This window comes from Salmo salar, chromosome ssa24 (genome assembly GCF_905237065.1).
Source record: "Salmo salar chromosome ssa24, Ssal_v3.1, whole genome shotgun sequence".
Lineage (NCBI taxonomy): Eukaryota > Metazoa > Chordata > Actinopteri > Salmoniformes > Salmonidae > Salmo > Salmo salar.
Window position 1 is genome coordinate 37,945,001 of NC_059465.1, and position 140,000 is coordinate 38,085,000.

The following is a 140,000-nucleotide window of genomic DNA, read 5'->3' on the forward strand; positions in this document are numbered from 1 at the left end:
AAAGATTCCTTGATGCCCTTCCAGACTGCCTCTGCCTACCCAAGGACGTCAGAGGACAAAAATCAGTTAACCACCTAACCGAGGAACTCAATTTAACCTTGCGCAATACCCTAGATGCAGTTGCACCCCTAAAAACTAAAAACATCTGTCATAAGAAACTAGCTCCCTGGTATACAGAAAATACACGAGCTCTGAAGCAAGCTTCCAGAAAATTGGAACGGAAATGGCGCCACACCAAACTGGAAGTCTTCCGACTAGCTTGGAAAGACAGTACCGTGCAGTATCGAAGAGCCCTTACTGCTGCTCGATCATCCTATTTTTCCAACTTAATTGAGGAAAATAAGAACAATCCGAAATTTCTTTTTGATACTGTCGCAAAGCTAACTAAAAAGCAGCCTTCGCAAATGGAGGATGGCTTTCACTTCAGCAGTAATAAATTTATGAACTTCTTTGAGGAAAAGATCATGATCATTAGAAAGCAAATTACAGACTCCTCTTTAAATCTGGGTATTCCTCCAAAGCTCCATTGTCCTGAGTCTGCACAACTCTGCCAGGACCTAGGATCAAGGGAGATACTAAAGTGTTTTAGTACTATATCTCTTGACGCAATGATGAAAATAATCATGGCCTCCAAACCCTCAAGCTGCATACTGGACCCTATTCCAACTAAACTACTGAAAGAGCTGCTTCCTGTGCTTGGCCCTCCTATGTTGAACATAATAAACGGCTCTCTATCCACCGGATGTGTACCAAGCTCACTAAAAGTGGCAGTAATAAAGCCTCTCTTGAAAAAGCCGAATCTTGATCCAGAAATTATAAAAAACTATCGGCCTATATCGAATCTTCCATTCCTCTCCAAAATTTTAGAAAAAGCTGTTGCACAGCAACTGACTGCCTTCCTGAAGACAAACAATGTATACGAAACGCTTCAGTCTGGTTTTAGACCCCATCATAGCACTGAGACTGCACTTGTGAAGGTGGTAAATGACCTTTTAATGACGTCAGACCGAGGCTCTGCATCTGTCCTCGTGCTCCTAGATCTTAGTGCCGCTTTTGATACCATCGATCACCACATTCTTTTGGAGAGATTGGAAACCCAAATTGGTCTACATGGACAAGTTCTGGCCTGGTTTAGATCTTATCTGTCGGAAAGATATCAGTTTGTCTCTGTGAATGGTTTGTCCTCTGACAAATCAATTGTAAATTTCGGTGTTCCTCAAGGTTCCGTTTTAGGACCACTATTGTTTTCACTATATATTTTACCTCTTGGGGATGTCATTCGAAAACATAATGTTAAATTTCACTGCTATGCAGACGACACACAGCTGTACATTTCAATGAAACATGGTGAAGCCCCAAAATTGCCCTCGCTAGAAGCCTGTGTTTCAGACATAAAGAAGTGGATGGCTGCAAACTTTCTACTTTTAAACTCGGACAAAACAGAGATGCTTGTTCTAGGTCCCAAGAAACAAAGAGATCTTCTGTTGAATCTGACAATTAATCTGGATGGTTGTACAGTCGTCTCAAATAAAACTGTGAAGGACCTCGGCGTTACTCTGGACCCTGATCTCTCTTTTGAAGAACATATCAAGACTGTTTCAAGGACAGCTTTTTTCCATCTACGTAACATTGCAAAAATCAGAAATTTTCTGTCCAAAAATGACGCGAAAAATTAATCCATGCTTTTGTTACTTCTAGGCTGGACTACTGCAATGCTCTACTTTCCGGCTACCCGGATAAAGCACTAAATAAACTTCAGTTAGTGCTAAATACGGCTGCTAGAATCCTGACTAGAACCAAAAAATTTGATCATATTACTCCAGTGTTAGCCTCCCTACACTGGCTTCCTGTTAAGGCAAGGGCTGATTTCAAGGTTTTACTGCTAACCTACAAAGCATTACATGGGCTTGCTCCTACCTATCTTTCCGATTTGGTCCTGCCGTACATACCTACACGTACGCTACGGTCACAAGACGCAGGCCTCCTAATTGTCCCTAGAATTTCTAAGCAAACGGCTGGAGGTAGGGCTTTCTCCTATAGAGCTCCATTTTTATGGAATGGTCTGCCTACCAATGTGAGAGACGCAGACTCAGTCTCAACCTTTAAGTCTTTACTGAAGACTTATCTCTTCAGTAGGTCCTATGATTAAGTATAGTCTGGCCCAGGAGTGTGAAGGTGAACGGAAAGGCTGGAGCAACGAACCGCCCTTGCTGTCTCTGCCTTGCCGGTTCCCCTCTTTCCACTGGGATTCTCTGCCTCTAACCCTTTTACAGAGGCTGAGTCACTGGCCTACTGGTGTTCTTCCATGCCGTCCATGGGAGGGGTGCGTCACTTGAGTGGGTTGAGTCACTGACGTGGTCTTCCTGTCTGGGTTGGCGCCCCCCCCTTGGGTTGTGCCATGGCGGAGATCGTTGTGGGCTATACTCGGCCTTGTCTTAGGACGGTAAGTTGGTGGTTGGAGACATCCCTCTAGTGGTGTGGGGGCTGTGCTTTGGCAAAGTGGGTGGGGTTATATCCTGCCTGTTTGGCCCTGTCCGGGGTATCATCGGATGGGGCCACAGTGTCTTCTGATCCCTCCTGTCTCAGCCTCCAGTATTTATGCTGCAGTAGTTTATGTGTCGGGGGGCTAGGGTCAGTCTGTTACATCTGGAGTATTTCTCTTGTCTTATCCGGTGTCCTGTGTGTATTTAAATATGCTCTCTCTAATTCTCTCTTTCTCTCTTTCTGTCTTTCTCTCGGAGGACCTGAGCCCTAGGACCATGCCTCAGGACTACCTGGTATGATGACTCCTTGCTGTCCCCAGTCCACCTGGCCGTGCTGCTGCTCCAGTTTCAACTGTTCTGCCTGCGGCTATGGAACCCTGACCTGTTCACCGGACGTGCTTGTTGCACCCTCGACAACTACTATGATTATTATTATTTGACCATGCTGGTCATTTATGAACATTTTAACATTTTAACATTTTGACCATGTTCTGTTTTAATATCCACCCTGCACAGCCAGAAGAGGACTGGCCACCCCTCATAGCCTGGTTCCTCTCTAGGTTTCTTCCTAGGTTTTTGGCCTTTCTAGGGAGTTTTTCCTAGGGAGTTTTTCCTAGCCACCGTGCTTCTTTCACATGCTTTGCTTGCTGTTTGGGGTTTTAGGCTGGGTTTCTGTACAGCACTTTGAGAATATCAGCTGATGTACGAAGGGCTATATAAAAATAAATTTGATTTGATTTGATATAATAGAAACGGTCACATGAGCCAATGAAGGCGTGAATAATGCATTGACTTCTGAAGAACACCAGGTCTTTTGTCTGTTGTTATCAATGCAAACTCCATGTTTCCCAAATATCTCAGGGCTGCACTTTGCAGGTGATTATTATTAGATCATGGAAATGTCTCTATGATTGTCTAAGATGCAACATATAAGGAGAGAGGTGGTCAGAGGGTCTTAAAGCCACGGCATTGCAGATAAAAATATGGATGTACCTATCACAGATTACCTCTTTAAATATATATATATATATTAAATGGGTGAGCTATTTTAATATATACTGCTCAAAAAAATAAAGGGAACACTTAAACAACACAATGTAACTCCAAGTCAATCACACTTCTGTGAAATCAAACTGACCACTTTGGAAGCAACACTGATTGACAATACATTTCACATGCTGTTGTGCAAATGGAATAGACAACAGGTGGAAATTATAGGCAATAAGCAAGACACCCCCAATAAAGGAGTGGTTCTGCAGGTGGAGACCACAGACCACTTCTCAGTTCCTATGCTTCTTGGCTGATGTTTTGGTCACTTTTGAATGCTGGCGGTGCTTTCACTCTAGTGGTAGCATGAGACGGAGTCTACAACCCACACAAGTAGCTCAGGTAGTGCAGCTCATCCAGGATGGCACATCAATGCGAGCTGTGGCAAGAAGGTTTGCTGTGTCTGTCAGCGTAGTGTCCAGAGCATGGAGGCACTACCAGGAGACAGGCCAGTACATCAGGAAACGTGGAGGAGGCTGTAGGAGGGCAACAACCCAGCAGCAGGACCGCTACCTCCGCCTTTGTGCAAGGTGGAGCAGGAGGAGCACTGCCAGAGCCCTGCAAAATGACCTCCAGCAGGCCAGAAATGTGCATGTGTCTGCTCAAACGGTCAGAAACAGACTCCATGAGGGCGGTATGAGGGCCCGATGTCCACAGGTGGGGGTTGTGCTTACAGCCCAACATCGTGCAGGACGTTTGGCATTTGCCAGAGAACACCAAGATTGGCAAATTCGCCACTGGCGCCCTGTGCTCTTCACAGATGAAAGTAGGTTCACACAGAGCACGTGATAGACGTGACAGAGTCTGGAGACGCCGTGGAGAACGTTCTTCTGCCTGCAACATCCTCCAGCATGACCGGTTTGGCGGTGGGTCAGTCATGGTGTGGGGTGGCATTTCTTTGGGGGGCCGCACAGCCCTCCATGTGCTCGCCAGAGGTAGCCTGACTGCCATTAGGTACCGAGATGAGATCCTCAGACCCCTTGTGAGACCATATGCTGGTGCGGTTGGCCCTGGGTTCCTCCTAATGCAAACAATGCTAGACCTCATGTGGCTGTAGTGTGTCAGCAGTTCCTGCAAGAGGAAGGCATTGATGCTATGGACTGGCCTGCCCGTTCCCCAGACCTGAATCCAATTGAGCACATCTGGGACATCATGTCTCGCTCCATCCACCAACGCCACGTTGCACCACAGACTGTCCAGGAGTTGGCGGATGCTTTAGTCCAGGTCTGGGAGGAGATACCTCAGGAGACCATCCGCCACCTCATCAGGAGCATGCCCAGGCATTGTAGGAGGTCATACAGGCACGTGGAGGCCACACACACTACTGAGCCTCATTTTGACTTGTTTTAAGGACATTACAACATAGTTGGATCAGCCTGTAGTGTGATTTTCCACTTTAATTTTGAGTGTGACTCCAAATCCAGACCTCCATGGGTTGATAAATTGGATTTCCTTTGATTATTTTTGTGTGATTTTGTTGTCAGCACATTCAACTATGTAAAGAAAAAAGTTTTTAATAAGATGATTTCTTTCATTCAGATCTAGGATGTGTTGTTTAAGTGTTCCCTTTATTTTTTGGAGCAGTGTATATTTGTGAATGATGTCCTGTTGTTGCCATTATAAAGTAGCCCAGGCCAAAGTCCCAAACACACTTCCTGTCGTTTCTGGATGCAGATGTCACTGATGTCCGTTTGTCTCTGTGCATGAGCATAAAATACACTAGTGGGTAAACCGGTGTCTCTCAGGCTCTGTTCTTACTGGGGTTGTATTTTTCTGTCTGCCACCTTCAAAGCAAATGTACATGGACTAACATGAGGCTTCTTGGGTAACCGTCCAATTCAAAGCACACAATGGTGAGCCCAATTATCCCCATGCTCAATGCTCGGTGAGCATGAGTTACATGTTTTGTCTGTGTTGATGTGTCTGTATGTTTGTATGTATGTGCGGGTGTGTGTGTACCGATCCGATCCATATAGGAAACAGCTCCACTGTACGGGTATTTAATCTTTTGACACATTTTGACCTCCACAGGGGTTGGGTTACGTCCAGCGTGCAGCTCCCCTTCAGAAATGTATGGAGTGCAGTTTGACTGCAGAGAAGTGAAAAGGGAGCGCATCAATTTGGAAGTGACTGTTAAAGGCCCTTTTCCAATCCCATACTTCTGAACGTGACCGAGCACCTTCTCAGCAGGAAATGAATGGTCTGACCTGGGTGAGGACTTCACCCACACACCCACACTTCTGAACATGAGCGAGCACCTTCTCAGCAGGAAATGAATGGTCTGACCTGGGTGAGGACTTCACCCACACACCCACACTTCTGAACATGAGCGAGCACCTTCTCAGCAGGAAATGAATGGTCTGACCTGGGTGAGGACTTCACCCACACACCCACACTTCTGAACATGAGCGAGCACCTTCTCAGTAGGAAATGAATGGTCTGACCTGGGTGAGGACTTCACCCACACACCCACACTTCTGAACATGAGCGAGCACCTTCTCAGTAGGAAATGAATGGTCTGACCTGAGTGAGGACTTCACCCACACACCCACACTTCTGAACATGAGCGAGCACCTTCTCAGCAGGAAATGAATGGTCTGACCTGGGTGAGGACTTCACCCACACACCCACACTTCTGAACATGAGCGAGCACCTTCTCAGTAGGAAATGAATGGTCTGACCTGGGTGAGGACTTCACCCACACACCCACACTTCTGAACATGAGCGAGCACCTTCTCAGCAGGAAATGAATGGTCTGACCTGGGTGAGGACTTCACCCACACACCCATACTTCTGAACATGAGCGAGCACCTTCTCAGCAGGAAATGAATGGTCTGACCTGGGTGAGGACTTCACCCACACACCCATACTTCTGAACATGAGCGAGCACCTTCTCAGCAGGAAATGAATGGTCTGACCTGGGTGAGGACTTCACCCACACACCCATACTTCTGAACATGAGCGAGCACCTTCTCAGCAGGAAATGAATGGTCTGACCTGGGTGAGGACTTCACCCACACACCCACACTTCTGAACATGAGCGAGCACCTTCTCAGTAGGAAATGAATGGTCTGACCTGGGTGAGGACTTCACCCACACACCCACACTTCTGAACATGAGCGAGCACCTTCTCAGCAGGAAATGAATGATCTGACCTGGGTGAGGACTTCGGCGTTGTGTTTTAAACAGGACAGCCTCCGCACCCACCCATCCACCCACACACTTGGCACCGAAGCCCAGCAATGTTCACCACGCCTAACATCTACTGGATAGCTGCCAAGTAGACCCATGTACAGTACATACATGCACATGCAAATCTGGGGAGTAACCCGTACGTGGTGGGTGACGAAGACCTCACTGATAAAGACTATGTTGTTGACACATCGCTAGCTACTCTGTAGGAATCTCCATCGCCATATCCATCCCAAAAGTCACATAAACTGTCTGATAATGTTGAATCAATGATGTAGCACACTCAGTCAAACAGGAACTAAAAGTAGATTGGGATCGTATCATTTTCAATGCGTCCTAACTGTGTGATGCTCCCACCTTACAAAATTGCAATCAGAGCACAGAGGATTGTTCACCATACAAAAGTGTACAGCAGACGATCCAAAGAGAGAACGCAGCTGAATGACCCCGTATTCAATCTGTTGGAGAGTTCCTCTTTAAAGTCCCAAGAAGGACCTCCTGATTCCCTGGATATAATACCTACAATACCAATGATGAGGTTGAGAGCAGAGCAGTGCCTGTCCCTCCCACTCACTGTAAAGACCCGCTCTGTATATTAAGGGCTCTGTCCTTCCCCATTGTACAGTGGCTGTACAGATAATATTTCATCAGGCCGCCCTGCTCTGGGGAGGGGTACTGTATATTGTAGGAGTTTTCTTGTGTTTGATTCCTGTCCCTTTCATGGCCGTTGAAAGTCCTTAGTGGATTTCCCAGGAGACCCCCACTCTCAGGTATCCTCAGGATGGAGCAGGCCGGAGTGGAGCAGGCTGGAGTGGGTAAGGCTCGAACAGACAAGGGTATCACTTTCAGCTCTGTGCACAGAGCACCCTGCCCCCCCGACCCTCCTCTTTCCATCCTATTTCCAATTAGAGATACATGTCCTAGCCCTTTCATTTCTCTCTTCAAGATCTCCCATTCACCTCTAAAAGAAAAAGGCCACCTCACAATAGGGGGGAGTTGGGGAAAGCGAGGCTAGACGTAGACGGAGGGTATAGTCTCGACTCCCGAGTCACATGGGCACAGAGACACAGGCCACTGGCCAGTTGCATAAATGCCCTGATGTGTTGAATAACTTCTGTTACAGCATCAATCCTCAACCAGAGTGTCACTGTCAGGGCGTTCGACTGCCTTGTGTATGATATTGGAACTGAAGAGAGGTGGCACTTATCTGCGCCATCTAAGACAGAGCTGTCTACAAGGTCAAGGCTAAGGCAGGTCATCCTGACCAGGGAAGCTAAGAGGTACCTTGAGGTCTTAAACAAGTGCAATACTGGTATGCTTACTAGAACAGTATAGAGTTGCATATAAATACAGAAGTGACCTTTACAGAACTACTCTTATACAACATGCCTCTCTAGTCAGACACAAGATATCAATAAGATAACAGCAGCTACACCAATCCACTTCTTCAAGGTATTAGATTTAGCATGGCCCGCAGGGATACAAAGAATGGAAAACTCATCTAATTAGCTTTACTTAGTAAGAGTATTCTCAATATTCTCAGATTCCAGCTGTTTGCTCAACTGAAATGACTTTGTTAACACCTCTTATCCATCTATTTCTCGCAGCCTGCAAGCTATGTTGCTCTTTATCTTAGATAATACAAATAATAATAATAACAATAGATAGTTCTATGAAGAAACAATGTTGTAACTATAATTATATTTCATCAATGCTTAAATATTTATGTGAGAGAACGTCATGTAGTTTATGGATGTGTATTTTTAAATTGGATTAAAAAGGTTGAATCTCATCAATAACCAATGATCATTTTCCATCCCTCCTTATATGAACATATAAGACGAAACGTTGAGAGTGAGACAAATTCCAAAATGGTTCTTCAGGCATACTTTGCTGGTTTGATGGAGATTCCTTGATAAAGAATCAACATTTTTAACATGAGAAATGTAAAAGCTCAATGACTCTCCTGCTTGAAGTTCATTAGGCTTCTTTATCTCCCCCATTCTCCCAGATTAGTGCCACGGTCCTCATGTTTTCACATCATTGGATTATTTCACCTCTTGCTCCCGTAGAGATCAGTACCACCTCACGTCAATCATGTCAGTCAATCATTGTCATTTTACGTTTAAATTTAGTCATTTAGCAGACACTCTTATCCAGAGCGACTTACAAGTAGTGCATTCATCTTAAGATACTGTAGCTGGGTGAGACAACCACATATCACAGGCATAGTAAGTGCATTTTCCCTCAATAAAGTAGTTATCAGCAAAGTCACTGCTAGTAGGAAAATGTACATTTATTTATTATTATTATTATTTATTTGTTTTTTAGTGGGTGGGGGCAGTGGGGAGGGGCACTGTGAGATTAATTTAAGATACTCTTTGAAGAGGTAAGGTTTCAGACATTTCTGGAAGATGGGCAGGGACTATACTGTCCTAGCTTCAAGGGGAAGCTGGTTCTACCATTGGGGTGACAGGACAGAGAAGAGTTTTGACTGGGCTGAGAGGAAGCTGACCCTTCATGGGGGTGGGAGGGCTAAGAGACCAGAGGTGGCCGAATGGAGTGCTTGGGTTGGGGTGTAGGTTTTGAGCATAGCCAGAAGGTAGGGAGGGGTAGTTCCCTTTGCTGTTCCGTAGGCAAGTAACATGGTCTTAAAGTGGATGCGAGCGTGTAAGGGAGGATGCTGACATGGGAGAACTTGGCAAGGTTGAACACCAGGTGGGCTGCGGCGTTCTGGATAAGTTGCAGGGGTTTGATGGCACAAGCAGGGAGTACCGCCAACAGAGAGTTGCAGTAGTCTAGACAGAAGATGACAAGAGCCTGCATTAGGACCTGCGCCACTTCCTGTGTGAGGTAGATGTTGTAAATCATGAACCTGCAGGACCGAGTCACTGCTTTGATGTTTGCAGAGAATGACAGGATGTTGTCCAAGGTCACGTCAAGGTTCTTTGCACTCTGGAAGGGGGACACTGTGGAATTGTCAACCGTGATGGAGCGGTCTTGGAGTAGGCAGCCCTTCCCTGGGAGGAAGATCAGCTCCGTCTTGTCGAGGTTGAGCTTGAGGTGGTGGGCCAACATCCAAGCTGAGATATCTGCCAGGCACATAGAAATGTGTGTTGCCACCTGGGTGTCAGATGGGGGAAGGAGAAAAGTAGTTGAGTGTCATCCACATAGCAATGATAGGAGAGACCATGTGAGCATATGACGGAGGTGAGTGACTTGGTGTATAGAGAGGAGAGGGCCTAGAACCGAGCCCTGGGGGACACTAGTAGTGAGAGTATGTGGTGCAGACTAAGATCCTCTCCACATCACCTGGTAGGAGTGACCTGCCAGGTAGGATGCAATCCTAGAGTGTGCAGAGCCTGAGACGCCCAGCCCTGAGTGGGTGGAGAGGAGGATCTGATGGTTCACAGTGTTGAAGGCAGCGGATAGATCTCGGAGGATGAAAACAGAGGAGATAAAGTCAGCTTTGGCTGAGCGGAGAGCCTCCATGACGCAGAGGAGAGCGGTCTCAGTTGTGTCTTGAAGCCTGACTGCTTATGGTCAAGAAGATCTTTCTGAGAGAGATAATGAGAGTTGGTCATAGACAGCACGCTTAAGTGTTTAGGAAATAAAATAAAAAAGGGATACTGGTCTGTAGGTTGACGTCAGAGAGGTCAAGTGTTGGTTTCTTGAGGAGGGGAGCGACTAGGGCCATTTTGAAGTCAGAGTGGATGCAGCCAGTGGTCAGGGATGAGTTGATGAGGGAAGTGAGGAATGGGAGAATGTCTCCAGAGATGGTCGGGAGGAGGGGATGGGGTTGAGCAGGCAGGTTGTCAGGCGGCCGGACCTCACTAGTCACAGGATTTCATCTGGAGAGAGAGGTCAAAGCGTAGGATAGTTTTGCCAGAATGGGACCAGTGGACTCAATAAGCTGAGTAAATGAGGAGCGGATATCGTCGACCTTCTTTGGTTGACAAAGTTGTCTGAGTAGAGGGAGGATGGAAGGTTGAGGAAGGAGGAGGGAAGGGAGGAGAGGAGGGAGGGTGAGGAGGTGGAGGATTAAGGGGGAGTGGAAGGTGTGAAAAAAGTTTTCACAAGAGGCAAAAGCTTGAAATTTAGAGTGATAGAAAGCGGCTTTAGCAGCGGATAGTAGTGATGTGCGGGCCGACTCATAACCCGTGGGGGTGTTAGGGTCAATTGTGTGGATGAAGGGCGGGTGGGTGGCGGGTTGAATAAAGAGAAAACAATACCTTAATAAATCCATGAATGTATTATTCTTGTGCAATTTATAAGCTACATTGAGTTTTTTTTTAATTATTTGAGGCTGTTGCATTAGTTTGTAAGCCTAAGTTTTAGGGCCTAACTGTACGCCCGCCAAATAGCCTACACACCAATCGTCAAATGATTTTGGGAACAAGCAGAAAAAGTAAAAGGTAAAAAGGACAACGTCTGAGTTTAATTCAATAAGAGAAAAGCTGTGAAATGGAGAGTTGAAAATAAAGAGAAGGGAGGGCCAGAAAAGTAATGTTTGGGAAAGATTTGTTGAATTGGTAAAAGAGGATAGCAGTGCCGGCTATGTTATGTGTGATGATTGTGAGGCGTTATACAAATTCCACAGTCACAAGCCGGGGATTTCAAGTAGGCCTATAGCAGGTCAAGGAAACTGTAGTTCAGATGGGTTAATTGTCACTGATTGTAGGTTTATAACCTCTCACATAGCTTTAATAGCCTGAATATTAACTCCTGTAGAATTAAGAATTTCTTGCAGTAAAATCATACAGCAAATGAAGGCAAAATATTGACTCGGGAACAGGAGTGGAGAAATATGATTTATTTATTTCAGTGTCTTGAGAGAATGCGAATGTGCAGTTAGATACCATGTGTAGAGGTGCTGATAGTATTTCAACCACATAAAATATGCATTCAAGTTGAACTGAAATCTTATCAGAAACATGTGGGTCGTTTTCACAACTTTCTATTTCCTTACAACCGGTTAAACTGATGTCATTTGGAAATTTTGCACAGAAAATCTTTCCCTTTTTTTTATTTTTCTATAACACTTTTTCTCCCCAGTCCCTAAACATCTTTGCTCCGCGTAAGAAGCAGAGATTATAGAGAAAACCTTACTGATGTCAACAAGTTTGAAGCATTCATCCTATCGATTTATGACATTATTCTGGTGAGCAAGGTATAATTTAGTTTTCTAGGGCAACATATAATGACAAAAGAGAAGCTGCATGTATCTAATTCTAGACAAGTTGACTAACAAATAGCCTATACCAAAATGTCAGAAACATATCTAAATCAGGCAAAAGAAAATCCTGCACCCACTGTCAAAAAACCTTTCCGCTGTCTCTGAATGTAGCGCACAGCGCATTTTCTATTTTAGCAGGTTAGGGTCGGGTGTGGGCCTCAAATTTTCACATATAGTCGGGCGGTTGTTATTTGCAATTGCAGTTGGGTGCGGGTAAACAAACAGCGTACCCGCACACCACTAGCGAATGCAGAAGAGAAGGTAGAGAGGAAGGAGTGAAAGGATGATAGGTCCTCCGGAAGTTTCGTTTTCCTCAATTTCCGCTCAAATGCCCGCAGCCCTATGCTGTTAGCTCACTCAGCCACGGAGCAGAGGGGGACAGTGAGAGTCATAGGATGCAGAAAGGGAGGAGAGTAGGGTTGAAGAGGCAGAATCAGGAGAGAGAATGATTTAGCAGAAGGAATATAGGATAGAAGAGGAGAGACTAGTGGGAGGAAGAGTGAAGATTGCAATGGCTCATAACCATCTGGGAACGTCTGTAAAACCTACAGGGAGAAAAAGCGAACAGGGATAGAAAACACACACGGTTGAAAACGCTACAAGTTTCGGCGATAGTCTTAGTTTTGGCTACGGAACGCCTCTGGAAAGCAGCAGAGACTGTAGTACTAACATTAATTGCTGCTTTCCTAGCAGAGGTGAAGGACACACCTCCCGGCACTAATTGCTGATTGGAGGAGAGTTGAAACCACTCCCCGTCCAACACAGGCACTGATAACGAAGGTTACGTATGTAACCACGGTTATGTGACCTATTTGGATTACTCCAATATATTGGTATCATTCCGTGGCGGAGGGATACATCCGAGGTAAGGATTTACAGATTCACTCCCATGTACACCTGTGTCACGGCTGGGGTCCACCCCTATATATAGACCCCATGGCCGTGACATACGTTCTCTACATCATTTTTGAGGCGCCTCTAGCACCGTAGAGGATTGGAGTGATCCATATAGCTCACATAACCGTGGTTACATACGTAACCTTTGTTATGATTCACTATATTGGATCACTCCAATATATTGGTATACCCATACCATATTAGTCGGTGCTAGAGGGACCTGGCCAGCCAGCGGCAAAGTCCCAGCGCGGGACCGAGACACAGGGGCCATCAATGTGGAAGGGGGGTCCCGGCACACTCCCCGGAAGGGGAGGTGACACCCAGGACCGCTGAACCAACCGCAGAGGGAGGTGCCACATTTACCCAATAGTACCTAGCAGAGGTGCAAGAGGAAGCCCAGCTGGCTGCAGCACAGATATCAGCGAGGGGCATTCCTCTCAGTAGAGCCCAGGATGGAGCCAGACCCCGTGTTGAATGTGCCACCACAGATCCCAGCCCTGGCCTGCTAGACAGGCACTATGCTGTCGTAATTGTTTCCACGATCCAGTGAGAGAGCCTCTGCTTTGATAGCCCAGCCCCAGGACTCTCTCACCATAGCAGACAAAGAGCTGGTCTGGTGTTCTCACTGACCGTGTCCCCTCCACATAGACAGCCAGTGACCTCACAGGGCACAGCATGCCAGAGGGAGGCCCAAACTCCCCCGCCACTGCCGGGGGGTTGTAAGCAGACAGGAAAAAAAGGGATGTTCACATGCCTGTCTGACAGAGCCTTCGGGAGGAATGAAGGATTGGGGCGGAGACATATACTCCTCCCACCGGGGTCCATCCGGTAGCACTCAGAACTTACCGAAAGAGCATGGAGCTCACTCACCCTCTTCATGGAAGTAATCGCTACCAAAAAAGCCACCTTCATAAAGAGGTGTTTCAGGGAGGCAGACTCCAACGGTTTGAAAGGCTGCTCTGCCAAAGCCGCCAAGACCACATCCAGATCCCAGCTCGCCATTGATCGGGTCATAGCTGGACGCAGGCGACGAACCCCCTTCATGAACCTGGAGACCAAGGGATGACGCCCCACTGGCCTGTCCATCCACCCCACATGGCAGGCAGATATAGCAGCCAAATACCCTCTCAGTGTAGAGGCTGTCAAGCCCTCATCCAAGCGAGACTGCAGGTATTGGAGGACATACCTCAATACCAGTGCACCAAAAACAGAACAACCGCCAGTGCAACTGGTATGCCGCGGTTGTTGCCGGCGCCCTTGCGTTCTGCATGGTGTTCATTTCACCCTTCTGTACCCTCCATGGACCATTTGTGGCGTTCAGTGGTCAAGCCCACAGACTGATGCGGTGTGGCCTCGGATGCCACAGAGTTCCCCCGGCCTGAGACAGCAGGTCCAGTCTCAGAGGAAGTAGCCAAGATGTCCCAGACAACAGCGACAGGAGAAGGCTGAACCAGGGTCGTCTGGGCCTGTATGGGGCCACCAGAAGCAGACGATGCTCTGCCAATCTGGTCCTGTCCAGCACAACCTGGATCAGTGGAAAAGAGGGGAATGCGTAAAGCTCCAGCCCCGGCCAATCGTGAGCCAGAGCATCCAAGCCCAGAGGCCCTGGTGTCTCCGACATGGAGTACCACAGGGGGCAGTGTGCATTGTCCAGGGAGGCAAACAGGTCCACCTGCGCCCTCCTGAACTGTTCCCACAGGTGCTGCACTACCTGGGCATGTAGGCTCCAATTGTAAGGTGGCGGGCCCTCCCTCGAGGGCATCTGCTGCCACATTCAGGACGCTAGACGTCCCTGAGCCCAGAGATGGAGCTCCCGTGCCATAAGATGGAGGCAGTGCGACCTCGGTCCACCCTGATGGTTGATGTAAGCCACCACTGTGGTGTTGTCCATTCTCACCAGGACATGTCTTCCCTTCAGATGTGGAAGGAAAGACTGCAGGGCCAGCAGTACAGCTCCAAGGGGGTAGCCAACAGCCGCTGGCCAACCTGCCCTTGGTCACACACCCCCAGCCAAACTAGGAGGCATCTGTGAAGACCAGCACCCTCAGCATCTCCACCCCACCTGAGAGAACGGTGTGACAGCGCCACCTCAACAATGCCCTGAGGCACTGTGCGGTCACCAGCAGCTGGCGGTTACGGTGTCGCTTCGGGTGCAGTCGGTGGGAGTTGAACCACCGTTGAAGAGGCCGGAGATGTAGCAGGCCCAGAGGAATCAACAACAAGGCTGTCGTCAGCAAGCCCAACAGGTGTTGGCAGGTTAGGACGGATACCATCCACCCCTGTCCGAAAGTGGTCGAGGCAAGATAAGATAAGATCGCCGGTACCCGGTGAGGGATACATACCCAGTACCTCTGCAAAAGCGGGGAAGACCTGTGTGTGAGAAACAGGCAGACAAAAAACAGCAGCAAGATAATGGATTTGATGTATGTGTTTTACGCCAACAGCAATATTACCTAGCTGGTTTAATATCCAAGCAGTAAAAACAGTCATATGATGGAGTAACTCCATTAAGGAACTCCAAAGTTAATGTCTCAACGTAGTGGAAGCCCACCACGATACTCTTACACTCTGCAGGGGAAAGAACAAGAAAATAACCTTGTTTGGTAATTAGCAGAGAATCCGCGCAGCATGTTAAACAATTCACAACACACACAGAACTAGCCAGTCGGTAAGTTGTGTAAGGTAAATACAGTTTGCGGCAGCAAGAACCACCAATATATAAAGGATGCACAAGGAGTCGTAGTGTAACGCTAACGAAACACATGCACGACAAATCACGGGCGGAAGATACAGATCAACCGTTTGCAGCGAGTGGAGCACTCAAGAGGAGGGGCTGGCCAGCTGCTCCAGGCTGCAAACAGCCAGTGAGTGTACTTCCACGCAAGATATTACACTTACCAGTGACTTACAAAGCGAACTTCAGAAGGTTTGTACCTCAAACCATACGGACATCCACAGAGAAAATGAAAGAGAATGTGTGTCGCGGCCATGGGGTCTATATATAGGGGCGACCCCAGCCGTGACACAGGTGTACACGGGAGTGAATCTGTAAATCCTCACCTCGGATGTATCCCTCCGCCGCAGAGTTATACCAATATATTGGAGTGATCCAATATAGTGAAACATGACCAGAGATTACTACAACAAACTGAAACGTATCCATGTCAGATTGTCAACACCACAAGTGGTGAACAATTAGCAGTTTAGACAGCAATGGTTAATTAGGTAACTAAGAGAGACAGCACTTTACTTCGATTGACCAAGCAAGACTATATCAACAAGTTATTAAAACAAAAATGATACTGAGCTATTCTTGTAGAAACAGTAGTCTCTTCCCAGCCATAAATGGAGCACAATAATACATTTAATTTGTATAGCGCTTTTCATTACAGAGTTGTCTCAAACCTCTACTGAGGAAAAAAATAAGAAATTATATATAATAAAAACAACATACATTTAGAATCAAGGCAATAGTGGGCTAGGTGCTAAATACATTATATATTGGGACTAGGACTATGAAAAATACTTTCTGTAGAAGTGAATTTTAAGGCCCGTTTTAAAAGTTCTGAGTGATGGAGAGGCTCTCAGATGGTCAGGGAGAGCATTCCATAGGCGAGGGGCAAGGGAGCAGAAGGCTCGGTACCCTATATTTCGGAGACCTGTCTTGGGGATTTAAAGCAGTAGAGAGTGGCTGAAGCGGAGAATCTGATGTAGGTGGGAATCAATCTTTTCAAGGCTTTAAATACACTAAGTATGTGGACACCTGCTCGTCCAACATCTCATTACAAAATCATGGGCATTAATATGGATTTGGTCCCCGCTTTGCTGCTATAACAGACTCACCTCTTCTGGGAAGGCTTTCCACTAGATGTTTGAACATTGCTGTGGGGACTTGCTTCAATTCAGCAACATGAGCATTAGTGAGGTTGGGCACTGATGTTGGGCAATTTGGCTTGGCTTGCAGTCGGCGTTCCAATTCATCCCAAAGATGTTTGGTTGGGTTGAGGTCAGGGCTCTGTGCAGGCCAGTCAAGTTCTTCCACACCAATCTCAACAAACCATTTCTGTATTGACTTCGCTTTGTGCACGGGGCATTGTCATGCTGAAACAGGAAAAGGACTTCCCCAAACTGTTGCCACAAAGTTGGAAGCACAGAATCGTCTAGAATGTCATTGTATCCTGCAGGGTCTAGCCCGAACCATGAAAAACAGCCCCAGATCATTATTCCTCCTCCACCAAAATGTACAGTTGGCACTATGCATTAGGGCAGGTAGCGTTCTCCTTACATCCCCCAAACCCATATTCGTCCAAAGGCTTCTTAACAGCTTCTACCCCCAAGCCATAAGACTCCTGAACAGCTATTCAAAGGGCTACGCAGACCCCTCTTTTACGCTGCTGCTACTCTCTGTTTATTATCTATGCATAATCACTTTAACTCTACCTACATGTACATATTACCTCAATTACCTCAACTAACCGGTGCCCCTGCACATTGACTCTGTAATGGTGCCCCCTGTATATAGCCTCGCCATTGTTATTTTACTGCTGCCGTTGAATTACTTGTTACTTTTATTTAAAACATTTTACTTACCTATTTTTTTACTTAACTTTCTTAAAACTTCTTAAAGCATTGTTGGTTAAGTGCTTGTAAGTCAGCATTTCACTGTAAGGTCTACACCTGTTGTATTCGGTGCATGTGACAAATACAATTTGATTTGATTTGAAGCATGATTCATCACTCCAGAAAACTAATTTCCACTGCTCCAGAATGAAATGGCAGCGACCTTTTACACCACTCTAGCCAACGCTTGGCATTGCGGATGGTGATCATAGGCTTGTGTGCGGCTGCTCGGCCATGGAAACCCATTTTGTGAATCTCCCGATGAACAGTTCTTGTGCTGACTTTGCTTCCAGAGGTAGTTTGGAACTCAGTAGTGAGTGTTGCATCCGAGGATAGATGATTTTTATGCGCTTCAGCACTTCAGGACTCGCCGGTCCCGTTCTGTGAGCTTGTGTAGCCTTCCACTTCGCGGCTGAGCCGCTGTTGTTCTACTTCACAATAACATCTCTCACAATGGACCGGGGTAGCTCTAGCAGGTCAGAAATTTGACAAACTGGCTTTTAGAAAGGATGTTGTGGTCTACAGTGTCAAAAGCAGAACTGAGATCTAAGAGGAGGATGATTCTAGGACATCCAGAACCAGCAGCCATCAGTAGGTTGTTGGTAACTTTAACCAGAGCTGTCTCGTGCTGTGCAAGGGCCTAGTAATAGGACTAGGGCCTATGGGACAGAGAGGTCAAGGTCACCCACTATTAACCAGAAATTACTACACCAATTTCCCTGAAGCTTATCTAAGTCAGTCTGTCAACACCAACCACAGAACAAGTGGTTAGCAAGAAACTGTTCAGACAGCAATGGTTAACTAGGTACTTAGAGAGACAGTACTTTTTAAATTCAATTGACCAACCAAGACTATGCCAACAACAAGTTATTAAAACAACAATTATACTAAGCTATTCTAGTAGAAACAGTAGAGGTCCCTTCCCAGCTATAGGGAGGTCCCTTCTCCCAGGGACTGCCTCTTTTTCTCCTAGATTCAGTCAAATCAAGCGTTAAACGGTGATAGCCGACACCCACATAGCTGTTGTTTTGGCGGTGTCGGAGGTATAACTGCGTTGCAGCTGTCAAATCGGTGAACAGCTGCTCTTCTGATCATTGTCACGAAGCCACACCCATCCCACTGGTGTTAGAAGTCCAGAAGGAGAAAGTGTAGCCTATGTACAGTTGAAGTCGGAAGTTTCCATACACCTTAGCCAAATACATTTAAACTCAGTTTTTCACAATTCCTGACATTTAATTCTAGTAAAAATTCCCTGTCTTAGGTCAGTTAGGATCACCACTTTATTTTAAGAATGTGAAATGTCAGAATAATAGTAGAGAGAGTGATTTATTTCAGCTTTTATTTCTTGCATCACATTCCCAGTGGGTCAGAAGTTGACATTCACTCAATTAGTATTTGGTAGCATTGCCTTTAAATTGTTTAACTTGGGTCAAACGTTCCGGGTATCCTTCCACAAGCTTCCTACAATAAGTTGGGTGAATTTTGGCCCATTCCTCCTGACAGCGCTGGTGTAACTGAGTCAGGTTTGTAGGATCCTTGCTCGCACACGCTTTTACAGTTCGCCCACAAATGTTCTATAGGATTGAGGTCAGGGCTTTGTGATGGCCACTCCAATACCTTGACTTTGTTGTCCTTAAGCCATTTTCCACAACTTTGGAAGTATGCTTGGGGTCATTGTTCATTTGGAAGACCCATTTGCGACCAAGCTTTAACTTCTTGACTGATTTCTTGAGATGTTGCTCCTCCCTGTGGCTCAGTTGGTAGAGCATGGTGTTTGCAATGGTGTTTGCAACGCCAGGGTTGTGGGTTCGATTCCCACGGGGGGCCAGTACGGAGAAAAAAAAATGTATGAATTGAAATGTATGTAATGTATGCATTCACTACTGTAAGTCACTCTGCATAAGAGTGTCTGCTAAATGACTAAAATATAAATGCAATATATCTACATAATTTTCCTGCCTCATGAAGCCATCTATTTTGTGAAGTGCAGCAGTCCCTCCTGCAGCAAAGCACCCCCACAACATGATGCTGCCACCTCCGTACTTCACGGTTGGGATGGTGTTCTTCGGCTTGCAAGCCTCCCCCTTTTTCCTCCAAACATAACGATGGTCATTATGGCCAAACAGTTCTATTTTTGTTTCATCAGACCAGAGTAAATTTCTCGCAAAAGTACGATCTTTGTCCCCATGTGCAGTTGCAAACCATAGTCTGGCTTTTTTGTGGCGGTTTTGTAGCGGTGGCTTCTTCCTTGCTAAGTGGCCTTTCAGGTTATGTCGATATAGGACTCGTTTTACTGTGGATATAGATACTTTTGTACCCGTTTCCTCCAGCATCTTCACAAGGTCCTTTGCTCTTGTTCTGGGATTGATTTGCACTTTTCGCACCAAAGTACGTGCATCTCTAGGAGACAGAACGTGTCTCCTTCCTGAGTGGTATGACGGCTGCGTGGTCCCATGGTGTTAATACTTGCGTACTATTGTTTGTACAGATTAACATGGTACCTTCAGGCGTTTGGAAATTGCTCCCAAGGATGAACCAGACTTGTGCAGGTCTTGGCTGATTTCTTTTGATTTTCCCATGATGTCAAGCAAAGAGGTACTGAGTTTGAAGGTAGGTCTTGAAATACATCCACAGGTACACCTCCAATTGACTCAAATTATGTCATTTAGCCTATCAGAAGCTTCTAAAGCCATGACATCATTTTCTGGAATTTTCCAAGCTGTTTAAAGGCACAGTCAACTTAGTGTATGTAAACTTCTGACCCACTGGAATTGTGATACAGTGAATTATAAGTGAAATAACCTGTCTGTAAACAATTGTTGGAAAAATTACTTGTGTCATGCACAAAGTAGATGTCCTAACCGACTTGCCAAAACTCTAGTTTGTTAACAAGAAATTAGTGGAGTGGTTGAAAAACTAGTTTTAATGACTCCAACCTAAGTGTATATAAACTTCTGACTTCAACTGTAAACATGTAGAAATAATGACTCTCAAATAGAAAATCATTCAACTAAATAATGTGGATTTCAACCAGTCTAATCGAGGTGTAGATTACATCTCACGTTCCAGTGTCCGAACTTGTAATCAAAGCTGCATAGTCGGGAAAGCCAATGGCAATGTCCGCTTTAGGTATAATGCCAGGAGCCGCTTGTGCATTTGACAGCTCTAATGCAGTTCCACCTGTGACACTGCCAAAACAACCGCTATGCGGATGTTGGCTAAAGCAGATCTGATTTAATCAAGCCTTTGTCTGTCTGTCCTTCTCGCTCATGCTCTTTCATATTGCTCTCCTCCCACAGTCCCACACATTTTTATTCTCTTTTATTTTATCAGGGAGTCATACTGAGAACAAGGTTTCTTTTACAGATAAGCCCTGAATTACATAAATTACAGAAAATACACACATCAATATATAAATACAAAATGCATGCAGAATGAAAAACACGGTCATAAAAAACAAACGCATTGATTAGTTATCACTATCGACACTATTAGTTATCACTATCAACACTATCAGTTATCACTATCAACACTATCGGTTATCACTATCAACACTATCGGTTATCACTATCGACACTACTGGTTATCGTTATCGACTCTATCAGTTATCACTATCGACACTATTAGTTATCACTATCAACACTATCAGTCAACACTATCAACACTATCAGTCATCACTATCAACACTATCAGTCATCACTATCAACACTATCAGTCATCACTATCAACACTATCAGTTATCACTATCAACACTATTAGTCATCACTATCAACACTATCAGTTATCACTATCGACACTACTGGTTATCGCTATCGACTCTATCAGTTATCACTATCGACACTATTAGTTATCGCTATCAACATTATTAGTTATCACTATCAACACTATTAGTCATCACTATCAACACTATCAGTCATCACTATCAACACTATCAGTCATCACTATCATCACTATCAGTCATCACTATCAACACTATCAGTTATCACTATCGACACTATCAGTCATCACTATCGACACTATCAGTCATCACTATCAACACTACTGGTTATTGCTATCGACACTATCGGTTATCACTATCAACACTATCAGTTATCACTATCAACACTATTAGTCATCACTATCAACACTATTAGTCATCACTATCAACACTATCAGTTATCACTATCGACACTACTGGTTATCGCTATCGACTCTATCAGTTATCACTATCGACACTATTAGTTATCGCTATCAACATTATTAGTTATCACTATCAACACTATTAGTCATCACTATCAACACTATCAGTCATCACTATCAACACTATCAGTCATCACTATCATCACTATCAGTCATCACTATCAACACTATCAGTTATCATTATCGACGCTATCGGTTATCATTGTCGACACTATTAGTTATCAATATCAACACTATTGGTTATCATTATCGACGCTATCGGTTATCATTATCAACGCTATCGGTTATCATTATCAACACTATTAGTTTTCACTATCAACACTATTAGTTATCAATATCAACGCTATCGGTTATCATTATCGACGCTATCGGTTATCATTATCAACACTATTAGTTATCAATATCAACACTATTAGTTATCATTATCAACGCTATCGGTTATCAATATCAACGCTATCGGTTATCATTATCAACGCTGTCGGTTATCATTATCGACGCTGTCGGTTATCATTATCAACACTGTTAGTTATCAATATCAACACTATTAGTTATCATTATCAACGCTATCGGTTATCCTTATCAACACTATTAGTTATCATTATCGACACTATCAGTTATCAATATCAACACTATCAGTTAACCCTACATTTCTTTTGTTTTTGTTTTTAAAGCGTATTTGAGAATCCTTTGTAATGAAAGCGCTTTATAAAATAAATATATTATTATAATAATTAATCCAAGAAAAGGAAGTTAAAAGAAATGACGGTGTCACAATGAAAAGCCAATGGGATCAGATGAACTAAAGCCTCTTGGGTTTTTGATCATATAGTGTCTTCTTGGGAGGTCATGGACCCTGAGTCAGATGGAAATCTCTACAGTTCCTGTGCAATCATAGACTTCTTTACTTGGCCATGATGACCCATTTTGAGGACATTGATTTATTGGGATATAGGGCTCTATTCAGTGTGTATCGCTGAAGCGTTACAGATCGCGTAGTATAATTTTAAAGGTAATTTTCAGATTGAGCCGACATATGCAGCGTTTACAGTGAATGCAGTCTCCGCTAAATGCGGAACATTGCCTTTACATTTCAATCACGCTGTAACTTTTATTTATGAGAGGTATTGACATGTTGAATGCACCGAGCTGTCTGTCTAAACTACTGGCACAGACACCCATGCATACCCCACAAGACATGCCACAAGAGGTCTCTTCACAGTCCCCAAGTCCAGAATAGACTATGGAAGGCACACAGTACTACATAGAGCCATGACTACATGGAACTCTATTCCACATCAAGTAACTGACGTAAGCAGTAAGATTTGATTTAAAAAAAAGATTAAAAAACACCTTATTGAACAGCGGGGTCTGTGAAGCAACAAACATTGGCACAGACACATGCATACACACGCACACACACGCACACACACACACACACACACACACACACACACACACACACACACACACACACACACACACACACACACACACACACACACGATAACATACGCACTATACATACACATTAATTTACTAATGTAGATATGTGGTAGTGGTGGAGTAGGGGCCTGAGGGCACACAGTATGTTGTGAAAGGCTGGCTTTTTTATGGCGGTTTTGGAGCAGTGGCTTCTTCCTTGCTGAGCGGCCTTTCAGGTTATGTTGATATAGGACTCGTTTTACAGTGGATATAGATACTTTTGTACCCGTTTCCTCCAGCATCTTCACAAGGTCCTTTGCTGTTGTTCTGGGATTGATTTGCACCTTTCGCACCAAAGTACGTTCATCTCTAGGAGACAGAACGCGTCTCCTTCCTGAGCGGTATGACGGCTGCGTGGTCCCATGGTGTTTATACTTGCGTACTGTTGTTTGTACAGATGAATGTGGTACCTTCAGGCGTTTGGAAATTGCTCCCAAGGATGAACCAGACTTGTGGAGGTCTACAATTTATGTCTGAGGTCTTGGCTGATTTCTTTTGATTTTCCCATGATGTCAAGCAAAGAGACACTGAGTTTGAAGGTAGGTCTTGAAATACATCCACAGGTACACCTCCAATTGACTCAAATTATGTCAATTAGCCTATCAGAAGTTTCTAAAGCCATGACATCATTTTCTGGAATTTTCCAAGCTGTTTAAAGGCACAGTCAACTTAGTTTATGTAAACTTTTGACCCCCTGGAATTTGATACAGTGAATTATAAGTGAAATAATCTATCTGTAAACAATTGTTGGTAAAATGACTTGTGTCATGCACAAAGTAGATGTCCTAACCGACTTGCCAAAACTCTAGTTTGTTAACAAGAAATTTGTGGAGTGGTTGAAAAACTAGTTTTAATGACTCCAACCTAAGTGTATGTAAACTTCCGAATTCAACTGTATCTACACATTACAGTCAATTTGCAGATGCTCTTATCCAGAGAAATTAGGGTTAAGTGCTTTGATCAAGGGCACATCAACAGATTTTTCAACTAGTCAGGTCAGGGATTCAAACCAGCAACCTTTCAGTTATTTGCCCAATGCTCTAAGCGCTAGGCTACCTGCTGCCTCTTAATAATGATTACTGCACTGTTGGGTAAAGCTTGCAAGTTAAGCATGTCAATGTACTTGTGCATGTGACAGTAAAACATGAAGTTGATGCCTGGTGTGCCCCCTATGAATGAAATACAATGGTGGAGAATTAGCCTACAATGGGGAAGAGGAATAGAGATTACAAAAACCAACCACTCCAAAGAAAATCACTATTGAAAATGTCTAAAAGTACCCAGACTTTTCATGCTGGTACATTTCCCCATGTATGCAGACAGACAGACAGACAGACAGACAGACAGACAGACAGACAGACAGACAGACAGACAGACAGACAGACAGACAGACAGACAGACAGACAGACAGACAGACACCCAGTCTGTGTCCCTCCCCTGCCGTCCTCTGCTCATCATCCCCCTGCCCCTCCAGTGAACGGGCTAAGTACTTTGGGGAAGACCATGTGATGTGAGGGTCTTTAGCTGCCAGGGAGACAGGGCAACACAAATGGCCCCATTAATAAAGGCCCTGTATCCAGGCCGGGGCCAGCCATTGTCCTGCCCAGGGCCTGCCACTGAATGTGAGACGGCCAGGTCCCCCCTCCACACAAGGAACCTAATAGGAAATCAAAGTTCTCTGGGAGAATGGACCAGGCTCAGAGTTACCCTCCCTTGGGTCCTGCTGAAAGAGGAGTGCAGAAAGGCTCTGGCAGTGGTGGGGAAGGTTAATGTAGCAGATAGTCTTTCCCTGCCTGCACCCCTGGCCCCCTTTCGTCTCTGTACCCCCAGCACACACCCCTGCTCCCCGATGCACAGGTTATGTGTCCACGCTTGACATCCTGGCTTTTATAGTGCTTGTGTGCTGCTGTGTTGTCAAACATACAGCCATGATTATTCAACTTTGCTATTTACACATTGAATGTGTGGGTGTGTACAGTACAGTGCAGTACATAGATTTTGGTGGATGTCAGAGGTCAAGGGACCTGCTGAGTGGAACATATGAAAACCCAGTATTAGGTGGTGCTAAGGCAGTGTTAAGCTGCTTAAGCTCCAGGCACTCTGGAGGGAGAAGGATCATCACCAAGGTGAAGTTAGCTGGGACTGACTGATCCTGCTGCTGATGCACTGTCTCAGGCCTCCGCTCCCTCCACAGCTCCTTTCTGGGTTACCTGCAGGAGAGAATAAGAGCTTTTTACAGTTCAGATACTTGGAAGGTGTTGGATGTCTGCAGTGTAACAACTAACAAAACCATTTGAAAACAAAGTGGTCCGGTGAATGCCCCGGTGCAATCCGATCCGTCGATCTTTGTGCTGCTAGAGAAAACGTCCCTCGGAATCAAGGAGCGACACCATTTAAATCCACAGATTTCCTCCCTTTTAAGTGCATTCTTCAAAGGTGAACATGCTATCTGAAACAGAGCTGTGTTACAGCCAAGGATCAGATCCTCTCTCCAATTCTCTTTGAAATCGGTATAGATTTTGTTGCGGTGTTCCGACTGCAAAATCAATAGAGAGAATTGCTGAAAAGGAGTTGCACCAAGAAGAGCAAAGATTCAGGTAGACTTGTACTGGGAAATGTGCATTGTGTTAGAATTCTGGGGTTCAGCACCAACCCTGTTTAGAGATTTCTGTGAAATAGTGTTCAACAAAAGTAGTGAGTTGAAGGAACAGTGACAATCAGAGACAGCAGTTTATATTTGTGTACTAGAAATCTAGCTCATTAGTCAGTTATGAAATTTAGTACTCAAAGGTATGGAGAGGCTTCTGTCTCTACAACGATATAATAGCTCTATAGTGGAGTTGAAGACTATAAAGCCAGTGTTGATATTTTGTGCTGATTCTATCGTGGTGTTGAAAACAGTAATGTCCATTCAAGTAATTTACAAATCAATCATGTTTTGATTTGTCAAAACATGGTGATCAAAGTTTTAAGTCATTCCATGCCTATAAGTTAAACTATTGTACATCCCAGATAGGCCTTCCTCAACTCTTTTGTCCTCTCTCCTCCGGTCAAAGTTCATCGAAGAGAGGAGGCGAGGAGAGGGAAAGTGTGCTTGTAATGGGCTTGTATGAAATTACTCTCCTACTCCAATCGCACATCATCAGTCAAGTGACGTTTACAAGGTGGAATCCCAAAATAAATGTATAAAGTGCTAAAAACAAATTTAGCTAGTTGTACAAGATATTTTACAGATAAAAGGATAAGTTTCATATCATATCATAAGTAGCATATGGTTTTTAAATGTTTGCATGCTTTTCTCCTTTAAGAAACCAATAGCTGATTTAAAGGGTGTGTGGCAAATTTCAAAACTCTTCCGTGAAGGACTCAGGTAGGATACATTTGTGTTTCCTCGCCAAAAGGAGGCTATCGAAGAGGGGAGGACCGTCTTCCATTTGCCTATTAACAAATTGACACACTCCTCGACCACTCAACCACTTATCGGTTTCCGGGTCACAGAGGAGAGAAGACGGAGAACTTTTGCCCAAATGAGAAAATCCCACGACTGATTGACTCCAGACTTGAATCCCAGAAGAATCCATGGTCTTACGATACTGCGAATGCCGTTGTTATGTTACCCCATGTGATCCATCGGTACGACATTGAAAACTTGTGATGGGAAAGACAAGCCCTCTCTCCAAGTCCCAACGTGGCTGGGTGTGTGACTGTGGGACAAACAGACAGCTCCTTCACCTCTCCTCTGAGAGATGAACTGGCTGTCAATCAGGCCCCCAGTTAATTACCACTGAGTGTGAGACTGTGTCAGGAACTCTGACCCGGTGGGCGGAGTTCCTCTCCCAGGAGCCCACTGGGGTCCACCCTGCCTGCCTTCCTGCCCCATCAGAGCATTCGGACCAGGCCCTCCTCTCTTTGTGCACTGGGATGATGAGTGAGAGGACGATGACACATACGTGAGTATGAGAGAACACACTACACAGTATGTGGGTTGGTTTGGGAGAGTTAACTCACACAGAGTGGACATAGACCTGTATTGGGCTTCAGTGTTTTGGCTTGTGAACAGAGAGTGTGTGTGTGTGTGTGTGTGTGTGTGTGTGTGTGTGTGTGTGTGTGTGTGTGTGTGTGTGTGTGTGTGTGTGTGTGTGTGTGTGTGTGTGTGTGTGTGTGTGTGTGTGTGTGTGTGTGTGTGTGTGTGTGTGTGCTTGACTGTGTGTGAGGAGTGTGAGGACCCTGTCTGAGGGAGACAGTGATGGATGGAGACGGACCCCCTGGGACTTCAACTAATCCAGTGGGCCAACAATGGGCCCCGGGCGGCAGGGGGCCTTACACTGGGTCTGGTTGAGGCAAGGGGTGGGGGCAGGAAAATAACACAGTGACATGTTTCATTAGCTTGTTAAGGCTGTGTCTGCCCCTGTCTCTGTGCCTGCCACCAGTGTAGCTCTGGTAGCACCATCTCTCCTGGCTCCACTCACCACACACCGCTGGGAACCAGAGTGTATCTTCTGTTGTTCTATTATCCCCTCTTAACAATATCAAATCTATCTTGAAGTATGCTACAGTTACTTGGTAATGGTTTGTTGAGTACTTCTGACACTTGATTTGTTAGACATGTAATATAACACATATATAGGCCTGACGTATAGGAATATCACATGCCTTTTGTTTCATTTGTTTCATTTGACCTCATTTATCTTTCTATTTATGGAGCATCCCAGTACTATACTTTTGATGTTGTTGTTTCCTCTAAGTATGAGCTAGGGTTGAGATGTTGCAGCCTGTAGCCAACCCAATACCTTTGATGTTGTTGTTTCCTCTAAGTATGATCTAGGGTTGAGATGTTGCAGCCTGTAGCCAACCCAATACCTTTGATGTTGTTGTTTCCTCTAAGTATGAGCTAGGGTTGAGATGTTGCAGCCTGTAGCCAACCCAATACCTTTGATGTTGTTGTTTCCTCTAAGTATGAGCTAGGGTTGAGATGTTGCAGCCTGTAGCCAACCCAATACCTTTGATGTTGTTGTTTCCTCTAAGTATGAGCTAGGGTTGAGATGTTGCAGCCTGTAGCCAACCCAATACCTTTGATGTTGTTGTTTCCTCTAAGTATGATCTAGGGTTGAGATGTTGCATCCTGTAGCCAACCCAATACCTTTGATGTTGTTGTTTCCTCTAAGTATGAGCTAGGGTTGAGATGTTGCAGCCTGTAGCCAACCCAATACCTTTGATGTTGTTGTTTCCTCTAAGTATGATCTAGGGTTGAGATGTTGCATCCTGTAGCCAACCCAATACCTTTGATGTTGTTGTTTCCTCTAAGTATGAGCTAGGGTTGAGATGTTGCAGCCTGTAGCCAACCCAATACCTTTGATGTTGTTGTTTCCTCTAAGTATGAGCTAGGGTTGAGATGTTGCAGCCTGTAGCCAACCCAATACCTTTGATGTTGTTGTTTCCTCTAAGTATGAGCTAGGGTTGAGATGTTGCAGCCTATATAACCAACCCAAGAATACTGTACCATTGACCATCAATAAAAAAAAGCGATGACCGCACTGACATCAATAAATGTAGTTTCTTTCCATCAGGGGACCACCACATCATGACAAAATAGACCACAAATATTACTCAATCAGCAGGGAAACCACAAGTAAACCATAGTGATTGGTCCCCTTATCAAATCTGAACCCCAACAGCAGCCCTTAGAATTCTAGGACAGAAATAAACTCAATTTCAATGACCAATACCTACATGTGTCTCAGTTCATAAACACCAAAAAAAAGCTTGGTAAATAGATCAAGAGAAATACAAGAATGAAAATGAAAATGCCATCACCTTGTTGTAAGATGAAACATTGAGAATAAAAGTAAGGCTTTCGTAAACCTATTGGGTTAGGGCCACTGAAATCACATCGCTAAAGATTTGCCTCTCCACTGCAAATTTGATCTTGAGCAATAACCCGTTGATTAGGAGCTGAGATGGGCAGGTCTGAATAGAGTCTCTGGTCATGGGTGACACTATGCTGGGACTACTGGGATTTGATTAGGGCTGATGTGAGTAGCCCAGCGGTGGGGGAGAATACTGATTAGGATAGGTGTGGGGACTGGAGGAAACAAACACATGTCCATGGAAGTGAGTTTCTGTTTCCTCCTCTTTCAACAGACCCAAGTGTTAACACAAATGTACAACGAAATCTTGAAATGTAGCAATTTGTCAACTTTTAGTGATGTAGAAAAAAAGCCTTGGATTCATAAAATAAAGGCCAGCAGAAGACACATAGCTCCGTCTCATATGGATTAATAACTCTTCTTCTTCTTCATAGCCCCCCCACGGAGTCAAAGCTAGAGAGCTGCAGCCTCACATGATCTCAACTCACCCTGTAACCTCAGTCACCTCAGGTTACCTGCATCCTACCAATGAACTCGGATGGCCACAGCCCTCTCTGATTTCTCCTGACAAATTGTCTTATCAGACTGCAGCCGATTGGGCGAATAAAAACATGACCTTTGCCTGGGCTCCCTGACATTCCCCCAGCAGCCATCTTTGAGTACACTGATGGGGAGATAAGGAGGATGGGTGGAGCCACTGAAGTGGCTAACAAGGACCATTATAGTCTCTTTCATGCATGCTGCTGGGGGCTTTTGGGTGGCGCTGGACGGACTGGGGGCGTGGAACTGGGGTGGGGGGTGGGGGGTTGGGGGGGTGTAGCATAAGTAGCCATAATGGTGATGGTGGTAGTGGGGGGGGGGGGGTGTTAGAGCACATGGCAGGTTAACTTTCAGATCGGCGGTGTCATTGTCTGACATTAAAAGCAGGCAGCCATTGTGCAGGAAAGGTTCTCTGAGTGGAGGGTTAGGTAAGAGGAGGAGGGGAGGAGGAGGAGGAGGACGTAGAGAAGGACGAGGAAGGACGAGGAGGAGGACGAGGAGGATGAGGGGGAGGAGAAGGAGGAGCACATGGAGAAGGACAAGGAGGACGAGGAGGAAGATGAGGAGGGGGAGGAGGAGGAGGAGGGGGAAGAGAAGGAGGAGGATGAGGAGGAGGGGGAGGGGTGTAGAGATAAGTGAGTCCTCTTTTCGGCCTCACGCTCGGCTGCTCCATGAGGAGCCGGGGACAGGCCAGGGACACAGTGGGGGCTTTGTGGCGACTTATCAGGAGTGAGACCAGTGAATAGGGAAGGAGAGAGGGATGGATGGAGGGTGGAAGGGAGGGAGGGTGGCAGGGAACTACAGACAGAATGAGAAAGGAGAGGGGTGCAGAGGGGAGAGTCTGCTGGACAAGCAGGAGAAGAAGAAAAATGCTCCCCAAGTTCACATTCCTATCCCGAGACAGAGAGGAAGAGGGAGAGAGAAGCAGACGTGGTGGAAATAGAGAACGAGGGAGAAGGTGAAGAGGAGATACACAATTTGGATAGGGTGACTGTGTGAGCTTTGATTACACAAAAGCTGTCATGTCTGTCAAGCATTTTTTTGGGGGTGGGGGGGATTGGAGTGGAACAGAGATAATAGGGGGAATGTGTCTGTGCTACTTTCTCAATGTGATCTACTGGCATGACACAATCACACCCAGAAACAAGGACAATATCAAGGAGCAGTCACATGCGCATACTCCAAAGAGCAGTGCAGTCCTTCAATGTAAGTAGAGGAACTTCACATGACTCAGTTATTTTTTTCTGTAGACAATGTGACCCCCAAAAAATAAATACAGATAAGGACGTTTTATTGTCACATACAGTGGCTTGCAAAAGTATTCATCCCCCTTGGCATTTTTCCTATTTTGTTGCCTTACAACCTGGAATAATTTTTTTGGGGGGGGGTTGTATAATTTTTTTACTTTTAAACTCAGACAAAACAGAGTTGCTAGTTCTAGGTCCCAAGAAACAAAGAGATCTTCTGTTGGATCTGACAATTAATCTTGATGGCTGTGGAGTCGTCTCAAATAAAACTGTGAAGGACCTCAGCGTTACTCTGAACCCTGATCTCTCTTTTGACGAACATATCAAGACTGTTTCAGGGACAGCTTTTTTCCATCTACGCAACATCGCAAAAATCAGGAACTTTCTGTCCAAAAATGATGCAGAAAAAGTAATCCATGCTTTTGTCACTTTTAGGTTAGACTACTGCAATACTCTACTCTCTGGCTACACGGATAAAGCAATAAATAACTTCAGTTAGTGCTAAACACGGCTGCTAGAATCTTGACTAGAACCAAAAAATTGGATCATATTCCTCCAGTGCTAGCCTCTCTACACTGTCTTCCTGTCAAGACTAGGGCTGATTTCAAGGTTTTACTGCTAACCTACAAAGCATTACATGGGCTTGCTCCTACCTATCTCTCCGATTTGGTTCTGCCGTACATACCTACACGTACACTACGGTCACAAGAAGCAGGCCTCCTTATTGTCGCTAGAATTTCTAAGCAAACAGATGAAGGCAGGGCTTTCGCCTATAAAGCTAAATTTTTATGGAATGGTCTGCCTATCCATGTGAGAGACGCACACTGGGTCTCGATCTTTAAGACTTTATTGAAGACTCATCTCTTCAGTAGGTCCTATGATTGAGTGTAGTCTGGCCCAGGAGTGTGAAGGTGAACGGAAAGGCACTGGAGCAATGAACCGCCCTTGCTGTCTCTGTCTGGCCGGTTCGCCTCTCTCCACTGGGATTCTCTGCCTCAAACCCTATTACAGAGGCTGAGTCACTGGCTTACTGGTGCTCGTCCATGCCATCCCAAGGAGGGGTGCGTCACTTGAGTGGGTTGAGTCACTGAGGGGGTCTTCCTGTCCGGGTTGGCGCCCCCCTTGGGTTGTGCCGTGGGGGAGATCTTTGTGGGCTATACTCGGCCTTGTCTCAGGATGGTAAGTTGGTGGTTGAAGATATCCCTCTAGTGGTGTGGGGGATGTGCTTTGGCAAAGTGGGTGGGGTTATATCCTGCCTGGTTGGCCCTGTCCGGGTGTCGTCGGACGTGGCCACAGTGTCTCCCGACCCCTCCTGTCTCAGCCTCCAGTATTTATGCTGCAATAGTTTATGTGTCGGGGGGCTAGGGTCAGTGTGTTATATCTGGAGAATTTCTCCTGTCAGTGTCCTGTGTAAATTTAAGTATGCTCTCTCTAATTCTCTCTCGCTTTTTCTCTCTTTCTTTCTCTCTCTCTCTTCTTTCTTTCTTTCTCTCCCTCGGAGGACCTGAGCCCTAGGACCATGCCTCAGGACTACCTGGCCTGATGACTCCTTGCTGTCCCCAGTCCACCTGGTCGTGCTGCTGCTCCAGTTTCAACTGTTCTGCCTGCGGCTATGGAATCCTGACCTGTTCACCGGACATGCTACCTGTCCCAGACCTGCTGTTTTCAACTCTCCAGAGACAGAGTGGTAGAGATACTCTGAAAGATTGGCTATGAAAAGCCAACTGACATTTACTCCTGAGGTGCTGACCTGTTGCACCCTCTATAACCACTGTGATTATTATTATTTGACCCAGCTGGTCATCTATGAACCTTTGAACATCTTGGCCATGTCCTGTTATAATCTCCACCCGGCACAGCCAGAAGAGGACTGGCCACCCCTCAGAGCCTGGTTCCTCTCTAGGTTCTTCCTAGGTTCTGGCCTTTCTAGGAAGTTTTTCCCTAGCCACCGTGCTTCTACATGTGCATTGGGTTTTAGGCTGGGTTTCTGTATAACACTTTGTAACATCAGCTGATGTAAGAAGGGCTTTATAAATACATTTTATTGAAATTTGATTGATTTAATTTACACAACATGCCTACCACTTTGAGAATGCTAAATATTTTTTAAACAAGAAATAAGACGAAAAAACAGGACACTTGAGCGTGCACAACTATTCACTCCCCCCCCCCCAAAAAGTCAATACTCTGTAGATCCACCTTTGCAGCAATTACAGCTGCAAGTCTCTTGGGGTATGTCTCTATAAGCTTGGCACATCTAGCCACTAGGATTTTTAACCATTGTTCAAGGCAAAACTGCTCCAGCTCCTTCAAGTTGGATGGGTTCCGCTGGTGTCCAGCAATCTTTAAGTCCTTCCACAGATTCTCAATTGGATTGAGGTCTGGGCTTTTACTAAACCATTCCAAGACATTTAAATGTTTCCCCTTAAACCCCTTGAGTGTTGCTTTAGCAGTATGCTTAGGGTTATTGTCCTGCTGGAAGGTGAACCTCCGTCCCAGTTTCAAATCTCTGGAAGATTGAAACAGGTTTCCCTCAGGAATTTCCCTGTATTTAGCGCCATCCATCATTCCTTCAATTCTGACCAGTTTCCCAGTCCCTGCCGATGAAAAACATGGTGTTCTTGGGGTGATGAGAGGTGTTGGGTTTGCACCAGACATAGCGTTTTCCTTGATGGCCAAAAATCAAAAATGTTGTCTCATCTGACCAGAGTACCTTCTTCCATATGTTTGGGGTGTCTCCCACATGCATTTTGGAAAACACCAAACACGTTTGCTTATTTTATTCTTTAAGCAAAGGCTTTTTTTCTGGCCACTCTTCCGTAATGCTCAGCTCTGTGGAGTGTACGGCTTAAAGTGGTCCTTTGGACAGATAGTCCAATCTCCGCTGTGGAGCTTTGCAGTTCTTTCAGTGTTTTCTTTGGTCTCTTTGTTGCCTCTCTGATTAATGCCCTCCTTGCCTGGTCCGTGAGTTTTGGTGGGCGGCCCTCTCTTGGCAGGTTTGTTGTGGAGCCATATTCTTTCCATTGTTTAATAATGGATTTAATGGTGCTCCGTGGTATGTTCAAAGTTTTGGATATTTTTTAGAACCCAACCCTGATCTGTACTTCTCCACAACTTTGTCCCTGACCTGTTTGGGAAGCTTGCTTGGTGGTACCCCTTGATTAGTGGTGTTGCAGACTCTGGGGCCTTTCAGAATAGGTGTATATATACTGAGATCATGTGACAGATCATGTGACACTTATATTGTACACAGGTGGACTTTATTTAACTAATTATGTGACTTCTGAAGGTAATTGGTTGCACCAGATCTTATTTAAGGGCTTCATAGCAAAGGGGGTGAATACATATGCACGCAACACTTTTCCATTTTAAATTTGTAAAAAAAAATTTAAACACGTTATTTTTTTCATTTCACTTCACCAATTTGGAGTATTTTGTGTATGCCCATTACATGAAATCCAAATAAAAATCCATTAAAATTACAGGTTGTAATGGAACAAAATAGGAAAAATGCCAAGGGGGATTAATACTTTTGCAAGGCACTGTAAATATATTGTAGGTGCAGTGAAATGTGTTGTTTTACAGCACACGTGTCATACTCATTCCACTGAGGGCCGTGTGTCTGTGGTTTTTTGCTCCTCACATGTTCTTGATTGATGAATTAAGGTCAAAAGATTGCTGGTTCGAATACCCGGGCAAACTATGTGAAAATATGTTGATGTGCTCTTGAGCAAGGGCACCTGGTTCTTTAGGGCTGAATTGAAAGGAAAAAACAAAAACCTGCAGCCCTTCCTGGAATGAGTTTGACACCCCTGTTTTACAGGGTCAGCCATAGTAGTACATAGAGCAAATGAGGGTTAAGTACCTTGCTCAAGGGCACATCGACAGATTTTCGCAGTCGGGCCAGATATTCGAACCAGCAACCTTTTGGTTATTGGCCTTACGCTTTAACCGCTAGACTGCCTGTCCAACTCGAAATTCCTTAGCTAGATGTAGAATTGGGTTGTTTATAGTTTTATAGAATGTTATGACAGCAAACAAATGTGTTGCCAAACTACTTTGATCTGTACCATTAATGTTTACGAGTTATCAAGCAGATCAGATCATATGGAATCTGATCTAAGACAATGGTTTACACAGGCAGCCCAACTCTTTTAACCAATCAGATCAGCTCTTTTGCCAATAATTGGACAAAAAGATCAGAATTGAGCTGCCTGTGTAAACACAGCCTAATGGGCATCACGAACGATCAATCGGCTGCCTCTAGTCATGGAAAATAATACAATGCTGTGACAGACTGTGGTGTATTTAGTATTTGGTTTATGTACGAGAAACATGAAGCAAACCTTTGTGATGTGTGCACATGCACAGTGGGACCCCTTAGTATTCAATCATATTCATATTCAAGCAGTTTGGTGAGACAGACAGACACAGACATACACTGGGACAGGGGGGAGAGTGCTCCATGGCAACTGGCTTGGGCTATAGCCTCCCAGTGGCCTGCTGGGGCCATGCTGAGGGGGTCATGTCAGACATCGACCCCCGTGGCGTCAGCCCCCCTCTCTCACATCTCTTCTGCTGCTGTCACCAGGCCTCCCTGCTGGCTTGTCCCAATGCAGACACAAGCCCACCAGCCCTTGCTGGTAGGGGGTTGCTCCCATCTTCATATTCCCATTTCAGCCATCTCACAGTCTCTGCAATCCATAAAGCAAAGAAGACAAGAGACACCACTAATGAGTTTTTAATTCTCTCTGCCCATATCCCCGCTCTCTCCTCTGTCTGTCTGTCTGTCTGTCTGTCTGTCTGTCTGTCTGTCTGTCTGTCTGTCTGTCTGTCTGTCTGTCTGTCTGTCTGTCTGTCTGTCTGTCTGTCTGTCTGTCTGTCTGTCTGTCTGTCTGTCTGTCTGTCTGTCTGTCTGTCCACTTCCCCACTCTCTCCTCTGTCTGTCAATCAATCAAATGTATTTATAAAGCCCTTCTTACATCAGCCGATGTCACAAAGTGTTATACAGAAACCCAGCCTAAAACCCCAAACAGCAAGCAATGCAGATGTTGAAGCATGGTGGCTAGGACAAAATCCCTAGAAAGGGAGGAACCTAGGAAGAAACCTAGAGAGGAACCAGGCTCTGAGGGGTGGCCAGTCCTCTTCTGGCTGTGCCTGGTGTAGATTATAACAGAACATGGCCAAGATGTTCAAATGTTCATAAATGACCAGCGGGGTCAAATAATAATAATCACAGTGGTTATAGAGGGTGCAACAGGTCAGCACCTTAGGAGTAAATGTCCGTTGGCTTTTCATAGCCGATCATTCAGAGTTAGAGACAGCAGGTGCGGTAGAGAGAGAGAGTCGAAAACAGCAGGTCCGGGACAAGGTAGCACGTCCGGTGAACAGGTCAGGGTTCCATAGCCGCAGGCAGAACAGTTGAAACTGGAGCAGCAGCACGACCAGGTGGACTGGGGTCAGCAAGGAGTCATCAGGCCAGGTAGTCCTGAGGCATGGTCCTAGGGCTCAGGTCCTCCGAGAGAAAGAAAGAAAGAGAGTGAGAGAGTGAGAGTTAGAGAGAGCATACTTAAATTCACACAGGACACAGGATAAGACAGGAGAAATACTCCAGATATAACAGACTGATCCTAGCCCCCCGACACATAAACTATTGCAGCATAAATACTGGAGGCTGAGACAGGAGGGGTCAGGAGACACTGTGGCCCTGTCCGACAATACCCCCGGACAGGGCCAACCAGGCAGGATATAACCCCACCCACTTTGCCAAAGCACATCCCCCACATCACTAGAGGGATATCTTCAACCACCAACTTACCATCCTGAGACAAGGCCGTGTATAGCCCACGAACCATCTTCCCCACGGCACAACCCAAGGGGGGCGCCAACCCAGAAAGGAAGATCACATCAGTGACTCAACCCAATCAAATGATGCACTCCTCCTAGGGATGGCATGGAAGAGCACCAGTAAGCCAGTGACTCAGCCCCCGTAATAGGGTTAGAGGCAGAGAATCCCAGTGGAGAGAGGGGAACCAGCCAGACAGAGACAGCAAGGGCGATTCGTCGCTCCAGTGCCTTTCCGTTCCCCTTCACACCCCTGGGCCAGACTAAACTCAATCATAGGACCTACTAAAGAGATGAGTCATCAATAAAGACTTAAAGGTCGAGACCGAGTCTGCATCTCTCACATGGATAGGCAGACCATTCCATAAAAATTGAGCTCTATAGGAGAAAGCCCTGCCTCCAGCTGTTTGCTTAGAAATTCTAGGGACAGTAAGGAGGCCTGCGTCTTGTGACCATAACGTACGTGTAGGTATGTACGGCAGGACCAAATCGGAAAGATAAGTAGGAGCAAGCCCATGTAATGCTTTGTAGGTTAGCAGTAAAACCTTGAAATCAGCCCTAGCCTTAACAGGAAGCCAGTGTAGAGAGGCTAGCACTAGAGTAATATGATACATTTTTGTTGGTTCTAGTCAAGCTTCTATTAACCGTGTTTGGCACTAACTGATGTTTATTTATTGCTTTATCCAGGTAGCCGGAAACTATAGCATTGCAGTAGTCTAACGTAGAAGTGACAAAAGCATGGATTACTTTTTCTGCATCATTTTTGGACAGAAAGTTTCTCTTTTTTACAATGTAGCGTAGATGGAAAATAGCTGTCCTTGAAACAGTGTTGATATGTTCGTCAAAAGAGAGATCCAGGGTCCAGAGTAACGCCGAGGTCCTTCACAGATTTATTTGAGACAACTGTACAACCATCAAGATGAATTGTCAGATCCAACAGAAGATCTCTTTGTTTCTTGGGAGCTAGAACTAGCATCTCTGTTTTGTCCGAGTTTAAAAGTAAAACATTTGCCCCCATCCACTTCCTTATGTCTGAAACACAGGTTTTCAGGGAGGGCAATTTTGGGGCTTCACCATGTATCATCGAAATGTACAGCTGTGTGTCATTCGCAATGCAGTGAAAGTTAACGTTATGTTTACGAATGACATGACCAAGAGTTCAAATATATAGTGAAAACAATATTGGTCCTAAAATGGAACCTTGAGGAACACAGAAATGTACAGTTGATTTGTCAAAGGACAAACCATCCACAGAGACAAATTGATATCTTTCCGACAGATAAGATTTAAACCAGGCCAGAACTTGTCCGTGAAGACCAATTTGTGGTTCCAATCTCTCCAAAAGAATGTGGTGATCGATGGTATGAAAAGCAGCACTAAGGTCTAGGAGCACGAGGACAGATGCAAAGCTTTGGTCTGATGCCATTAAAGGGTAATTTACCACCTTCACAAGTGCAGTCTCAGTGCTATGATGGGGTCTAAAACTAGACTGAAGCGCTTCGTATACATTGTTTGTCTTCAGGAAGGCATTGAGCTGCTGCACAACAGCTTTTTCTAACATTTTTGAGAGGAATGGGAGATTCGATATAGGCCGATAGTTTTTTATATTTTCTGGGTCAAGGTTTGGCTTTTTCAAGAGAGGCTTTATTACTGCCACTTTTAGTGACTTTGGTACACATCCGGTGGATAGAGAGCCGTTTATTATGTTCAACATAGGAGGGCCAAGCACAGGAAGCAGCTCTTTAGGCAGTTTAGTTGGAATAGGGTCCAGTATGGATCTTGAAAGTTTAGAGGCCATGACTATTTTCATCAATGTGTTAAGAGATATAGTATTAAAAACCTTGAGTGTCTCCCTTGTTCCTAGGTCCTGGCAGTATTGTGCAGACTCAGGACAACTGAGCTTTGGAGAAATACCCAGAATTAAAGAGGAGTCCGTAATTTGCTTTCTAATGATCATGATCTTTTTGTCAAAGAAGTTCATGAATTTATCACTGCTGAAGTGAAAGCCATCGTCTCTTGGAGAATGCTGCTTTTTAGTTAGCTTTGAGACAATATCAAAAATAAGTGTGGGATTCTTCTTATTCTCCTCAATTAAGTTGGAAAAATAGGATGATCGAGCAGCAGTGAGGGCTCTTCGATACTGCACGGTACTGTCTTTCCAAGCTAATCGGAAGACTTCCAGTTTGGTGTAGCGCCATTTCCGTTCCAATTTTCTCAAAGCTTGCTTCAGGGCTGGGGTATTTTCTGTATACCAGGGACCTAGTTTCTTATGACAAATGTTTTTTGTGCGACTGCATCTAGGGTATTACACAAGGTTAAATTTAGTTCCTCAGTTAGGTGGTTAACAGATTTTTGTACTCTGACATCCTTGGGTAGGTGGAGGGAGTCTGGAAGGGCATCTAGGAATCTTTGGGTTGTCCGAGAATTTATAGCATGGCTTTTGATGATCTTTGGTTGGGGTCCTTTACAGATTATTTGTTGCGATTGCAAACGTAATAAAATGGTGGTCCGATAGTCCGGGATTATGAGGAAAAACATTAAGATCCACAATATTTATTCCAGAAGACAAAACTAGGTCCAGGGTATGACGGTGGCAGTGAGTAGGTCCAGAGACATGTTGGACAAAACCCAGAGTCGATGATGGCTCCGAAACCCTCTTGGAGTGGATCTGTGGACTTTTCCATGTAGATATTAAAGTCATCAAAAATTTGAATTTTATCTGCTATGACTACAAAGTCCAATAGGAATTCAGGGAACTCAGTGAGGAACGCTGTATACGGCCCAGGAGGCCTGTAAACAGTAGCTATAAAACGTGATTGAGTAGATTTCATGACTAGAAGCTCAAAAGATGAAAATGCTGTATTTTTTTTGTAAATTGAAATTTGCTATCGTAAATGTTAGCAACACCTCCGCCTTTGCAGGATGCGCAGGGGATATGGTCACTAGTGTAACCAGGAGGAGAGGCCTCATTTAACACAGTAAATTCATCAGGCTTAAGCCATGTTTCAGTCAGGCCAATCACATCAAGATTATGATCAGTGATTAGTTCATTGACTTTAACTGCCTTGGAAGTGAGGGTTCTAACAAAAGTAGCCCTATTTTGAGATGTGAGATATCACAATCTCTTTCAATAATGACAGGAATGGAGGAGGTCTTTATTCCAGTGAGATTTTAAAAAACTATATACATATTTCACCTTTATTTAACCAGGTAGGCTAGTTGAGAACAAGTTCTCATTTGCAACTGCGACCTGGCCAAGATAAAGCATAGCAATTCGACACATACAACAACACAGAGTTACACATGGAATAAACAAAACATACAGTCAATAATACAGTAGAACAAAAGAAAACAAAAACTCTATATACAGTGAGTGCAAATGAGGTAAGATAAGGGAGTTAAGGCAATAAATAGACCATGGTGGCGAAGTAATTACAACATAGAAATTAAACACTGGAATGGTAGATGTGCAGAAGATGAATGTGCAAATAGAGATACTGGGGTGCAAAGGAGCAAGATAAATAAATAAATACAGTATGGGGATGAGGTAGGTAGATAGATGGGCTGTTTACAGATGGGCTATGTACAGGTGCAGCGATCTGTGAGCTGCTCTGACAGCTGGTGCTTAAAGCTAGTGAGGGAGATATGAGTCTCCAGCTTCAGAGATTTTTGCAGTTCGTTCCAGTCATTGGCAGCAGAGAACTGGAAGGAAAGACGACCAAAGGAGGAATTGGCTTTGGGGGTGACCAGTGAGATATACCTGCTGGAGCGCGTGCTACGAGTGGGTGCTGCTATGGTGACCAGTGAGCTGAGATAAGGCGGGGCTTTACCTAACAGACACTTGTAGATAACCTGTAGCCAGTGGGTTTGGCAATGAGTATGAAGCGAGGGCCAACCAACGAGAGCGTACAGGTCGCAATGGTGGGTAGTGTATGGGGCTTTGGTGACAAAACGGATGGCACTGTCATAGACTGCATCCAATTTGTTGAGTAGAGTGTTGGAGGCTATTTTATAGATGACATCACCGAAGTCGAGGATCAGTAGGATGGTCAGTTTTCCGAGGGTATGTTTGGCAGCATGAGTGAAGGATGCTTTGTTGCGATATAGGAAGCCGATTCTAGATTTAATTTTGGATTGGAGATGCTTAATGTGAGTCTGGAAGGAGAGTTTAGAGTCTAACCAGACACCCAGGTATTTGTAGTTGTCCACGTATTCTAAGTCAGAGCAGTCCAGAGTAGTGATGCTGGACGGGCGAGCAGGTGCATGCAGTGATCAATTGAATAGCATGCATTTAGTTTTACTTGTGTTTAAGAGCAGTTGGAGGCCACGGAAGGAGAGTTGTATGGCATTGAAGCGCGTCTGGAGGTTAGTTAACACAGTGTCCAAAGAGGGGCCAGAAGTATACAGAATGGTGTCGTCTGCGTAGAGGTGGATCAGAGAATCACCAGCAGCAAGAGCGACATCATTGATGTATACAGAGAAGAGAGTCTGCCTGAGAATTGAACCCTGTGGCACCCCCATAGAGACTGCCAGAGGTCCGGACAACAGGCCCTCCGATTTGGCACACTGAACTCTATCAGAGAAGTAGTTGGTAAACCAGACGAGGCAATCATTTGAGAAACCAAGGCTGTCGAGTCTGCCAAAAAGAATGTGGTGATTGACAGAGTCGAAAGCCTTGGCCAGGTCGATGAATACGGCTGCACAGTAATGTCTCTTATCGATGGCGGTTATGATGTCGTTTAGGACCTTGAGCGTGGCTGAGGTGCACCCATGACCAGCTCTGAAACCAGATTGCATAGCGGAGAAGGTACGGTGGGATTCGAAAAGGTCGGTAATCTGTTTGTTAACTTGGCTTTCGAAGACCTTAGAAAGACAGGGTAGGATAGATATAGGTCTGTAGCAGTTTTGGTCTAGTGTCACCCCCTTTGAAGAGGGGGATGATCACGGCAGTTTTCCAATCTTTGGGAATCTCAGACGATATGAAAGAGAGGTTGAACAGGCTAGTAATAGGGGTTGCAACAATTTTTGCAGATCATTTTAGAAAGAGAGGGTCCAGATTGTCTAGCCCGGCTGATTTGTAGGGGTCCAGATTTTGCAGCTCTTTCAGAACATCAGCTATCTGGATTTGGGTGAAGGAGAAATGGTGGGGGCTTTGGCGGGTTGCTGTGGAGGGTGCCGGGCAGTTGACCGGGGTAGGGGTAGCCAGGTGGAAAGCATGGCCAGCCGTAGAGAAATGCTTATTGAAATTCTCAATTATAGTGGATTTATCAGTGGTAACAGTGTTTCCTAGCCTCAGAGCAGTGGGCAGCTGGGAGGAGGTGCTCTTATTCTCCATGGACTTTACAGTGTCCCAGAACTTTTTTGAGTTAGTACTACAGGATGCAAATTTCTGTTTGAAAAAGCTAGCCTTAGCTTTCCTAACTGCCTGTGTATATTTGTTCCTAACTTCCCTGAAAAGTTGCATATCACGGGGGTTATTCGATGCTAATGCAGAACGCCACAGGATGTTTTTGTGCTGGTCAAGGGCAGACAGGTCTGGAGTGAACCAAGGACTATATTTATTCCTAGTATTACATTTTTTGAATGGAGCATGCTTATTTAAGATGGTGAGGAAGGCACTTTCAAAGAATAGCCAGGCATCATCTACTGACGGGATGAGGTCTATATCATTCCAGGATACCCCGGCCAGGTCGATTAGAAAGGCCTGTTCGCAGAAGTATTTTAGGGAGCGTTTGACAGTGATGAGGGGTGGTCGTTTGGTCGCAGACCCATTACGGATGCAGGCAATGAGGCAGTTGTTTGAATGTTAAATGACGAGACAGAGACATTGATGCGAGTAACCAGTCTTGTTCACTATATTGCAATACATCCGGGTATTTCAAGCACACCGGTAAAAACACTGGAGTTGCAGTAATTAACATTTACCAACAGATGGCATCACTGTGCCATCTTACACCCATAACATCTCTCCTTTTATAAAATAGGACAGGAGCTGTCAATTCACTAACAAAACAAACCTAGTAATAATTTCCAACATGAACAGTTTAGTTTTCTTTTTTTTTTCAGGTAACAACTTAACACATTTTGATACTCTCTTCACTTTTATTTCTGTCTGTCAACAATCCCTAATGGGAAACCTACAGATTAAGTATTTTTGGTGGCTGGGACAGACGCCCACAGCATGAAATGACAGGGCTTGTCTGCGAGGACTGCGGGTTCCCGCACAGGCGTGTCACCTGACTGTCTAAGGGGAGTATTGATGGGCGAGGGAGCGGCCGACCTGTGATCCCCTGGCTCTTCGCCCAGTGCCTCAGGCCCCATGTGACTTGCTGGGGTTCTGTCTTTTGTCATGCGACCCCTTTGACCATCAGGGTTCTGGCTCAGCAATCCAAAGGTCAACCCTGTTATGACGGTACAGTGATCCATTCACTTCGACCAAGTAGGAGCGTGGTGCCACTTTCTGTACACAGGATCCGAGTCTCCAGAGGCCCGTCCGGTCCCCTGGTAGTGGCTTCATCCGCACCATTTCACCCACCCTGAGCTCAGGTAAGTCTTTTGCTGATTTGTCATAGATGAACTTGGAGACCTGTCTTCTGTGACGTAGCTTCACCAGCACGTCTGTCACCACACATTGCTCCAGGAGAGTGCTGGCTACTGGCAGAGCTGCTTTTAAGTGCCGTGCCATGAGGCGCTGGGCCGGGCTGCTATCCATGCCTTCTGTCGGGGTATTGCGCCACTGCAGGATTGCTTTCCAGACATCTTTGCCCTCTCGCAGAGGTTTTTTGCTGAGCTTTTTTGCAGAGGTTCTTTGCGATTTTGACTGCGGACTCCGCCTTCCCATTAGCTTTTGGGTGTCGTGGTGATGAAGTGACGTGCTCGAATTCCCATTCTGCAGCAAATTTTCGGAACTCAACTCCGGAGAATTGGGGTCCATTGTCTGAAATTACCCTATCTGGCTGGCCATAGCGGGCAAACTGAGCCTTGCAACGTTTGATCGTTGTCTCTGCTGAGAGGTCGGGGAGGAGGTCAATCTCCCAGAAGTCTGAGTAATGATCGACTACCAGCAGAAAGTCTTTGCCACTGTACTGGAAGAGATCTAGACTTACTATCTGCCAGGGGGGCATCGGTAGCTCGTGGGACATCATCGTCTCTCTCTGTTGCTCAATGGCATATTCATTGCAGATTGTGCATTTACTGACATAGTCTTTGATTTCACTCTGCATTCCTGCCAATACAGTGTGTCACGTGCTTGTCTGTAACAGGCCTCACCTCCTATGTGACTTGAGTGCACGTGCGTCAACATCTCAAGGCGCAGAGACCGGGGAATAACGACTCTCTGACCCTTGAATATTACTCCGTTTTGAACACTGAGCTCCTCTTTGACTGGCCAATAATCTCTGATTGCTAAAGCAGTTTCTTCCTTGCAGTCGGGCCAGCCCATCAGAATCACAGACCTCAATGCCTGGAGTTGCTCGTCCCTGTCTGTGTGCTGTCTGATTTGTATAAGGCGCTGGTCCGTGACATTGAGGTAGTCAGCCTGGTTGATGTGTTCAACATCCACTTGCTCTGTTTGTAAGCTGCACACTGCGTGTCGTTCATGCATGGAGCGTGTGTGAGTGTCTGATGCAGTAGCCCTGCTGAGCGTGTCACTCACATACATCTCTGGCCCTGGCTTATACACCACCTTGAGGTTGTAGTTTTGTAGGGCCCGTAGCATGCTCTGCAGTTGTTTCGGAGCATTCAGGAGAGGCTTGCTGAATATAGCAATAAGGGGCTTGTGATCTGTTTCTGCAGTAATATTGTCGCGCCCGTACAGGTAGTGGTGGAAGCGTTGGCATGCAAACACAATGCTGAGGCACTCCTTCTCTATCTGGGCATAGTTCTGCTCTGTTGGGGTGAGTGCCCTAGAGGCGAATGCCACAGGCTGGCCCTCCTGCATGAGGCAACAGCCAAGTCCATACTGGCTTGAGTCTCTCTGAATCGTGACAGGTTTTGACACATCGTAGTATCGCAGTACAAGTGTCTGGGTGAGCAGTTGTTTTATTTCCCTCACCGCTGCGTCATGTTTTGGGAGCCAATGCCAGATGGTGTCCTTGTCCATGAGCCTCCTTAGTGGCTCACACACTTCAGAGAGCCGCGGTAGGAACATGGCCAGGTAGGTGACGAATCCGACGAAGCGCTGCACTCCCTTCACGTCAGATGGGTGGGGCATTTCCAAGACAGCCTTCACTTTTTCAGGATCCGCCTTTAATCCGGTGGAGGACAAGATGTGCCCATGAAAGCAAACCTCTGGCACTTTAAACTGAAGCTTTTTTATGCTTAGCCTTAGCTTGACCTGTCTACATCTGACCATCAGGGCCAGCAGCTTGGCGTCATGGTCACATTCTGCCTCCTCATCACTGTCCCCACAGCCCACTACGAGGATGTCATCTTCTATGGGTTCCACGCCACTGAGTCCCATCAACAGCTCATGCTGTTTCCGCTGATACACCTCTGGAGCCACGGAGACACCAAACGGGAGCTTCAACCACCTCTTCCTGCCCCAGGGTGTCCAAAAGGTGGTCATGTAGCTGCTGGGCTCGTCGAGCTTGCACTGCAGGAAGGCATCTCTGGCGTCCACGAGCGTGAAGACTCTGGCCTTTGTGAGCTTGTAAAGAACATCCTCCAACGTGGGCATAATGTAATGTGAGCGTCGCAGAGCCCGGTTGAGGTGTTTAGGATCAATGCATATCCGTAGCTTGTCTGGTTTCTTGACGATGACCATATTACTTATCCAGTCTGTAGGCTCGGTGACGGATATCATGTGGCAATCTGCTTCGTATTTGTCAAGCTGAGCCTTTGTAGCTGCTTTCATGGCCACTGGTACATTGCGGGGTGCACACTGGACAGGCGGATTGCTGCGTCCAACTCAAAGTGGATTTCGACGTGAACTGACTCAACCGGTGCGTTGAAGACATCATGGTACTTGGTTAGGAGTGTCTCCTTGCTCAGGGGCCCAGCCTGGACATTGTCTATAATGTTAAGATCAGCTGGGATGGTGAAGTTAATAAGCCCAAGGCGCTCGCATGTAGAACCTGACAGTAATGGCTGTTGACTAGCCTCAACTATTTCAAACTCAAGGGTGTGTTTCTGGCCACGTAAAACACACTCTGTCACAAACAGGCCTAAAGAGGTCATGAACTGGCCTGAATACAGTTTCAGCTTGGTGCTACTCTGTGTGAATTTGTCTCTGTGTGCGAACCTCCTTTTATCTTTAAGGCTCATAACGTTACATGTGGCCCCTGAATCTAGCTGGCATTGCTGTGGTTTATTATTAAGTAGCAGATTGACAAACCACTTTTGTCCTTTTGCCATCACTGCCCCTATGCACTCGCTAGCATATACATCCTCTGTGCTGTTGTTCCCTTCATCTGTGTTTGTTTCAATGGAGTGCACTTTACCCTCCTTTCTCTTGATTTTCATGTAGACCCTTGCGAAGTGATTAGCTGTACCACAGGATTTGCATATTTTTCCATAGGCTGGGCAGTGTTCTTTTCCTCGTCCATGAGAAATGCCACAATATCGGCATGTATTGGGGTTGTCTACTGCAGAGTTGGCTGTAGTATTAGCATTAGCTGTGGCAAAGGGGAATTTCTTTACTGGCTGCCTGAATGTAGCATTGACATTGTCCATATGTTGCCTTTCTAGCTCCATGGACCTTATCCGTATATCAAGTTATAATAGTGATAGGTTAGTTCTGAGATATGTGTGGTAGTTATAATAGTGATAGGTTAGTTCTGAGATATGTGTGGTAGTTATAATAGTGATAGGTTAGTTCTGAGATATGTGTGGTAGTTATAATAGTGATAAGTTAGTTCTGAGATATGTGTGGTAGTTATAATAGTGATAGGTTAGTTATGAGATATGTGTGGTAGTTATAATAGTGATAGGTTAGTTCTGAGATATGTGTGGTAGTTATAATTGTGATAGGTTAGTTCTGAGATATGTGTGGTAGTTATAATAGTGATAGGTTAGTTCTGAGATATGTGTGGAAGTTATAATAGTGATAGGTTAGTTCTGAGATATGTGTGGTAGTTATAATAGTGACAGGTTAGTTCTGAGATATGTGTGGTAGTTATAATAGTGACAGGTTAGTTCTGAGATATGGGTGGTAGTTATAATAGTGATAGGTTAGTTCTGAGATATGTGTGGAAGTTATAATAGTGATAGGTTAGTTCTGAGATATGTGTGGTAGTTATAATAGTGATAGGTTAGTTCTGAGATATGTGTGGTAGTTATAATAGTGATAGGTTAGTTCTGAGATATGTGTGGTAGTTATAATAGTGACAGGTTAGTTCTGAGATATGGGTGGTAGTTATAATAGTGACAGTTTAATCTGGAAGCGTATTATGTTGGTTAAGGGCTTGTAAGTAAGCATTTCACTGTGAGGTCTATACCTGTTGTGATATCTCCTGGCAGTCCATTCAAGTCCATTCCCAATCACAGACCAGTCCATTCAAGACCGTACCCAATCAGAGACAACTGACCAAATCACAGACCATACCCAATCACAGACCATACCCAATCACAGACGATTGAACAATCACAGACACTAAAGCAAAATTACACTAATGCACTAATAAACAATCGCAGGTTTTCACTGTGCACTTTGCAGTATTTGTCATAGCCCTTAACCAACAATGCAGTTTTAAGAAAAAAAAGTGTTAAGAAAGTATTTACTCAAATAAACTGAAGTAAAAAATAAAAAAATAAAAATAAGAAAAGTAACAAATAATTAAGGAGCAACAATAAAACAACAGTAGCGAGGCTATATATAGGGTGTACCGGCATACATTGACTATCTACTAGATAAGTGTGTGCATATCTATGTTTGTTATGATTACTACAGTTAGTATGGTAATAAGCCTAACGCTTTGGTCACAACGACGGCGTCATTGCATACAATTTTGCATAGCTACGCAACTATAATTAACACATGTATCTACCATCTACGGTACAATTTCATGGTGTACCAAAACGCAATGGCGCTGTCGGTGTGATCGAGGCGTAAGATGTTTCCCTAACCCCCCCCATTAGACCCACCCACCTCCACTCCACCCCCCTCTCCCCCTGGGTATTCCCATTGTGTATTAGTAGCAGTGGTGACAACCAACAGGAGGCACGGAGAGGAGCGTCACATTCTCTTCCCACACTGCCTTTACCCTGGAGATGGGTTGGTTTCATCTCCTCTCGCTGGCTGCACCAGTGGCCCAGTAGTACCCCAGTAGTACCCCAGTAGTACCCCAGTAGTACCCCAGTGGCCCAGTAGTAGCCCGGTAGTACCCCAGTAGTACCCCAGTAGTACCCCAGTGCCCCAGTAGTACCCCGGTAGTACCCCAGTAGTACCCCAGTAGTACCACAGTGGCCCAGTAGTACTCCAGTAGTACCACAGTAGTACCCCAGTAGTACCCCAGTGGCCCAGTAGTACCCCAGTAGTACCCCAGTAGTACCCCAGTAGTACCCCAGTAGTACACCAGTAGTACCCCAGTGGCCCAGTAGTGCCCCAGTAGTACCCCAGTAGTACCCCAGCAGTACACCAGTGGCCCAGTAGTACCCCAGTAGTACCCCAGTAGTGCCCCAATAGTACCCCAGTAGTACCCCAGTAGTACCCCAGTAGTACCCCAGTAGTCACCCAGTAGTACGCCAGTGGCCCAGTAGTACCCCAGTAGTACCCCAATAGTACCCCAGTAGTACGCCAGTGGCCCAGTAGTACCCCAGTAGTACCCCAGTAGTACCCCAGTAGTACGCCAGTGGCCCAGTAGTACCCCAGTAGTAACCCAGTAGTACCCCAGTACCCCAGTAGTACGCCAGTGGCCCAGTAGTACCCCAGTAGTACCCCAGTAGTACGCCAGTGGCCCAGTAGTTAAATCAAAATCAAATCAAATGTATTTATATAGCCCTTCGTACATCAGCTGATATCTCAAAGTGCTGTACAGAAACCCAGCCTAAAACCCCAAACAGCAAGCAATGCATGTGAAAGAAGCACGGTGGCTAGGAAAAACTCCCTAGGAAAAACTCCCTAGAAAAGCCAAAAACCTAGGAAGAAACCTAGAGAGGAACCAGGCTATGAGGGGTGGCCAGTCCTCTTCTGGCTGTGCAGGGTGGATATCATAACAAAACATGGTCAAGATGTTAAAATGTTCATAAATGACCAGCATGGTCAAATAATAATAATCATAGTAGTTGTCGAGGGTGCAACAAGGACGTCCTGTGAACAGGTCAGGGTTCCATAGCCGCAGGCAGAACAGTTGAAACTGGAGCAGCAGCACGGCCCAGTAGTGCCCCAGTAGTACCCCAGTAGTTACCCAGTAGTGCCCCAGTAGTACCCCAGTAGTCACCCAGTAGTGCCCCAGTAGTACCCCAGTACCCCCTCCACTTCCACCCTACCATTTTAATTAAAGTCTCCAGGCTGCGCCACCCCGGACCTGGACTCGCCAGGGTTCAACCCTAGCCTGCCACGGAGGGAGACGGAAAGCCCACCTCCCTTTCCCACATCTACTGGCTATGGAGACAGAACGAGAGAGAGAGAGATGGAGTGAAATTCACAAGACAGTCACAGTCCTTGTTGATAGGTGGGTTTTCCCTCCTCTAATACTACTCATTCATATCCTACTGACTTTGTTTTGATAAAACACTTGTTTTGGGGCACTTTCAAGTCAATGATTAATTGCACCACAGGAGGTTGGTGGCACATTAATTGGGGAGAATGGGCTCGTGGTAATGACTGGAACGGAATGGGTGGATTGGTATCAAATACAACAAAGACATGATTTCCATGTGTTTGATACAATTCCATTTGCTCCGTTCCGCACATTATTATGAGCCGTTCTCCCCTCAGCAGCCTCCTGTGAATTGCACATAGCATACCAGTATTCAAATGTTGACATGACAACTCTAAATAAAAAATACAGTATTTCATCAAAATGATAACAGGGATTGTTTCTCAGCCAGTACAGAGGTATGTTTACTTCACATTTATGTGCTTTATCCATCACATGATGAACATATCTAAAGCTGTTGATGCAAATTAAATGCTGACACATCTCATTACCATAATCAGTATTATGATTGTTCCAATCATGAATATCATCATCACTGTGACAACTCTCGAGCCAACCACCCCCCCTCCCCATATCAAGTAAGGAGGTTGAAGGGGATGATATGTATTTTCAGAAGGGGGGGGTCAAATACCAGACGTGTTGCCACAGAGATAAGGTGCTGCCTGACGCCGTCGGGTCTCGGCCAAGTTGGATGTCATGGCGACCGGATAGAGACAGACACAGTGACAAGTCCACTGGGATATCGGGTCAAGCTTGAAAAGTGCTCTCTCAACGGGATACCCCATGTCCATGTGTACATCATCTATAGATGGGGTCTTATCATGTACCCAGTCACTAATCCAAACCCTCATATTCATTTTCATCAACCACCTATATTCTGACTCCCCTGACTACTCTTAATGTCTGGCCCACACCACTGTCTGTTTCTACTGAAAAGCGTCAGCGACTAGAAGGTCAAAGGTAAAACCAAGGGCATACATAAAGTATTCATACCTGCAAACACACAGCGGCTGCCAGCTCACGTAAGTAAACTGGTTGTTGTGCTTCCCATGTATAGTTTGAGGTGACAGTGGTAGCAATGGGGCATTCATCTCTTTTTAAGAGCCAGACAAGAGTCCTGTTACTGAGTAAAAATTGTAAACACACACACAGACAGAGAGAGAGAGAGTGAAAGACTGGGTGTGCGAAAAGTTCATGTGCGAGCCGAGACTGCAGGAAACCTTGACCAGGAGCCATGGTTTGGCTTCCCGCTGTGTGGGGTCAAGGCCCTGATCAGACTCCATGTCAGTGTGCCCATTGTCTTCGTGGCAGTAGTGTAAGTTATTGGGTCTCCATAGTGATGGGGAGAGGAGACAGGGTGGCGGGAGGCAGATCGGAGCTGCAGTGCTGACACAAGCCAGGACTGTACACTGTAAAGCATCCAGTCAACGTTATGCTATAGGGGTAAATGCATTTTAAACAGCATTGCATGCCCATCACAGCAGGTTAGTATTTATTTGCATCTGTACAGTATAACCTATAACCTATGAACCTATGAACACGATCAACCTGGTTTAAATAGTGTGATGAATGTATGTGGCAAAGCAATGCATACATTGTTTTTTTTTCTCTCCTATTGTTGGTGGATTGGTAGCACTTCAACCCATTAAGGTCTAAGAGTTTGAAGAGCAAATTAATTGAATACAGGTGAGCAGGGGCACATAATGCAAGTATTATACAATGAAAGGTATACAAGAAAGTTAACCTAAATAAACGTATGTTTTAAGATCATGTTTGTTCCACAGTGACATCACTCATTCCAAGAAAAGTGACACTGGAATATGTTCTAGATTTAGCATGAATTAATTCACTTATTTTCATCCATATAGCAGGGAGTCTCGTACTGTAAGATGAGTACGTGTTTAGGTTCAGCCAGCTCAAACCACCTAATTTCAACTCAATGCCAATGTTGCTTTCCCGACAAGTTACTAGAAGGAAGTTGATGAATGGATATTAGTTTGGTCCTTAGAGCTATAGTCTAGACGTGCTGTGCTGTAATGCATCTGGTCGGCTACTTTCACACAAATTGGGCAGTGTTTTGTGAGTAGCGTTGATGATATTAAAAAGAGTGGTTTACACCTGTAGTTGTCAAATGGATATCATGAGAACTCCAGCTCCAGCCCCTACTCACTACCCAGCTCCAGCCCCAACTCACTACCCAGCTCCATCCCCTACTCACTACCCAGCTCCATCCATAGCTCCTACTCACTACCCAGCTCCATCCATAGCCCCTACTCACTACCCAGCTGCATCCATAGCCCCTACTCACTACCCAGCTCCATCCATAGCCCCTACTCACTACCAAGCTCCATCCATAGCCCCTACCCACTACCCAGCTCCATCCCCTACTCACTACCAAGCTCCATCCATAGCCCCTACTCACTACCCAGCTCCAGCCCCTACTCACTACCCAGCTCCATCCATAGCCCCTACTCACTACCCAGCTCCATCCATAGCCCCTACTCACTACCCAGCTCCAGCTCCAGCCCCTACTCACTACCCAGCTCCACCCCCTACTCACTACCCAGCTCCATCCCCTACTCACTACCCAGCTCCATCCCCTACTCACTACCCAGCTCCATCCATAGAACCCTACTCACTACCAAGCTCCATCCCCTACTCACTACCCAGCTCCATCCCCTACTCACTACCCAGCTCCATCCATAGCCCCTACTCACCACCCAGCTCCATCCATAGCCCCTACTCACTACCCAGCTCCATCCATAGCCCCTACTCACTACCCAGCTCCAGCCTATACTCACGACCCAGCTCCACCCCCTACTCACTACCCAGCTCCATCCCCTACTCACTACCCAGCTCCATCCATAGCCCCTACTCACTACCCAGCTCCAGCCTATACTCACGACCCAGCTCCACCCCCTACTCACTACCCAGCTCCAGCCCCTACTCACTACCCAGCTCCAGCCCCTACTCACTACCCAGCTCCACCCCCTACTCACTACCCAGCTCCATCCATAGCCCCTACTCACTACCCAGCTCCATCCCCTACTCACTACCCAGCTCCATCCCCTACTCACTACCCAGCTCCATCCATAGCCCCTACTCACTAGCCAGCTCCATCCCCTACTCACTACCCAGCTCCAGCCCCTACTCACTACCCAGCTCCATCCCCTACTCACTACCCAGCTCCATCCCCTACTCACTACCCAGCTCCATCCATAGCCCCTACTCACTACCCAGCTCCATCCCCTACTCACTACCCAGCTCCATCCCCTACTCACTACCCAGCTCCAGCCCCTACTCACTACCCAGCTCCATCCCCTACTCACTACCCAGCTCCATCCCCTACTCACTACCCAGCTCCAGCCCCTACTCACTACCCAGCTCCATCCCTACTCACTACCCAGCTCCATCCCCTACTCACTACCCAGCTCCATCCATAGCCCCTACTCACTACCCAGCTCCAGCCCCTACTCACTACCCAGCTCCATCCCCTACTCACTACCAAGCTCCATCCCCTACTCACTACCAAGCTCCATCCCCAGCCCCTACTCACCACCCAGCTCCATCCATAGTCCCTACTCACTACCCAGCTCCATCCCCTACTCACTACCCAGCTCCAACCACATCCCCTACTTACTACCCAGCTCCATCCCCTACTCACAACCCAGCTCCAACCACAGCCCCTACTCACTACCCAGCTCCATCCCCTACTCACTACCCAGCTCCATCCCCTACTCACTACCCAGCTCCATCTCCTACTCACTACCCAGCTCCAGCCCCTACTCACTACCCAGCTCCATCCCCTACTCACTACCCAGCTCCATCCCCTACTCACTACCCAGCTCCAGTCCCTACTCACTACCCAGCTCCATCCATAGTCCCTACTCACTACCCAGCTCCATCCCCTACTCACTACCCAGCTCCAACCACATCCCCTACTTACTACCCAGCTCCATCCCCTACTCACAACCCAGCTCCAACCACAGCCCCTACTCACTACCCAGCTCCATCCCCTACTCACTACCCAGCTCCATCCCCTACTCACTACCCAGCTCCATCTCCTACTCACTACCCAGCTCCAGCCCCTACTCACTACCCAGCTCCATCCCCTACTCACTACCCAGCTCCATCCCCTACTCACTACCCAGCTCCAGTCCCTACTCACTACCCAGCTCCAGTCCCAGCCCCAGGCAAGAGTATTTGTATGTTGCCCCCCTGTGGACACTACATGTATGACGTGGATGAAACAGCAGCTCTGTTATAGTGTGTCACCTAGTGGACATTCGTATCGCATACACCTCTAACCACAGCTTCAAACCTTACCGGCTGGTCTGCAAAGATCATTGTTTATTTAATCGATAATCTTATTTGATCATTTTATCCTGTTACAATAATATAATGAATTTCTTATTATGTAATGAGCAATATGGATCAGATTGAAACATTACTGAAATGAGCAAATATTGAAATAACCATGGCAGAATACCATAATCATGAAAAACGTTTGACTATCTGCAATTAATTTCTGTTGTGCTGGAATACATCAAATATATACAAAGTTACTGGCTACACAAACGTATTCGTTAAAATGTAACAAGCTGCATGTTAGTTTACGTTACAAAATGTATATGGTTACATATTGGTGCCGGATGTGGAAAGCCGGTCGGTCTCTGCTTTAGTGTGCGGTTTTGCTATTGGTCCATTGCTCTTGCGGTTGAGAAATCTTATCCAATCGAAACCGTCGTTATAGTCTTTCGAGGCAGAATGAGTTCGCGGGAAAATAAATAGGTTTTTCTCATTGTATAAGATTTTTTATAGTTAGTGTTAACGTTTAGCTAGCCATATATCTAAAATAATGAACGTATGTTGGTTTGTATGATTGATGAGTTTGTCGTTGGATAGTTTGAGTACTGACAGCTTGAAACTGTTGAGAGTCCCGCTTTCAAAGGTGGAACGTTTCGTGGCTAGCTTGTTAGCGACTATAGCGTTATTGGCACCAATTCATTGGTTAATCGTAGCCAGTTTTCCATAGCCAGAATAAGGAATCTTTTGTACGGAGACAAAGAGCTCACCTCTATTGCTTGCTAGCTAGCTGTGTAACGTTTTAATACTTGTCTTTTGAAAATGAGTTTATTTAATTTGGACCGGTTTCGTTTTGACAAGAATAAAGCAACGTCAAACCAGGACGAATACAGCGGTTCCGTAAGTCCAGAGTCAGAAAAGGAGAATAAACCAGGTATGATTTGCTTGCTAACTAGCTAAGCTAACAGTAGTCAGCCATTATGTAGCTAGCTAGACCGCTAGCTGCCACATCGCTTAATGGCTTATAACCTGATATATGTAACTGTCGTTCACCGGCAAGAGCAGGACCTACACTTTACATATTTGGCTTAACTAGCTAACCCTAATCATAATATTTGCTGACACTGTACTGTTGACATTTAGCTATACCATAGTCGCTTGCTAACGTTAGCTAGCTTTATCAGTCACTTTCTCTGGGCGACAGCTAACACTAACGTTAGCTAGCTAAATAGAAAGCTAGTTGGTTGGTCAACCAAATTGTGTTTTGGGTGGCGAACTGGTAGCTGGAAACAATCGCATAACTATAGTATGTGCCCTCGCTTTAATTACATCTGATTGCTAAACTGTCTTTGCCCATATTTCTATGGCCCATACAGCACGAGGAACAACGCCTATAGCCAACCTTGGAAAACCTGGGCGAGGAGTAGTGTTTGAAGATGTCATCAGTGATTCTGACGATTTGGCAAGTGATTCGAGGAGGGATAAATTAACGAAAGTGGTGAAGTAAGTACAGCCGCATTGAAATGAGATATCTAGGCCTAGCCTATTTTTCTTGCTTTATCTTGGCCAGGTCGCAATTGTAAATGAGAACTTGTTTTCAACTTGCCTACCTGGTTAAATAAAGGTAAAATAAAATTCCCCCCATGACTTGCGTCAAGGTAACGTTATAACTAATTCCATTAAGTGTTGCTTAACATGCCAGTCTAATCTTGTAGTTCTTTCTCTTTCAGGGAACCAGTAAAGAAACAAGTGAAGGTACAGGTAAGAGAGATGACTGAGCCATATGATAAGGAAGACCAAGTTGATAAGGAGCTGGAAGAGAGACTGGACAAACTGCAGGAAATCTTCCCTAAAAGAAACAGGAAGGAGTTGCTGGAGGTATTTTCATGTTAACCACTTTTCTGTCACAAACTATTGTATAGTCTCTTAAAGACGGCTGCTGCTCATTGTCTGGATTCACATCGCTTATATATTGAATTTTGCTTTGTTTTCAGGTGATTGAAAGCACAAGCACTTTAGATGGTGCCGTAGCCTCATGCCTGATGATGTTTGGTGACAAAGGTATCTGTTTCATTTACTACTACCATAGACAGCAGGTTGCGGCCTGTCCCCTACTATACCACCAAACATGGCCAGCTTGACCAGTGTTTTCTATGTTTATGACATCTCTTCTTACGCTCATGACATAGCCTGGACCTCATTGCTAAAACATGAAAAATATAGGCATGTTTCTCCTCACACATTGTCTCAATTGGTTGTCCAGACTCAATGCGGAAGAGGAAACCGGACGGATCCAGCAGTTGCCGAGACAAAGATGTGGTCCAGCAGCCCAGCAAGAGGAGGAGACCGTCTCTGGTAAGACGGGGGTGGGGTAGACCGTCTCTGGTGAGGCGGAGGGTTAGACCGTCTCTGGTAAGACGGGGTGGGATAGAACGTCTCTGGTAAGATGGTGGGTAGACCGTCTCTGTTGAGGCGGGGGGGGTAGGTCTGAGGCGAGGCGGGGAGTAGAAGGTCTCTGGCGGGGGGGTGGAAGGTCTCTGGCGAGGCGGGGGGGTGGAAGGTCTCTGGCGAGGCGGGGGTGGAAGGTCTCTGGCGAGGCGGGGGGTGGAAGGTCTCTGGTGAGGCGGGGGGTGGAAGGTCTCTGGCGAGGCGGGGGGTAGAAGGTCTCTGGCGGGGGGTGGTGGAAGGTCTCTGGCGAGGCGGGGGGGTGGAAGGTCTGAGGCGGGGGGGTGGAAGGTCTCTGGCGAGGCGGGGGGGTGGGTGGAAGGTCTCTGGCGAGGCGGGGGGGTGGGTGGAAGGTCTCTGGCGAGGCGGGGGGGTGGAAGGTCTCTGGCGAGGCGGGGGGGGGGGGTGGAAGGTCTCTGGCGAGGTGGGTAGACCGTCTCTGGTGAGGCCGGTGGGGGGGCCTAACCTTCACTGTGGGTGTATTCACTATTCACTTTTTTTTGTGCAAAATGTTTTGCTACAGTGTATACTAATGAATACACGCTGTCTGATTCACCAGGCTGAAGACTCTGAAGACTCTGAAGAGGAGGGCGCAGAGCCCAGCTGGGAAAGACAGGAGGCCATGGTTAGGAAACTGCAGAGGAAGTTCCCTGACCAGGATAAGGAAGTGAGTGAGAGTGTTAGCCACACAGAAATCCTACAAATCACCTTCTGTACGTATCAGTTCTAGATGTATCACAGGAGGCTGCTGAGGGGAGGACGGCTCATAATAATGGCCTGAATGGAGAGACTGGAGTGGCATCAAACACATGGAAACCATGGGTGTTTCTCAAAATGCATACTACCATGCTCCGAGCACTCAAATTGGAGGGTCGGCTAAATCAAAGTATGCGAAACGGGGCAGGGCGGGCACTACTTGATTGTGTACTCAGTTTGTACATATTTTGAAGCATGCATCAATGCAAACTTCAACGGAAAGTATGCAAAGAAATGACTCAACCATGTAATTTTATTAAACAATTTTCTCAATGAATGGCGGCCATTGTTTGAGCTGAATCGAGAGAAAATTCACTCCAACTTCGGAATGAAATGTTGCCTATTCACAGCTCATATGTTGCCTGACTACAATATTTTATCTTGATGTGTTAATTTTGGCATGGTTACCTGCCTACAAAGTACGTAGCAAGCCCGTAGTAAGTTAATAGAGCTAACTGGCTAGCTAGTACTGTTAGCTAGCCAGATGGCCACAAATAATTATCTAGCTATCCATGAAGAATTGACATCTACCTTGGATAACATTGGTTTTAGATCATTTTTTGCCTGTTATCCTATCTGGTTAGGTACATTATTAAGATTCACATATAGCTAGCTGATAGTTTTGAAGTAAAACGTTTGCTTTGTGTATATCTTGTTTGGTCTCTATTGCCATTGTCCTGGCTGGAAGACGGGTCAGTGAATGGGGAGGTGCAGAGTGAGGTATTACAGTAGGGGGAGGCCAGTGCTTCTCAAATGTGATGTTTAATGTGTTCTCCTCACAAGAACGTACTCGAAGGTCTTCTGAGAATGTACTTGGAGCGTGAGTGTTGATCACGGTAGTATTCATATAGAGAAACGCCCCAATGTGTCTGATGTATTTGATACCATTCCACTTATTCTGCTCCAGCCATTTCCATTAGCTCGTCCTCTCCAATTAAGGTGCCACCAATCTCCTGTGATGTAATTCTATGGTCAGCCGTTGCCACAGCAACCACGCACACCTCGAGTCATGATCATAACACACCAGGTGGTGAGAGAATCTTTCTTAGACTCACTGCAAACTTCCAGGAATAGGCCATTTTTAAAGAGTTGGTCTGACAGTGGCCTCTGTCATCATCCTCCTCCCTCGCTTGCGGAAACAATAGAGAAGAAATAAAGAACAAAAGAGGAAAGAGTCAATTTTCTATTTACCGTAATTTCCGGACTATTAAGCGCACCGGAATATAAGCCGCACCCACTGAATTAAAAACATTTTTTTTATTTTGAACATAAATATGCCGCACATGTCTATAAGCCGCAGGTGCCTACCGGTACATTGAAACAAATGAACTTTACACAGGCTTTAACGAAACACGGCTTGTAACAAAAATAAATAGGCTTTAACGAAACACGGCTTGTAACAAAAAATACAAAATTAGCAGTAAGCTTTAGTTGTCTTTTTGCACTGAGTCAATTCCTCACGCTGCTGTTTCCAACGTCTTATCATCGACTCATTAAGACCAAGCTCCCGTGCAGCAGCTCTATTTCCTTTTACAACAGCCAGATCAATCGCCTTCAACTTGAAAGCTGCATCATATGCATTTCTCCGCGTCTTTGCCATGATGAGGGTGACAAAATTACTACCGTAATCAGAATGATGGGAAGTTTGAGAGCGCTCAATTTAATCTAAACAGTAAACAAAAAAGTTGTTTGACCTTAACCCATTCGGCAATTTCATTGGTCTAATGAAAGCTTCATGCCGCCAAAAAACTGAGCACATCACAGAATGTGTTTTTTTTGTATAAAAAAAATTTGAAAGCGGGAAAAATCCATATATTAGCCGCATCATTGTTGAAGCCACGAGGTTCAAAGCTGGGAAAAAAGTTGCGGCTTAAAGTCCGGAATTTACGGTAAGTAAATCGGGTGATTTTCTTTTTTAAGAGGTGACTGGAGTGTGACAAGTGACCTCTTCTACCCCTCTGTCACATCCTACAGGAACTCAGGGATGTGCTCCAGGAACATGAGTGGAACGTGGCCGACGCCTTGGAGGTCCTTCGCATGTTCTCTGACCCAGGTGATCATGGCACTGTCCTCATCCAGTTGAAACATCACTGATAGTGTTGCTACAGTCATGTGACTGTTTCACCTATTCTTACCATCTAGTGTGTTTGTTACTACTGTACTCATTATATTTATCAACGTGCCCTTTTTACTGATTTCTTCTTCTGAAGAGGAATACTCCAGCTCCCAAGAAGTCAAGCAAAAGGAACCCAAAGCCAAGAGCGACGCCAAGCCGAGCAGAGAGTCCAAGGACGGCATGGAGGAAGCCAAGCCAAGCAAAGCTTCTGATCTGAAATGGATGTTCAAGAAATTTGCACCTGAATCTAAACCTACCTCCTCCTGTTCAAATTCGCTGAGCCTGAATATGTCCAACGGGACCAGCTTGGCTAAAAAGGAGGCAGTGGAGAGGAAGAGGAAGGCTCACACCTCTGACGAGAGGGCCAGCAGCTCGGAGGGCGAGGACGAGGAGTCGGCCAGCAGCGAGTTTGAGGGCGAGGATGAGGAGCTGGACTCTGGGGCGGAAGACGAGGGCACATCCACTCTCCAAGGACAGATCCTGCTCTTCTTCCAGGAGGCCTCGCTGGATGAGCTGTCCCTCATCGCCGGCTGTTCGGTGAAGAAGGCCAAGAAGATCGTGGCGCTACGGCCTTTTGCTTTTTGGCACAACCTGGTAAGAGATTACCCACCACCCCACCTATCTGCATGCTCTTGTGTCACTGAGCCTCAATGCTCCCTCCAACTGTACTCAGGGGCATTTTCTTCCATTTGTGTCTCTTGTTCTTTTTGCCTTGTACACTGATTATGGTTTTAGGTGGAGGTGTGTTCTACTCAGTCTACGACTCGTGCCTGGCCTCCTTAGCCATATTAGGTTTCTACCGTCTCTCTGAGCCAATGGCCTACTATGACAAACCATGTGACTAGTTGTGGAATGATGGAAACCCCAGCTCATTGGCTGCTGCCAATGTCACTCATGCTGGCAGCAGAGAAATATAGGCTAGCAGTGTTTTCCACTAGCATCAGCTATATAGCCTTTTACACACACTTTCAGCTGGGTACTTTTTCCACTTAAATTAAAAAGGCTTCTTTTTTACAATTTTCTAGTCAGAAACCCAGTCAGCTGAGCCCTCTCCCCCTAGAATGAATGATATGCATCTTCTAGCGATGTATTCATAGGACATGAGCCTGTTAGTCACAAAGTGAGCGACAGCAGGGAAACACTGCTGTAAGCTAAAGATCTCGTTTGTATTTTCGATGTGGGGGGGGGGGGGTGTTCCAAATCTCTATCACAAGAATTAAGTTTTTATTTTTTATGAGCCTTCTGGCTTATCTCTTCTCCTTCTGTGCTGTGTGCACTGTGGACCTTCCCTCTCGCACACAGAGCCCAAGCCCCTGCCACTCGCAACAAAGTCAAAAGATAAATAAAAAGTTGTCAGAATAAGTTAACTAGGCATGTCAGTTCAGAACAAAGTCTTATTTACAATGATGGCCTACCCCGGCCAAACCTGGATGACGCTGGGCCAATTGTGCGCCACCCTATGGGACTCCCAATCACGGCTTGATGTGATACAGCCTGGATTCGAACCAGAGACTGTAATGACACCTCTTGCACTGAAATTCAGTGCCTTAGACAGATGCGCCACTCGGGAGCCCAAATTGTCTAGACTTGAAATCTAAAGATTAGCTGGCTGCTCATTAGCGCGTGGGTGGGATTGTGCTTTACATTGTTTGAGTCCTGTATTCATTTTCTATAATGCCTGCCACAAGAAGTTGGTTATTCATTTTTATTTACTATTAACATACAATCTACCTGCAGTGAAGCCGCTCAACATTTACATTCCGTTAGTCATCTAGCAGACACTCCCATCCAGAGAGACCCACAGGAGCAACCAGGGTCAAGCAGCCCGCCCAAGGGCACGTCGACACATCTCCCACTAAGTCTAACCAGGACCCGGACCAGGGACCTGTTGGAGTGCATGTGTGGAACTATTTATGTGTGTGTGTAGCTGTGCGGAGTCAGCCTCAGGCAAACAGGCATTCGCTGTAACAATGTTGTCCCTCGGTGTCATTCAAATTTACTTTTTGGGGGGGGTTTATTTTGACTTTCTTTTTTTAAATCTTTGACCGTCATTCTATCCCCCGCCCAGCATCTCCACTCCCACTTGTCTCCAGTTCCACATCCCAACCCTCAGCTTCCCTCGGCCCATCCCACCTATCTCTGCTGGCCACCCTCTTCAGATTTCTACGCACAATATATATTTCAACTACGCTGTGATGTTTAACATACAATTTGAATATATCTAATCGAATAGAATCCACCGTTTGCGAGTTGAAGAAATACTTCTACTAAGAGTATGAGTATTATTTAATTGACTAACCAGGTCTCTCCAGATATCCCAACAGTTCTATTTCTAGAGTTAACTTTGGATTCATGTTATGCTTTTTCAGCCATTCCTGATCCTGAGACCAGAAACAGGCTACCTGAGGGCAATATCAGAACAAATGGTCATGATTCTGTATCCTCACAACTAAATCTGCAGAGCTACAATGATTTTTATGCCCCAAATATTCAACATTTTGTTTGTGGCAAGAATTCTGTACAATTTTAGTTTTTAGTTTAAAAGCAACGAAGTCTTGAATCTTGTGTCGTTTTTATATATCAAGTCATACACCCTTTGCAATGGAATCGGTACATAGAAAATCTGTATGGCACAGCTGTCAACATCCTGGTCCTTAAATGAAACTGAAAGTTGGTAATTATCAGTGGATGGGCATTGTGTACGGTTCTGGTTACATTGTAATAAAATGGCCTTTTAGGACCTAATGAATATCATTACATGGACAGAAGGGGAACCTATCGGTACTTCAAACCGTGAGATGCTCTATAAATAAAGGCCCTGACATCTGTGATGGTATCTGGCGTGGGCGTGACAGACTAGGCAGTATGTAGATAAACAGAGTAGCATTAGCTTGTATGTGAGTGGAGTCAGTATAAATGTAAGTGTGAGTGATCAGATGGAGTGTGTAGGGCCCTGTGTGTGTGTGTAGAGATGGTGCAAATGTTAAAATAAAAGGTCAGTGAACATACAAGGTGAATTCGGTCTGTGCAGCCATTTTGTTAGCTGTTTAACAGTCGTATTGCTTGAGGATAAAAGCTGTTCAAGAGCCTGTTGGTGTCAGACTTGATGCACTGGCACCTCTTGCTGTGTGGCAGCAGAGAAAATGGTCTATGTCTTGGGTGGTTGGGGTCTTTGACACCTGATCTAGAGGTCCTGGATGGCAGGGAGCTCAGGCCACAGTAATGTACTGGGCTGTCTGCACAACCCTTTGTAGTGCCATGTGATCAAGGGCGGTGCTATTGCCGTACCAAGCAGTGATGCAGCCAGTCAATATGCTCTGAATGGTACAGCTGTAGATCCAGAGTCCTAAGCTTGGTGACGAGCTTGGAGGGGATAATGGTGTTGAACGCTGAGCTGTACTGAATGAACAGCATTCTCAGGTGTTCCTCTTATCTAGGTGGGTGAGGGCAGTGGAGAGCAATTGAGATTGTGTGATCTGTTGTGGCGGTATGCAAATTGGAATGGGTCTAGGGTGTCTGGGATGATGGAGTTAATGTGTGCCATAACCAGCCTCTCAAAGCACTTCATGATTACAGAAATGAGTGCTACAGGGCAGTAGTCATTGAGTCATGAAGCCTTAGAGTTCTTGGGAACAGAAATGATGGTGGTCAGTTTAAAACGTGGGGAATACAGACTGGGACAAGGAGAGGTTGAAAATTGCAGTGAATATAACAGCGAGCTTTTCTGCGCATGCTCTGAGAATGTGCATGGGATACCGTCGGGGCCCGCGGCCTTGCGGGTGTTGACCTGATTAAAGACCTTTCTCACGTCAGCCTCAGAGAGTGAGCTCACCCAATCCTCTGGGTCAGTGACAGCCCTCACACCCGGCTTGATGTTGTGTTCAAAGTGTGCATAAAATGCATTGAGTTTGTCTGGTAGAGCAGCATCGTTGGGCAGATCACGGCTGGGTCTTCCTTTGTAATCTTTAACAGACTGTAGCCCCTGCCACATGCGGTGGGCGTCGGAGCCTATGTAGTATGATTCCACCTTATTCCTATATTGTCTTATTGCTCGTTTGATGAGTCTGCAGAGGTCATAAAGGTTCTTCTTGTACTTGTTCCTGTCCTCAGCCGTAGCCTCAGGGTTGTCTGCGGTAGCCCTGCGTGCGGTAGCCCTGCGTGCGGTAGCCCTGCGTGCGGTAGCCCTGCGTGCGGTAGCCCTGCGTGCGGTAGCCCTGCGTGCGGTAGCCCTGTTTAGTTTAGCGCCAACCTCTGTTAATCCAGGGCTTTTGATTGGGGAATATGCGAACCCTCACCATGGGCACAACGCCGCCGATGCCTTTTCTAATGAAGGTGGTGGTGGTTTGCTCGTCGACGTTATCGGCGGAGCCTCAAAACATTCCAATCGGCGCTAGCAAAGCAGTCCAGAAGCATACCTTCTGATTCTGGTGACCATTTCTCAACTGAGCAAATCACGGTTACTTACTGTTTCGGCTTCCGCTTCTAAACAGGAAGGGTCATTGGACATGAAGGGTTGTCACTCCCACACAGCTCTAAGCAGGATCATTGGATATGCAGGTGTAAATTGAAGAGCCACAAGGCACTTTAAACCTGAACCGGCTCCTCCACCACCACATGAACCAGCAGCTGAAAGATGTTATCTGAATGTGGTGTGAATTCAGCTGGCCCACTGTATGGTAGTCCTCAACGACCAGGACATAGCCTCATCTTTAATTCACGGCTTGGGCTTCGTTGTGCAACCATACAATTGCGTAACTGATATTATGTCAGATGAAAAAGATGAGGCATTATGACCGGTTGGTGACACACTTCTTAATGGGTGTCCGTTTCTCAGAAGGAGCTGTTTCACAAGGAGAAAGGCCTGTCTGTGGAGCTGCTGCTGGGCTGCAGGGCGGTGCTGAGGGAGAGAGCCGTGGTCCAGGGTCTCATGTCCAAGTGCCAGAACATCTCGGGCAAGATGGCGAAGGGAGTCAACCAGGTCATCGACAAGGGCATGGGCTCCGTGACCCAGCCCTCCATCCTCAACAGAAAGTAAGTGAAATGTCCGGAGGCGCCGTTCGGCAGGACGCAACGTTTTTGGAACCGTTCGGATAGAAATATGATGATATAATCTGATGTAGTTATTTTATATTCCGACTGGGGAAATAAAAGGTATTGAAGGACCGCCCAATAGACCCTTTATTAAGAGAACAAATCCTCACTGGTAACAAACATAAAAATCCCAAATGCTAAGTGAATGCCATGGTAATTCATTCATCCATTTACCATGGTATAATGGATGTATTCTGAAAACAGTTATCCCCACATCTGCTATGACTTATTGTCTAGAAATAATAAAGGAATAAACCTTTTTGACCCCATTAAACAAATATGTATCGCATCATTAGATAAATGTTATGCTACACGTCTGTCAGATACTGGATGTCTCGTTTTTTGCCTCTAAATATATTGTATTGTGATTGGTTTGTCTCTAAATGTCTTACATCGTGATTGGTTGCCATGCAGGTTAAAATTGAAACCCTACCAGTTGATTGGGCTGAAGTGGCTTCTCCTGCTGCACCAACACAAGCTGAGTGGAATCCTGGCTGATGAGATGGTGAGCTGACTACCCAATACAGATGCATGCTGTTTCCCAAATGCCACCCTTTTCTCTCTCTCTAGTGTACTATTGGCCAGGGCCCATAGGGAATAGGGTGCCATTTGAGACTTTGCCACATACTATGGTGTTCTTTAATTATGTGGATTACCCCTCCCTGTATTGTAGAACTGTTACCAACCGAAACAATGGCAAGTATAAAATGGCCACAACGGCTGTAAAGGCCGTCCTGCTCCTTTCCTGTCGACTTACCTTCCACTCACAGTCCCGTCAGTTTGGCTGCTCAGCCTACCTTCATTATCCCTCTCTCATCATAGCACTGCCATTCCTAACCAATCAGAGCGCTTGAAAATGCGCACCCGGACACTGCACCCGCTCAGCTCCGGTCAGAGCCTTATGATCATCCGAAGGGAGAAGACGCATGTTTTTACTGTCAACATTAACAGGAATGTCTGAATGTTGTGCGTGCATCAAAATAGAAGTTGCAAGAGTTTTATCTGGGTTTTCACATGCTGGGTAATAATAGATAATTACCACTAATTACTTCATGTTACTTTGATACGTTTCAGCCATGTGTGTTCTACTGTATGGCTGTTACTATTCATTAATGTTAGAGTTGCTAATACTACTTGATGGATTGTCTATCATATGTAGTATTATTCCCTACTGCCAGAAGTGTTATTGCATTGGTTGCACAAGTACTTTTGCGGAAGTGGTTTAATTGTCATATTAATAAAGTGTTTTGTCTGCTCACGCTTCCAGTGTTTTCTGTAGTGGTCTTTTATTAAGGGGTTTTATTGTACTGCCATGAGCGAGCTTCTAGCGTCATCCCAGACAGTTCTTGGAGATTGCTCATGCCCAGAGTCATTTCCGACTCTGTGGCACCAGGGCACAGCTGATCTCAAAGTTCTCAACCTGGAAAAAGTCTCACAAGGCTGGAGCGAGATGGTGCCATAAATCTTGACCCTTTTTCAATCCAAGTAATTAGTTTCTCTCTCTCTCCAAGAGGTGAATGTATATGTCTATATTGATGCTGTGTTTATAACCCATTATAGACAGGTTATACTTGTAATGACATTTGCCCCTTAATGTACATATTGCATAGTTATAACACTTAACTAATACTGTTTACATGTGTTTATCTTTGTCTTCTACAACCACAATAAGATTCCAAGTCATTTGGATTACCAGAATCATATAAACATCCTCAAATGGAAATGTGTGTGTGTGTAATGGTGACTGTCAAGAGTACAGTGATGTTGTCACTGGACAGCACTATAGTGGGCAGAACCAAACCAATCAGTTATAAGTATACAGCGGGTGAGGGCATTCACAGCTGACCGCTCAGACGGATGAGGGCATACCAGCCAATCGTTTTTACGTGGTCCTTCTAGACGGATTTAGTGACCAACAGTTTTTACAAAGGCTCTAGATAAGTGAGTGTGGGTGGAGCAACGGCAGGTGAATACAGAGAGAACTAAAGGAATGGGTGGGAGAGATCTGTTATTTTAACATTCTAAAGGAAAGGCTGTGTCTTGTTTGGTTGAAATACTGTTAGGTTGCCAGTGGTGTCTTGTTTGGTTGAAATACTGTTAGGTTGCCAGTGGTGTCTTGTTTGGTTGAAATACTGTTAGGTTGCCAGTGGTGTCTTGTTTGGTTGAAATACTGTTAGGTTGCCAGGAGGTGCTTCAAGTCCTGACGAGACCTGGGGCTCCGTGATGCTGTTTTTAACTCATACTTGTTTTGAAGAGCAGATATTGATCTCTATTTTCTCTCTTGCTTGCTCTCTTTCTCACCCCCTTTCTCTCACTCTTTCTTTCTTTCTCTCATCTCTCTTTTTACTCTCTTGGTCGTCTACTCGACAGGGTTTGGGAAAGACCATCCAGGCCATAGCCTTCCTGGCCAGACTGTACCAGGATGGCATCAAAGGCCCCCACCTCATCACTGTGCCCGCCTCCACCCTGGGTAAGGGCTCTGCTCTTGTCAATCCACTCACTTTATTACCAATTAAGTGTGTTTATAACATGACACGAACAAAGGAGTATTGTTTGATCATTTCACTTAAAAATGACTGGCCTTTTAATAATATCTGTGTGGCATAATGTCAGGTTTTGTCTGAGTTAATTGTATTAAAGTGGTCTGAAATGTGTTCCCTTTGCTCCAGATAACTGGGTTCGGGAGCTAAAGCTGTGGTGCCCCAGACTCAAGGTGCTAGTCTATTACGGTGAGGCGTTTTGATTGGGTGACTTTATTTGTCAAATGTTTTTTTTTTTTTTACATGACTGGCGCAATAACATCTGACTTATTTTGGTTGCTGTCCCATCTCTTCCTTTTTTATCTGTTCAGGTCCAGGATAAAGCGATTGGTTGTTTGCTTTGAGTCTAAGCTGATGTGTAAACCGTTGAAATATTATTACTAGAAAGGGTGTCCCCATTGTAATCAATGAGGCCATATTGGATGGTAATTATATTTCTATGGCGTAAACCCTGATATGTTTTCAGGCTCTGTGGAGGACCGGCAGTACCTGCGACGTGACATCCTTAATAATCAGGTGGACTTCAACGTCATCGTGTCCACGTGAGTTGTTCAACACATGCTTGTTAGATATTACTGCACTGTTGGAGCTAGAAACACAAGCATTTCGCTACACCCGAAATAACATCTGCTAAACACATGTATGTGACCAATAAAATTTGATTTGACACATGCGTACATACAGTTGAAGTCGGAAGTTTCCATACACCTTAGCCAAATGCATTTAAACTCAGTTTTTCACAGTTCCTGTCATTTAATCCTAGTAAAAATTCCCGGTCTTAGGTCAGTTAGGATCACCACTTTATTTTAAAAATGTGATATGTCAGAATGTTTTATTTCAGCTTTTATTTCTTTTATCACATTCCCAGTGGGTCAGAAGTTTACATACACACAATTAGTATTTGGTAGCATTGCCTTTAAATTATTTAACTTGGGTCAAACGTTTCGGGTAGCCTTCCACAAGCTTCCCACAATAAGTGGGGTGAATTTTGTCCCATTCCTCCTGACAGCGCTGGTGTAACTGAGTCTGGTTTGTAGGCCTCCTTGCTCGCACACCCTTTTTCAGTTCTGCCCACAAATTTTCTATGGGACTGAGGTCAGGGCTTTGTGATGGCCACTCCAATACATTGACTTTGTTGTCCTTAAGCCATTTTGCCACAACTTTGGAAGTATGCTTGGGGTCATTGTCCATTTGGAAGACCCATTTGCGACCAAGCTTAACTTCCTGACTGATGATTTGAGATGTTGCTTCAATATATCCACATAATTTCCTGCCTCATGATGCCATCAATTTTGTGAAGTGCACCAGTTCCTCCTGCAGCAAAGCACCCCCACAACATGATGCTGCCACCCCCGTGCTTCACGGTTGGGATGGTGTTCTTCGGCTTGCAAGCATCCCCCTTTTTCCTCCAAACATAACGATGGTCATTATGACCCAACAGTTTTATTTTTGTTTCATCAGACCAGAGAACATTTCTCCAAAAAGTAAGATCTTTGTCCCCATGTGCAGTTGCAAACTGTAGTCTGGCTTTTTTATGGCGGTTTTGGAGCAGTGGCTTCTTCCTTGCTGAGCGGCCTTTCAGGTTATGTCGATATAGGACTCGTTTTACTGTGGATATAGATACTTTTGTACCTGTTTCCTCCAGCATCTTCTCTAGGTCCTTTGCTGTTGTTCTGGGATTGATTTGCACTTTTCGCACCAAAGTACGTTCATCTCTAGGAGACAGAACCCTTCTCCTTCCTGAGCGGTATGATGGCTGCGTGGTCCCATGGTGTTTATACTTGCGTATTATTGTTTGTACAAATGAACGTGGTAATTTCAGGCGTTTGGAAATTGCTCCCAAGGATGAACCAGACTTGTTGAGGTCTACAAAAAAAAAAAATTCTGATGTCTTGGCTGATTTCTTTACATTTTTCCCATGATGTCAAGCAAAGAGGCACTGAGTTTAAAGGTAGGCCTTGAAATACATCCATAGGTACTAGAGGTCGACCGATTATGATTTTTCAATGCCGATACCAATTATTGGAGGGCCAAAAAATCCGATGCCAATTATTGTTATGGTTTTTGTGTGTGTATGTATATATGTGTGTGTGTGTGTGTGTGTGTGTGTGTGTGTGTGTGTGTGTGTGCACGTACACACACACACACACACACTCTGAAGTGACAACGATACTGAAGAGTCTGCTTAGGAGACAAATACTCAACTGTTTGAATAATAAAAATAGAGTTTAAGTTACCTGTGATGAATGCTGAAAACAAAAACTAATTTCTATATGCAGGAAATCCTATTTTAATAATGGGCATGGTAAGAATTGACTACCAAAGTGTGAGTCATAATTCCCATGACACCTTCTAGCAAAATCTGAAAAGCGGTTCCTTCATTTATTCCATAGGATATTTTTAGATTAACTTAAGGTCTGTGTTTGGTTTAGGCTTACACCACCTTGCCAATTTTATAACTGTAGATATCCATAGGATATAACTCTGATCAATATAAGCGAAGATCATTTTTTTTGTAGAGTGGATTTATGAAGATATGTTGACAAACGTTACCTAGTGAGATTTACACGGGTATCAAAACGCCGAGGCGGTTTAAGCACAAAACACAGACCTTATTTGAAGTAGATCAAGACATTCTCTATGGAAGACATGAACGGTAAAATAATGAAGGAACCCCTTTCAAGTTCAGCCGCAAGTTATTACAGGAATTATGACGCGTCGACTATTTCTCTCTAAACCATATACCTTTGACTATTACGAGCCTGCTGCTGCCTACCACCGCTCAGTCAGACTGCTCTATCAAATATCAAATCATAGACTTAACTATAATATAATAAACCTTAGGTCATTAATATGGTCAAATCCGGAAACTATCATCTCGAAAACATTACTCTTTCAGTGACATACGGAACCGTTACGTATTTTATCTAACGGGTGGCATCCATAAGTCTAAATATTCCTGTTACATCGCACAACCTACAATGTTATTTCATAGTTCCGTAAAATTCTGGCAAATTAGTTCGCAACGAGCCAGATTCTGTATACCCTGATTCTGCGTGCAACGAACGCAAGAGAACTGACACAATTTTACCTGGTTAATATTGTCTGCTAACCTGGATTTCCTTTAGCTAAATATGCAGGTTTAAAAATATATACTTCTGTGTATTGATTTTAAGAAAGGCATTGATGTTTATGGTTAGGTACAGTCGTGCAACGATTGTGCTTTTTTTCACAATTGCGCTTTTGTTAAATCATCCCCCGTTTGACGAAGTCGGCTGTCTTTGTTAGGAAGAAATAGTCTTCACAGTTCGCAACGAGCCAGGCGGCCCAAACTGCTGCATATATCCTGACTCTGTTTGCAAGAGAAGTGACACATTTTCCCTAGTTAAAAGAAATTCATGTTAGCAGGCAATATTAACTAAATATGCAGGTTTAAAAATATATACTTGTGTATTGATTTTAAGACATTGATGTTTATGGTTAGGTACACGTCGGAGCAAAGACAGTCCTTTTTCGCGAATGCGCACCACATCTATTATATGCAAAGCAGGACAGGCTAGATAAACTAGTAATATCATCAACCATGTGTAACTAGTGATTATGATTGATTGTTTTTTTATAAGATAAGTTTAATGCTAGCTAGCAACTTACCTTGGCAACTTAAAGCAGGTGGTTAGAGCGTTGGGCTAGTTAACTTAAGGTTGCATCCCCAAGCTGACAAGGTAAAAATCTGTCGTTCTGCCCCTGAACAAGGCAGTTAACCCACCGTTCCTAGGCCGTCATTGAAAATAAGAATGTGTTCTTTAACTGACTTATCTAGTTAAATAAAGGTTTTTAAAAAAAAAAAAAAAATTTTTACATTAAAACCGGCCAATCGGTGGCCAAAAATACCGATTGTTATGAAAACTTGAAATCGGCCCTAATTAATCGGCCATTCCGATTAATCGGTCAACCTCTAATAGGTACACCTCCAATTGACTCAAATGATGTCAATTAGCCTATCAGAAGCTTCTAAAGCCATGACATCAAGGCACATTCAACTTAGTGTATGTAAACTTCTGACCCACTGGAATTGTGATAGTGAATTAATCTGTCTGTAAACAAATGTTGGAAAAATGACTTAGGACATCTACTTTGTGCATGACACAACTGACTTGCCAAAACTATAGTTTGTTAACAAGAAATTTGTGGAGTGGTTGAAAAACATTAAAACTTGACTCCAACCTAAGTGTATGTAAACTTCTGACTTCAACTGTACACACCATAGACTTAGATGACTCATCTTTGTGTCTGTCCGATTATGGCGTCTGTGAGATTATGGCGTCTGTGAATGTACGGATAATGCCAATGAGGCCATCTCCATTTTGAAGTAGTCCATTTTCTTCTACAACTTTTTATGAGCTGGTAAACAAACTGAAAGGGTGCACACTGCCACCTGGAGTATGTTGTTTGAACAGGTATAAAGCCAAGGTTGGCTATTTACTGCCACCTGCCGTTATGGAATGTTTGTGAACAAGTATAAATCATTGGCTTAGGACCTGGATGGAATTATGTGATCCTTCCTTAACCCATATGAAGTCCCACCCAGTTGATTACTTCAAAATGGTCAAAGTACTTAATGGCGCTGCCCATGCTTTCTTTAAATGGCTTTTGGGAACTAGAGTTGTCTAACAGACACATGCATGCCATGTTGTCAGAGAGGTTTCAGTCTGTCAGTGGAACCACAATAACCCTTAGTGCAGGGTTCCCCAACTGACGGACTGCGGGCAGAATTTTGCCTGCGGGTGGTTTTATTTGGCCTTCCAAGTTTTCTGAGCATAACATTTTTAATGTGTTTTATTATTTATTTTCAAACTGACCCAAGATCAGCACCAAGGCCAACTTTACTCTACACCCTTACAGCTGTGCAGGGGTGTACTGACCCAAGATCAACGTCTAGGGCAAGGGTGGGCAAACTTTGGCTCAAGGGCCACATTCAGCTTTTGAAACCAAGTGAAGGGACACATACTATATGTGTGACAAAACATATGAAGCCTATTGTTCACGTTGACACACAAGTAGTAGTGCTAAATGACGTAAATGTAAATGTAGTAGTGTACTGTAGGTGTTCATATGCTGCAGATTGCAGAACAACGATGTCACTGTACTATCTCTAACCACAATCAGACTCAGACACAAAAAGTGCAAACTTTTGAAATATGAAAAAAACATGTTTGTATCACTGGAAACAGCAGACATCTGATAAAGATCATCTCTGTTCCTGATGTACAATCTGAGTGACGCAAATAAGAGCAAAAAGGTAAAGAATTTGAGTTCATATTGAATGGCCTGTTTATGACAGCATATTATAGAACACTTCTCATTTCCCTTCCACCCTAAAAAAGAACATTGTAAAATCGCATACACAAAACAACATTTGGCTTCATGTTGATATGCAGTTGGTCTATAACTCTTTATATTAAAGCAGATTACTGAACAGTTGTCAAATCATCTCAGCCCAAATAAAGTACAATCTGAGCTATTGTAGTAATGTCAAATGAATGGGGACAAGGCCAGTATCCAAGTGCATTTCTGGATAATTCTCACTGCAATAACCATCACCATAATCATTTTAAAAAGACTGTGTTGAAAACGGGGAAAGAGAACCCTGGCCTATCCCACTCTTGGTGATTTCAGTCTTAATGTGAACAATGGGCCTGGTCAGCTCTCTTGGAAAGGGTGTTGAAGTCTGGTGTCATCTCTAAAGTAGATCCTCAGAACAGCTGACAAGTGGTTTGTTAAATTTGACCTGTGATGGGATTTGTTGTAGTGGCCCTGCTCATGCTTTAAATTACTGAGAGTTTGTTCACACACACGACCTGAATAAAAGCAGCATCCTCTGCGCATGCTTTTTCATGTTTGGAAACGGTTTCATTCAGTGAGCCATAAAACTGGTATTTTGTGGTTGTGTTGTACTTCTGCTTCAAAGCACTGTCACACTGGATGTCAATGAGCTCCAGTTGGGTGTCTGGTAGTGCTTTCTCATGAGACAACCTCCAGCTTAGTCTCAATCTTGCCAAATGTCTACTGTACAGTCGTGGCCAAACGTTTTGAATGACACACATTAATTTTCACAAAGTCTGCTGCCTCCGTTTGTATGATGGCAATTTGCATATACTCCAGAATGTTATGAAGAGTGATCAGATGAATTGCAATTAATTGCAAAGTCCCTCTTTTCCATGCAAATTATCTGAATCCCCCAAAAAAAACATTTCAACTGCATTTCAGCCCTGCCACAAAAGGACCAGCTGACATGTCAGTGATTCTCTCGTTAACACAGGTGTGAGTGTTGACGAGGACAAGGCTGGAGATCACTCTGTCATGCTGATTGAGTTCGAATAACAGACTGGAAGCTTCAAAAGGAGGGTGGTGCTTGGAATCATTGTTCTTCCTCTGTCAACCATGGTTACCTGCAAGGAAACACGTGCCGTCATTGCTTTGCACAAAAAGGGCTTCACAGGCTAGGATATTGCTGCGAGTAAGATTGCACCTAAATCAACCATTTATCGGATCATGAAGAACTTCAAGGAGAGCGGTTCAATTGTTGTGAAGAAGGCTTCAGGGCGCCCAAGAAAGTCCAGCAAGCGCCAGGACCGTCTCCTAAAGTTGATTCAGCTGCGGGATCAGGGCACCACCAGTACAGCGCTTGCTCAGGAATGACAGCAGGCAGGTGTGAGTGCATCTGCACGCACAGTGAGGTGAAGAATTTGAGGATGTCCTGGTGTCAAGAAGGGCAGCAAATAAGCCACTTCTCTCCAGGAAAAACATCAGGGATTGGACTGCCGAGGACTGGGGTAAAGTCAATTTCTCTGAATCCCCTTTCCGATTGTTTGGGGCATCCGGGAAAAAAGCTTGTCCAGAAAAGACAAGGTGAGCGCTACCATCAGTCCTGTGTCATGCCAACAGTAAAGCATCCTGAGACCATTCATGTGTGGGGTTGCTTCTCAGCCAAGGGAGTGGGCTCACTCACAATTTTGCCTAAGAACACAGCCATGAATAAAGAATGGTACAACACATCCTCCGAGAGTAACTTCTCCCAACCATCCAGGAACAGTTTGGTGACGAACAATGCTTTTCCAGCATGATGGAGCACCTTGCCATAAGGCAAAAGTGATAACTAAGTTGCTCGGAACAAAACATCGATATTTTGGGTCCATGACCAGGAAACTCCCCAGACCTTAATCCCATTGAGAACTTGTCAATCCTCAAGAGGCAGGTGGACAAACAAAAACCCACAAATTCTGACAAACTCCAAGCATTGATTATGCAAGAATGGGCTGTCATCAGTCAGGATGTGGCCCAGAAGTTAATTGACAGCATGCCAGGGCGGATTGCAGAGGTCTTGAAAAAGAAGGGTCAACACTGCAAATATTGACTCTTTGCATCAACTTCATGTAATTGTCAATAAAAGCATTTGACACTTATGAAATGCTCGTAATTATACGTCAGTATTCCATAGTAACATCTGACAAAAATATCTAAAGACACTGAAGCAGCAAACCTTGTGGAAATTAATATTTGTCTTTCTCAAAACTTTTGGCCACGACTATGTCTGTGCAGCACTGCGATGTGGGCACATTCAGTGCGGCTGGCGTCGGAAAATCGTCGAGCGACCGGCTGCTCATTTGTCTGGAGAACAACATAAGTTTGGTCTTGAATGCGTTCACGTTAGAATACAGTCCATGCACAAAAACACCATTCAGATGGTTCAGATGCCCCAATATGGCCAGACCGAAAGCAAAGTCGCCCAGCCAATCTGTCTTTCAACTCGTAGAAGTCGTCAGCTTTACCAACCGTATCAAGGAACATACCGATCTCCCCTCTCAGTTCCCACACATGGCGAAATAATACTTTCCCCATGCTTAGCCAGGTCCTGCTGCTCTGACGATGGGTAAGCCCCCTTGCCCGTAAAAAGTTGACAAGTTTCACAACCACTTTCCAGCTTTAACACACTATTTTACACAGGGCTTCCTGATGAATAATACAGTGAAGAAATATAAATTCCTCTGAGTTGGTGCTTTCTTCTCTTACTTTGTCTTGTAATCTTTTTACCAGTTAGATTTGGTGATCCGTCTGTTGTGACGTTTGCTCCATGGTTGATTCATTTTTTTTTAAGCAGGCAGACACCCTGTTAGCATGCTTGCTTGAAAAGTTACGATTGAGATTATGTTCCTTAAAAACGGCAACACTTTCTTGGCATATCAGACATACCGCCTTATGTCCAATATTAGTAAAGTATTTTGCTGTCCATTCTTCTTTAAACACACGACATTCAGAGTCCACTTTTCTCATTTTCGCAGAACTAATTTTTCACGTCAAAAGTCGCCAAGCAATGAAGTAGCTATGATGACTGAGCGCATTCTGAATCTGACTGTAGGCCCAAATACAGAGCGCTGCCAGGCTACAGCGCCATCTATTGGTGGTTTGTATATCATGGAATGAGTTATTTTAGGGCAAAAATCGTAATTTAAATATAATTTCTATTTAAATGTCTCACGGGACGGATTGAAGTGTCCGGCGGGCCGTACTTTGCTCTCTCTTCCCCCGGTCTAAGGCCAACGTCGCCCTACACCCTTAAAGCTGTGAAGGGGTGTTTTAATGGCCTAGGTGTCTGTGTGAACCAGAAAAGCACTTTGTTATGCATTAATGAATGATATTAGAGCTTTACGTCCTGTGGCTGTCCCAAGTGGCACCCTCTTCCCTTTTATAGTGCACATATTTTGACTAGAGCCCTATGAGCTGTGGTGAAAAGTAGTGCACTATAAAGGGAAGAGGGTGCTATTTGGGATGGTTCCAGTGTATGAGGTGGCCATATGGAAAATGAAGGCACCGAGTCCACCCTTGGTACGTCTTCTCCAATCTTGTTAGCTGACATTAAGCCGGCACACATGAGTCAATTCGATAGGTACCAGGAATTGACTGGAACTTAAAGGCCCTGGCATCTTGACTTTGCTTAGTGTGCGTGCTAGGGGTGTGAATGATTAAACGTTCATGTTTTGAGAAAATCGCTAACTGAAAGTTTAGGGTTTTTTTCTTCACAAAATGTAAATGATAAAATAACTGCTCCCGATCATCAAGAGCAAAAGTGAAATGCCTAACGCAACAATGCTGTACTGTTAGTAGGAGATATCCATCATCCAAATGATTTGCCGCAGATATAAAGTGCTCAGCATGCTATCGTTGTTAACAGTTGGGAAAATGGCAGAGAATGGCAAGCAACAGCTGTGAAGTTCAATATGGCAATACTTTGAGATGTTAAATGAGATGGTGGTGAAATGCTAACTTTGTGAGGTGGAGTTGAGGTACAGTAATGGTAGTGCAGGTTCCTAGCCATCTGAAAGCAACGCACCGTGACACCCAGACCGTTGCTGGCAGCAGCGCAGGCCCCCAACAGACATTAGGAGACAGCTTCACACGAAAGCTGACCGTATCTGACGGTAAATAGAACTTCATTGTCCCCCCCCAGTGGTCATACAGTGTGCGCTTGCATGCCTGTAGCCCTTCCACTTTGATGTAGGCCCTACATAGGGAATGAACGTTCAACTATAGATGCTGATGTCTGTCATTCCTCTCTGCAGGTACAACCTGGCCATCGGCAACGACAACGACCGCAGTCTCTTCCGCAAGCTCAGACTGAAGTACGCCGTGTTTGACGAGGGCCACATGCTGAAGAACATGAAGTCCCTCCGTTACCGTCACCTCATGGCCATCAACGTTAGTTTACCTAACACTTCCTGTCTCTGTCTGACGCTCTCACTTCCTGTCTGGATCTGTGTCCCCAGGCTGAGCACCGGTGGCTCCTAACTCCCTGTGTTTACATCTCCCTGACTACCTGTCTCTGTGTGTCCCCAGGCTGAGCACCGGTGGCTCCTAACTCCCTGTGTTTACATCTCCCTGACTACCTGTCTCTGTGTGTCCCCAGGCTGAGCACCGGTGGCTCCTAACTCCCTGTGTTTACATCTCCCTGACTACCTGTCTCTGTGTGTCCCCAGGCTGAGCACCGGTGGCTCCTAACTCCCTGTGTTTACATCTCCCTGACTACCTGTCTCTGTGTGTCCCCAGGCTGAGCACCGGTGGCTCCTAACTCCCTGTGTTTACATCTCCCTGACTACCTGTCTCTGTGTGTCCCCAGGCTGAGCACCGGTGGCTCCTAACTCCCTGTGTTTACATCTCCCTGACTACCTGTCTCTGTGTGTCCCCAGGCTGAGCACCGGTGGCTCCTAACTCCCTGTGTTTACATCTCCCTGACTACCTGTCTCTGTGTGTCCCCAGGCTGAGCACCGGTGGCTCCTAACTCCCTGTGTTTACATCTCCCTGACTACCTGTCTCTGTGTGTCCCCAGGCTGAGCACCGGTGGCTCCTAACTCCCTGTGTTTACATCTCCCTGACTACCTGTCTCTGTGTGTCCCCAGGCTGAGCACCGGTTGCTCCTGACTGGCACCCCTCTGCAGAACAACCTGCTGGAGCTGATGTCGCTGCTCAACTTCATCATGCCCTCCATGTTCTCCAGCAGCACCACGCAGATAGCCAAGATGTTCTCCATGGTAAGGTCAGGTTTAGGGTTGAAATATTTCGCTTTCCCCAAATTCCCAGGGTTGGAAGATTTGAAGACAGTCTGAACATTCTCGTAATCTGGAGGAAATAAGCAGGAAATCTAATATCCTCCAACCACGATTTATAGACAAACTGGGAGTTACCGGAATTTTGCAACACTAGTCAGGCTGGCAGAAGCTTGGATAGAGCGGATGGGGATCAAAACTGGGTTTCAAACCAAGCTTGTACCACACTCAGACCAGGGCCTGTCTTCGCAAAGCGTCTGAGTAGGAGTGCTGATCTAAGATCAGTTTTGCCTTTTAAATCGTAACAACTAACCCTTGATCAGTGCTCCTACTCGGAGACATTATCATGCCAGGACAAAAACCTGCCAACTTCAGCTTTTTACCACCTTATCTTTATCTGAAAGGTACTTTTTATTTCCGCCAACTGAGGTAATCATGATTGCGGTATTATGTTTAAAAGTCCCACCAACGCCTCAGTATAAAATGTCTCCATTCATCTTACTGGCTTTGGCCCTCATTAAATCATGAACATTCTTATCTGACATCAAACTCCTCAGTCACAATACATTTTAATGCATTTACTCTCTCCATATAAATTGAGGTATTTTGGTCCTTGAGCTGTTCATGCTTGTCACAGTAATGCTTTGCCTTTTAACCATTTAATATTTTGTTCTCGACTTTGACAGGTAAATATTTAAAGGCCCTTATATTTAGCTTAAAAATGATGGGTAATATGAATGCGATTTGTAGTTTATCGGTCTTCAGCCAAAATAGCTGGTGGGGACTTTGAAAAGAGAGAGCGATGGTGTGATCACATTGGCTGGTGATGATACATTTACTTCAGTATTACACCTAATATTTATCCAAGGAATAATGCACGATTATGCAAGCTGCTGCACTAGTCCTCTTCTCCTGGAGCCAGAAGCTATAGGTAACAGTATCTTGGACATTTATGTTGAGCATGTTTTACTACGATTATTCCTAGTTAACTGTCTGCTACTATTAAAAAAACAGTTAGCTTGCTGCAAAAACATCACAGCTATCAATGTGCATGATACTGTATCTAACAAAGCAGAGTGATGGTAGGAAACAAAGATGAAACATTGATGAAAAAAAACGACTTTTTCAAATGCTCCTACAGAGGTCATCCAGGTCAGATTTGCATGTTTTACATGATTTAGAAACCTTACAATTTGCTATTTCCAACGCACATACAAACTCTCAGGAAGAGGGCATGCGCTCTGTTTCAAAGTGGAGCGGCAGGTAGCCTAGTGGTTAGAGCGTTGAGACAGTAACCGAAAGGTTTCTAGATCGAGTCCCCGAGCTGACAAGGTAAAACTCTGTCGTTCTGACCCTGAGCAAGGCAATTAACCCACTGTTCCCCGGTAGGCCGTTATTGTAAATAAGAATTTGTTCTTAACTGCTTAAAAGTTAAATACATTTTTAAAAAGGCACCTTTTTTTTATGACAGGTTCCCATGACACTCAAGTTGATGGGAAAAATATTATATTTCATTATTCTTACTATAAAATATGTGTGTTGACTGATCAGCAGTACGTAAGTGTGTCGTAAATTTAGTTTGAACAAACTATTGACTTAATTTGGTGGTCATGTTTCCTGTAGACCAGGGTGTCCATGACTCGTTCCTTTTGTCTTATCGTTCTGAAGACCTGCCTAAACCAATTCAGAATGTGTATACAATGGATTTATTCAAATAGATGCACGCCCCTATTCCCACTCAGCATGCGGGGAGATATAAAAGGCTTAGAATGTGGGGGGGAAATCATCCCCTTTCACAGGTAACATACCAACGATGCTGTCTAAATTAGGTATTTGTGAATACGGACCTTGGTCCCACTCTTCATGTTTAGTCAGACTCGTACTGTAGAATGTGTTTTGATGGTGTTTATATTTTGATCTGTGGTAGAAATCCTATGAGGAGCAGAGTAGTTTCGAGAGGGACCGCATCTCCCAGGCTAAACTCATCATGAAACCTTTCATCCTCAGACGAGTCAAGAGTGAGGTAAGGACTCAGTGACTGGTTAAACTTAGAAATGTTGGATGGTTCACAATGTTACATTTTAAAGATATCTGTATGGGGCGGCAGGTAGCCTAGTGGTTAGAGCGTTGGGCCAGTAACCAAAAGGTTGCTGGATCGAATCCCCGAGCTGACAATGTCAAAATCTATTGTTCTGCCCCTGAACAAGGCATTTAACCGGTAGGCCGTCATTGTAAATAAGAATTTGTTCTTAACTGACTTGCCTAGTTAAATAAAGTTTAAATGTAAGTGTGCGTGTCTCAGGTTCTTAAGCTGCTGCCAGCGAAGGAGGAGAAGTTGTTATTCTGCCCAATGAGTGAGAAGCAGAAGCAGCTTTACCAGACCATGGTGGACAAGTTCAAGAAGTCTGCCATCGGAGAGAGTACGTACTGAACTGTAGGGGACTCTAGGATGAAGTTTCTCCTAAGTACAGATCTAGGATCAGTTCCCCTCCCTATTCCTAACTCCAACCATTAGTGGGGAAAATGTAAAATTGACACAAAGTCAGGATCTAGTGGCAGCTTCACCCTACTCTGCATGTTACAGCAGTGCCGTGACAAATTGGTGCCTCGTAACTAGCACAATGTGATAGCAGATGAGATAACGGATGAGATAACAACGCTTCGTGTGGTCGGTGTCTTACATCCTGTGTCCTCCGTTTAACTAAACTGTTTCTCTCACTCACTCACACACACGGGTACCGTTGTTGCCAAAGCAATGCAATTATAGTACAGTAAAGCAATTGAATAGATCAGTTACATTAATTTATACATTTAATTCTGTTCAATACATCTTTCACCTACCCACTCGCTCTCATTCTTTCCACGTGTGTAGAGAGAGAGCTGTGCAACGTGATGATGCAGCTGAGGAAGATGGCCAACCACCCTCTGCTCCACCGACAGTACTACACCACAGAGAGGCTGGAGGCCATGAGTCTCCTCATGCTCAAGGTTGTTGCTTCATTGGCCATTTTGTGTTTGTCTGTTCAGGTTTATTCAGTAAATAATAGATAAAAGTCCCTCTCCTACGTACCCCTGTTGTTACCACTCTTACCTGTTAAATCTGCTCTCTGTTTATATTCGTCTCCTGTTTCCTCTCTCTATAACTGTTCTTTATGCCCCCACCCCCCCAGGAGCCGACCCATTTTGATGCGGACCCAGTGCTGATCCAAGAGGACATGGCTGTGATGTCTGACTTTGAGCTCCACAGGCTGTGCCAGCTGTACTCGTCCCTGGACAAATACCAGCTGGACAAAGACCTTCTACTGGACTCTGGGAAGTTTCACCTGCTCCAGACACTACTTGCCACGCTCAAGACCAAGGTAATGAGAGGAAGAGGGGGAGGGAGGATAGAAGAGGGGGGACCATGCTTTAGCTCCGGGTGAAATGTCATGGTCTCTTCACATCACTGAATACAGTCCTGATCTGTGCCTTGCTGTGCTCTAATAACAATAATACATGAGATTTCTATAGCGTTTTTCAAAGACTTAAACATGCTGTCTCTGCAGGGAGACCGAGTAGTGCTCTTCAGTCAGTTCACCATGATGCTGGACATCGTAGAGGTTCTGCTCAAACACCTGGGCCACCGCTACATCAGACTGGACGGCTCCACGCCCATAGCAGACAGGTGAGCTTCAGTTGGGTTCAACTCCATGGCTTCCGTCCAACATTGTATGTAGTCTTTTGGCAGAGTGTGTAACTGGAGCCATGGTAATTCATCACATAAAGCTCCTAACTGGCAGTGGCCAATATTCAGAGACTGATGTTAGTGTTGTAGTAGTGTATGTAGCGCTGGTACAGGAAAAGCAGAAAGCCATTGTTCTCCCCGGGCCCACCTGTGTTTGGTGCAGGATCGTGCTGATTGACGACTACAACACGGACCCGGAAATCTTTGTGTTCCTGCTGTCGACGCGAGCCGGAGGCCTGGGTATCAACCTGACCTCGGCCAACGTGGTCATCATGCACGACATCGACTACAACCCTTACAACGACAAACAGGCTGAGGACCGTTGCCACAGACTAGGGCAGACCAGGTGAGAGACATGAGAACCAGGGGCCAGGGTCAGGTGAGACAGTTCCCCCCCTACTGACCCTAACCACATAATGCAGACGGAAGGAAGGAAGGAAGGAAGGAAGGAGAGGGCTGGGCTGCATTATTTGGTTTGGGTCAGTAGTGAGAGATGGCTTGCTTAGAGACAAGTCTCTAGAAGTAGTGACGATAAGAGTTGCCATGTGGTCACACAAAAAAACCTGGCAAGTTATGAGACAATACTACTGCTAAGGGAATGGACTCTTGTGATGAATGACTGGTGGTCAGTGTCTGTCCATGTCCTCCTACAGGACAGTCCAGGTGATGAAGCTGATCCAGGAGGACACCATAGAGGGCTGCATGCTGCAGCTGGGTCAGAAGAAACTCAAACTGGAGCAGGACATGACTGCTGCCGAGGAGGGTAAGGACCTAGCATACATACAGACGCCCGCGTGACTCTCACTCCCACATGCTCAACCCCGTGTCCATGGTCTCTTCTTTATGTAATAAATCAGTATCACATGTTGAGAAATGGAATCATCACTTAATTGTTTCGTGTCTGTACCCAGGTGACGAGGGCACCATACCCGAGGACATGGCCTCTCTGCTCAAAGCATCACTGGGCCTGTGAGGATCTGGGGGATCCAGTCTGGAGCATCACACCCCAGGCACCACCGATTGACTGAAACTTGCCACTGATACTTGAATCCTCCTTCTGGAACTTTGTGGGTTTCCCTGCTCACACTACCCATGAGACATGACTGAGACGTAGCTGTGCACTTCCAACAGTCTGGAATAGAGATGATATGAATGTCTTGAATGGATTGTTTGCCTCTGCTGACAGTGTCGTTGAGGCCATAGGCCACTCTGCTCTGTGCAGAACCTGGAGTGTATTCATTAGGAACCAAACGAAAGCAAAAGGGCCAAAATGGGGAAGGACTAACCTGAACTTGTCCATTTTAAGAAATGCTCGTTTTTTTTGCAAATCGTTTCCTGCTGCAAAATATTTTGCTATGGTTGTGCTGTAAAACCCATGTCAAAGCTGTAACTTGGCCGTTTGTAATTTTTTTTGTATGTCCCTGTTGCGACATCAACTGGGTTTGTCGAAACATTAAATAAAGATTTTAATATTTATTTTTTGTTTCAATGGTTTATTTTAAAAGTACATTTGCAATCTTCATTTTGTCATGTCTGGCTATACTTCTACAGTAAGAAGGGAATAATCAACCCCCTTGTGCCTCACATCAGTACTTTCTGCATACACATTCCTCATTGCGGGGTAAGTTGTGGTTTGTGTTCAGTAAGCACGGAAATGCAAACGCATTTGAAACAAACATTTAAATGAGAATTGTTATTGGACCAATTCTAAGCTTCAGATCATTTATCCTGTTTTGTCCCTACTGAACTGGGCCCAGGTTTTAGAACTCTGTTGTAGGTCTGCTCTGGATCCACTTAGCGACGTTCGGGATGGCCTCCACCCGGTCAATCAGGCCACACAGGGCAGGATGGTCATCAGCAAAGCCCGGTCTCAGCACACTGAAGGTAGTGAAGCACACATGGCAGTACAGATCAGCCCAGGTCTCCTGCACCAAACAGAGTAAGGTAAGGTATGTCAGACTATGGTGGCCACATTGAGCAGGGCAGTTGGGGAAACTGACATGGCTTGGTCCCAGTTCTGTGTATGCTATCCTGTCAACTCAAACAGTACAATTGGCAGGTTTCCATTGACCCGGGTTTATTCTACAAAAGCAATGTCGCAACAAAGAAAACAATTGTGACGGCAGATGAGACATTTTCTAAAGATCTACATTTTTATCTTATGGAAACTGATTTTCAAATTATTGCTGTACACTTTTGAAGGTATGCGAGGTAACTCCACACTAATAAATGTAACATGTAAAGTGTTGGTCCCATGTTTCATGAGCTGAAATACATCCTAAAAATGTTCCATACGCACAAAACGCTTATTATTCTCAGATTTTGTGCACATTTGTTGACATACTAACAGGGATATCTCCTTTGCCAAGATAATCCATCCACCTGACAGGTGTGGCATATCAAGAAGCTGATTAAACAGCATCAATACACAGGTGCACCTTGTGCTGGGGGCATTAAAAGGCCACAAATGTGCATTTTTGTCACAACACAATGCCACAGATCAAGTTTTGCAGGAGCATGCAATTGGCATGCTGACTGCAGGAATGTCCACCAGAACTATTGCCAGAGAATGTTCATTTCTCTACTATACAGTAAGTCGTGCACCCCCACACCTTCCAGTACACTATACTACAGCATTTCTCAACTTTTACTTTACCAGTAAAGGCATAGTCCTCTCTTTTTAACCAGCTGATGTTTAAGACAAATAAAACTCACCACTAACTGAGCCTCTGTTACCTCCCTGTTGTGCAGTCGGTCTCTGCTGTCACTCTGTCTGTGTTTCTCCTTGTTCTCCAAAAAAAGTGTTAAACATATCAAAATATATTTTAGGTTCTTCAAAGTAGCCACACTTTTGCCTTGACAGCTTTGCACACTTGGCATTCTCAACCAGCTTCACCTGGAATGCTTTTCCAACAGCCTTGAAGGAGGTCCCACAAATGCTGAGCACTTGTTGGCTGCTTTTCCTTAACTTTGCTTTCCAACTCATCCCAAACCATCTCAATTGGGTTGAGGCCAGGTCATTTGATGCAGCACTCCATCACTCTCCTTCTTGGTCAAATAGCCCTGGCACAGCCTGGAGGTGCGTTGGGTCATTGTCCTGTTGAAAAACAAATGACAGTCCCACTAAGCGCAAACCAGATAGGATGGCGTATCGCTGCAGAATGCTGTGGTGGAAATGCTGGTTAAGTGTGCCTTGAATTCTAAATAAATCACTGAGTGTCACCAGCAAAGCACCCCCACACCATCACACCTTCTCCATGCTTCACGGTGGGAACCACACATGTGGATATCATCTGTTCACATACTCTTCTTTTCGGTTGGAACCAAAAATCTAATTTGGACTCATCAGTCCAAAGGACCCATTAACACCGGTCTAATGTCCATTGCTCGTGTTTCTTGGCCAAAGAAAGGTAGTGGTTTCTTTGCAGAAATTCGACCATGAAGTCCTGATTCACGCAGTATCCTCTGAACAGTTGATGTGTCTGTTACGAGATCTCGTGTATGTGTGTATATATATATGTGTATATATATGTGTGTGTGTGTGTGTGTGTGTATATACACACACACACACACACACACACACACAGTTGAAGTCAAGTTTACATACACCTTAGCCAAATACATTTAAACTCCGTTGTTTTTCTCCAATTCCTGACATTTAATCGTAGTAAAAATTCCCTGGCTTAGGTCAGTTAGGAATACCACTTTATTTTAAGAATGTGAAATATCAGAATAATAGGAGTGATTTATTTCAGCTTTTATTTCTTTCATCACATTCCCAGTGGGTCAGAAGTTTACATACACACAATTAGTATTTGGTAGCATTGCCTTTAAATTATTTAACTTGGGTCAAACGTTTCGGGTAGCCTTCCACAAGCTTCCCACAATAAGTTGGGTGAATTTTGGCCCATTCCTCCTGACAGCGCTGGTGTAACTGAGTCAGGTTTGTAGGCCTCCTTGCTCGCACACGCTTTTTCAGTTCTGCCCACACATTTTCTATGGGACTGAGATCAGGGCTTTGTGATGGCCACTCCAATACATTGACTTTGTTGTCCTTAAGCCATTTTCCACAACTTTGGAAGTATGCTTGGGGTCATTGTCCATTTGAAAGACCCATTTGTGACCAAGCTTTAACTTCCTGACTGATGTCTTGAGATGTTGCTTCAATATATCCACATAATTTTCCATCCTCATGATGCCATCTATTTTGTGAAGTGCACCAGTCCCTCCTGCAGGAAAGTACCCCCACAACATGATGCTGCCACCCCCGTGATGATGTTCTTTGGCTTGCAAGCCTCCCCCTTTTTCCTCCAAACATAACAATGGTCATTATTATTATACCTTTATTTCAACAAGGAACACAGACTGAGACCAAGGTTTCTTTTACAGCTGGTCCCTGCGTATACATGTTTACACATACATACATACATTATGGCCAAACAGTTCTATTTTTAGCGCCTCCCGGGTGGCGCAGTGGTCGAAGGCTGTGCCACCAGAGATTCTGGGTTCGAGCCCAGGCTCTGTTGCAGCCGGCCGCGACGGGGAGGCCCAAGGGGCGGCGCACAATTGGCCCAGCGTCGTCCAGGTTAGGGAGGTTTTGGCCGGCAGGGATATCCTTGTCTCATCGCGCACTAGCAACTCCTGTGGCGGGCCGGGTGCAGTGCACGCTGACCAGGTCGCCAGGTGTACGGTGTTTCCTCTGACACATTGGTGCGGCTGACTTTCGGGTTGGATGTGCATTGTATCATCCCAACCGTGAAGAACGGGGGTGGCAGCATCATGTTGTGGGGGTACTTTGCTGCAGAAGAGACTGGTGCACTTGGGTTGGGTTGTGTTTCGTAGGACGCATGGCTCTCGACCTTCGCCTCTCCCGAGTGCGTACGGGAGTTGCAGCGATGAGACAAGACTAACTACTACCAATTACATACCACTAAGTTGGGGAGAAAAAAGGGGGTAAAAAGACAATTTAAAAAAGGTCATATTTTTGTTTCATCAGACCAGAGGACATTCTCCAAAAAGTACGATCTTTGTCCCCATGTGCAGTTGCAAACCGTAGTCTGACTTTTTTATGGCGGTTTTGGAGCAGTGGCTTCTTCCTTGCTGAGTGGCCTTTCAGGTTATGTCGATATAGGACTCATTTTACTGTGGATATAGAAACTTTTGTACCTGTTTCCTCCAGCATCTTCACAAAGTCCTTTGCTGTTGTTCTGGGATTGATTTGTACTTTTCGCACCAAAGTACGTTTATCTCTAGGAGACAGAACGCGTCTCCTTCCTGAGCGGTATGACGGCTGCGTGGTCCCATGGTGTTTATACTTGCGTACTGTTTGTACAGATGAACGTGGTACCTTCAGGTGTTTGGAAATTGCTCCCAAGGATGAACCAGACTTGTGGAGATCTACAATTGTTTTTGAGGTCTTGGCTGATTTCTTTTGATTTTCCCATGATGTCAAGCAAAGAGGCACTGAGTTTGAAGGTAGGCCTTGAAATACATCCACATGTACACCTCCAATTGACTCAAACTATGTCAATTAGCCTATCAGAAGCTTCTAAAGCCATGATGGAATTTTCCAAGCTGTTTAAAGGCACAGTCAACTTAGTGTATTAAACTTCTGACCCACTGGAATTGTGATACAGTGAATTATAAGTGAAATAATCTGTGAACAATTGTTGGTAAAATTACTTGTGTCATGCACAAAGTAGATGTCCTAACCGACTTGCCAGAACTATACTTTGTTAACAAGAAATTTGTGGAGTGGTTGAAAAACATGTTTTAATGACTCCAACCTAAGTGTATGTAAACTTCCGACTTCAACTCTCTCTCTCGCTCTCTCTCGATCGATAGATATAGATCTATCTATATCTTAACAGACACATCTCAACATCCACTGTTGAGTAAAAAGTACCAGTCAAAAGTTTGGACACTTACTCATTTCAGGTTATTTGTATTTTCTTTTTACATTTCGGATTGACTGACCTTCATGTCTTGAAGTAATGATGGTCTGTTGTTTCTCTCTGCTTATTTTAGCTGTTCTTGCCAAGAGTGTGCAAAGCTGTCATCAAGGCAAAGGGTGACAACTTTGAAGAATCTCAAATATATTTAGATTTAACGCTTGTTTTGGTTACTACATGAAGTGTTATGTCATCACTTTTATTCTACAATGTAGACAATAGTAAAATAAAGAAAAACCCTTGAATGAGTTGGTGTGTCCAAACATTAGGAGGACGGGTTCATTGTAATGGCTGGAATGGAATCTATGGAATGGTACCAAACATCCAACACATGGGAATAACTCTGTTCCATTGATGCCGTTACAATGAGCCCGTCATCCTAGAGCTCCTCACACTATTTAGATGTCTCGTGAGTCATGTTAACAAACCGATGTCATTGGCCAAAATTATGGGACTGAATGACAGTGGAGAGCCCCCCTCCTTTCAACTTACCGAATCACCCACTAACCACTCCCTGTCTCCCAAATGGCACTGGAGATGGTCCAGTAACTTGGGGGCGTGGCTTTGGAAAAGCATGTCAATCTTCTGTGTCTGCAGAACAAAACGGATCTCACTCAGATGAGCACTGTGAATCATGCAGAGGCTGAGCCCCACTCTGTGTCTGCAGAACACAACGGGGTTCTCACTCAGATGAGCACTGTGAATCATGCAGAGGCTGAGCCCCACTGTGGTTTAAACTAAAGTCACTATTAATGACTTGATTTCTTGGGATGGGTTTCCCTGACAAAAAAAACGTCTGTCCTGGAAAAAAACAAATGGAGATTCTCCATTGAGAATGCTATTTATTCGAGGAGTGGTCGTAAGTGTACAGTGTCCTAGACACAGATTGTTATGAATAATTGTCAAGTTGTAAGTCGCTCTGGATAAGAGCGTCTGCTAAATGACTTAAATGTAAATGCATTGTCAAACACTTCATGAACACACCTCTGGTCCAATCCAAAATGGACCACTAGACCATATGCACTTGTTGAGATCTGGGAGAATTAGCTAGTAGCTCTACCTTGCCCTCTGATAGGCTAGCACTAGATGGAGGTTTTCGCATATCAAATCCTCTCAGATCTTCATAACTGCATAGGGCATACAGTGCACTTGGAAGGTATTCAAACCCCTTGACTTTTTCCACATTTTGTTAAGTTCGATTTATTTTGAAATGGATTAAATAGAACATTTTCCTCAATCTACACACAATACCCCATATTGACAAAGCAAAAAACTTGTAGAAATCTTTGCACATTTATATATAAATGAAATACCTTATTATTTACGTAAGTATTCAGACCCTTTCCTATGAGACTGTAAATTGAGCTCAGCTGCATCCTGTTAACATTGACCATCCTTGATGTTTATACAACTTGATTGGAGTCCACCTGTGGTAAATTCAATTGATTGGACATGATTTGGAAAGGCACACTCATGTAAGCTCCCACAGTTGACAGTGGTGCATGTCAGAGCAAAAACCAAACTATGTGGTTGAAGGAATTGTCTGTAGAGCTCCAAGACAGGATTGTATTGAGACACAGATCTGGGGAAGGGTACCAAGACATTTCTGCAGCATTGAAGGTCCCAAAGAACACAATGGCCTCCATCATTCTTAAATGAAAGGAGTTTGGAACCACCAAGACTCTTCCTCGAGCTGGACGCCCGGTCAGGGAGAAGACCAAGAACCCCATGGTCATTCTAACAGAGCTCCAGAGTTCCTCTGTGAAGATGGAAGAACCTTCCAGAAGGACAACCATCTCTGCAGCACTCCACCAAATCAGGCCTTTATGGTAGTCGCCAGATGGAAGCCACTCCTCAGTAAAAGGCACATGACAGCCCGCTTTGAGTTTGCCAAAAGAAACAAGATTCTCTGGTCTGATGAAACCAAGATTGAACTCTTTGGCCTGAATGCCAAGAGTCACATCTGGAGGAAACCTGGCACCATCCCTACGGTGAAGCATGGTGGTGGCAGCATCATGCTGTGGGGATGTTTTTTAGCGGCAGGGACTGGGAGACTAGTCAGGATCAAGAGAAAGATGAACGGAGCAAAGTACAGAGAGATCCTTGATGAAAAGGTTCACCTTCCAACAGGACAACAACCCTAAGCACACAGCCAAGACAATGCAGGAGTGGCTTCGGGACAAGTCTCAATGTCCTTGAATGGCCCAGTCAGAGCCTGGACTTGAACCCAATCTAACATCTCTGGAGAGACCTGAAAATAGCTGTGTAGCGATGCTCCCCATCCAACCTGACAGAGCTTGAGAAGAATGGGAGAAACTCCCCAAATACAGGTGTGCCAAGCTTGTAGCGTCATACCCAAGAAGACTCGAGGCTGTAATAGCAGCCAAAGGTGCTTCAACAAAGTACTGAGTAAAGGGTCTGAATACTTATGTAAGTGTGATATTTCTAGTTTTATGAATTAGAAAAAAATGTATAGAAACCAGTTTTTTCTTTGTCATTATGGGGTATTGTGTGTAAGGGAAAAAACGGTTTAATCAATTTTAGAATAAGGCTGTAACGTAACAAAATGTGGAAAAGGTCACAGGGTCTGAATACTTTCCGAATTCACTGTAAGTGTCCATTTGGGATTGGGTGTCTGTGCCTTTCCTACTTTGATCTGTGGGTTGTCCTCTCTCCATGGGATTAAGAGGGTGAAGTCGTTGAGGGTATCAACCAGAGCGTCTGCCTGGGCCTCGGCTAGTTTGCTATTACCCACAAGCCCTGGGGGAAAAAAACAGTTGTTACTAAAGCACAGTGGCTACCGAGTTCCCAAGCATTTTATGTTCCTCTCTTGCCTTTTAATTTCATTAAATGCAAGAGGAGAACAGAATGCTCTGGAATATCCTCTACTTCTTGCTACTTGACCTGTTTCACCATAACAAGCTTATTAAATATATTGTTAGAGATCCAGTGCAGTTTCCTGTGTTGTGTGTATATATATTTCCACACAATAAGGCTGCAATAATACTGTGAAAATTCATGATAATGCCCTTTTAGTGTAAGAGCTGTTTGAAAAGACTGCCTGACATGTCACCCTGTTTTGGGGGGGGGGGGTGGGGTGGAGTTTTGGCCTGCCTGGAGACATCCCCAGGTGGTAAATGATTTAATAGACCAATAAGAAAGTTCCAAACCTCTCTGCCAATAACAGCTAGTTTTCCCTCCCCCCACTCAGACTAGTCCAAGCTAAATTATTGCTTGAGAAATTGGTCTTGCTAAGAAGCTATTTTTCTTTCTTTTTCACAATTTTGATTGAAAACAATCGGATTAAGGTACTCGATTGTTAACCAGAAATTATTTGATATTGAGATAAAAATGTGCAGTAGGGGCCTTTAAGATCTGAGATGTGCATGTTGGGGAATACTAGTCATTACTAGCATACAGTAGTTGGCTACCGTTGAAATACAGGATTATAATATAAGACACATCTCCGTCACTATGGAGGACTGAGCCTTCTGCTCCCTTGCCCCTAGTCTATGGAATGCTCTCCCTGGCCATCTGAGAGTCACTGCATCAATCTGAACTTTTAAAAACAGGCCATAAAACACATTTCTACAGACTCTTTCTTATAGTCCTAATCCTTTTAGCACCTAACCTATTATTGCTATTTCCTGCCTTTTATTCAAAATGTTTTTTGTTGTTTTTTTTATAATTATTTTTGCCTATGCAGAGCTTTGAGAACACTGTAATGAAAAGCAATTTACAATTTAAATGTATTAGTTTATATTATTATTATTATTATTATTATTACCTGCTTCCTTTGCCAGGAACCGTGCAATGGCCAGACTCTGGGTCAGAGGGACCCCATTCACCTCTAGCACTGGGAGCTTTCCTAATGGAAAGGCTGAGAGAGTGTTAATAAGTATGCTGTTGTTCATCATCAACACTTCTAACCAGAAGATAGAAAATAACAGTGTTGTGTTCGAGACCACCTAAAGTCAGACCGATTCAAGACGGACCGAGTCCGAGTCAAGACCAGAAAAATGTGAGTCCAATTCAAGACCATGATTGTAATTTTGTCAAATCGCCACCATAAGAGGTAAAAATGTCTAATATTTCTGTGTTCATATTTCAAAAGAACATATGGATTCTTTATACATTCAGAATGGTGAAAAAATGCATGCTGGGGACAAATAGTCACTTAACAAAGGATCACTGACTCAAACGGGTCTATAATAGATAAAAAAAGACCAAACATGTTACAACTTCCCCCAGTCTCCCCTTACTAATAGTGAGTATGCAACTTTCAAACAATTTCCCAAGTGCAGTAATTTGTATTGTTTTTATTTCACCTTTATTTAACCAGGTAGGCTAGTTGAGAACATGTTCTCATTTACAACTGCGACCTAATGCTATGAGTAAAGTAAGTCCAGGTCCAATTTCAATAGGCCAAAAGATATGTCATAAAACCCTTACAAAAAAAGATTGCCGTTTTGAAAATGCAGTAACGGCAGTTGACTGGTATTTTGGACGCAGTAATTGCAGAATAACTGCAGTTGAACTGAAGCTTTACTGCATTCTAACTGCAGTTACAATGCAAAATTACTGCAGTAAAAATACATTATTTTGGACTCGGTATGTGCCGCAAACTGCAGTTATACTGCACTCTGACTGCAATCTTTTTTCGTAATTTAAGGGTTGAGGATATTTTGACTAACGGTTTTAAGAAGTAACTGAATGGGAGCTGATAATTCTTAGTTTTTTTACTGGGCTGGTCTCTGGAAGAAATTAGGAGTATCTAGGTTTCCATCCAATTGACGACAGATTTTCATGCGAATATTCTAAAATCTGCATAAAGAAAATATGCCAATTTTCCCTCCAGTGGTGTGTTTCCACCAAACTGATTTGTACCGAATACAAATCTAAAGTTCAATGTGTTTCCATCGCATTTTCAACTCTGTCCCCCCCAAAAAAGGTTGCGTTAAATACCAAATATGCCGACTCTGGTCGATGCGCTCTAGCCAACAGCTCGCAGATACAGTGCAGGAATGGTAGTCTACATTATGAGATTGTGGATAAGAGCGAGAGTATTTGTCAAACGGCAGTCAAACATTTACATTTTAGTCATTTAGCAGACGCTCTTATCCAGAGCGACTTACAGTAGTGAATGCATACATTTCATGCCTTTTTTTGTTTGTTGTACTGGCACCCCGTGGCAATCGAACCCACAACCCTGGCGTTGCACACACACCATGCTGGCGTTGCAAACACCATGCTCTACCAACTGAGCCACAGGGAAGACAATTGCTGTAATTGCTGCCAAAGGTGCTTCACAAAGGACTGAAAACATCGACCATCATGTCACCAGAATTAAGGCCCTCGATATTTATTGGAAAGCAGCATCAAGGTCATAGCGTGCACTTTCAACACCCTGTCAAATTCATAAAGTACTTAATCTGTAGCCTAATAAACTGCATCGTTTCCGGAGTCCTAGTGGTAGGACCACACACCATATGGTTTGCTTCGATATAATGGTTATTATATTGAAACGACCCTGGGTTTATAAGCGCGGAAGTCGACTCTGTCGTTCATGCTGTTTCATTACAATATCATTATTTGCGCAAAAAGGCGTTTCCAACGCTATTTCTCGCATATTTCATTTTACTAACACAAAAAGATCCCACCATGTCTAATGAACAAATTATCCGTAGGAAAATTATAAAATTGTACCGAAACTTCCCTGTTTCCATCACTGCTGTCTTCATTTTTTTTAAATATATATATACGATATGACTTCACTCTCATGAAAACTGAGTAAAAATGTATCCGACAACGAGATTGAGACCGAGTCTCACTGGTTACAGACGTCAGTTCAACGTTTAGTGTTGATGTACATTTGCTTGAGTTGTAAACTAATGTGAGTTCAACAAATATTTCACCATGTTATTGCATTTAAGTTAAAAGTTGGGTGAAAATACTAAATTCCCTTACGTTGGTGACTTTTCCACCCTTGATTCAAACTTTCCCCCCAAGTTGGTACCTATAACACTGGAAATGGATGCCATACCAGGGTAAATAGGGTTGGGTTCATCAAGTCCATACAGTCGCATACCGATTTTTTTTCTTATAGCTCCTCTATTAGCGCATAACTGCTCAGTAGCTAATTGTCTGTCAATGTTGTTGAAGTGGTCTGGTTACTAAACATTACCCACTCTTCTTAATCGATGGCCAGTCATTCCACTCTACCCGCCGATCCTCGAAGGCTATTCCAGCATAGGCAAAGATATACCGAGGCAGCTCTGCTCTACCTCGCATGTTGAAATAGGTGAGCTTGTAGGATTGCATTGTCATTGCTCCTGCTGAGTTGGAATGCAGTTTGAAAGATTATCCAGTACAATTCTGAGTGAGGATAAAGGTTCCACCCCTGAACTGAGACCTGGTGAACCATATGTGTATGAATAAGGCGAATTCGGAAAAAACGAAGTACACACCCCCTCATAGAATATTCACGAGTTTATTAAAAGCCTAGGTTGGCAGCAAAAACAATGAATTAGACTGTGTGAGTGTGACAGGAAGATACAAATACTCATGTTAGCTAAAATGCAGAACTTATCCTGAAGTTAGCATGCCAATAGAACAAACTCAACTACAACTGAACAAAGTTGGCTTGCACATGAATGAAGATGGTGCCGACAGACACGACAGCTCTGCTTCTAGCTCCTAAGCAACTTTGCAGTATTTCGTTTTTTTGGTGTTTTATTTCTTACATTAGCCCAGAATGTTTTTTGTGTTATTACATACAGCCATAAATAACTTTTGGATATCAAAGCGGCCGTAACTCACAAGCATTACGACCTGAAATACAACTTTCCCTAATTGGATCCTTAGGACAATTGAACTTATGCCAGAGGCTGCTCCAAGACACAACCGGCGGAGAAGAGGTATTCAGAGTGGACTTCTAGTCCGACTCAGGAGGCGTGCACACCATCCACCACTTCAGAGTATATTACTCGCTAATGTTCAGTCCCTGGCCAATAAAGTAGACGAGCTCAGGGTGAGGATCTCCTTCCAGAGAGACATCAGGGAGTGTAACATACTCTGTTTCACGGAATCATGGCTGTCTCCGGCTATACTGTCCCCGGCCATACAACCAGCTGGATTCTCGGTACATCGTGCAGACAGGAATAAAGAACTCTCCGGGAAGAAGAAAGGCGGGGGTGTATGTTTCATGATTAACTACTCATGGTGTGATTGTGATAACGTACAGGAACTCATCAAGTCATTTTCTCTACCCGACCTAGAATACCTCACAATCAATTGCCAACCATATTACCTCCCAAGATAATTATCTTCGGTTATAGTCACAGCCATGTAAGCAGATACCACGACGGCCCTCAAGGAACTACATTGAACTTCGTGCAAACTTGAAAACACATATCCTGAGGCCGCATTTATTGTAGCTGGGGATTTTAAGAAAACAAATAGGGAAACCGCTACCAAAGTTCTATCAACACATGCCTGTAGTACTCATGCATTAAAAACTTGACCATTGTTACTCCCCCTTCCAGGATGGCTACAAGGCCCTCCCTTCGGCAAATCAGTTCACGACTCCATCCTGCTCCTCCCTTCCTATTGTCAGAAACTCAAACAGGAAGTACCCGTGCTAAGGTATATTCAATGCTGGTCTGACAATCGGAATCCATGCTTCAAGATTGTTTTGATAACACGGACTGGGATATGTTCCCGGGTTGCCTCTGAGAATAACATTGACGTATAGAGACGGACACGGTGACTGAGTTCATCAGGAAGTGTATAAGGGATGACAAAGTGGAGTCGCAATTCAACGGCTCAGCCACGAGACGCATGTGGCAGGGACTCCAGACAATCACGGATTATGAAGGGAATAGCAGCCATGACACGGACACCGACGTCTTTCTCCCGGACAAGCTAAACACCTTTGCCCGCTTTGAGGATAGCACAGTGCTACCGACACAGCCCACTCCCTAGGACTGTGGGCTCTTGGTCTCCGTGGCCGACGTAAGTAAGGCATTTAAGCGCGTTAACCATCGCAAGGCTGCCGGCCCAGACTGCATTCCTAGCCGAGGCCTCAGAGCATGTGCAGACCAGCTGGCTGGAGTGTTTACGGACATATTCAGTCTCTCCCTATCCCAGTCTGCTGTCCCCACTTACTTCAAGATGTCCACCATTGTCCCTGTAACCAAGATAGTCATTTAGTTCAGTTACCTTTGCTATCGCCCCATAGCACTCACTTCTGTCATCATGAAGTGCCATGGGAGGCTAGTTAAGGATCATGTCACCTCCACCTTATGTGACACCCTAGAGACACTTCAATTTGCATACCGCCCCCAATAGATCCACAGACGATGCAATCGCCATCACACTGCTCTATTCCATCTGGACAAGAGGAATACCTATGTAAGAATACTGTTCATCGACTATAGCTTAGACTTTAACACCATAGTACCCTCCAAGCGCATCATTAAACTCGGGCCCCTGGGTCTGAAACCCCCCCCCCCTGATGGGCTGCCCCCAGGTGGTGAAGGTGGGAAACAACACCACTACACTGATTCTCAATACAGGGACCCCAGAAGGGTGCATGCTCAGCCCCCTCCTGTACTCCCTGCTCACCAATGACTGCGTGGCCATGCACACTTCCAACTCAATCATCAAGTTTGCAGACGACACAACAGTAGTAGACCTGATTAACAACAATGACGAGACAGCCTACAGGGAGGAGGTGAGGGTCCTGGCGGAATGGTGCCAGGAAATAACCTCTCTCTCAATGTCAACAAAATGAAGGTGCTGATCGTGGACTTCAGGAGACAGCAGAGGGAGCACACTCCTATCGACGGGACCGCAGTGGAGAAGGTGAAAAGCTTCAAGTTCCTCGGAGTACACATCACTGACAATCTGTGTGGTGAAAACAGCACCTCTTCAACCTCAGGAGGCTGAAGAAATTCAGCTTAGCCCCTATTACACAATTGAAAGCATCATGTCGGGCTGTATCACCGCCTGGTATGGCAACTTCACCGCCTGCAACCTCAGGGCTCTCCAGAGGGTGGTGTTTCTTCCCAGCGCATTTTAGTCAATGCCACTCCAACATTGCTCATCCTAACATATTTCTTAATTCCATTCTTTTACTTTTAGATTTGTGTGTATTGTTGTGAATTGTTAGATACTACTGCACTGTTGGAGCTAGAAACACAAGCATTTTGCTACACCGATAAATATGTGATTGTGACCAATACTATTTTATTTTAAAGTGGCCTGTTATTTTCTCCAGCACAAAGTGTACCTGTGTGATGATCATGCTGTTTAGTCAGGTTCTTGATATGCCACACCAGATTATCTTGGCAAAGGAGAAACACTCACTAACAGGGATGTAAACAAATTTGTGCACAAAATTTGATAGAAATAAGCTTTTTGTGCGTATGGAACATTTCTGTGATTTTAATTTTATTTCAGTTGATGAAACACGGGACCAACATTTTTTACATGTTGCGTTTATATTTTTGTAAAGTTTTTTTCTGCAGTGTCAAGTGGAAACATAAGCAACCCTGTTATACTAGCTAGTAGTAGCTAGTGGAAGTAAGTTAGTCCCAAAGCTACCAGCTACAGTCAGATTTCTCCATTAATTGATGTAGCTAGCTTAACTAGATATTCTAGCTGGCAGATGGTGCTTATTGACTGAGTAATAATTAACTGCAATTACTGTAAATGTTTAGCTGTCTGGCACTTTGCATAGCTAACTTAGCTATTGCTTACACATCTAACACAACAATATCAATTTAAGCTACAGTCATTGCTTGTGTGTGTGAGTTCTGAATGTTCCCGCAGGAGAAGGGCACAGTGTTGCATTTGAGCAGGTCATCATGAACTTCGTGTAGGTGCATCAGCCAATACAGTAAGTTAAAATAAGCCTTTTAATTGGTATGGGTATACTGCACAAACATAATTTCCTGCTCACTGAGAGGCAGATGTAGGCTATTCTCTTCAGATGTGAACACGACTATTGGCCTACTTCTCTGAATGTGTACATACCCCCTGTCTGAGGGGCTGATGATCAGTTATACGGAGCCAGTCTGATATTACTTGATTACTGATTCCCTCCCCCTTATCTCTCTCTGTATTTCTCTCTCCCTTTCCCCCTCCCATTCACACATACCCACAGAACCATTCACACAGTTCAGGCACTCAGCCCTATCCAGTGGACATGATGCTCTCAAAGACCTGCTCTACCGCTTCCTACAACACCCTGATGAGAAGCAATAAGACTGGCCTCATGACTGTCTGCATATCTCTCTAACCTTGCTGTACCCTACTGTGCTGAGACAATATGACTGTAGAACACTTTTACACTATTTTAAATGTATTGCTCAACAGTCATTATTGATCTCTCTCTACCTCTCTCTACCATACTCACAGTTCACTCACTGATGGTGTGTAGGCTGGGTGATGGCACCTGCAGGCCTGTTTGAGGGACAACTGGACAGAACATCTCAGAATGCTTGGACCTCAGCTGAGACCGTTCTTTCTGTTCCCGTCCTTCAAAGGAAAGCCCCTTCTTTACACTTGCGGTTAGGCATGATGCTCTCAAAGTGTCTCTCTCATGTTGTGTGTTATTATCTATAGATGTCTCCAAGACACTTTCAAATAGTTTGCCTGTGAATGGTTGTCCACTGTCAGGCTATTTACTTGTAACCTTTTTAAAATACTGCTCCCCTCTCACAGAACTGCCCTGTGCTCTCTCTCTCTCTCTCTCCAGGATACATGAGGTTGAAGTTGCTTTGTTGATGGCACCCCTTCATCCTAAGTTCTGCTCACTCTTGTTCAACTACTCTTTGATTAAATCAGTTTAATTCAGTGTTTAAAATGTGCTTCAAGTGTGTTTTTTACTGAAAGTTGACAAGGCACTTTATGAATGGATGTGGGTGTGGGGAGAGAGAGTGGAAAGATGGGTTTGGTTGAAGAAACTAACTCTCCCCTGACCTCCCCTCCTTCTCTTGATGAGTAACAAAAGTGAATGTAATTGCTGCATTTTGACCTGGCGATCCAAAATCGAATCAATTGTAATATTTTATAAGTTAAAAGCAAAACAAAATGAGATTTCATGACATTTACTTTGTCTTTACACATCTATTCACGACTTGCCAAATAGATTCACAATCCACTTCAGCTAGCATTGCCTGTTTGTAAATCTTAAAGTAAAGCACTTTGGATGAAGTGTGAAAATGTGACAGGCTGTATTATTATGCTTGCCTTAACAGATTAATCCTGTAGGCCACTAATATAGTATAACCTAAATAAATTGTCATTACACTGTCTCACTGGGCCTTTTCCAAAGAGGTCTAATGTGAGAGGTTTGCTGCAGCTCTGTATGATTATGGAGTAGAATGAAAGAGATTCATAGCCAAGGGCCCGAACCTACTAGTCTGGCTTACACCTAAACTCGAAGTCCTTCTGACTTCAGAGTCTGGAAAGGCTCCATGATGTTGTAGGCAAGATATGTCAATAATGAAGAGGGCTTTGCTTTTTACTGATTGGTTCTCCTCTTTCTCACTCAAACACCCACAAGCAGAGCCACACACAGGCCCCGATCGCCCCTTTCCAATACAACTGTTGGATTTTCAAATCCAAACAACGAGAGGTCTCAACCCCTCAGACAAAAAAAATAATTTGAGAGAACCAATCAATGTGTCCGCACAATTTTTGAGCGAATATTGCATTAACAAACAGCCTCCTGTCCAGACCAGTGAGTCAGAGCTCTTCCTCACTTTGTGGTCACGTGGGTCGCGTCAGCCAGGCTACAAACCTACAGGCACAACCAACAAACACTTACACATAAAAGTTATGGACAATGTAGGTGTGTATTCTCGAAGACTAAGGAGTGCAGATTGAGGATCACTGACCAGGTCTCCCTTGTTAACACAAAATAGTAAAAGCAAAACTGATCCTCTATTTGCTCCAATGAAGATCATTAAAGAAGGCTGTGTGGCCAATGATGAGAGTTTATGGTGAGGCAGGAAAAGCCAGATCCCGATGTGTGTGTGTTCTCATCATTTCTGGACGGATGTGATGTATGAATTACATTAAAGAACTAGAAAATAAATATCAGCACTTATCCAGAGCGACTTACCAGAGCAATTATGTTTATGTGCCTTGCTCATGTACACAGACAGATTTTTCACCTAGTCTACTCTGGGATTAGAAAAAGCGACTTTTTGGTTACTCGCCTAACACTCTTAACAGCTAGTCTAGCTGCCGCCCCTAGTTACTTGAAACCCAACATTTCATTATATTATAGCACTGCAGTGGTCGTTTTTAAGTGTATCTCCACGAACAATAGTGGACAGACAAGGCCACACAAAGAGTAAGAGATAAGAGTAAGAGATTATCAGTGGATAATTGAAGTACCCAAAAAAGCCACTAGATGTCACACTGACAGAGATAAAAATAAATCGATAGTACAAGTCATATTATAGATGTATCTCTACTAGAACACGTGTTAAATGTAGTGTTAGTACATGGAACCTATTCTCTCAAGAAGCGAGCAATACAACCGTAAAATGACGAGAACAGATACAACAATATAGAAAATTAAGAAGACAACTAGATGCAATTAAAGGCTACCTAAGGGCAGATTTCCATGACACAGGTTAGGTCTAGTCCTAGACTAAAAAGCCCTTTCAATCAATAACCTCCATTGATCTTGATTTTAGGCTCAATCTGTGTTTGGGAAACCAGCCTTAAATCCATTAGCAGCAACAGAAATATTACACTGAGTAGGTCTAGGTAAGGACAGAGCCATAGTGGGGCAAACTATTCTCCAACTTGGCACTAAAATTACCATTACATTCTCATTCATCATTTAGTTTTATTGTGGCCATGGAACTTTTGGGCCACCATAGCACCCACCAAATTGATGTCAAACACCGTACGAGAGCTTTTTAACCCAGTCTCTACTTTTAGCGGTGTACACTTTTATCGTTAGGTTATCCTGTTGGAGCAGCAAGAACATTTTGGTACTGTTATTTCACTGCTGCTCTTTAATTACCTGTTACTTTTATCTCGTATATGTTTTTTTGAAACAGCATTGTTGGTTAGGGGTTCGTAAGTAAGCATTTCACTGTAATACCTGTTGTATTCGGCACATGTGACTAATAACATTTGATTTGAAGTTGCAAATAGGTCAACCTATATGGCTCATTTTCATGACCAGGGGCAAATGAGCGAGATTTACTACATTTAAATTAGGAATGGGATTGGTGCGTTTTACTCTAGGCTAAAAAAAAAAAAAAAACTAGTGGGAAATGGGCTTTATGCTCACGTTACCCTTTGAAACTGCAAAATCCATCTGTCAACTTTCAGTAGAGGTGGTAGCACATGACTGCCATCTAGTGGATTAAAAAGTGGACAACAGGGGTATTCTGTGCATGGGTCTTTCTATATACTGGGATACAAGTTCTTGTAATAGAGCTGCTACAAAGTCATTCAAAATAATTAGCCTTTTTATTTTCATGTGAATTCATTAAGATAAAGAATAAAAATATAAACGCAACCTGTAAAGTGTTGGTCCCATGTTTTATGAGCTGAAATCAAAGATCACAGAAATGTTCCATACGCACAAAAAGTGTATTTCTCTCCAATTTTGTGCACAAACTGTTTTACATCCCTGTTAGAGAGCATTTCTCCTTTGCCAAGATAATCCATCCATCTGACATATGTGGCATATCAAAAAGCTGTTTAAACATCATGATTATTACACAGGTGCACCTTGTGATGGGGACAATAAAAGGCCACTAAAATGTGCAGTTGTCACACAACACAATGCCACAGATGTCTCACATTTTGAGGGAGCGTGTAATTGGCATGCTGACTGCAGGAATATCCACCAGAGCTGTTGCCAGGGAATTGAACATTCATAAGCTACGAACACAATTGCATTTTATAGATGGTAATTTGAATGCACAGAGATCCCATGATTATCGTTCCATTCATCCGCCGCCATCACCTCATGTTTCAGCATGATAAATGCATGGCCCCATGTCGCAAGGACCTGTACACAATTTCTGGAAGCTGAAAATGCCCCAGTTCTTCCATGGCCTGCAAACTCGCCAGACATGTCACCCATTGAGCATGTTTGGGATGCTCTGGATTGACGTGTACGACAGCATGTTCCAGTTCCCGCCAATATCCAGGAACTTTGCACAGCCGTTGAAGAGGAGTGGGACAACATGTCACAGGCCACAATACAACAGCCTGATCAACTCTATGTGAAGGAGATGTGTCGCGTTGCATGAGGCAAATGGTGATTTTCTGATCCACACCCCTACCTTTTCTTTAAGGTATCTGTGACAAATAGATGCATATCTGCATTCCCAGTCATGTGAAATCCATAGATTAGGGTAGGGCTGCCCAACCCTCTTCCTGGAGATCTACCGTCCTGTGGGTTTTCAGTCCAACCCTAATTTAACACACCTGATTATACTAGTTAGCTGCTCAACAAGACCTTAACTAGCTGAATCAGATATGCTAAATGAGGGTTGGACTGAAAACCTACAGGACAGTAGATCTCCAGGAAGAGGGTTGGGCTAAAAACCTACAGGACAGTAGATCTCCAGGAAGAGGGTTGGGCAGCCCTGGATTAGGGCCAAATGAATTTATTTCAATTCACTGATTTCCTTATATAAACTGTAACTCAGTAAATCTTTGAAATTGTTCCATATTGCAATTATATTTTTGTTCAGTATAGATACATTCAATAAAAAGTATGAGTTGAATCAACCCTTTCTCATGCTTGGTATTCGCAGATTGGCAAAAATCGGGTAACATAAAACACTACCTTTCCTTACATTTATGATACTGCTGTTTGTCGTTATATCATATACTAAGCATTTAACATTTCAATTACACACTGACCTTGATCCTGTGAAATTCCTGGACATTGCTGTTGGACTCTTTTGTATGGAGATCTCTAAAGTGTACTGTAACATTTCCTATCTCCCTATGTTACGGTGTGAAAACAATTTTCATGGGCACACATATCCAAAATAATATATGTGATTGAGTAACTTCAATACGATTAATAAAAGAATATTGAAAAGGTCGTTAACAGGGTTCTTCAATAAACATGCATAATAGTTGTTTGATGCGTATTTGATGTCTAGCTGTTTAGTTATGTGGAGACATTATCCCGCAACATTGTCTGATTCAGGAAATAATTTTCTGAATGACACTCAAGTGATAAAGAGCTTGTGTGATACTGCATGAGACTTAACAACAGTCAGAGTGCAGGAATTTATGTTGTTACAGCAGTCAGGATAATTAGCCTTCTCCATGGACAACATTAAATCAAGATTCCTGAGGTAAAATTACTGTCCATGTATGTTTTGATATTTTGTTTTCCGAGTTAAAATGGAGCAATGGGGAACGTGAAAACGGCTTGATTAGTTGTTTTTCAATATAAAACCACATAACAACATGATATTTTGATGTTCAAATGTGAGTGGGCTTAAATATGGAACGCCTAGTGAAGTGCACAGACAACACTTCCTGTCCTTTCAAAGCAGGCCACCCTTCTAACTCCATTCTATGAATCTATTATCCATTACTTCATTGATTAAAAGCTGCCCATACCGTGCAACAGTACCAAGAAAGGGTCCGATTTCTCAATTATAAGATTTAGTGTGCATTGACTTATTAATGAACTGCTGTTACCGTAAATGGTTCGCTGACTGATATATCCTAGCTAACCTAGCTAACCATTGGTAATCTTATTAAATGATCCTATACAGCCAAAACAACAGTATCTATTGCTAGACGAGAGATACAGTGCATTTGGAAAATATTCAGACCCCTTGACTTTTTCCAGATTGATGAGTGGGGAAAAAAATGTAATCAATGTACACACAATACCCCATAATGACAAAGCAAAAACAGGTTTTTAGAAATTTTAGCAAATGTATTAAAAATATACAAACTTAAATATTACATTTACATAAGCATTCAGACCCTTTACTCAGTACTTTGTTGAAGCACCTTTGGCAGAGATTACAGCCTCTAGTCTTCTTGAGTATGACGCCACAAGCTTGGCACACCTGTATGCTACAAGTGCTGCCCAAATTGCGACATAGGTCTACTCACTTGTGATTTGAAACAATCCGCAAAAAAAATATGAAGAAGCTAACGATCCTCTGTTGCTAAGTCATGCTCTCTGGTGAAGTATTTTGAATGATTTTGATTTATTTCTGTAAAGACAGGAGTTACACACCGCCTATGGTAGCTGATATTCAGAGTTTGAATTGCCAAAATGATTAGTCTTACGTCTTTGTCAGGTATCAGGACTATAAAGCCAATACAACATCCTGTTTAACAAATGGTAGGCTATCACATGAACAGGCATTAAAGAGCATTGTGGGCCGACACTGTATAGCCTATAAAAAAAATATGTTTTGCCTAGGGTGGCATATTGGCCAGGACTGAGACTGTGTGAAGCTGCATGAAAATCATATGCAAATTTATATCAAACCGTTTAGAAATATTGACCCTGATGACACACATTGGCCATTTTATTTAACAAAAAAAAGACCCACATACACTACAATTCAGCCATATTTGACTGCCTTTACACGAGTAGTTGTAGCTAAAAATGGGTCAATTAGGGGCAGATAAAGGGGAGGGTCAATGAAACCAACAATGGAAGTATTTTGTAGCGAATTCTGGGGGTAGCCTCGACCGGGACTCGAACCCATATCCAGCAACTGTCAAGCCAACACCTTAATTGCATGCACACGAGTAGCTAGCCAGCCAGCTGTTGCAAGCCAATTTTGTTCAGTTGGGTGAGCCTGGCTCCCAAGTATGCCCTCCCAGGTCCATCCGTGGCTGCTCCCCTGCCCAGTCATGTCAAATCCATAGATTAGGGCCTAATTAATTAATTTCAATTGACTGATTTCCTTATATGAACTGTAACTCAGTAAAATCATTATAATTGTTGCATGTTGTGTTTATATTTTCTTTCAGTATAATTAACTACATGTTTTGTGAGGATTGATACATTTTTAGTTTTAGGGAAAATCAACTGACATTTTAACGTGGAAATTACAAAACTTTAGAAGCCTTTTAAAACCTAGAATACATCTACAAGTTTGCATTTCCTGCTGTACAGGAAATTTCATCTAACAACAGTGTGATCAAATTAAAATTCTACAACTACTGTATATACATTCAGAGAAGTAGGGCAATTGTCACAGTAATAGTCGTGTTCACAACTGAAGAGTATAGCCTACTTCTGCTTTTCATTGATCAGGAAAGGATGTTGGTGAAGTATACCCATACCAATTAAAAAGCTTATTTAACTTACTGTATTGGCTGATGTAACTACATCAAGTTGATGATGATCTGCTCAGATGCCATACTGTGCTTTTCTCCTGAGGGAACAATCAGAACTCACATACATCAGCATTGTCTATATCTTAATTGGACATTGTTGTATGTGTAAGCAATAGCTAGTTTAGCTATGCAAAGTGACAGATAGGTAACCATGTACGGTAACTGCTGTTCGTTATTTCACAGTCAATAAACACCATCAGCCGACAAAAGAGCTACCTAAGTTAGTTAGAGGAAGTCATGGAGAAATCTGACGTTTCTGCAGCAGGTAGCTCTGGCTGGGCAGCATCATCTTGTAGCAGGTTCAAGGACTAACTTATTTCCACTAGCTACCTTTACGAAAAAAAAGAGTGCAGTATAACTACAGTATGCTGCAAATACTGCGTCTAAAATAACACTTTTTTTTACTGCAGTACTTTGCAGTGTAACTGTAGTTTGAGTGCAGTATAACTGCAGTTATTCTGCAATCACTGCATTCAACATACCACAGTCAACTGCAGTTTCAAAACTGCAATCTTCTTTGTAAAGGTACTACTAGCTAGCATGACTATAGCCAGTAACCAGGTAGGGCTAGCTAGCTAGCCAGCCTGCCAGTGAGTCAATAGCCAGTTAGTGCTAACTAGCCAGCTATAACAAGCCAACTTTGTTCAGATGTAGTTGAGTTTGTTCTATTGGCATGCTAACTTCATAATAAGTTCTTCCTCTTAGCTAACATGAGTATTTTATCTTCCTGTCACACTCCCACAGTCTAATGTAGATGTACTATTGTAAAGTGGTTGTTCCACTGGATATCATAAGGTGAATGCACCAGTTTGTAAGTCGCTCTGGATAAATAAGAGCGTCTGCTAAATGACGTAAATGTAATCCATTCTTTGTGTTGCCAACCTAGGCTGTAGACACCCCCCCTAAACCTCTGGATATCCTATGAGGGGGTGTGTACTTCCGGGTATGAACGAAAAAAAACTAAAATCTAAAATGTAATACATTTCGTTGATATTTTTTTTCCATTATTTCCATGTCCAATTTTGACACTATAAAAAATAAAACAAGCTGTTTTTCAATTCTCTGTTTTGATTCGGAAATCAAAATAACAAAACATACACTGACCAAGAATGAACTTCATAGCCATTGAATTATACCGTGCATTATAAGGAAATAATGCTCTCTCTAGAATGTCCTTCAAGCCAATCAGAAACTAATATTCAACAATGCCATGGTATACATTGGATACTCGGTTTCCTCTCATCAATAACTATTGAACCAAGCACGCCATTACTACGAAAATTGTATATTCTGAATCAGGGGTGGATTGAGAACAATCCACACCTTTTTTTTATTGAAATGTGGATCTTATTTACGAGCTATTTAAGACTGAAATCTGGGGGGGGAAAGTGGCATGCATAAGGTCGAGTAACTTCGAGCACGATTTGGCAATTCATTAGCCACTCATACACTATCGGCTACCTAGGCCAGCAATTTAAATTCATCTTGGGGGTTTGTGGGTCATTAACAAAGTGAAATGTTTTCCCACCAACATTGTGCTGATATATTTCAACAAATGCCTGTGCAGGGGAATCTAATTTGTTCTCGTTTTTTTTTTTTTTGATGATAGACATATTTGTTCCTGGAGTGGACTACATGGGGAGCCAGCTTACGTTCTCAGTGCTGTCTATCCCTCTCTAGAAGGACAATATGCAGGATAGAGATGTAGATGATTTCAAAAAGGAATTTAATACCACTTTACAATCCATTGGTTGTAAGGAAAATGTGTCCTCTCCCAACACCAAGATATACACACAAGTTGACACAGGGTCAGCAGCAGTGCAGATCCCCTGGATGGAGAACAATTTTGGAGGGTTAGGTGCCTTGCTCAAGGGCACAATGTCAAGAGATGGTACATGTGATCAATGACCAGCAGCCTTCCACCTGACAGTTCCAGTCCACTCCCATTTTTGTGTTGCCTGGCCCGGGGCTTAAACCAGCAACCTTCCAGCAGCTGTCCTGCCTCTCCAGCCTCTGTTTCTCAATCCTGGTCCTGGGGACCCAAAGGGGTGCACATTCTTATGCTTGTCATAACACTACACAGCTGATTCAAATGATCAATATATCAAGCTTTGATGATTTCATTCAGATGTGTAGTGCTAAGGCAAAAACAAAAATGTGCACACCCCTTTGGGTCCCTAGGAGGACCAGGATCAGGAAGCACTGCTCTAGGACTCTTACAGGAGTAATGAATGGGTCTGCTGCCATGACTACAATGATTCAGACCTAGGGCGACACAAAAATGGGTGTGGAACTGAACTGGCAGCTGGAACTCTCCCATGTACCATCTCCTGACATTGTACCCACGAGCAAGGCACTTAAACCCCCCCCCCCCCCCCAAATAAAGAGTTTTTTAACCTTTGAATGTCAATTATCTAAAATCTCATCAACTTTGATTTTTTTCATATTCGCATATGTTGTAGTTTACCTATTTTACATAATCTGAGGTTTTTGTGCCCGACATTGGTTGAGAGACACAACTTGAGTGCAGGATTGGTGTCATTTCAATCATAGAAATAAAATAATTTACAGTTTAACTTCTAATTTCTACCACAAAAATGGCTGCCGGTCCACCCACTGTCGAATGTCAATTTAAATGGTCATCTCTATTCTATTATCTATATTTCTAGGATTTCAATAGGTTTCCTATGGAGGATTGACTGTATATTGTAAAACAACAGATATTCCCATTCAAGTCAACATTCTCTGATGTGTGGTCCTCCAACCATCTTTGTGGTACCATTTGAAAGTCCAAATTTATATTTGATTACCATTTTGTACAGTTATCAGCCAAAACATGAAGGGCATGTTGTCTCAGCCGATGGTGGGCACGTCTCAAAACCTCAGATTATACAAACCCCCCCTCAAACACAAAAACAAATGAAGATACAAAAGCGAATTTTACCGCGTTTTTAGATCAGCCTAATTGACATTTAAGGCTACAAAATGAAATTTAAAAAAATATATATATATTTTTTTTTTCAATAAATTATTAAACAGTTTGACAACCCTGTTTCGAAGCTTTAAATTATATCAACCTTTTCCTATATGTCTTGAATGTTTTTTCATTCAGGTCCAAAGAGTCACTTACTGAGCACTTCTACAATGGGTACATATGTATGGAAGGTTTCGTTCAAATCGAAAGGGGTGCTGTCAAGAAGTGATTGAAATCAAATGGATTTATCCTGATGGTGCATGTGAATTTAGAGCATGAAAAAAATATTATATGGCAATATTTGTTGTAACTGATTCACCTGGAGATGGCCAAACAAGAAATAATTGTTGTGTTCATTACTGAAAAAAAACCTGAGACGTGAATACTTTTGTTCATCTACTTTATTGGTATGGATTTCTAAGTATATAATAGATACAGGAATAAAGAAAGGCTGACCAAGGCCGGGATTCAACCCCGAAGCACGTTGTAGCTCGCTTGACATTTAAGGTTATTTCCAAATTAGCGGACATTTGCAGCTATTGCCGATAATGTGATCTCTGTCAACTGAAACTGGATCATTGACTTTAATGGCGACACTCCAAAATGCTCTTTGTATTGAATCCCGGCCTTATCCTAAAATAAACACCAATTATTGATACAGGCCAGGGTTGGAACACGTCAACATTTTGACTAACACTCTTATTATTGTCAAATAAGAAACGCTTGTGTCCCCCCCCCCGTTGCACAATGTTTTGCTACGGTGTGCACTAATGAATACGACCCAGGTGTATTTTCGATCCAAAACCTTATGTACTAGGAGAGTACCGTCCACACCTATAGCCTGTTAAGTGGGCGTCACATTCAGAGCTGTAAGTGAAGTGCAGAACCCCTTTCTTTAGCTGACAGCTGTGTGAATGAGTTCCTCGTTCAGGGAAGACCAAACATCTTCCTGCCATGTCATTGTAAAGCACATCTCTGTCCCAAACCTCAAACAGCAGCTGATGACCAAACTCCACTGAGCCAAAGTTGTACGTGGCATTCCATACCGGATCATTATCATCCATGACAGTATCTGTTTCCTCATACATGCCATTGTACCATATTTTAACATAGCCATCAGTCTTTGTGAAGGTATCTGCTCTCAAACCTGCAGCTCTGTGGACCATTACCCTGAGAGTCCCGCGGCCTGCCCGTAGAGGACAACAGTTGTGATCCAGGTTAGGGGCCGGGGAGCAGGTTTTAAATTCCCCCTGGTCTACAGGAAGCTTGTTCTCGTCAATGTACTCTGCCACCATGCTCCTCAGGTTGGCACTAACCTCTGGATCATCAACCAGGTTGTGCAGGGGGAATATAGCATAGGAGACCACACCTGGATTATCATGCAAGCTGTTCATCCAGCTATGGTATGCTTGGGATGGGTCCTGATGGTACAAGATATCGGGAAAATACTTTTCCCCTCCTAGAACCTCAATCTTGTGGGTCATAAACCCCTGGTAGAAGCCCATGCTCATGTTCCCCTTTAGGAGGTCGTCACATTTGTTGGAGAAGGACGCGTTTGCTGGGAGGAAGCCTAAGGCCATTTTCAGCTCAACATTTAAGCAGGTCTTTATCTCGGACTCTGAGAAGCCCTTCAGGGTGGCCAGGCAGGTGCGGAAGGCAGTGACGCGCCTCACCCTACCACCCAGCTGCACCTGACGGATGTAATGAGTGCCGTACGTGTCGATCATCCGCCGGTACAGCAATTTGCTCTTGTTGTCAAGCCCCTGTGGCAGTCTCTTGAGATGTTTAGCAAACTCAGCGCTGAGGTCCGGATGGTCTACCAGCCTGTAACTGGAAAATCAACAACGGGGCATGTGGATCTACATCAACCCCTTTTCATTGACAATACTCAGCCTGGTCCCAGATCTGCTTGTGCTGTCTCATGCCAACTCCCATGGTCATTATCATGTTTGGCATGACACTCACCATAGGTGTTTGCTATAGAGCACTAACAGATCTGGGACCAGGATAGACGATACTGTATACTGCAATGATTAGTGATTCAGTAAGTTGTCATAATGTTGTCATATGCGTTGTAATAATTCATGCGAATAGAACGACACAGATTAACCTTAGCATAGATATTTAATCTATTTAGTGACATTGAGATAGATTAGTTTATAGAAAACAGCTGTCAACAATAAAGCCCTTCCCTACCTGTAGTATGTACAGCTGATCTCATGGGTGGCAAAGGTGGCCTTGTCCACACTGTGCTGGGATCTGGCAAACTTGGCCATTTCGGAGCGGCTGCCCCCCAGCACTGCCTTGCCATAAGTCTCTAGCCTCAGGTCCATACCCCAGTTGTTGTTTATGAGGGAGCTAGAGCTACGTAGTAGGGAGTCCACTGAGTGGTGCAGGGCACTGGACAGCTGCTTGCTGCAGCTGCTCAATGGACGCCAGTCCAGCACGGCAGAAGGCAACCTCTGGACCTGTCCCTTCTGGAAGCGGTTCTCACAGAGAATACATGTGTGGTTGTCAGACAGGTGGGCTTTGACGTTGATGACGTAGGCCCCTTTACGACGCATCCTGACCACATCGAAGCCCTCCCCTGCCAGGTTGTAGCCGGGCACAAAGGGGGCTTTCTCACACTCTGACCCCGATCCAGTCCTACAGGCTCTGCTGCTGGGCATCTGCACCAGGACGGGCAGACTCAAGGTATAAAGGAAGAGACTTCGGAATGCCATGGCTCCTGGAATTTACAGAGGTTATTATCAGGAATGGAAAACTTTCTTGTACTGCAAACAGTCTACATTCTTTAAAAAATCTAAATGCCTCCACAATGCAATGGGATGTTGAGTGATGTTTCACGACATCTTCTAAATCAAAACATAACTATTTTAATATTTCCATAGCCCCTCTGCCATAGCCCCTCTGCCATAGCCTCCCTTCCATAGCCCCTCTGCCATAGCCTCCCTTCCATAGTCCCTCTTCCATAGCCCCTCTGCCATAGCCCCTCTGCCATAGTCCCTCTGCCATAGCCTCCCTTCCATAGTCCCTCTTCCATAGCCCCTCTGCCATAGCCCCTCTGCCATAGCCTCCCTTCCATAGTCCCTCTGCCATAGCCCCTCTGCCATAGTCCCTCTGCCATAGCCTCCCTTCCATAGTCCCTCTGCCATAGCCCCTCTGCTATAGCCTCCCTTCCATAGCCCCTCTGCCATAGCCCCTCTGCCATAGCCTCCCTTCCATAGTCCCTCTGCCATAGCCCCTCTGCTATAGCCTCCCTTCCATAGCCCCTCTGCCATAGCCTCCCTTCCATAGCCCCTCTGCCATAGCCCCTCTGCCATAGCCCCTCTGCCATAGCCCCTCTGCTCCTTCTAGAAAAGTGTTACAAATAACATACATTACATACGGATTCACAAACGGGGCAAAGATTACCAAAGATCAAAGATAATATACAGTGTTGTTGTATATTGTTCTACACTTGTTTTGTGTCTAAATGAGGGCACACCAATAACCTCCTCCACACTGAAAGGCTAAGTGGAGCACAGAATCTCACTGCAGCTCTGCCTGCAGCTGTAGTGGAAATAGAACCGTGCACACTCGCCGAAACGCACTCCTACCTTTAAATCATCCAACTGTGTTTGTTTTCGTCTCACCCGCTCTTCTCAGTCAGCAGTAGTGCTTTGCCTTTGGAATTTCACGAGACCTGTCTTCTCTTGTAAAAACTGCCTGCTTCTGCACAAAATGTTGTTTTGCTGCTTCCTCCTGACATCCATAAGAAACTATGAACCGAATAACACTTGGTCCTATATCTGGTTCTGTGGGGAATGCTTCTTCGCTGTGCTGAATGTCAAGGCCATTGTGTGGCTAAGGGACTTCCCCTTCTCCAGGCCTCTCTTCCTGAGGTTGGTCAGATTTCCACGGCTGAGTGGTTTTGTTTTGATGTGCACAAGCTGACAGGATGAATCCCAGATGAGTGTGGGGGAAGGTTTTCACAAGACTCAGAGTGGCATGGGCATTCTGCCTCTTTACAGGAAGCTCAATGTGTGTGTGTGTGTGTGTGTGTGTGTGTGTGTGTGTGTGTGTGTGTGTGTGTGTGTGTGTGTGTGTGTGTGTGTGTGTGTCTGTATGTGACTGTATATTTATGTCTGTCTGTGTACTAACAACAAAATCAACTCCTTGTCCTCAGCTTCTTCATTGTCTTTTTATGTTCAGGGGGAAATTAGGAAGGCTTTATTGAGGAAGATTTAAGATGATATGTGTTGTGGTAGCAAATTAGGCAATTGTATTTTACAAAAATAAAATAAAAAATTACAATGATGAGTCTCACTTAGAGTCTTGAGAGATTATACAGTTTATCAAGATACATGTGACCTGCTTTGGTTACATGTATATTCATGTATTCCACTTCCCCACCACAATACTTTAAGGAGAATAAATATTCTGAGGGGACTGCGATGTCTGTCAAAACACGCTAGAGGTCACCAGACTATAATGTCCTATAGTGAACCCTTGTTGGCGTCTTTTAAAGTACAGCTGTGACATTTGACAAGATGAGTAACTTCAATGAATATTGTGTTAGTTGTTTTATTTTCATGTCCAAATCATACACAAATTAAAATGTTATAACAGAAAACAATAATGCTATTGAATCATAGTAGATTTCAGTAAAAACATTCTCAATGGAAAGCATGAAAGCATAACCACAGGATAAAAATTTAACTAAAAACATCAAAAATAGGTCAATAGATTTTTTTCACCCTTTTTGCCATACATTCATTAACAGTATTGTGTTGTATTGTTTTGTATTGTGTTCTATTGTATTGTGTTGTATTGTATTGTATGGTGTTGTGTACTAATGTATTGTGTAGTAAAACCCTGGTGAAGGCAGGAAGTTGGTGTCTTTTACTAAATAATTTGCGTCGCAGTAAATTTGTGCATTTTCCACCTTATACCTATCCGGTATTTTAGATTATTGATCGTAAAGGGAAAGCAAGCATGAGAGGTTCATTATACAATACAGCACAGTTATCTCAAAGCTGTTTTCTTCTTAATATGTCAACTGTGTGGAATGTGGTCTCATGGCAACAGGGTCTGGGTCATTGTCTCAGAGCCCTGCTCTTCTTGACTCTCCACACCTCCCTCACTCTGCCCCTCGCTGTGGATCTCCTCATATCCTCTCCCCCTCCCAAACCTTGAGACCCTCCTCCGTCTCACCAGCAGCACAGCCCCAACCACCACCAAGGCAACCAAGCAAATTACTCCAAAGGCCACACCAGACTTCTGCCCCCCTGTCATCTGTCCCGAGGCTGGATCGAACGCCTGCACCATACTCTGGATCTCTGTCACCTTGGCCAGCTTCCACATCTTGGTCTGTCCCACCCTGACCCACGCCCGATCTCCCTCGGTCATCACAGCCACCGTGTTAGTGGCAGTCATGCTGATCAGTGGAGGACGAGTGAAAGGTGGCAAGCGTACAGGCAGCAGCTGGCCACCTGTGAACAAGCCAGACTGGACACAGTAGAGCACCTGGCAGCCATCACTAACAGTAGCCAGGTGCTGGCTGAACTGGGGAGGGCAACGGGGTTGATCCTGTGCAAGGGGGTTGTTAGACTGGCAACTGAACAGGCCTCCAAAGGGGACTGAAAACCTGGTGGAAGTCTCATAGTCATTGCTCAGGCAGATCATCAGACCGTTGGACAGAAGCTTCATTTGAATGTTGAAGTTTGGAGGGCAGCTCTTAGTTTTGGTCAGAGGGTTCAACAGGGATGGGCTATAGAGTCCCCCAAAGAGGTATCCTGAGTACTCTGGGGTTGCCTCATTGGTGGAGCACCAGTAGGTGTCAATGCGAGCGGAGCGGACATGGTAGGCATCTCCACAGACGTTGTCGCAGCAGGTTAAAAGCAGCCAGCAGCCATGGCAATGCCTGTGGCACTCATACGTGCTGTAGCTCTCCTCTTTCACCTCAGAGCGTAACAGGGTGGCTTTGTAGGGCTGACCACATGAGTAAGAGCCTGTGTCTGGGTTCTTCTGTGCCAGGGCTTGGCAGATTGGGTCTGCATCCCCAGTGAGCATGGTGCACTGCTGAAACACCCCACCGAAGCTGAGGTTGGTGGCCGGACCCTCGCAGGAGCTGTCGTCCATGTTGGCTTGGAAGTTGAAGTTCTTGGAGTCTGGTTTAACGCAGCCAGGGTGTGTGTTAATGCTATAGTAGCGCTGGATGGCCTGACTAACAGACAGTGCCAGTTTGCCAATGGTTGGTTCAGGGAGATCGGGGAAGGTCATCCGGTTGAGGAAGTAGTGCAGAGGCAGTCCTGCCCGGTCGATGCCCACCAGGTTGTTCTTGGTGCTCTCTTGCCACTTCTGCAAAGTGATGCCTGGGTAGAAGGGAGCACCACCATGGCTCTGTATTATGGAGTAGGTGATGTTGCCCTGATAACTATGTGACTCGGATGTCTCTTGTGCGTCCTTACTGCCAATGTCAAATTTGACTTTATCAAAGAAGTTAAGACCTGCCGATGCCGAAACAGAGAACTTTGCCGTCTCACTGTCGGACACGTAAGATGAACGGAGATAGTCCTCTTGCACTAAGGCGGCCCCTGCATCAACACTGGTTATCACATGGGTTCCATAGTCCAACACCATCTTCTCAGATAAATACGCTGCCTGTCGAGTCTGGTTGTTTTCTATTGCATCTGCGATCTCCTCAGCCTGGTGGGCAAAGCGGCCATCCAGAGTGAAGTCAGGGTGAGCCTTTACCGTGTATAGGAAGTTACGCACCTGGAAGGGAGCAATCAGGTTTTTTTATTTCACCTTTAACCAGGAAATAACCTTGAGGTTAGGTGTCCTCAATTGCTAATCTAGAGATCAAACTATACTAAGATAAGGAACACTATCTAGTACTGACTGTTCAGAAAGCCTTAAAGGAACAGGATTACTGTAATAACATGACATGGATACATGGATATTCCACTCTCTCTTTTTAAAAATCTATTTTCAAGGGAGACTTACTACAAACTATGTCAAAACATAAATGATTTTATCATTGCCGAGATGAATGTACATGACATTAAATAGATAAATAATTGTTTTAAAAAAGTACTGTTTCTTTATGGAGAAACTCACTTGTACACGAGCGGTGACAGAGCTCCCTTGGACCTGGTGAGTCTTCACCCGCTGATTCTCAATGGAGAACTTCGCATTGAGCACGGAGAGGAAGGACACGTCCGAGTTGATGGAGAAAGACGTGGAGCTGCGCTGTTCCAGCCAAGTGTTGATGATCTCAGAATTGGTCTCCACACCAGTGAGCTTCTGTGGGATGACAAAAACCTCATCCGGGATGAGGTAGAATCCGTCCTCCGTGGTCTGGCACTGGGAGAAGCTGAAGTTCATGACTCGTCCCATGTCCATGTTCCTCAGGTTGTCCCATCCCCCGCCTGGGAGCACCTCCAGGGCTGGAATGGACAAGTTGGTGCGGCACTTACGAAGTCCATTATTCGGAGGAGTGAGTGGGTGAGGGACACACTGGTGGAGCAGAGAGAGTATTAGCAAGGTGAACGCTGTCAGACCCAGGGCTATGTCAGATGCCATAGCTATGTCATATGTGGGTGCTGTGAGAACAAGTTGAAAGAATATGATGATTCTCAATAGCGGATGTGGTAATAGTAGGTTTCGGTCACATTATCAGTGCTAACTTGACTTTCAGTTTCCTCAAATAAAATGCAGAACAATCACAACAGCTTTCAGATAAGCCACTGCCAGTCTGAATAATTGCCTTATTTACTGGTAAAAACTTCCCCTTTCTGAAAGGTGTATATGTGTGTGTGTGTGTGTGTGTGTGTGTGTGTGTGTGTAAGTTGCTATCATCTAAATCAATTAAGTGAAATTTAACTTACACTAAAAGCAGATAATGATACCATCACAAAATGTTAATCATTCTGAAAAAAAACATAGTACCTCAGATTGACCATCATTAAATTGACCATCATTATGATCAATCAAGTCATGCACAAGCATATACAGTCAGGTCCAAAATGACTGGCACCCTTGATAAAGATGAGCACAAAAAGACTATAAAATCTAGAATACAAGTACTGAGCTATATTGTATGCAAAAAAATGGGAAATTATATTATTTTATACTAATACAATTGTATACGGAGTGGCTTTCAGGGCAAGTCTCTGAATGTCCTTGAGTGGCCCAGACTCTGGAGAGACCTGAAAATAGCTGTGTTGCGATGTTCCCCATCCAACCTGACAGAGCTTGAGGTTTCGTTCTTAACTGACTTGCCTAAAAAAATACAGGTGTGCCAAGCTTGTAATATCATACAAATGAAGACAAAGGGTCTTCAACAAAGTGCTGAATACTTATGCAAAAGTGATATCTCAGTTTCTTAAAACTTGTTTTTGCTTTGTTATTATGGGGTATTGAGATAGATTGATCAGGGACATTTAAAAAACAAAACAATTTTAGAATAAGGCTGTAGCATAACAAAATGTGGGAAAAAGGAAGGGGTCTGAATACTTTCCGAATGCACTGTATAAGCGCCCCATACCTACTGTAAATTATGGTGCTGGATATTTGATTGTATTGGGCTATTTTGCTTCCACTGGTCCTGGGGCCCTAGTTAAGATCAACAGCATCATGAACTTTACCATGTACCAGGACATTTTAGCCAGAAACCTGGTTGCCTGTGCCAGGTGGCTGAAACTTGGCTGCAGGTGGGTCTTCCAGCATGACAATAACCCCAAGCACACATCAACATCCACAAAGAAACGGTTAATGAACCACAAAATCAACATTTTCGGACTTGAACCACATTGAAAACCTGTGGTATGAATTGAAGAGGGCAGTCCATATGCGCAGACAAAGGTTATCAAGGATCTGGAAACAATCTGTATGGAGGAATGTATCTGTATGGAGGAATGTATCTGTATGGATCCCCCAATATGTTCTCCAATCTCATAAAACATTTTAGAAAAAGGCTCAGTGCCATTATCCTCACAAGGTAAGGTATTAAAAGGTATTGAAAACTGGGGTTCCAATAATGTTGACCCCTCTCTTTTGAGAGTATTACTTCTCTTTCTCTGAGTAATGTATAATTTTCCCTTTTTTATGAGCACACAATAAAGCTCAGTATTTGTATTATGTATTTTATACATACTTTTTTGCTCATCTTTATCAAGGGTGACAATAATTTTGGACCTGACTGTATATCTGTCATTGATTGAAGGACTATAGTTTATATAATGGTCTAAAGTCTATGCTGTGTGTTTACCTGTGCGTGCAGCTGAACATTGTATACTGGAAACACTCGGTTTGTTATTTTAACTAAAACAAACACTCTTAAATACCTCATTTGTTTTGCATGGATTCCGCGACGCAGTTTGCGTTTAACAGCTAGGACCGCTATTTCTTATCCCGGAATCCTGCTTAACTGACAGGTTAAAGTCTGCTTGAAAGAGCCGCTAACCTAGCTAAGCTGCTAACGTTAGTCATCAAGCTAACAAAGTTAGTCATAGATGAGTTTTCCAATGGAGCCCTCTTCATCTGGAGAGGTAAATGAATGGTTCCAGCATTGTAAGAACTGTATCTACTACGCTTTGTTTCGGGACAACCTGGATCACTCAGATTTTCAATGAGGCAATTGTTTGGTTGCAGAGGATTATAGATTTGAGGAGAATTCCTTGATCACACACTTAGCCAGCCTATGTAAGAAACTTCGGAAAACGCGGAGTGGAATATTTACCTTTTCTACGCTGGTGGCTGGACGGCGTTTGAGCAGGTTGGATGCATCTCCGTCTTGTCGTTTGTCGTTATACAACTGGCCGGTGTTGCCCGGAGTTCGTTCGCCAGGGAAGCCATCTCCTGCCTCTCCTCCCCCATCTGATAGCGGAGTCGAAGGAGCACAGCAAGAGGAGCATGACAATCAATGATGGTCGCATGTTTCAAGCGGTGGAAGCCGAAGATAGCGGCCTACTGCTAAGCAGCCTAAACTCCCAACGAGAGGCCTGGAGCGGATACAAACAACATTACCAAACTGCTCCCGAATGTACTACGCCAGGACATGGATATCGATTCTATCGTAGTCCATGTGGGTTTTAATGACATTATGAAGGGCAGCTCAGAACAGTTGAAACTGGATTTCAAAGAGCTGATTGACTCTCTGCTAGACACTATTAAAAGACCAATCATATCTGGTCCTGTGTCCTCTCTGAATTGTGACATTGAACGCTTTAGTAGGATTCTTTCTCTTCACAACTGGCTATGTGATTATTGCAGCTCAATGGGCATAACTTTTGTTGAAAATGTTGATACCTTTTGAAAACAAAACATGTTTTCATAAGGAAGATGGGATCCACCCAAATTATTTAGGCTCCTGGATCCTTTCACAGCATTATAAGGCTGCATTGAGACAATGACTTATCAATGACCCAAGCCCAGCTCAGTTAATCTCTACCATTGTGTCGCTGTCATCATAATGCTTTACCAAATGTACATTATACCAGAGGCGTTGGTAGACACAATGTAAGTAACCTAATTTATGTCCATCTAACTGCCCTGAAAGCCTCTGCTGATCCTACAGCTATTGTATGCAGCAATCACTTGTCTATGAACTACAGTAGATTTATGCTGTCAGCAATGAGGTGGTGTGCCCTAGTAGGAAGTCCACTGTGTGCAGCTCACCCTGCACTAACATAAATAACATAAGAATATCTACTTCTGCTAAGCTTCCCAGTAAACCAATGAAAACAAGCAAGCATCCCAGAAAAGTGCTCAAAATAGCCCACGTTAACATATGTAGCTTAAGAAACAAGGTTCATGAAATTAATAACTTGCTAATAACAGATGACATTCATAATCTGACTATCTCTGAAACTCACTTAGACAATACCTTTGATGATACAGTGGTAGCAATACAAGGTTATAACATTTACAGAAAATACTTAAATGCCAGTGGTGGAGGAGTTGCTGTTTATATTCAGAACCACATTCCTGTAAAGCTTAGAGAGGATCTCATGTTAAATACTGTTGCAGTAATGTGGCTACAAATTCATCTGCCTCACCTAAAGCCCATTTTTGTGGGAAGCTGCTATAGACCACCAAGTGCTAACAGTCAGTATCTGGATAATGTGTGAAAATGCTTGATAATGTATGTGATATAAATAGAGAGGTATATTTTCTGGGTGACTTAAATATTGACTGGCTTTCATAAAGCTGCCCACTCAAGAAAAAGCTTCAAACTGTAACCAATGCCTGCAACCTGGTTCAGGTTATCAGTCAACCCACCAGGATAGATACAAACAGCACAGGAATTAAATCATCAAAATGTACTGATCACATCTTTACAAATGCTGCAGAAATGTGCTTGAAAGCCGTATCCAGATCCATCGGATGTAGTGATCACAATATAGTAGCCATATCTAGGAAAACCAAAGTTCCAAAGGCTGGGCCTAATATAGTGTATAAGAGGTCATACAATATGTTTTGTAGTGAATCCTATGTTGTTGATGTAAATAATATTTGTTGGTCCGTGGTGTGTAATGAGGAGCAAACAGACGTTGCACTTGACACATTTATGAAATTGTTTATCCCAGTTACTAATAAGCATGCATTCATTAAGAAAATGACTGATTAATTTTATTTCACCTTAACCAGGTAGGCCAGTTGAGAACAAGTTCTCATTTACAACTGTGACCTGGCCAAGATAAAGCAAAGCAGTGCGACGAAAACAACAACACAGAGTTATACATAAACAAACGTAGAGTCAATTACACAATAGAAAGAATCTATGTACAGTGTGTGCAAATGTAGAAGAGTAGGGAGGTAAGGCAATACATAGGCCATAGAGGTGGAAACAATTACAATTTAGCATTAACACTGGAGTAATAGAAGTGCAGATGATGTGCAAGTGGAGATACTGGGGTGAAAAATAGCAAGAGGATAAATAACAATATGGGGATGAGGTAGTTGGGTGTGCTATTTACAGATTGGCTGTGTACAGGTACAGTGATCGGTAAGCTGCTCTGACAGCTGATGCTTAAAGTTAGAGAGGGAGATATAAGACTCCAGCTTCAGTGATTTTTGCAATTCGTTCCAGTCATTGGCAGCAGAGAACTGGAAGGAAAGGCGGCCAAAGGAGGTGTTGGCTTTGGGGATGACCAGTGAAATATACCTGCTGGAGCATGTGCTACGGGTGGGTGTTGCTATGGTGACCAGTGAGCTGAGATAAGGTGGGGATTTACCTAGCAAAGACTTATAGATGACCTGGAGCCAGTGGGTTTGGCGACGAATATGTAGTGAGGGCCAGCCAACGAGAGTATACAGGTCGAATGGTGGGTAGTATTGTTAAAGGAATTTAATATCTTAATGATAATAATAAATAATCAATTCGCCTTGACTAATGGCCAAGGTTTGTAAGACAATGGGTTAAATAATTAGGCAAGGACTCAGCTTTCTGCAAAAGATTTCTGTAGCTTTATTCAGAGAACGTTCTGAGGTCAGGATAACAAAACAGTCATTTTATAGTTCTTGCTTACTTACGCACATGCATTTACACACAAACTGTTGGTGACCTGCATCCCCCATTGACTTCTCACACTGTTATCACTGCCTAGCTCAGCCTGTTCCTTTCCCTCAAGGTTAGGAACCCTTTGAAGTTTTACTCCCTTTACCATCTGTCCCCTGCTCTCTATACTAATTGCATACACACATTTCTTTCCCTCTCCAGTGGTTCCTGGACTTTCTGGAACTAATCAGACCAATAGATCGCTACATTGATGTCACAATGGGTGGCTTGTGGATTCCGAAGAGTCAGGCGCAGGAGACAGAAAGATTCCGTTAATGAATTTAATAAAAATATCCACACGGAAAAATATGCAAGGTATGGAGTGCAAGGTGTGCAAAAGTAATGCACCACCCTTAAAAGAACGTAACCAGGGACACAGCCCAAAAGGAATAGCGTAACTCCAAACATACAGAACCACATGAAAAACACACCCTGACCAACGAACAATCCCGCACAAACAACAAACCTAACTAACTAGCCTAAATACCCCTCCCCACTAACAACTAACACAAAACAGGTGCGCAACTAACCTAGGCCTAACTAACAGAACGTGAAACATAAATCGATGGCAGCTAGTAGGCCGGCGACGACGACCGCCGAGCGCCGCCCGGGCGAGGAGGGGCGACACCTTCCGTAGGTGTCGTGACAATTGATCATTACATTGATTATTCATTAACCATGCTGTATGACTAATAATTCATCATGGTTTATTGATTCATTTACCTCTATATAGATAATTCTCTTATCAAGTATATGGGGCTTTGGTGACAAAATGGATGGCACTGTGGTAGACTACATCCAGTTTGCTGAGTAGTGTGTTGGAGGCTATTTTGTAAATTACATTGCGTCAGTTTTACGAGGGTATGTTTGGCAGCATGAGTGAAGGAGGCTTTGTTGCGAAATAGGAAGCCGATTCTAGATTTAACTTTGGATTGGAGATGCTTAATGTGAGTCTGGAGGGAGAGTTTACAGTCTAACCAGACACCTAGGTATTTGTAGTTGTTCACATATTCTAAGTCAGAACCGTCCAGAGTAGCGATGCTAGTCGGGTGGGCGGGTGTGGGCAGCAATCGGTTGGAGAGCATGCATTTAGTTTTACTTGCAGTTGGAGGCCATGGAAGGAGTGTTGTATGGCATTGAAGCTCGTCTGGAGGTTAGTTAACACAGTGTCCAAAGAAGGGCCAGATGTATACCGAATGGTGTCGTCTGCGTAGAGGTGGATCAGAGAATCACAAGCAGCAGCAAGAACGACATCATTGATATATACAGAGAAAAGAGTCGGCCCGAGAATTGAACCCTGTGGCACCCCCCATAGAGACTGCCAGAGGTTCGGACAACAGCCTCCGATTTGACACACTGAACTCTATCTGAGAAGTAGTTGGTGAACCAGGCGGGGCAGTCATTTGAGAAGCCAAGGCTATTGAGTCTGCCGATGAGAATGAGGTGATTGACAGAGTCAAAAGCCTTGGCCAGGTCGATGAAGACGGCTGCCCAGTACTGTCTTTTATCGATTGTTTAGGACCTTGAGCGTGGCTGAGGTGCACCCATGACCAGCTCGGAAACCAGATTGTATAGCGGAGAAGGTACAGTGGGATTCGAAATGGTCGGTGATCTATTTGTTAACTTGGCTTTCGAAGATTTTAGAAAGGCACGGCAGGATGGATATAGGTCTATAACAGTTTGGGTCTAGAGTGTCTCCCCCTTTGAAGAGGGGGATGACCGCGGCAGCTTTCCAATCTTTGGGGATCTCAAACGATATGAAAGACAGGTTGAACAGGCTAGTAATAGGGGTTGCAACAATTTTGGTGGATAATTTTAGAAAGAGAGGGTCCAGATTGTCTAGCCCAGCTGATTTGTAGGGATCCAGATTTTGCAGCTCTTTCAGAACATCAGTTGTCTGGATTTGGGTGAAGGAGAAGCAGGGAGGGGGGGCTTGGGCAAGTTGATGCAGGGGCTGCCGAGCTGTTGGCTGGGGTAGGGGTAGCCAGGTGGAAAGCATGGCCAGTTGTAGAAAAATTCTTATTGAAATGATCGATTATCGTAGATTTATCGGTGGTGACAGTGTTTCCTAGCCTCAGTGCAGTGGGCAGCTCGGAGGAGGTTCTCTTATTCTCCATGGACTTTACAGTGTCCCAAAACGTTTTGGAATTAGTGCTACAGGATGCACATTTCTGTTTCAAAAAGCTAGCCTTAGCTTTCCTAACTGACTGAGTGTATTGGTTTCTGACTTCCCTGAAAAGTTGCATATCGCAGGGGCTATTCGATGCTAATGCAGAACGCCACAGGATGTTTTTGTGCTTGTCAAGGGCAGTCAAGTCTGGGGTGAACCAAGGGTTATGTCTGTTCTTAGTTCTACATTTTTCGAATGGGGCATGCTTATTTAAGATGTTGAGGAAAGCACTTTTAAAGAGCAACCAGGCATCCTCTACTGACGGGCTGAGGTCAACATCCTTCCACGATACCCGGGCCAGGTCAATTAGAAAGGCCTGCTTGCTGAAGGGTTTTAGGGAGTGTTTGACAGTGATGAGGCGTGGTCGTTTGACCGCGGACCCATTACTCACGCAGGCAATGAGGCAGTGATCGCTGAGATCCTGGTTGAAGACAGCAGAGGTGTATTTAGAGGGCAAGTTGGTCAGGATGATATCTATGAGGGTGCCCATGGTTACGGATTTAGGGTGAGATTGAGGGCATCTAGCTTAGATTGTGGGACGGCCGAGGTGTTAAGCATGTCCCAGTTCAGGTCACCTAACAGTACAAACTCTGAAGATAGATGGGGGGGCAATCAATTCACATATGGCGTCCAGGGCACAGCTAGGGGCTGAAGGTGAGAGGCTTGTTTCTGGAAAGGTGGATTTTTAAAAGTAGAAGCTCAAATTGTTTCGGCACAGACCTTGATAGTATGACAGAACACTGCAGGCTATCCCTGCAGTAGATTTCAACTCAGCCCCCTTTGGCAGTTCTATCTTGTCGGGAAAAATGTTATAGTTAGGGATGGAAATTTCTGGATTTTTGGTGGCCTTCCTAAGCCAGGATTCAGACACGGCTAGGACATCAAGTTTGGCGGAGTGTGCTAAAGCAGTGAATAAAACAAACTTAGGGAGGAGGCTTCTGATGTTAACATGCATTAGTACTGGTACCCTGTGTAAGGAGCCAAGCTACCATTGACTCAGTACCCTGTGTATAAGTTACCAGCTCATTGTGTATTTATTATTACCTGTTTTACTTTTCTATTATCTTTCTCTCTGTATTGTTGGGAAGGGCCCATAAGTAAGCATTTCACTGTTAGTCCACACTTGTTGTTAACAAAGCATGTGACAAATATAACTTGATTAAAAATTTACACACACATTTAGCTAGGCAAGTCAGGAGCAGAACAACAGATTTTTACCTTGTCAGCGTGGGGATTAGATCCTGCAACCTTACGATTATTGGCCCAACGCTCTAACCACTAGGCTACCTGCCACCCCACAACACACACACACACAGCTGTAGGCATCGCTCCATCTCTGGAACACAGGCTACTACTTGGACACTTCAATTCACTCGTTTGTACACATTACGCACAGAGAAGGTACACAGTGTATACATCCAAACACACACAAACAAAACATGAGCAATACGTCACTCTAGACAGACGGTTTGCAGCTTAATACATCTGCACAAGTTGCGTCGTCAGTTGGGACAGAGAGGACAAGTCGAAAATGGAAAGCACGTCGGTAAAGTCACTGCCGTACCCGCTTGCTGCCCTAGCTAATCCTGAGCATAATTCCCACCCGCATTTAAAGCCCCGTCTACCCAAACGTGTGATTTGTTGGGAGAGTTGTCTGTCTGAAGAGGAGCCTCCCTGGAATAATTGATTTTCCCCTTTCAAAAATGTCTGAGAGAAGTCGACATCCTCCCCAGTGCCTTGTGCCGTTGTCTATTTTACGAAGCTCCGGATATCCGGATATCGGCAACATCGAGAGCATCCTGACTGGTTGCATCACTGCCTGGTACGGCAATTGCTCGGCCTCTGACCGCAAGGCACTACAGAGGGTAGTGCGTACGGCCCAGTACATCACTGGGGCTAAGCTGCCTGCCATCCAGGACCTCTACACCAGGCGGTGTCAGAGGAAGGCCCTAAAAATTATCAAAGACCCCAGCCACCCCAGTCATAGACTGTTCTCTCTACTACCGCATGGCAAGCGGTACCAGAGTGCCAAGTCTAGGACAAAAAGGCCATAAGACTCCTGAACAGGTAATCTAATGGCTACCCGGACTATTTGCATTGTGTGCCCCTCCCCCCAAACCCTCTTTTTACTCTGCTGCTACTCTCTGTTCATCACATATGCATAGTAACTTTAACTATACATTCATGCACAGTGGGGGAAAAAAGTATTTGATCCCCTGCTGATTTTGTACGTTTGCCCACTGACAAAGAAAGGATCAGTCTATAATTTTAATGGTAGGTTTATTTGAACAGGGAGAGACAGAATAACAACAAAAATATCCAGAAAAACACATGTCAAAAATGTTATGAATGGATTTGCATTTTAATGAGGGAAATAAGTATTTGACCCCTCTCAATCAGAAAGATTTCTGGCTCCCAGGTGTCTTTTATACAGGTAACGAGCTGAGATTAGGAGCACACTCTTAAAGGGAGTGCTCCTAACCGCAGCTTGTTACCTGTAAAAAAGACACCTGTCCACAGAAGCAATCAATCAATCAGATTACAAACTCTCCACCATGGCCAAGACCAAAGAGCTCTCCAAGGATGTCAGGGACAAGATTGTAGACCTACACAAGGCTGGAATGGGCTACAAGACCATCGCCAAGCAGCTTGGTGAGAGGGTGACAACATTTGGTGTGATTATTCGCAAATGGAAGAAACACAAAAGAACTGTCAATATCCCTCGGCCTGGGGCTCCATGCAAGATCTCACCTCGTGGAGTTTCAATGATCATGAGAACGGTGAGGAATCAGCCCAGAACTACACGGGAGGATCTTGTCAATGATCTCAAGGCAGCTGGGACCATAGTGACCAAGAAAACAATTGGTAACACACTACGCCACGAAGGACTGAAATCCTGCAGCGCCCGCAAGGTCCCCCTGCTCAAGAATACATATACATGCCCATCTGAAGTTTGCCAATGAACATCTGAATGACTCAGAGGACAACTGGTGAAAGTGTTGTGGTCAGATGAGACCAAAATGGAGGTCTTTGACATCAACTCAACTCGCCGTGTTTGGAGGAGGAGGAATGCTGCCTATGACCCCAAGAACACCATCTCCACCGTCAAACATGGAGGTGGAAACATTATGCTTTGGGGGTGTTTTTCTGCTAAGGGGACAGGACAACTTCACCGCATCAAAGGGACGATGGACGGGGCCATGTACAGTCAAATCTTGGGTGAGAACCTCCTTCCCTCAGCCAGGGCATTGAAAATGGGTTGGTATTCCAGCATGACAATGACCCAAAACACACGGCCAAGGCAACAAAGGAGTGGCTCAAGAAGAAGCACATTAAGGTCCTGGAGTGGCCTAGCCAGTCTCCAGACCTTAATCCCATAGAAAATCTGTGGAGGGAGCTGAACGTTCGAGTTGCCAAACGTCAGCCTCGAAACCTTAATGACTTGGAGAAGATCTGCAAAGAGGAGTGGGACAAAATCCCTCCTGAGATGTGTGCAAACCTGGTGGCCAACTACAAGAAACGTCTGACCTCTGTGATTGCCAACAAGGGTTTTGCCACCAAGTACTAAGTCATGTTTTGCAGAGGGGTCAAATACTTATTTCCCTCATTAAAATGCAAATCATTTTATAACATTTTTTACATGCGTTTTTCTGGATTTTTTTGTTGTTATTCTGTCTCTCACTGTTCAAATAAACCTACTATTAAAATTATAGACTGATCATTTCTTTGTAAGTGGGCAAACGTACAAAATCAGCAGGGGATCAAATACTTTCTTCCCTCACTGTACATACGACCTCAATTAGGCCGACCAACCAGTGCTCCCGCACATTGGCTAACCGGGCTATCTGCATTGTGTCCCACCCACCACCCGCCAACCCCTCTTTTATGCTACTGCTACTCTCTGTTCATCATATATGCATAGTCACTTTAACCATATCTACATGTACATACTACCTCAATCAGCCTGACTAACCGGTGTCGGTATGTAACCTCGCTACTTTTATAGCCTCGCTACTGTATATAGCCTGTCTTTTTACTGTTTTTTATTTCTTTACTTACCTATTGTTCACCTAATACCTTTATGCACTGTTGGTTAGAGCCTGTAAGTAAGCATTTCACTGTAAGGTCTATACCTGTTGTATTCAGCGCACGTGACAAATAAACGTTGATTTGATATCCGAGACTAAACAAGACGTTATGTATTGTATGTGTTGTATTGGTTTCCTGTTTGGACACCAGGAAGAGGAGTCGTTGCCTTGGCAGCCTAATAGTAAAATACTACACAGGTGCACAGAAACACATGACGTTTGTAATAGGCTAAACACACACAAAGGCAACCACACATTCCCATATGAATTCATTAGACTGTAACATATCGTACATATGGGGAAGAGAGAGATGTAGCCTACTGGGACCCTATGGGGGAAGAGAGAGATGTAGCCTACTGGGACCCTATGGGGGAAGAGAGAGATGTAGCCTACTGGGACCGTATGGGGAAAGAGAGAGATGTAGCCTACTGGGACCGTATAGGGGAAGAGAGAGATGTAGCCTACTGGGACCGTATGGGGGAAGAGAGAGATGTAGCCTACTGGGACCCTATGGGGAAAGAGAGAGATGTAGCCTACTGGGACCCTATGGGGAAAGAGAGAGATGTAGCCTACTGGGACCGTATGGGGGAAGAGAGAGATGTAGCCTACTGGGACCGTATGGGGGAAGAGAGAGATGTAGCCTACTGGGACCCTATGGGGAAAGAGAGAGATGTAGCCTACTGGGACCCTATGGGGAAAGAGAGAGATGTAGCCTACTGGGACCCTATGGGGGAAGAGAGATGTAGCCTACTGGAACCCTATGGGGGAAGAGAGAGATGTAGCCTACTGGGACCCTATGGGGAAGAGAGAGATGTAGCCTACTGGGACCCTATGGGGGAAGAGAGAGATGTAGCCTACTGGGACCCTATGGGGGAAGAGAGAGATGTAGCCTACTGGGACCGTATGGGGAAAGAGAGAGATGTAGCCTACTGGGACCGTATGGGGAAGAGAGAGATGTAGCCTACTGGGACCGTATGGGGGAAAAGAGAGATTTAGCCTACTGGGACCGTATGGGGGAAGAGAGAGATGTAGCCTACTGTGACCGTATGGGGAAAGAGAGATGTAGTCTACTGGGACCCTATGGGGAAAGAGAGATGTCGCCTACTGGGACCCTATGGGGAAAGAGAGATGTAGCTTACTGGGACCGTATGGGGGAAGAGAGAGATGTAGCCTACTGGGACCCTATGGGGGAAGAGAGAGATGTAGCCTACTGGGACCGTATGGGGAAAGAGAGATGTAGCCTACTGGGACCATATGGGGGAAGAGAGAAATGTAGCCTACTGGGACCATATGGGGAAAGAGAGAGATGTAGCCTACTGGGACCGTATGGGGAATAGAGAGATGTAGTCTACTGGGACCCTATGGGGAAAGAGAGAGATGTAGCCTACTGGGACCGTATGGGGAAAGAGAGAGATGTAGCCTACTGGGACCCTATGGGGAAAGAGAGAGATGTAGCCTACTGGGACCCTATGGGGGAAGAGAGATGTAGCCTACTGGAACCCTATGGGGAAGAGAGAGATGTAGCCTACTGGGACCCTATGGGGAAGAGAGAGATGTAGCCTACTGGGATCCTATGGGGGAAGAGAGAGATGTAGCCTACTGGGACCCTATGGGGGAAGAGAGAGATGTAGCCTACTGGGACCGTATGGGGAAAGAGAGAGATGTAGCCTACTGGGACCGTATGGGGGAAGAGAGAGATGTAGCCTACTGGGACCGTATGGGGGAAGGGAGAGATGTAGCCTACTGGGACCCTATGGGGAAAGAGAGAGATGTAGCCTACTGGGACCCTATGGGGAAAGAGAGAGATGTAGCCTACTGGGACCGTATGGGGAAGAGAGAGATGTAGCCTACTGGGACCGTATGGGGGAAGAGAGAGATGTAGCCTACTGGGACCGTATGGGGGAAGAGAGAGATGTAGGCTACTGGGACCCTATGGGGAAAGAGAGAGATGTAGCCTACTGGGACCCTATGGGGAAAGAGAGAGATGTAGCCTACTGGGACCCTATGGGGAAAGAGAGAGATGTAGCCTACTGGGACCCTATGGGGAAAGAGAGAGATGTAGCCTACTGGAACCGTATGGGGAAAGAGAGAGATGTAGCCTACTGGGACCCTATGGGGAAAGAGAGAGATGTAGCCTACTGGAACCCTATGGGGAAAGAGAGAGATGTAGCCTACTGGGACCGTATGGGGAAAGAGAGAGATGTAGCCTACTGGGACCGTATGGGGAAGAGAGAGATGTAGCCTACTGGGACCGTATGGGGGAAGAGAGCTGTAGCCTACTGGGACCGTATGGGGGAAGCGAGAGATGTAGCCTACTGGGACCCTATGGGGAAAGAGAGAGATGTAGCCTACTGGGACCCTATGGGGAAAGAGAGAGATGTAGCCTACTGGGACCGTATGGGGAAAGAGATGTAGCCTACTGGGACCCTATGGGGAAAGAGAGAGATGTAGCCTACTGGGACTGTATGGGGGAAGAGAGAGATGTAGTCTACTGGGAACGTATAGGGAAAGAGATGTAGCCTACTGGGACCGTATGGGGAAAGAGAGAGATGTAGCCTACTGGGACCGTATGGGGAAAGAGATGTAGCCTACTGGGACCGTATAGGGAAAGAGATGTAGCCTACTGGGACCGTATGGGGAAAGAGAGAGATGTAGCCTACTGGGACCATATGGGGAAAGAGAGAGATGTAGCCTACTGGGACCGTATGGGGAAAGAGAGAGATGTAGCCTACTGGGACCGTATGGGGAAAGAGATGTAGCCTACTGGGACCGTATAGGGAAAGAGATGTAGCCTACTGGGACCGTATGGGGAAAGAGAGAGATGTAGCCTACTGGGACCATATGGGGAAAGAGAGAGATGTAGCCTACTGGGACCGTATGGGGAAAGAGATGTAGTCTACTGGGACCGTATGGGGAAAGAGAGAGATGTAGCCTACTGGGACCGTATGGGGGAAGAGAGATGTAGCCTACTGGGACTGTATGGGGGAAGAGAGAGATGTAGCCTACTGGGACCGTATGGGGAAGAGAGAGATGTAGCCTACTGGGACCGTATGGGGGAAGAGAGATGTAGCCTACTGGGACTGTATGGGGGAAGAGAGAGATGTAGCCTACTGGGACCCTATGGGGAAAGAGAGATGTAGCCTACTGGAACCGTATGGGGAAAGAGAGAGATGTAGCCTACTGGGACCGTATAGGGAAAGAGATGTAGCCTACTGGGACCGTATGGGGAAAGAGAGAGATGTAGCCTACTGGGACCGTATGGGGAAAGAGAGAGATGTAGGCTACTGGGACCGTATGGGGAAAGAGAGAGATGTAGCCTACTGGGACCCTATGGGGGAAGAGAGAGATGTATCCTACTGGGACCGTCTGGGGGAAGAGAGAGATGTAGCCTACTGGGACCGTATGGGGGAAGAGAGATGTCGCCTACTGGGACCGTATGGGGAAAGAGAGATGTAGCCTACTGGGACCGTATGGGGGAAGAGAGAGATGTAGCCTACTGGGACCGTATGGGGAAAGAGAGAGATGTAGCCTACTGGGACCGTATGGGGGAAGAGAGAGATGTAGCCTAGTAGATCATGGAAAACAGGATGAGGAAAACAAGAGCACAAGATTAAGAACTACTCACATCGCTGCAGTCTTTAGTGCATACCCAAGCTTTTAATATAATGGTTTTCATGGAAAAAACCCTAAGTATGGCTTTCATCCGTCTCTCTGGAGAGGAGAAATGCTTTGATGGCAACAGAATAATGGTTACCGTTCACTGGCAGATAATTGGACATTGCAGAGAATCTAGTGGAAACAGAGCAGCCCTATTTTGATTGATTTGTTTACCTCCGTTGTTGTTGTCCTCTTGTGTCTGCTGTCTCCTGTGTGTTTTTATTTTACCTTCATTTAACTAGGCAAGTCAGTTAAGAACAAATCGTTATGACGGCCTAAGAACAGTGGGTTAACTGCCTTGTTCAGGGATAGAACGACAGATTTTTACCGTGTCAGCTCAGGGATTCGATCTTGCAACCTTCCAACGCTCAAACCACTAGGCTACCTGCCATGTCCTGTCTCCTGTGTCTCCTGTGTGTCCTGTCTCCTGTGTTTCCTGTCTCCTGTGTCTCCTGTGTGTCCTGTGTCCTATCTCCTGTCTCCTGTGTATCCTGTGACTCCTGTGTGTCCTGTCTCCTGTGTGTCCTGTCTCCTGTGTCTCCTGTGTCTCCTGTGTCCTGTGTGTCCTGTCTCCTGTGTGTCCTGTCTCCTGTGTGTCCTGTCTCCTGTGTGTCCTGTCTCCTGTGTCTCCTGTGTCTCCTGTGTCCTGTGTGTCCTGTCTCCTGTGTCTCCTGTGTCCTGTGTGTCCTGTCTCCTGTGTGTCCTGTCTCCTGTGTGTCCTGTCTCCTGTGTTTCCTGTCTCCTGTGTATCCTGTGTGTCCTGTGTATCCTGTCTCCTGTGTTTCCTGTCTCCTGTGTTTCCTGTCTCCTGTGTGTCCTGTATCCTGTGTTGCCTGTCTCTTGTGTGTCCTGTCTCCTGTGTACTCCTGTGTACCTCACTACAGATTCACCTTCATCTTCACAACGTAGTTACCTCACTACAGATTCACCTTCATCTTCACAACGTAGTTACCTCACTACAGGTTCTCCTCTTTCTCACTCAAACACCTTCACTTCTCAGTTCCTATGCTTCCTGGCTGATGTTTTGGTCACTTTTGAATGCTGGCGGTGCTTTCACTCTAGTGGTAGCATGAGACCTAGTCTACAACCCACACAAGTGGCTCAGGTAGTGCAGCTCATCCAGTATGGCACATCAATGCGAGCTGTGGCAAGAAGGTTTGCTGTGTCTGTCAGCGTAGTGTCCAGAGCATGGAGGCGCTACCAGGAGACAGGCCAGTACATCAGGAGACGTGATGGAGGCTGTAGGAGGGCAACAACCCAGCAGCAGGACCGCTACCTCCGCCTTTGTGCAAGGAGGAGCAGGAGGAGCACTGCCAGAGCCCTGCAAAATGACCTCCAACAGGCCACAAATGTGCATGTGTCTGCTCAAACGGTCAGAAACAGACTCCATGAGGGTGGTATGAGGGCCTGACGTCCACAGGTGGGGGTTGTGCTTACAGCCCAACACCGTGCAGGACGTTTGGCATTTGCCAGAGAACACCAAGATTGGCAAATTCGCCACTGGCGCCCTGTGCTCTTCACAGATGAAAGCAGGTTCACACTGAGCACATGTGACAGACGTGACAGAGTCTGGATACGCCGTGGAGAACGTTCTGCTGCCTGCAACATCCTCCAGCATGACCGGTTTGGCGGTGTGTCAGTCATGGTGTGGGGTGGCATTTCTTTGGGGGGCCGCACAGCCCTCCATGTGCTCGCCAGAGGTAGCCTGACTGCCATTAGGTACTGAGATGAGATCCTCAGACCCCTTGTGAGACCATATGCTGGTGCGGTTGGCCCTGGGTTCCTCCTAATGCAAGACAATGCTAGACCTCATGTGGCTGGAGTGTGTCAGCAGTTCCTGCAAGAGGAAGGCATTGATGCTATGGACTGGCCCGCCCGTTCCCCAGACCTGAATCCAATTCAGCACATCTGGGACATCATGTCTCGCTCCATCCACCAACGCCACGTTGCACCACAGACTGTCCAGGAGTTGGCAGATGCTTTAGTCCAGGTCTGGGAGGAGATCCCTCAGGAGACCATCCGCCACCTCATCAGGAGCATGCCCAGGCATTGTAGGGAGGTCATACAGGCACGTGGAGGCCACACACACTACTGAGCCTCATTTTGACTTGTTTTAAGGACATTACATCAAAGTTGGATCAGCCTGTAGTGTGGTTTTCCACTTTCATTTTGAGTGTGACTCCAAATCCAGACCTCCATGTGTTGATAAATTGGATTTCCATTGATTATTTTTGTGTGATTTTGTTGTCAGCACATTCCCACTATGTAAAGAAAAAAGTATTTAATAAGATTATTTCATTCATTCAGATCTAGGATGTGTTATTTTAGTGTTCCCTTTATTTTTTTGAGCAGTGTATATACGAAATATATACGAAGAAAATTATATATACACGGGACAGGATGGGACAAGACAAAACACAAGTCCGACTGCTACTCCATCTTGGACACCATCTGTAAAAACGTTTAAATCCTCTTGGATTGACGAGGAATTTAAAGATGGTATGGTTGAGAGGGATGAGGGAAAAGGAATGCGAGATAAGTCTGGCTGCAAATGTACTGCAAATTACTGATGATTGGCTGAGAGAAATTGATGATAAAAAAGATTGTGGGGGCTGTTTTGTTAGACTTCAGTGCGGCTTTTCACATTATTTGATATTCTGACATTAGCACAGATCTGTCTTTTTAAATGACTAGCACAAAGCTCAGACACTCATGCATACCCCACAAGACATGCCACCAGAGTTCTCTTTACAGTCCAGAACAGACTATGGGAGGCACACAGTACTACATAGAGCCATGACTACATGGAGCTCTATTCCACATCAGGTAAGTAGATTCAGATTTAAAAAAACAAATACAAATACACCTTATGGAACATGGGGACTGTGAAGCATGATAACATACGCACTATTCATACACGTACACATGGATTTTGGGTTGTAGATATGTGTTAATGGAGTATGGGCCTGAGGGCACACACTTAGTGTGTTGTGAATTCTGTAATGAATGTATTGTAATGCTTTTAAAATTGTATAACTGCCTTGGTTTTGTCAGCCCCAGGAAGAGTAGCTGCTGCCTTGGCAGGAACTAATGGGGATCGCTAATAAATAAAAATATAATGAACTAGACCATTGTGTCAAAGAGGAACAATGTTTTTTGATAACTATTTTAAAGTTCACTGCAGAGAAAATATCAGACTTGATTTGCAGATATGAAACTAGGATGTGAAAGAGGAACCAATCTTGGTAAAGGAGTTTCATGCATGTTTGGAACAGTAATTCAGGTTTGATTCATAGGGGATTTCACAGTGGTCCAGTAAAAATGAATAATTTAGCCTACTATAAAAGATATGTGACAAGGTGAGATAACAACATGTAGTCTTATCAATCATTGCCCAATCCCCAAAAAATATACTGGATGTATGCTGAAAATCAAATATAAAAAAGTTAACGGGGATTTTGGACTTTTTAATGAATTATACCTACAGATTCTGGAACAATATAACTTAGTTCAAATGTTGTCAGAAAACATAATATAATATAGTTTTACTCCATTGTTTGTAAAACTATAATTATGATATCATGTATGGTTAGTCCTTGCATTTATATCCCTGTCTATGAATACGGGAGTGGTTAAGTTTTTTCCAGCCCCTTAGCTGTTTACCGAAACAGTGACGGGGTATCTGCTTTGTTACTGTTATTGACTGCAGATTGCTCCTTAGCTGTTTGATTTTCTCTTCAAACTGTAGGCTTACAGTATGTCATATTGTGTTATGAGCCATACTCAATAACAAGAGATCAGGCCTTGGTGTTGTTTATCTGGTTTTATCTGGTTCTCCTGAGTGGCTCAGTGGTCTAAGACACTGCATCTCTCTGCAAGAGGTGTCATTGCAGTACCTGGTTCAAATCCAGGCTGCATCATATCCAGATGTGATTGGGGGTCCCATAGAGCGGCACACAATTGGCCTGGGTTTGGCTGGGGTAGACTGTCATTGTAAATAAGAAGTTGTTCTTAATTGACTTGCCTAGTTAAATTAAGGTAAAGTGTATAATTGTAAGGGTTTTTAGCAGTTACAGTATGTGTTGTTGCTATATGTGTGAATTATAGTGTAGTCTGATCACTTTCAGTTTGATTTTGGATGCTAAACCAGCTGACTCTTTAATACTGTTGGTGCCCATATGAAATGGCTATTAATCTGATCACCATGATTGACCAAATAAGATGATGTCTACATTTGGAAACCAATGTGTTGGCTCGTACAGTACATACCTAATCAGGACAACTATACCACCCTAAATGGCTGAATCAGGATATGACCCAAATACTGTCCAATAGATGGTAGCAAAACCCTGCAGAGGCCTACTGTCCATTTTCCTAACATATATCAAGTTTGCAATGGTCTTGTTTCACATTCTGAATGGAAGTTCTAAACTGTATTCATGCTTATCTTGAATGAATAGTGAATTCCAGTCGGATGTAAAATGTTATGGTTCATGCCATGACATATGGTGGCTGTTCAGGAGGGTGCATCTTTGAATAATGATCAGTTAGAAATGAATTGTTGGACAGTTGTGTATATGCTGCGCTAGGTGAGACAAACATATAGCCTCTCTCCTGTCTCCACAAAGTACAATAGTAGCCTAGGCTATACAGTGTGAGGCCCACAATGTACTTTGATGAATGCCTATCCATGTGGTAGCCTACCTTTGTTAAACAGGCAGTTGTATTGGCTTTATAGTCCTGATACCTGACGAAGACTTAAGTCTAATAATTTTGGCTATTCAAGCTCTGAATATCAGCTACCATAGGCGGTGTGTAACTCCTGTCTTTACAGAAATAAACTGAACAAAAATATAAACGCAACATGCAACAATTTCTACGATTTTACTGAGTTACAGTTCATATAAGAAAATCAGTCAATTGAAATGAACTCATTAGGCCCTAATCTATTGGTTTCACATGACTGGGAATACAGATTGGAATGTTGGTCACAGATACCTTAAAAAAAGGTAGGGGCGTGGATCAGAAAAGCAGTCAGTATCTGGTGTGACCACCATTTGCCTCATGCAACGCTGCACATCTTCTTCACATAGAGTTGATCAGGCTGTTCTATTCTGGCCTGTGGAATGTTGTCCACACTTCTTTTCAATGACTGTGAGGAGTTGCTGGATATTGGCGGGAACTGGAACACGTTGTCGTACACGTTGAACCAGAGCATCCCAAACATGCTCAATGGGTGACATGTCTGGTGAGTATGCAGGCCATGGAAGAACTGCATACATTTTCAGCTTCCAGGGATTGTGTACAGACCATTGCGACATGAGGCCTTGCATTATCATGTTGAATCAGGAGGTGATGGCGGCGTGTTGAAATGGTACGACAATGGGCTTCAGGATCTGATCTCGTCACGATATCTCTGTGCATTCAAATTGTCATCGATAAAATGCAATTGTGTTTGTTGTCTGTAGTTTATGCCTGCCCATACCATAACCCCACCATCACCATGGGGCATTCTGTTCACAATGTTGACATCAGCAAACCACTCGCCCATATGACACCATACACGTGGTCTGCGGTTGTGAGGCCGGTTGGTCGTACTGCCAAATTCTCTAAAACAACATTTGAGGCAGCTAATGGTTGAGAAATGAACATTCAATTTTCTGGCCACAGCTCTGGTGGACATTCCTGCAGTCAGCATGCCAATTGCACGGTCCCTCAAAACTTGAGACATCTGTGACATTGTGTTGTGTGACAAAACAGCACATTTAGAGTGGCCTTTTATTGTCCCCAGCACAAGGTACACCTGCGTAATGATCCAGCTGTTTAATCATCTTCTTGATATGCCACACCTGCCAGATGGATGGATTATCTTGGCAAATGGGAAATGTTCACTAGCAGGGATGTAAACCAATTTGTGCACAACATTTGAGAGAAATAAGCTTTTTGTGCCTATGCAACATTCCTGGTATGTTTTATTTCAGCTCATTAACATGTCTCGTTTACATTTGTGTTAAGTGTAAATAAAATCATTAAAAATACTTGACCAGAGAGCATGACTTAGCCACAGAGGATCGTAGGCCTAGCTGATTGTTGAGTTGCTTTTCAGTGAAAAGGATCTAAAATATGTGTAAACATAATGTGTCTTGATTATAATTTGGAAAGTTGAGACAAGAAGAAGGGGAAAGGTGGGTGGCGAAGAATTAGGAACATCTCTCTGGAGAATCCACTCAGCTTTCCGGAAAGCACTCCGCTCTCCAGAATGCCTTCAGCTGACTCCTGACAATTATTGCTAATGAATTGTTGCATGGTGTGAATGAATTGTTGCATGGTGTGAATTAATTGTTGCATGGTGTGAATGAATTGTTGCATGGTGTGAATGAATTGTTGCATGGTGTGAATGAATTGTTGCATGGTGTGAATTCATTGTTGCATGGTGTGAATTAATTGTTGCATGGTGTGAATGAGTTGTTGCATGGTGTGAATGAATTGTTGCATGGTGTGAATTCATTGTTGCATGGTGTGAATTGTTTGCTCTTTGATTTTTGTAAATTCCCCATTACCTACGTCACCAGTAGTAAATGTGCCATTATTTGGTTACATTCATTTGTTAATGCGTGTATTAATTAGTCATTAACCGTTCTCTTTGTCGACGTGGAAACGTTGTCTGATTTCTGACCCCCACTAATAATAAGCTGAGCTTCTAAGTTATTTCTGTAACCGTTCGACAATGATTTTGAGAAATGTTATTATTGAAATGAAACTGAAAATCATAATTGGCACGCAAATCGGTAGAAATGGTCGGGGAAATGATTAGCGTCCCCGGCATTCTTGGAAAGTGCAGTTCGTATTTTTCTTCATGATCAGATCAGGAATTGACCAATAGGCCTACAAACTTGAAATCGCTAATTATCATGACAGTTTAGCCCAATGAGGGAAACTCCCAGACAACAGTCATGAGTAGCCTAATTTCATTCCATAGGCTACTGTCCATTTTACTTTGAGCTGTCCTGTTTTTAGGATATGGTGTGTTTGTGAACATGTTAATTCATATTCACATATGGGTTTGGCGGATGCCAGGAGAACGCTACCTGCCCCAATGCATAGTGCCAACGGTAAAGATGGTGGATGAGGAATGACGGTCTGGAGCTGTTTTTCATGATTCAGGCTCCTTAGTTCCAGTGAAGGGAAATCTTAATGCTACAGTATACAATGACATTCTAGACAATTCTGTGCTTCCAACTTTGTGGTACAGTTTGAGGAAGGCCCTTTCCTGTTTCTGCATGACAATACCCTGTACACAAAATAAGGCCTATATAGAAATGGTTTGTCGAGATCGGTGTGGAAGAACTTGACTGGCCTGCATAGAGCCCTGACCTCAACCCCATGGAACACCTTTGGGATGAATTGGAATGCTGTTCTATTAACCAGGCGTAAACACACAACATCAGTGCTCAGTAACGCTCACACTCACTAATGCTCTTGTGGCTGAATGGAAGCAAGTCCAAGCAATGTTTCACATCTAGTGCCAGAAGAGTGGAGGATGTTATATAACATTATAACATGTTATATAATATAATGGCCATGATTTTTGAATGAGATGTTAGATGAGCAGGTGACAACATACTTTTGGTAATGTAGTGTATTTTTTTACCAGTAATGACCAATACAAGTGCCAACCTTGAGCAGATCATGTAAACTAATTTCCTATGCTTGTTGTTGTCAAATGGACACACAACATTGCATTCCCTCTTCAGAATGGTGTCACTGATTTGAAGCTCCTGATCCCGTAAGAACATGTTATGTAGAGTTAACAATCTCCTGTCAAGCTAGGCCTCTATCTTTCTCCCTGGTACAGCCAGTGGGAGGATCTTGCCATTGCTTTTGGGTTCTAGGCTGACTCAACGGTACGAAAAATGCGCCATTTGGGTGTGCCAAATGCATTTCTGTAGCCTACAACTTGCCAGAAAACGTTATTGTCACGTCCACGGTTTGTTCATTGATATTGTTATCTGGTTGCATAAAGGTTACACCCAAATGAAAATCCCGCCGAAGCGCTTTCATGACTTCAGCAGATTGCAAGCTGAGTCGCCCGTCACCAATCGACGTTTGTCCCCCAATGACATTTGGCAACTCCTGTGTTTTCATAACCATTCGTTTATTTAAACGATCAAAATATAAAACCCATATCACTAAATTAGCCGATTTTCAAATCACAATTAAATATTTGTAACTTATAAGTGTAGCGCTTTCAGTCAATTTGCCGAATTATATGCCAATACTTTTCATGTATTTACTCGGTGGTGAGGTGAGAGAAAAGATGAGGTAAGGCCAATGATCAACGGCTTTGTCAGGGCCATGACGTTTAACATATTTTATAGAGTATGAGATGATAATGATTTCGTTCCTCTCAATGATCTTATGTCAACACTGATGGCCATCAATAAAAGGTAAAACATTGTGAAGAGGTAGGATATATTGACGATATGTGTTCACACACACTAACCCTGAGAACCTGTTTTTGCTATTAGATAACAGCACCAACGGATGTTTCGCGTCACACCCTATCCCACTCAATGTTGTCAGCCATGATTAGGTTAAGCTCTGCAATCATCTACTCAATATCAGTGCTGCTAAATGATTGGCTGCTGGCATGCTCCACGTGTACATTTGTTTACGCAATATTCTCTGTCCAAAAGGTGGTCTTTAGGCTTGTTGCGCGTAGCCTATGCACAACACGTATCTTGGAAGTACGTAATGGTGTGCGTAAAGCTACACATTGCATCTTCTCCAAGCGCTCAAAGGGAGCGTAAATAAAAATTACCCGCAAATCATTTGAATACATTGAACTGGTTTCAATGCAGCATACAAGCCATTTCAGTCACAACCTTTGCAAATGTTTCTAACGTTTGAATAGGCCATGTCTGCATCGCGCGCAAAATATGATTTAACATTATGCCAATATATGAAAGGCGCCAAAATAATTTGGGTTCATTTTGACTATTTAAGTATTCCAAAACTGTATAAAACATTGCTATTTTTGTATGTTGTTACAAACCCTAAAGTAATTTCAGTGTTTTCAGTAGCCTCGTTTTTAATAGGCCTACTGCGAATACCTACAGCCTAATGAATGATAATATCATATAGGTCTACGATGCCTAGTTAATTATTGGTAATAATGATTGATAATGTGTTATTTTAGTTACAATAATACACTTGTGATTTAATGGTTTAAACACCCGCCTAACTCTTCACTCTCTTCACACGTTGCATCTCGTGCATAAATATGAACTAGGCCTAGCAGTAGTTCAACTGTTTTATCAGGTAGGACGACTTTTCCGTGCCATTAAAAACTTTAAAACACAGTATACATATGTTCGTGTTAATTATCTGACTGACATAGTTGAACAACTGTTGTAGACTATTTTGGTTTAGATGGTACTATTCAATTTCGCAATTGAGTAATGCAATGGAATCCAGGCTCCCAACCTGTAATCATTCATTTACTATTTACAGTAGGCCTATATAGGTTAAATTCAATGATTCCACAATAAAACATTCAACAATTTAAATTAAATAAATGTATTGTTTTTTTTACAATAATATCCATGAGCCTCCCCTATCGCCACATTCATGAAAAGCTAGCGCAAGATAGGTAACAGTGTCAGCACTGTAAAAAAAAAACAAAGTCCACTGTCAGGACAAAAAAACTGCTAAGAAAACTTATTAAAGTTCATGAGATGGATTCTTCGGATGTACAAATGCGCTTGAGGCCTCTTAATAAGCTGTGCAGGGAAAATAAATTCCACGGTCTTCCACGAGTAACTGATCGAGTAGATCTACCGTAGGCCTATTTCTTCTTAGGAGCAGTTTTAGCCCGGGTGGATTTGGCGACTCTGCGCTTGGTCTTCCTGGGGCTCTTGGGCTTTTTTGCTGCTGCAGGTCTTTTGGCCTTCTTGGGACTCTTCCTCTTGGTTTTCTTTGGGGACTTCTTGGCGCCCGCTGCCTTCTTGGGTGACGCTCTCCTGACCTTCTTGGCCCCCACCTTCTTGACTTTATTCTTGGTAGGTCTTTTCTTTTTAGCGACTGCTTTGTTTTTGTTAATTTTGAAAGAGCCGGATGCCCCAGTGCCCTTAGGCTGCAGAAGATATCCTTTGGCCACCAAACGCCGGACAGCCAGTTTGAGTCGGGCGTTGTTCTTCACAACATCATAGCCGCTGGCTGCCAGAGACTTTTTGAGAGCCGCAAGAGACACACCACTTCGGTCACTGGATGCTGACACAACCTTCAGGATGCGGTCAGATACGGTGGGTCCAGTCTTCTTGGGCTTGGATCTCTTTTTAGGAGTCGTGGCTGGTGTCGCCAGGGGAATTGCAATCACCCCAGACATGTTCCTTGTTATGGAGATGTAATTGGCTGAAGA

General features: G+C 44.4%; 5 protein-coding genes and 1 long non-coding RNA gene across 16 annotated transcripts in view; 2 read left to right on the forward strand and 4 right to left on the reverse strand.

The window, feature by feature from the left end:
- Positions 1-53,969: 53,969 nt before the first annotated feature.
- Positions 53,970-82,284, forward strand: LOC106585835 (SWI/SNF-related matrix-associated actin-dependent regulator of chromatin subfamily A containing DEAD/H box 1A). 4 transcript variants are annotated; one of them, XM_014172506.2, is made up of 23 exons: positions 53,970-54,472; positions 54,915-55,041; positions 55,269-55,416; positions 55,533-55,599; positions 55,802-55,893; positions 56,543-56,650; positions 58,714-58,792; positions 58,950-59,449; positions 63,690-63,886; positions 64,361-64,451; positions 66,317-66,416; positions 66,616-66,675; positions 66,953-67,028; positions 76,104-76,239; positions 76,938-77,069; positions 79,012-79,107; positions 79,387-79,504; positions 79,957-80,072; positions 80,255-80,443; positions 80,630-80,748; positions 80,972-81,154; positions 81,462-81,571; positions 81,720-82,284. In XM_014172506.2, the coding sequence occupies exons 1-23, from the start codon at positions 54,361-54,363 to the stop codon at positions 81,779-81,781; spliced, it is 3,018 nt and encodes a 1,005-aa protein (XP_014027981.2). In that variant the 5' UTR covers positions 53,970-54,360; the 3' UTR covers positions 81,782-82,284. The 4 variants fall into 4 exon arrangements, with proteins under 4 accessions (XP_014027981.2, XP_014027982.2, XP_045562619.1 ...); XM_014172507.2 differs by lacking the exons at positions 63,690-63,886; positions 64,361-64,451; XM_045706663.1 differs by lacking the exons at positions 53,970-54,472; positions 54,915-55,041 and having other exon boundaries at positions 55,533-55,602; positions 55,800-55,893.
- hpgds (hematopoietic prostaglandin D synthase) lies at positions 82,281-93,200 on the reverse strand. 8 transcript variants are annotated; one of them, XM_045706572.1, is made up of 6 exons: positions 92,948-93,200; positions 90,547-90,639; positions 89,410-89,519; positions 87,252-87,350; positions 83,524-83,598; positions 82,281-82,733 (listed from the first exon to the last, which is right to left on the reverse strand). In XM_045706572.1, exons 1-6 carry the CDS (start codon positions 93,084-93,086, stop codon positions 82,569-82,571), a joined length of 681 nt encoding a protein of 226 aa, XP_045562528.1. In that variant the 5' UTR covers positions 93,087-93,200; the 3' UTR covers positions 82,281-82,568.
- Positions 93,201-94,073: 873 nt separating this feature from the next.
- Positions 94,074-97,629, forward strand: LOC106585814 (uncharacterized). The gene is made up of 2 exons (XR_001324034.2): positions 94,074-96,660; positions 96,928-97,629. It is a non-coding gene; the product is annotated as an uncharacterized lncRNA (long non-coding RNA).
- A 9,872-nt stretch (positions 97,630-107,501) lies between these two features.
- Positions 107,502-111,133, reverse strand: prf1.5 (perforin 1.5). The gene is made up of 3 exons (XM_014172505.2): positions 110,718-111,133; positions 109,315-109,846; positions 107,502-108,948 (listed from the first exon to the last, which is right to left on the reverse strand). Exons 2-3 carry the CDS (start codon positions 109,839-109,841, stop codon positions 107,925-107,927), a joined length of 1,551 nt encoding a protein of 516 aa, XP_014027980.1. The 5' UTR covers positions 109,842-109,846; positions 110,718-111,133; the 3' UTR covers positions 107,502-107,924.
- A 535-nt stretch (positions 111,134-111,668) lies between these two features.
- mpeg1.1 (macrophage expressed 1, tandem duplicate 1) lies at positions 111,669-114,787 on the reverse strand. The gene is made up of 2 exons (XM_014172502.2): positions 114,223-114,787; positions 111,669-113,877 (listed from the first exon to the last, which is right to left on the reverse strand). The coding sequence occupies exons 1-2, from the start codon at positions 114,685-114,687 to the stop codon at positions 112,177-112,179; spliced, it is 2,166 nt and encodes a 721-aa protein (XP_014027977.1). The 5' UTR covers positions 114,688-114,787; the 3' UTR covers positions 111,669-112,176.
- Positions 114,788-139,143: 24,356 nt separating this feature from the next.
- The window catches only part of LOC106585833 (histone H1), an 897-nt gene continuing 40 nt past the window's right edge, over positions 139,144-140,000 (reverse strand). Inside the window, exon 1 of the mRNA XM_014172504.2 lies at positions 139,144-140,000. This exon is cut by the window's right edge and continues 40 nt beyond it. Within this exon, the coding sequence (XP_014027979.1) occupies positions 139,428-139,967 (540 nt within the window). The 5' untranslated portion in view covers positions 139,968-140,000 and the 3' untranslated portion in view covers positions 139,144-139,427.

What these genes read in the sequence shown, in the direction of transcription:
- prf1.5 (XM_014172505.2), bottom strand. Translation starts at nt 109,841, where the DNA reads ATGGCATTCCGAAGTCTCTTCCTTTATACCTTGAGTCTGCCCGTCCTG. An exon ending in ATCAGCTGTACATACTACAG is followed by an intron (nt 108,949 to 109,314) that starts GTAGGGAAGGGC and finishes TTGATTTTCCAG; the next exon opens with TTACAGGCTGGTAGACCATC.
- hpgds (XM_045706572.1), bottom strand. Translation starts at nt 93,086, where the DNA reads ATGACAATGCAATCCTACAAGCTCACCTATTTCAACATGCGAGGTAGA. An exon ending in AGTGGTTAGTGGGTGATTCG is followed by an intron (nt 83,599 to 87,251) that starts GTAAGTTGAAAG and finishes CTTTTTTTGGAG; the next exon opens with AACAAGGAGAAACACAGACA. An exon ending in TAACAGAGGCTCAGTTAGTG is followed by an intron (nt 82,734 to 83,523) that starts GTGAGTTTTATT and finishes TGTTTGGTGCAG; the next exon opens with GAGACCTGGGCTGATCTGTA.
- LOC106585835 (XM_014172506.2), top strand. Translation starts at nt 54,361, where the DNA reads ATGAGTTTATTTAATTTGGACCGGTTTCGTTTTGACAAGAATAAAGCA. An exon ending in TGTGCCCGCCTCCACCCTGG is followed by an intron (nt 66,417 to 66,615) that starts GTAAGGGCTCTG and finishes CCTTTGCTCCAG; the next exon opens with ATAACTGGGTTCGGGAGCTA. An exon ending in TCCACGCCCATAGCAGACAG is followed by an intron (nt 80,749 to 80,971) that starts GTGAGCTTCAGT and finishes TGTTTGGTGCAG; the next exon opens with GATCGTGCTGATTGACGACT.
- mpeg1.1 (XM_014172502.2), bottom strand. Translation starts at nt 114,687, where the DNA reads ATGGCATCTGACATAGCCCTGGGTCTGACAGCGTTCACCTTGCTAATA. An exon ending in CTGTCACCGCTCGTGTACAA is followed by an intron (nt 113,878 to 114,222) that starts GTGAGTTTCTCC and finishes GCTCCCTTCCAG; the next exon opens with GTGCGTAACTTCCTATACAC.